The 138,519-nt window shown below is 43.8% G+C and overlaps 17 protein-coding genes across 22 annotated transcripts in view; 7 read left to right on the top strand and 10 right to left on the bottom strand.

Annotated features, from left to right (window-relative positions):
* Positions 1-1,138: 1,138 nt before the first annotated feature.
* On the bottom strand, positions 1,139-4,362 carry LOC311318101 (mitochondrial fission 1 protein-like). The gene is made up of 5 exons (XM_084449317.1): positions 4,316-4,362; positions 3,902-4,034; positions 2,783-2,859; positions 2,584-2,689; positions 1,139-2,434 (listed from the first exon to the last, which is right to left on the bottom strand). The coding sequence occupies exons 1-5, from the start codon at positions 4,358-4,360 to the stop codon at positions 2,340-2,342; spliced, it is 456 nt and encodes a 151-aa protein (XP_084305443.1). The 5' UTR covers positions 4,361-4,362; the 3' UTR covers positions 1,139-2,339.
* A 9,741-nt stretch (positions 4,363-14,103) lies between these two features.
* arhgef15a (Rho guanine nucleotide exchange factor (GEF) 15) lies at positions 14,104-19,055 on the bottom strand (the record flags this gene model as incomplete). The annotated part of the gene is made up of 14 exons (XM_084450252.1): positions 14,104-14,270; positions 14,399-14,503; positions 14,661-14,740; positions 14,941-15,108; positions 15,233-15,387; positions 15,493-15,585; positions 15,734-15,808; positions 15,938-16,067; positions 16,215-16,367; positions 16,458-16,618; positions 17,002-17,255; positions 17,658-17,722; positions 17,857-18,592; positions 18,794-19,055. 14 exons carry the CDS (start codon positions 19,053-19,055, stop codon positions 14,104-14,106), a joined length of 2,604 nt encoding a protein of 867 aa, XP_084306378.1.
* A 1,167-nt stretch (positions 19,056-20,222) lies between these two features.
* grk1b (G protein-coupled receptor kinase 1 b) lies at positions 20,223-24,906 on the bottom strand (the record flags this gene model as incomplete). The annotated part of the gene is made up of 7 exons (XM_084449712.1): positions 20,223-20,512; positions 21,078-21,279; positions 21,463-21,587; positions 21,974-22,057; positions 22,299-22,456; positions 23,306-23,433; positions 24,208-24,906. The coding sequence occupies 7 exons, from the start codon at positions 24,904-24,906 to the stop codon at positions 20,223-20,225; spliced, it is 1,686 nt and encodes a 561-aa protein (XP_084305838.1).
* Positions 24,907-33,765: 8,859 nt separating this feature from the next.
* On the top strand, positions 33,766-35,976 carry rangrf (RAN guanine nucleotide release factor). The gene is made up of 5 exons (XM_084450533.1): positions 33,766-34,145; positions 34,307-34,423; positions 34,519-34,681; positions 34,776-34,870; positions 34,987-35,976. The coding sequence occupies exons 1-5, from the start codon at positions 34,054-34,056 to the stop codon at positions 35,102-35,104; spliced, it is 585 nt and encodes a 194-aa protein (XP_084306659.1). The 5' UTR covers positions 33,766-34,053; the 3' UTR covers positions 35,105-35,976.
* Positions 35,977-36,443: 467 nt separating this feature from the next.
* Positions 36,444-40,670, bottom strand: slc25a35 (solute carrier family 25 member 35; the record flags this gene model as incomplete). The annotated part of the gene is made up of 5 exons (XM_084450449.1): positions 36,444-36,614; positions 36,846-36,980; positions 39,879-40,031; positions 40,125-40,190; positions 40,299-40,670. 5 exons carry the CDS (start codon positions 40,668-40,670, stop codon positions 36,444-36,446), a joined length of 897 nt encoding a protein of 298 aa, XP_084306575.1.
* Positions 40,671-49,281: 8,611 nt separating this feature from the next.
* LOC311318820 (butyrophilin subfamily 1 member A1) lies at positions 49,282-56,610 on the top strand (the record flags this gene model as incomplete). The annotated part of the gene is made up of 9 exons (XM_084450253.1): positions 49,282-49,305; positions 50,320-50,400; positions 53,534-53,644; positions 53,794-53,937; positions 54,053-54,181; positions 55,655-55,706; positions 55,804-55,830; positions 55,923-55,949; positions 56,078-56,610. 9 exons carry the CDS (start codon positions 49,282-49,284, stop codon positions 56,608-56,610), a joined length of 1,128 nt encoding a protein of 375 aa, XP_084306379.1.
* Positions 56,611-56,727: 117 nt separating this feature from the next.
* On the bottom strand, positions 56,728-64,674 carry tp53 (tumor protein p53). 2 transcript variants are annotated; one of them, XM_084450154.1, is made up of 11 exons: positions 64,554-64,674; positions 64,233-64,334; positions 63,475-63,520; positions 62,181-62,378; positions 59,846-60,032; positions 59,636-59,748; positions 59,233-59,342; positions 58,161-58,291; positions 57,637-57,731; positions 57,375-57,478; positions 56,728-57,222 (listed from the first exon to the last, which is right to left on the bottom strand). In XM_084450154.1, the coding sequence occupies exons 2-11, from the start codon at positions 64,313-64,315 to the stop codon at positions 57,123-57,125; spliced, it is 1,167 nt and encodes a 388-aa protein (XP_084306280.1). In that variant the 5' UTR covers positions 64,316-64,334; positions 64,554-64,674; the 3' UTR covers positions 56,728-57,122. The 2 variants fall into 2 exon arrangements, with proteins under 2 accessions (XP_084306280.1, XP_084306281.1); XM_084450155.1 differs by having other exon boundaries at positions 64,561-64,666.
* A 4,207-nt stretch (positions 64,675-68,881) lies between these two features.
* Positions 68,882-75,085, bottom strand: gps2 (G protein pathway suppressor 2). The gene is made up of 12 exons (XM_084450130.1): positions 74,775-75,085; positions 74,179-74,296; positions 73,953-74,062; positions 73,671-73,783; positions 73,501-73,580; positions 72,938-73,017; positions 72,541-72,715; positions 72,279-72,362; positions 72,054-72,130; positions 71,833-71,928; positions 71,618-71,701; positions 68,882-71,016 (listed from the first exon to the last, which is right to left on the bottom strand). Exons 1-12 carry the CDS (start codon positions 74,775-74,777, stop codon positions 70,924-70,926), a joined length of 1,113 nt encoding a protein of 370 aa, XP_084306256.1. The 5' UTR covers positions 74,778-75,085; the 3' UTR covers positions 68,882-70,923.
* Positions 75,086-76,409: 1,324 nt separating this feature from the next.
* On the bottom strand, positions 76,410-80,120 carry LOC311318108 (gamma-aminobutyric acid receptor-associated protein). Of its 2 annotated transcripts, XM_084449328.1 has the most exons (5): positions 79,931-80,120; positions 79,548-79,626; positions 79,220-79,338; positions 77,018-77,120; positions 76,410-76,787 (listed from the first exon to the last, which is right to left on the bottom strand). In XM_084449328.1, the coding sequence occupies exons 1-4, from the start codon at positions 80,018-80,020 to the stop codon at positions 77,037-77,039; spliced, it is 372 nt and encodes a 123-aa protein (XP_084305454.1). In that variant the 5' UTR covers positions 80,021-80,120; the 3' UTR covers positions 76,410-76,787; positions 77,018-77,036. The 2 variants fall into 2 exon arrangements, with proteins under 2 accessions (XP_084305454.1, XP_084305453.1); XM_084449327.1 differs by having other exon boundaries at positions 76,410-77,120.
* A 347-nt stretch (positions 80,121-80,467) lies between these two features.
* Positions 80,468-86,082, bottom strand: ctdnep1a (CTD nuclear envelope phosphatase 1a). 3 transcript variants are annotated; one of them, XM_084449323.1, is made up of 9 exons: positions 85,507-86,082; positions 84,500-84,591; positions 83,621-84,008; positions 83,334-83,452; positions 83,010-83,081; positions 82,751-82,867; positions 82,286-82,397; positions 82,113-82,197; positions 80,468-81,586 (listed from the first exon to the last, which is right to left on the bottom strand). In XM_084449323.1, exons 3-9 carry the CDS (start codon positions 83,697-83,699, stop codon positions 81,526-81,528), a joined length of 645 nt encoding a protein of 214 aa, XP_084305449.1. In that variant the 5' UTR covers positions 83,700-84,008; positions 84,500-84,591; positions 85,507-86,082; the 3' UTR covers positions 80,468-81,525. The 3 variants fall into 3 exon arrangements, with proteins under 3 accessions (XP_084305449.1, XP_084305447.1, XP_084305448.1); XM_084449321.1 differs by lacking the exon at positions 84,500-84,591 and having other exon boundaries at positions 83,621-83,687; XM_084449322.1 differs by having other exon boundaries at positions 83,621-85,159; positions 85,507-85,635.
* A 5,800-nt stretch (positions 86,083-91,882) lies between these two features.
* On the top strand, positions 91,883-99,700 carry LOC311318380 (eukaryotic initiation factor 4A-I-like). Its single transcript, XM_084449702.1, has 11 exons — positions 91,883-91,953; positions 92,968-93,016; positions 93,265-93,397; positions 93,567-93,706; positions 93,884-94,052; positions 94,199-94,308; positions 94,453-94,596; positions 97,187-97,324; positions 97,581-97,670; positions 98,651-98,730; positions 98,843-99,700. Exons 1-11 carry the CDS (start codon positions 91,931-91,933, stop codon positions 98,985-98,987), a joined length of 1,221 nt encoding a protein of 406 aa, XP_084305828.1. The 5' UTR covers positions 91,883-91,930; the 3' UTR covers positions 98,988-99,700.
* A 2,654-nt stretch (positions 99,701-102,354) lies between these two features.
* LOC311318276 (transcription factor Sox-19a-like) lies at positions 102,355-103,616 on the top strand (the record flags this gene model as incomplete). The annotated part of the gene is made up of 2 exons (XM_084449555.1): positions 102,355-103,054; positions 103,361-103,616. The coding sequence occupies exons 1-2, from the start codon at positions 102,417-102,419 to the stop codon at positions 103,614-103,616; spliced, it is 894 nt and encodes a 297-aa protein (XP_084305681.1). The 5' UTR covers positions 102,355-102,416.
* A 2,330-nt stretch (positions 103,617-105,946) lies between these two features.
* Positions 105,947-108,649, bottom strand: LOC311318286 (mannose-P-dolichol utilization defect 1 protein-like). Its single transcript, XM_084449572.1, has 7 exons — positions 108,460-108,649; positions 108,088-108,153; positions 107,858-107,990; positions 107,662-107,747; positions 107,418-107,536; positions 107,011-107,121; positions 105,947-106,834 (listed from the first exon to the last, which is right to left on the bottom strand). Exons 1-7 carry the CDS (start codon positions 108,626-108,628, stop codon positions 106,712-106,714), a joined length of 807 nt encoding a protein of 268 aa, XP_084305698.1. The 5' UTR covers positions 108,629-108,649; the 3' UTR covers positions 105,947-106,711.
* A 3,297-nt stretch (positions 108,650-111,946) lies between these two features.
* Positions 111,947-117,220, top strand: tm4sf21a (transmembrane 4 L six family member 21a). Its single transcript, XM_084449391.1, has 5 exons — positions 111,947-112,307; positions 113,734-113,799; positions 115,386-115,519; positions 115,670-115,856; positions 115,974-117,220. Exons 1-5 carry the CDS (start codon positions 112,131-112,133, stop codon positions 115,980-115,982), a joined length of 573 nt encoding a protein of 190 aa, XP_084305517.1. The 5' UTR covers positions 111,947-112,130; the 3' UTR covers positions 115,983-117,220.
* Positions 117,221-117,313: 93 nt separating this feature from the next.
* Positions 117,314-127,878, bottom strand: slc25a15b (solute carrier family 25 member 15b). Its single transcript, XM_084449390.1, has 7 exons — positions 127,747-127,878; positions 124,600-124,735; positions 119,473-119,731; positions 118,678-118,815; positions 118,216-118,391; positions 117,662-117,820; positions 117,314-117,475 (listed from the first exon to the last, which is right to left on the bottom strand). The coding sequence occupies exons 2-7, from the start codon at positions 124,652-124,654 to the stop codon at positions 117,354-117,356; spliced, it is 909 nt and encodes a 302-aa protein (XP_084305516.1). The 5' UTR covers positions 124,655-124,735; positions 127,747-127,878; the 3' UTR covers positions 117,314-117,353.
* A 292-nt stretch (positions 127,879-128,170) lies between these two features.
* mrps31 (mitochondrial ribosomal protein S31) lies at positions 128,171-132,660 on the top strand. Of its 2 annotated transcripts, XM_084449473.1 has the most exons (7): positions 128,171-128,321; positions 128,614-129,240; positions 129,408-129,560; positions 129,700-129,846; positions 131,179-131,255; positions 131,418-131,558; positions 131,964-132,660. In XM_084449473.1, the coding sequence occupies exons 1-7, from the start codon at positions 128,209-128,211 to the stop codon at positions 132,197-132,199; spliced, it is 1,494 nt and encodes a 497-aa protein (XP_084305599.1). In that variant the 5' UTR covers positions 128,171-128,208; the 3' UTR covers positions 132,200-132,660. The 2 variants fall into 2 exon arrangements, with proteins under 2 accessions (XP_084305599.1, XP_084305600.1); XM_084449474.1 differs by lacking the exon at positions 128,171-128,321 and having other exon boundaries at positions 128,486-129,240.
* A 1,527-nt stretch (positions 132,661-134,187) lies between these two features.
* LOC311318430 (forkhead box protein O1-B-like) overlaps positions 134,188-138,519 on the top strand; it is a 23,910-nt gene continuing 19,578 nt past the window's right edge. Inside the window, exon 1 of the mRNA XM_084449773.1 lies at positions 134,188-135,015. Coding sequence (XP_084305899.1) covers positions 134,437-135,015 — 579 coding nt within the window. The 5' untranslated portion in view covers positions 134,188-134,436. The remainder of the gene's footprint in view (positions 135,016-138,519) is intronic.

Raw genomic sequence — 138,519 nt, forward strand, 5'->3', positions numbered from 1 at the left:
AGTACTGTACATTCATCAGTTTTCTTATATTCTTTTGTCTGTTAATGTTTGTTTTGGCGACCTGTCAAACTGACCTCACTCCTTCATAGGCGGATGATATTTGTATGCCATCATCTCAACCTTACTGTAAAATTATATCAGCTTTTACTGCCCGGACATTCATACTTGGCCTTCAGGACTCAAAACAACTCAATTTTCTTATTTTGTCAAGTGCTCTGCTCTTGATCTTTTTACTGGAGGGTTCACTATTCAAAGCAGCTTCAGTCCCTGGTCAAATGTTCTAATGTTCTAATGACAGACATGTTTTCACTTGAGTTTCTCAGCATTGTAGCACGTCTGTCTTTATGCAGCTGGGGTCTCCTGTTCTCCAGGGGGCCCTGGGTTGTGAGCTGCCTGCCAATGTATGTGGTCCATTGAGCAGAGGCCAAATCACATGATGTCACACATTCAACCATAGACTTGGCAGAACAGCAACCAAATCCAAGTTTATAATTGCCGGATGTTTTGTTTTGTTTTTTGGTCACCCCCCCCTCTCCCACCACACTCATTTTTTTCCAAGTACAACTTGTTACCAAGGTGATAATCCTCATGTTTCCTCTTTCCCTAGTGTATGTGTTCTTCTTTTGCCAAATGTTGGAGGATGTTTAAAACACATTGTTGTTTAAAGTTTCTTCTTTCTTCACCCATCTCTCTGTCTTTTCAAAAGCAGCTCAACCCTCGTGAGTTAGTGGTAGTAGTGCTGTATTAATCCCCAGGGGGAAACTACACTGTTACAACAGCAGTGGACAACAAACTAACATAGAATCACAAATCAACTAAACCTAACCCTTCTTACCAAGAATCAAGCAATAAACAATAGTGATCTTCTCTCTAAGGACCATGGATACACCTTTCTTCCAGTTTAAACAAATATGGTATCCTCTTTTTATTTTCTGACCTCCATATGTTCATTCCCACTTAATGAAGTGCTTTACAGAAAATGTGAGAATCCATGTAATAGTCTCCCTAGAAAAGCATTGACACAGATGACTGACAAAGAAGTCAAACTTGGTATTGCTTTATCGGATTAGCCAAATTGATTCTTTGTCAATCTATTAATTTGTAATTCAGCACAAGTACCATTCATGTGTGGTTTGAAAGTAAGCACATGCCCTGAATAAAAGTCAACAATGATAATCACATGGAGTTTGCACAAGCTTGAATAGTCTCATGTGTGCGTACTGTATTTGCAGCAGTTTCGGTGGAGTCATTGCCTCAGAGCTTTGTCTAATTCATCAACAGCATTAATAGAGAGTCGAATGAGCAGCTGTCATCAATTTGGACTTAATGATATCAAAATGTAGTTTTACTGTTGGTGACACATCTGTACACACTGGCCATATGATAGCAAAGAATGATTTGATTGATGATTGATGATGAAGTTACTTTATGGCAATCATGTCTTTATTTATAATACTCATTTTCTCTGCACAATAAAGCTGGACAATTACAAAAATAAGCAAACGATAAAGAGGAAAAATAACTTAGAATAATGGCAATTATTGCTACAGTTTAAACCATCAAAATAGTTCACACACAAATACTGCATTGAACATTTGTTATACAGTTCTATTTGGGGTGTGCACTCCAATTCCCTATACTGATACTGGAAGTAGCAGACACTGCAAACCCTTCCACTTGATAATGTGGTTAAAATATACACTCCTAATCCATCAGACCCTCTCATTTAGATCTTAACACCTGCGCTACATGACACTTTACATTCTTATTTAGTATTAGGAAAACCAAGCAGGATGCCACAAATGAGTGCAGTCAGCAACATTGTTCTTTGTTGGTTTAGGGGAAGATTTACAACATGAACTATCTAGGAAACAAACAATGGACTAGCAGGTGCGACAGTGCAAATTGAAGTGCAACATGTTATCTCTGAGACGAAAAGTGTCCTTCATTCCTTCTGAACAGTCAACTTGCAACCTTACTGTAATATTAAGATTAAAAGAGTTTCAGTATACTGTAAAAAATAAAACAAGGGAATTAGTGTCAGGACAGATCCAGCTTGTCAGAGTTTAGACTGGGAAAAGCCAATGACATCAATGGTATAAATCAATCAATACTAACCTCACTCACTCCGCCATGCTAAGGTAATAAAAGTAATGCATGTAATATGTCGCATTACATGTTCCCTTTCATAAGGTAATTGCACTTCTGGTTGGTTTATAAAGGAAAACTATAAAGACAGAAGGTTGAAGTAGTTAATGTCTTAAATGTTAGTGTAGTCATTTTTATATATTGAGGCCTTCCGGGCTGGTCGTTGATGGGTTGATCATTCAGTCTGTTGTTCAGATCTTCTTTGACACAGCCAGACCGATAAGTCCAGCCAATCCAGCAACACCAAGGCCGATTCCCCCAACAATTGCCATGCCGACTAAACCATCTGGAGAAAATTTGACAAATGGTATATGACAAACAAAACTTTCATAAGGTGTTGGGTTCATATCAAGAGATTAATTTGAGATAGGCTACCAACTATTACTGGTGGCCCGGGCAAGATAAAATTACTAGAACACAATACCCTGACCTTACCTCTCTTCATTGCTTTCTCAATGAGTTTCTCCAGGTCCAGAGCCTGTGTGTTTCCAGGTTCATTTTTCAATAGAATCCGGATGTACTTCAGTCCTCTCTCATACTCCTGCAGAGGACAAAACAGTGAAAGGGAAAGATATGGAAATGGAAAGAGAAAGTTCCTCTATTCAACACATTCCATTACCTACATTCACAATACCTTTATTTTGTAGTTTCCAATAGCAAGGTAAAACAAGTAGTCCCTCTGGTCATCCTTAGTCCCTTTGTGGATCAGCTCTATAGGAATAGAAATGGACTTCATCATTGACTTGTCTTAAATGGTCCATATTCCATGTCCTCATTAATTCAGTAGGTTCCCCTTATTGTAGATCAGAACCCAGCTAGAACCAGAACCTATAGATTGAGGATACCGAATGTGGACCAGGACCTTCAAAGACAAGGTCAAAATGGGGTAGGCTAGCCCTGGTCCAGGTCGGTATACTATTTGGGGCTATACCCCAGTATACCGACCTGCCAGGGACCATTCATTGCGCCACTTACTTTTTTCCACTCGGTCAACATTACCGCAAACAACATTTTTCGAAAGCCTTTTCTCTGTGGTGGTTACAGTTGTAGCTCCCTACCTTTTAAATAAAAAGCCCGCCCCTTCTTCCGGCTCGAGCCTGTAGAGCCCGCCTTCTACTTCCGCTTGCTTTATTTAAATCGATGGAAGAAAACATGGACATACCTGAAGAAATATTTCAAGAAGTCATGAAAGAAGTGTGCCGGATACATAATATCACACATTTGAAGCCACTGCAACGTCTTAGCCTCTGAAATTATAGATACAACAACTGTTCTTCGGAAGATTATGCGATGCGTCATCCTAGGCGCTTCCCCTCTAGATGGCGAAACAACTGCAAAAGACAGGCCCCAGACTAATCACCATCTATCACAAGCTAACTTCAACAGCTCCTTGTTGTCATAAGCCCGCCCAATGTAGCTGTTAGTATTTCAGATTCCTCAGATTGGCAATATCGTTTTCTGACCGAGCACAAACTGATCTCTATGGAGAGTATCCAGACTGATTTGCGAGAGAAACTGTCAACTCGCAAAATCAGGATGGTCTCACGAGTTTAGCGGTAATGTAGACCGAGTGAAAAAAGTAAATGGCGCAATGAACGGTCTCTGGCAGGGCGATATACCGGGGTAATAGCCCCGCCCCCCAATAGTATAGCCCATCGACCTGGACCAGGGCTAGGGGTAGCCTACATACGTGAAGACATAAATAAAGACTTAAAACAGGGAAATAATTCATCATAATTACTGTTTAAGTTACCATCTAGTAGAACTATGCCCTTCTTGATCTCAGCTCTGGACTTGCTCCTGACCAAACACCAAGCATACTCGAACTTTGTGTCCTTGGCCACTTCCCCTTTGGCCAGTTCAGCATTATACTTCTTTTCAAATTTCTGCAAGAGGAACAACAATCGATAATTTGATAGCTATCTGATAAACGCTCGTGCAGATTGAGGGAGTAGCTTATTGTTGTGTATAGGAAGAACACGCTCGCTAAAGATTATGTCACAGGGACTCGCTAACTAACGTTATAGCACTTAGCTTTGTATCTGCGTTGGCCACAATGTAGCTGCAACTATCATCCAGTATTCACAAGAATCGCTTAGTGTCAACTAGGAAATATTCTGAACACGGGACCTGTATGGAAAATTGGAGATTCACTAAACAATCTCACCAAGAGATCCTCTGGTGTCACAACTTCGCCAACAACAGCCTCCATGTTTCCGGATGATGATTTTCTTCTTCTTCTCTGGGTTTTATGGCGGATCGCAAAAAGCTTAAAGGTGCATACCGCCACCTACTGTACACAAGTGTGCAAAATCATGTCACAGATCCTAAATCCGTTTCATGAGCCCAGTGTCACCCAAGAATGTGAAAAGCGCCTTCCTGCCGAGTCCTACCCCCTCACCCTCAGTTCCCAATAACCCCCTCAGACTCCACTCTCGTCCTGCCTCACTGATTCTGACCCGTAGGCTAAACGCTTCCGTGCCTCCTCAAACATGGTGCAGAACGCGTGCAACGTTTTCCTCCACACCACAGCCCGCACACGTACGCACGCACACTCTCCCTCTTACCCAACATTAATAAAGTGCTACCCAGTCCTGTGTGGTTTAGCCTGAGACGTGTCAACACTATTTCCTCCCACCGAGACCCTACAGTATACAGTTCTTTGTGGCTACAGACTGTTGGACATTAAGCTCTCCCTTTCAGGTCCCCATCCCACCTTCGCTGCCAGATCTCCAGTCCCTTTCTCCTAATCAGTGTCTTTGCCTCACCCCGCCCCAGGGGAACTGGCACAGTGACCGCCTCCATCAGTGCCCCTTTTGCCAGTGTATCGGCACACTGTAGAACTGTAGGCCTACATCCACCCCACCCCTGTGAAGTCTGAGCAAACAGTGAAACATCTATAGGTCCTCCCTGACAGTGTTGACCGCACACTATCTAACACCGCTCTTGAGTCTGTACGAACCACCACCCTGTCTGGATGGACCTCCACCCACTGTAACCCAATTATGACTGCCACCAGTTCCGCCGTGTACACAGATAGTCAGACAGGCGTTTGGACAAATGTACTTTAAAAGATAAACACCCCACTGCCCACCCTCTGCAGTGTCTTTAGAGCCATCAGTGTAGACCTTAGGCCTGGTTCATAGTCAACGCAAGCTACGCTGACGCGGCTGTTAACGCGGCTCTACGCAAGTGGTTCACTCGCGCGGGTGTCGCTGCCTTGCGTCAGCGCCCCTATTGAAATAGCACTTGCGCTCGCGTAAAGGTACACATTGCTGCACGACACACGTTGCTACCCAGCTGGTGTTGTGGTAGTTAATAGTAGGCACCACTAGGGGAGCTCTACGTCTATATAAGATAGGTTTGGGCTGAGAATAAAGCAGTTGATTGAATCATACTCATGGCGTTCCGTGTCTCACTATCACCTGTCTAAGTGATCTTACAGCTGGCATTTCAATGTTGATTCACGGGTGATTCAACGTCATGTGACTTTTTGAATCAACGTTGGATTAGGTTTTGATTTTGAAAGGTGATGCACGTTGTTCAAACATCTTACTCTTCAACATGGGTGAATTAAGGTCTTACAATCACTGCTGAATATGTGTTGAATTTTAAAGGTGAATCAACTTTGAAATCCCAACTTTGTTTCAACAGCTTACTTTTCAACATGGGTTAATTAGGGTCTTTGAGTCAACTTTGCATCACTGTTGAAACTGCAACTTTGTTTCAACTTCTTACTTTTCAATCATGTAGCCACAGAGAACAAAGGCGTGAACTTTTTACAATTTTATTTTACATTAGAATCAAGATGCACATGTAGGCCTACAGCAGCAGTGAATGGGGTTGCAACACTGACAACTGTGCAAATAGCAACGACATCAATTCAACAATAATGTGAAAAATAAGTGTTTGTGGCACTGGCATGCACACACACAAACACATTTTGTGACGTACAGTACTTCTATACAGCAATGCTATAGAAAAAGGCATTCACAGTCAATCTGCCGGCTGGTAACAGCTTTTAGCTTTCTAAACAACCTCTCCAGCACAATACGACCCAGGATGTAGCCTATGTTAAAACGCGAAAGCAAAACCAACTTAGCAAGCTAAACAATATATTAACCTTACAATCTACAAGTAGCGGCAAAACAACAAGGGAATGACTGGCACATTGCTCAGCTTGTATATAAGTAGATACTAGCTACGTCCAGCTAGTGGGAGACAAACATTACACACGATGCACCGCACCAAAATTTCCAAAGAAACTACGGTGTCCATAATAGGACCTCCTCGGATGTCCACGAAAGGAAATTCGAATCTCATTCTTTGTGCAAGCGCAAAATAAGGACTTGTGACCAATACAATTAATTTATTGCAAAGATATATAAAGCAAAACCTTTGTTGGGACACTTATTACCATATTGTGCATTTAAGGGCTATAAGGCAGGTTGAAGACATCATGTTGACGTTGTTGTACATCAACGTACAGATCTTCAACAGAATTTCAACATTGATTTATAAGTATTTTATCAACCTTTTCAACCATTGAGCATTCAATATTGTTTCAAGGTTGAAATGACGACTGACATTAATCCAACTATATTTCAAAGTGGAAGGTCGGTCGTGTGTCAGCTGGGTACGCAAGGGTGCGTCAACGTCACCTTGCGTAGCTTGGGTCCTAAGTGAGAGGAGAGCATACTTGCGCTCGTTGCACACAAGCTTTCCTCAGTATTGTGACATTGTAACATTACTGCTTTTTAAACCCTTAATAAGCATTATTTGACCTTTCAATTCTCTTCACTTACATAAACAGACAGTGAGTGTGTGGCCTCTGAAATAATAAAGACATATAATATATAACTAACAGAAATACTTACACAAATAACTAAATAGCCTAACTCAAATACTCATTGAATTGCTTAAACCATGGGTTCCCAAACTCCATCAATGTGGGCCTCCCCTCTGAAAACAGTGACACACCCGCGCCCCCCCAAATGTGTCCATTATGCAAGGCAGCGTTAGCTAGGCCATAATGTTACACAGCTAAGGTAGCTCGGTGGCACCCGTTGCTAGTTAACGTTATGACGTTTTCGCACAATACATTCATGCCTGCGGGGGGAGGCTCTCTCTGCACTATCCACAAATTTAGTATACATCTCTCCCATTATTTATTTTGATTTTCTGACCTTTAAAATCATGTTTCATTCATAATAAACAGACATTTTAAAAATAAAAAGCATGTTTTTCCTTTCTTTTTTTTCTAACCATCCCTCCTCGCCTCCCCTGAATTTCTTTGGGGCCCCCCCAAGGAAGGTCCACCTCACAGTTTGGGAATGCCTGGCTTAAACTGAACAAGGAACAGTCTATCTAAGCCTGTTGCTGCCCTCCTGTGGCCGAAAATGGTAAATGCAATCTATCACCGGTAATACACGTTTGTAGCGGACTAATAAGAATGGACTAAATCATACTTGGACAACAGAACGTAATGAACATAAAAATCAAACAAAGTACATTTACTCTTAGCTACCAATAGCCTATAACCAGAGATTACATGATAATAGTATGAAGAAGCTATCAAAATCCCTACCGAAGCCATAGCTAGCAACATAAGGCTAATGCTAATATAGCTAGCAACATAGGGCTAACACTAATCTACCGGGCATTTCTAAGCAATGATAAAACATTGTGGTAGAATCTCACCATTAAGGGGTTGAACCAGTACATATACAGTATAAAAGACTTACAACTAAAGAGCTACAACACAGTAGCTGGTGGCTAGGCAAATGTTACGTTAGCTAGCTAAGATTAACGCTAGCTAGCTAGTTAGCTAACCTAAATGTATCAACTAGCTAAGATGTTTTGTGAAGTGAAGTAGCCTAGCGTTAACATTTGAGTAGCAAATGTTCCCTAAATACACCAGACATTTTTAAAAACATGTTTTATGTGATGTTTGTATATAGCTTTACATTTTGAACCAGAATTTACCTGACCTGTCTGGGGCTGCGTGTTGATTTGGTCATCAGTGACTAGGTTGTTCAAGACTACCTACCCTCCAGTGATGGTTGCAAGCAGAATTTTGATGGTATCCCAATTGAGTTCCACCATGGGAAAAGGGTCAGGGGAGGGCGTGCCATGCAAGCGGAATTCCAACGGTATCCCAACAGAGGTCCACATGAGTTTTACCATCAGAAAAGCGTCAGGGCAGGGCGTCAGCGTGTGTGAATGCGAGTGGAATTCCGCTCGGAGACCGCTACTGACTCGCCAGCAGAAATTCTCCAGCTGTTTAACAACGGTGGCCCTCTAGACACCCCCCAGTAGAAACACTCCAGCGGATTATCGCTCTGATTCTGATGGAGGACCGATATCTGTGTGCTATCTGGGAAAAGGTTGGAGTGAAAGGATGAACGTGTGGAGGTTTGGGGTATAGTCCCATAAAATCATCCCCATCGGATCTTGAACCCTGATATCCCGGGTGGGAGTCCAATACTTTCACCGCTACTTTACTTGTACAGTGGAGATCGGCGGGTTGATTTTGGTGTCCTTCTTTATTTTGGTGTGCTGGGACTACTGCCTCTTGTGTTGCCAACAGAGAAATTCAGGTCAACATTGACCAGAGTAAGGGAGGGAGGGAGGGAGTGACAACCGGACAAACGCTATCCTAGGTGCTGGCTTATAGCCATGCACAAAAACGAAACTGTAGCTAGTCTAAGCCCTTTATACAACAAGACACATATTCTGCCTTCAAGTCAGACCATTCAAGTCAGACCACCTCACGGTTCTGTTAGATCTAATAAATTAATGTAAAGCAAATACATTTTGCATACATACCTCTTTGGAGGGACACTCTTCACATTCCTTTATCAAAGTAAATTGTGATAAGTTAAGGTTACCACAGTTTTACAACTGTTAAAAAGTTGTAGGCTAATAGCTATAGCCTACTAGGAATAGGTCTCAAAGGTCTCCCTGTAATCAGTTGATTAATTTGCTTTAGTTTGATTCACATGATGCCACACTAATTAGGTCACCTGTCTGACAGGTGTGCGCTTTCCACCTAATCAAAATGGCATCTGACAGGACAATGAGTCAGATTCAAATGAATGACGAATCTCGAAGGAAAAAAAGAATTAGAAGGTCAATAATTTTACCAAAAAAATCACTTTGAATGGTTAAAGAAATCAACATCATGAATGGCAAAATATCTCTGTGGTAAGCTATCTTATTTATTTAACAAAAAGACTGAACATATGGCATAGAGAGGAAGGATTTGTTCACTTGACAGAATTGCCTTTGACAAATTGGCAATATATTTAGAGTTGAAAACCTTTATCGATATATCTGCTGCATATTTGCATTCCAGTATAGGCCTACTACTGTGCAGCCTTCTACCCACATACACAGCTGACACAATACCCCCGGGTAAGTTGAAACAGCCATTGCCAAGCATTGCTCAGAGTCACTTGATAATGTGACATATAACCTCTCATTTTTCCTGAAGGGATGTTTACAACTGAATGTCAGGATCGACATTTCTGGCTTGCTGTCAGGTCAAGTTTCCTTGGTCAGATGTTTCGATTTGATGTTGAAGGTGAGTGAGGTTATAAGTATAGCCTAAGCAACAACAACAATTTATCATCAATCTTGAAAAAGACACCTTGCAGGATTCTAGATACATTTCTAATTAATTTGCTTCCATTTATACCTTCCTTGTTCTTCATTTGATGTCCTCCTCTAGACATCAATGGAGTCCACACACTGTCTGGTCAGCATGCTGCAGAGTGTGGATATACAATGGTGCTGAACTCCTGGGGAGACCTGGTTCTGAGAACCTCTTTCTTGGCATGTTATGTAAAAAATGAGGTGATTATTATCGATCATGTCTGAGAGACAATGAATATACTTCATGCCTCTTATCTCCGATACACAAGTCTCTTCCTTGAACTGATGCATTGCATAATATTGCCACATTGTAAGCCTAGGTTGCCTTTCAGAAAGATTCAGAGTTCGGACTGCTTGTGTGGTTTGTGAACCAAGATGCCAAAGGTGAGGAGACGTCCTACCCCCTGCAGCTGACCTGCCCACTGTACCACCCATGGAGACCTCGGGAGGTTGTCTGTGAAGAGAACTACATGGAGGTTAGGAGGAGAGCTAACAACTTGATATGAGACTTATGTAACCTTTGTGACGTGTGCCCAAGTCAAACTGATCTGAGGTGGATTTACTCAGATTTAAATCTCATCTCATCTTCATAGGTCTCGGTGAACAAGAAAGTCCCTCCTGCCACTCACAAGGGAGTGGAGTGGATGCTCCCTTCATCTATGGTGCGTGCATGTTTCCTCTCCTGACACTGACACCTGTATTGTCTTGCTCATCTCCTCTCGATGCCGTTTGTCTCCCTCTTTCAGTCTTCTGTGTTGTGTTTCTCCAGTGGCCAGCGGACGAGGGGCTCAGGGAGTGGCGCGTGGTGTTCCGCGTGCCAGGTCCCTCCCAGGGGGTGGAGAGCCCTCCCATGAGGGAGGAGACTCTGCCTGTGGAGATGGCCCACATCCTGGGGTATCAGGTCAACGCCAGCGAGACCCGCATCACCTTGCGCTGCACTTACGGCTCCCGCCTCTCCTATACCCAGCAGGTCTGGACACAATCGTCTAGTAATCAATAATATACTCTACAACTTTACATTTAAAAACGCCTTTGATTTCTATTTTGCTATTGGAATTTTGCCAGATCTTAGATCAACACTCCTCAAATGCATTGAAAACTTTTTTTATCTACTCAGGAGAATGGCGTCGCGGTGGAGGTGGTCAATGCGACCATTCTATACAAACATCAGTGGACCCTTCTGCGCGTCGATGCCTCAGTAGCTTGCACCACAAGTAGGTGTCTCCTCATGATTTGGAAATGAATATCTCATTACCATGTTTGAAATTTGACTACGGCGTATCACTCCTCTCCATCCTTCTCTTCCAAGATAAGGCCGTTATGGATGGCGTAAACGTTCTGTGGACCTTCCCCAAGGTTCTGTCCACATTGGTGCAGCCCCCCTTCAAAGACAGGGGTGTGAGAGTAGGTGTGGAGGGACGCTTTCTGAGCGAATGTGTCGCTCAACAAAGAGGCTATGGAATTAAGGAACGAGGCGGAAATGTAGAGATCAGGATACCATTCGGAGCAGATGGGGGATACATCAAGGTACAGATGTAAGACCGAGATGGATATCTTTGCTTGAGTTTTATTTTTCTGCAACCGCATGATGCCCCTCTCTCCCAACCAGAGCCACGTAGTCGACGGCCAGTACTCCCAGTCCTACTTCCTTGACCTGTTCTACGTGCAAGAGTGGGAGGATGCCCAGTGGCCCGTGACTGTATACCGCTCCTACAGACCCCTTTCAATCATCCACCTCCCTCACACACCCAGACTCATCAACGGCAAGTATCCATACTCAACAGTATACACATTACCACAACATCTCATCTCATTTCTGCTTTTTTGTCGAGTCATGTCATGCGTTTTATCGCCTTTTGCTATTTTGCAGAAACGGTTTCTTCCGAGGGCATGTTCTCTGTGGCCCTGGGGGCTTTCCCTCGTGACGTGTCCCTCTATAGCATCGATGTGGGGGAGAAGTCCATGTCCTGGACTGAGGCGCAGCAGCTTGGCTTTAAGCTTTCACAAATCGCCTTCTCAAACGGCACCCATGCCTATCTATTACAAACCCCCTTCTCACACAACCTTGTTTCCCAGAAGGTGAGGTCAGGCAGGCAGCCAGTCAACATCTTAAAGACGGCGGAAACCTCCAGCAGGGGGTGATTCAATGTCTCAGTGATGTCCTCTCCTGTTTATCTGTGTCCTGTCCCCACCTCTAGTACATTGGCGAACGCTATAGGAGGTACACGCTGGTAGTGACCTTCACCCTCATCATCTCCCCCCATGCTGAGATCTATCACCACTCTGCTACTGTGGAGAGTGACCTCCAGGACGTTGGTCAGTAAGCTTGCAACTTTATGCGTTAACTGAGTTTTGCAGTCCCAACGAGCAACTACGTTTCTCCTGTCGTCCATTCTCTGATTCTGTGTTGTCTGTCCATCATTGTGCAGTACTCCCCAGGGTGGAGGGAGAGTGTACGGCCAGGGGTGTGCGGCTGCTGTTTCACTACGGCAACATGGACTCCCAGTGGGAGGTGTATGTGGGCGGTCGAAGGCTGGACTGGGAGCTGGTAGAGCTGGGAGGTTACGTACTGGTCACCAGGGGCGACTACTTCAGCATGGAGGTCCCCCTCTATGGCCTGGGCATGGCCTACGAGGTGAGCAGTACCTGTCTGAGAGTCACCGGAGGAAATATGTAGGTGCCCGTATTTGGTCGCGATGCCATGACTCCAGCCCTTTACTCTCCTTGACAGGGCCTCAGTCTGCTAGGCCTGGTGGTCACCGTGAGACTGACTGTGGAGGACAGGGAGACGGCCAGAGTAGAGCACACCTTCACCCAGCACTGTGTCTTTGCTGTGAGGCAACTGCTGGGTAAAAAGAGAGTTTTCACCATCCTGTGTGAAGCCAGACGTTCCCCCTGTCTGCATAGAGTACCATTTGGGATACCTCATCATGCGTACTGAATGTAGTGGTGCTGTTGATTCTCCTGCCTGCAGTGTGTCTACCAGACAGCACCATGGTGGTGATGGTGGACACATCCTCCGTCTCCCCACCTATCGATCCCAGACTCACTTCCTTACTGGACCCGACATGTGCTCCCATAGTAACAGAGGGCACCAGGGCCATATACCACTTCTCTCTGAACTCATGTGGCACCGTCAGAACTGTGAGTAACTTCAGTTGGACTTGATCAGATGTTGTAATTATGAAAGACTTGACATTGTTTTGCATTTCCTGTATTTGTGTGCTCTGTCGCCCCTGACTGATGGCTTTCCAGTTGGAGGAGGATCACCTGGTGTATACGAATGAAGTGAGGTACAGCCCTGAACGACTCACGCACCTGAACAGCCTTGGAGCCCCATATGACGCCCATTTCAAGTGAGAATTGTCTTCAGTATTCCACATCATGCTCTCCCCGCATTGACAGAGAGACGCAACGCACATTTCGGTGAACATGGTGCCAGTATTATGTACATATGGCAAATCTTGAACCACACACAGCTTAATAACCTTTTCCACACTCAAGAATTCCCATCGGCTGCGTCCACCCGGTGAACGGGAGCCGTGCCTTGACCATCTTCCATCCTCGGCCCCTCCCTCCCTGGCCCTCCAGCCGGGCACCACCCTCCCGGGACTCTGGGGTCAAGCAGCACCCCTTCATCAGAGGTGAGCTGGATGCCTGTAGCATGTCCCTGTGGGGATGGTAACACACACACACACTTTCTGACCTCTTACTGAGGTCACACTAATCACTTGTCTCTATCTACTTTGTGCTTCCGTAGGTAGAATAAGGCGAAGATTTCCAACTGACGGGTGACATCTGTAGCAGGTATGTGATATTATCGTATAAGTCTTTACACATCACACTGTTGAAGTCTACATTTATTTCACTGTTTATTATGAACCCTTTTAATGTTAATGACCATGCCAGAAATACTTTTTCTTTACTTTTCTGTTTTGTGTTTCCCGGTGTTGGAAGTGCTCCTGTCCTCTTGAGGTGTACTGCACTGGTGGCCATGGTGCCAGGAAGGTCCTGGCATAGGGGCATACCCAGGGCTGGCCCGGAGTCCAGCGTCCTATCACATGACACATAATATCTGTCCAATAAAGGAAATATTTGCAGAAATGTGAGTTGTTTATTGGTCAACGAAAACACTTTGAAGAAAGTACTTTTTGGATTGAGGTCAGTTAGAAGTTTGGTTATTTAAATCATTTTTAGATAGACATGGAAAGCAGATGAAGACCTCGAGTCAGTTCCTGAACCTCTCCCAGAGATCTACAGGGTGATGCTCGATCCGATTTTTGATTGGCCACACGAGGATCAGCATGCTGCTCCGCTCTCCGTTTCTGTAGCAGCTGCTGCTCGAGAGAACCGGAACTGCTCACGAAGATTTCGTCTCCTCACATGTTCGTTAGTTATCTCCAGCACATTCCTGGCAGGGAACCAGCCCTTCTCTCTGTCGGAGAGACGCATCCCCTCGTACCAACCTGGAGAGAGCAGGTGTTCAGACATGGCAGAGTGATGATATAAACATCTTAAAGTAGACCTCTAAATATGAATGGGAGAAATGGCCCATGGAGAAATGGTTGATCTTGTTCTAGTTTGGTCTGCTCACCCTCATGGGTCTTCCGTAAAATGTTGATGATGTCAGCAAGCTCCAAAGTGAGCTCATCAGCTTGCTGGGCAATGTACTGCTCCACACACTCCGCCTGTGGACAGTCTGAAACACACATCACATAGAGAGCACTGTATCCTCAAATTACGGAGGCAACCATATGTGGTTATCTCCATTGAAGGGCAAATGGCACATTGTTCTGTCAGGAAGGACACAGATCAGTACATGAATGCTCTTGGGTCAATCAGAGGTGTTTACTCACCCCAGTCCTCATAAATCACCTCCTCCTTGTTTGAGTCACTGAGTGAGGGGAACGCTGCCATCCACCTGTGCATGTCTGACCTAGACAGAGAAAAAGAGAAAGATCTGGCTTCTCTGCCACAAAGGAGTGTGTGGAATGGATGCCATCTTTGCTTTAAGCATGACGGTAGATCTCTTTAGCATAACTGGGTAGGCTATGATGTGTTGGGATTTTTTTTGTGCAACTGCAGGGGCGTATTAGCCTGGAGGCGCGTTGCGCTCGGCAGGGTGTATCTTCTCACTCTGAGGGGGCGTTCAGTAGCCGCTCGCTGGCCTTGCCCCTGTGATTCTCCAGCAGCACCAGATAGAAGGCATGTTCAAACCTGGACCCCAGGTCAGCTGACTCCATAGCAGGCCGCATCTGCACCAGGGAGCGGTGGGCGTGGTCTGTCACCACATAGCGCTCGGGACTGGAAACGACAGGCACGCGGAGGGGGGGGGGGGCAGTTAGTGAATATGAGTGTATGGAACAGTTGGACAAGTAGCTGTTTTTGCCTCTTTTTTTTTTTTTAAAGCGTTCTCAAACTCCTGCACCTTTTTTTATATGTGATGACGAGAAGGTCGTTGAACAGGAAGAGGTAGATGGGCGTGGGTTTGTGCCGGGCGCTGAAGAGGGACCCGCTCTTGGACAGCTCCTGGAGCTCTCCTCGCTTCTCGAGGTGGCGGTTCTTGGAGATTAGAGGAATGGCCTGGGGATGATGAGGTGAGAGAACAGAGGATGATGGTCCATGCACCTCATCCACACTGCACTTTACATCAGCAGTACTGGTGATTCATGTGAAGAAATGACACACCTTGAGCTGGTGAAACTCCAGGGTGTTGGCGACATGGATGAGCTCCTCCATCTGTTTCATCTGGCCAACCTGTGTGTTGGACTCCTTGATGATCTAAATATTTCAAAGTAATATTTAAGAAACATGGGGGATGGGGTTAAGTACTGAATAAAGTTTGCTTTAAATTTGTGGGTTCCAGAACTGGGTTGAATTCTGTGTGCTGTAACAGGGTTGAATTCTGTGTACTGTAACAGGGTGGTACCTCAGAGACCGAGCCCAGAGCCAACGAGGCGCTGTGTTCCTCTGTGGAACCCTCCGGAGTCCTCTTCAGGATATTCTGTGAACCGACAGGCACCGTCGCAATGAAACACCGCGCTGACACGGGCGGGAAAAAACATTGGCACCTCAGGTCGCGGAGCTCCGCCCTCCTGGACACCCTCCGCCTGTGGACGAGCTGCTGGCTCACCTGGATGAGGATCTTGATGCGTGTGATCCTCTGGAAAGGCAGTAAGAGGAAGGAGGAGAAGGGCAGCCGGCGACAGAGAGGAGACTCCTCCAGCCTCCTCATCTCAGCAGAAAACGCCCTGTTGCTCTCCCTGCGCCGTAGATGGGTTAAGGGGTCAGATGTCATCGGGAATATGGAGCACAAACACAATCTGCTATTTGTGGACACGCAATGGGCTCGATGGGTTTATCGAGTGCAGTGTGTGTGCGTCTGTGTGTGTGCAGGCGTGTTGACTCACATTAGGGAGCTATAGGCCTTCTCCTGGTAACCTTGGTTACGTATATAGTCAATATAGACAGAGAAGTTGTGCAGGGCGTGCTGGTGGATGATGTCACACACATCAGTTATCATGATGCTTTCATCTACTCTCTCCAGTAGATCTTTGAAGAACCTACACAAGAGAGACCTCAGGATGAATGTGCTCACGTTATCTTCTGTTCTTCGCCCCCCCTTTCCCCGTCTGTCTAAAGTTCTCACTCACCTCTCACTCACCGCACGCACGTTAAGGATGTTGGAGAAGAGAGTCCTCTTGTCATAGATGAGGATCGTCTCCTGAAGGGACCGTGACATCAGGAAGTGATCAACGAGCACTTCCAGGGAGCGGAGGTAGGAGGCTTCAGAGGTGAGAACCTCAAACAGGCTCTGGTAGTCAGACAGACAGAAAAACAGTCTCAGACTCAACGTTATGCTAAATTACAACCTTGGATTGTTTACTATCCTTGATAACTGATAACCCTCTGTTGACCCTCCATAGTGGCATTCGTCACTGTCGGGCAGAATCCTCGTATCACCATTTTGATGATTTTTTATTTTTTATTTTTTTCTTTCAGTTGAAAGCTGGGACTACCCTTTACAACCTCTGAACACCTCCCAGCCCGGGACCAATTAAATGCACTCTAAACAACAACAACAACAACAACAATGTGTGTGATTTTATGTTTAAAAAAACAACATAGAAATGGGAATGTTCTTTTCAACATTCTGAGGATGCATCGCTCCCCCTGGTACGGTATCACTTTAATCACCTCCTGCCTCTGCAGCTCCTTGTGGCTGAGTCTCTCCAGGAGCCCACTGTCTCTGACCACAGACAGGTCCTGCCACAGGATCACCTCTTCTGGGCCCCTCCTGGTCAGAGACAGCCCCTCGGGCAACAGCACCCCGCCACCCCCCTCCACCCTGACCTGGAGGTCCACACTGGTCCTCCTGGTTCTCTCAGACACACTCTGAGCATTGAGGGCATCTATGGTGGCCTTGGCCTGGTAGATCTGGTACAGAGGCCCTGTGAGGAGAAAGAAAGGAGAGAAATCTTCAGACCGTGTTTATTAAGCCAGGTTCACATACTGTACAGCAGGCGAGCTGGGTTCAGAATGTCCTTCCCGTCATGAGTCTCTCCATTAGATTTTACATGTTGAATCTTGAAAACGTCAGTTTTAGAACATTACACTTTCCAAATTGACAGTCACAAAACAATAGAATTTCATTCTAAAACTTCTTAAAACCATCTTGACTGTTTGTAAATACTGTAAGTATGTATGTATGTATGTATGTATGTATGTATGTATGTGTGTGTGTGTGTGTGTGTGTGTGTGTGTGTGTGTGTGTGTGTGTGTGTGTGTGTGTGTGTGTGTATGTAAACCCAGCATTTGGCCAAACATTCCCATGGTGGAGGGTCTTCCTGTACCATCCTGACTCTGTGGTTCCCAGTCTGTGGAGATTCTCCTTGGGCTGTCTGTATGACACGTTGGCCTGCGGAAACAAACCTGCTGGTCATCTCCATGTTTATCATGAGACCAGACCTGAAACTGTAGATGACCACACTGTAGATTTATCTATAACATTTGCGTGATGATGGTGGTGAGTTGCCTCTGTTACAAACTTACTCCTCTCCTTTCTCCATGTCTAACATGACGAAATTGTCCCATTCATCAACAATATCATAGTGGGTGGAAGGTGACTCGGGCGGCTGAGGGCGCGGCTGGACACAGGGCAGGACAGGGACACAGGGCAGGCTGGAGAGATAGGGCACGTGGAGTGGCGGTAGCGGGCACAGGATGTAGGGGAGAGGGGTAGGCTGGGAGGTGGCGGTGGGCTGCAGAGGGGCCGTCCTCCTGATGCCTAATTTAGAGAGAAAGTTTGCTGCCCTAAGAGGAGTCAGCGTGCTTTTCGGAGAGGGTCTATGGGGCTGGGAGTGTACCACTCCAGAGGACTCCTCGAGGACAGTGAGATAATACGGCTCTTCCTCCCCAGTGATCGTCTCGTACACCGACTCCTCCTCCTCCAGCCGCGGGCTGTTGTGTACGGCTCCGATCTGCCTGGCTGGTTGGTGGACCTCAGGAAGGGGAGGTACCAGGAAAGGGGAGGTACCAGTGGATGGGGCTGGGAAAGAGTCCCTCCTCATAGTCTTCTTGGTATCGTCCATTTCCTCCTTCTTCTCTTCTCTCCCGTGTCTGCAGTTGCCATTCTCATATTCCTCCACCTCTTGTACTGGTAACCACACCAGCTTCATGCCAGGTCTCTTCAGGTGACAAATGCAGTGAACAGTAGGGGGCGCTGCCGGGCTTTGGCTGTTACCCACAACCCCACAAATAGGCACATTTTCTTCCCTTCCATATGGAGCTGAAAGATGAAGTATAAGCGAAATGTAATGTTTACCCCGTCACATATTTAAATACATTCACAGTACACAGTGATTTCCCAAACTCCCCCCCCCCCCCCACAGGGTTTATTAAGGTTCATATCTATCTATCAATGCACTTTTTTTTCATTGCACATTTGACCACATTTACTCCTTCATCGACGCTCACAACTACAACCAACCTGATCTGCTTCCTGGTCCTCGTGCAGGTGTGGGTTCAGAGGATGATTGTCTCCGGTGAGAGGAGCAGAGGCTCGCCGCAGCTTCACCAGCAGCCTTGCTGGTCTCAGGGCCTGACCCAGGCACCGCCTCAGTCTCCTGGCTGCTGAACTGGAGAACGATCCTCTTTACCTTCCCCTCCTGGCTCTTCCCCCCATGGTGGCCCTCCGAGGCTTTGAGGTGTGGTTTTGGAGGAATCGTTGGCCGCGGTTGAACATTCTTCATGACAGAAAATGATAGATACTCCTCCCTAACCTTTGGTAACAATGAAATGCCAGAACAATATTGGAGGGGAGTCAAAGATTTAAAAAAAAATAGTCAAAGGCTGGACATCACCATCACACCCTTCAGAGACAACAGCAAAGATAAACACAGTTACTTTCATAATGAATACTGATAGTTATTCAGGTGGTGATGACACTGTATGTATGTGCATACCTGCTGCTGCTGCTGCTGTACTTCATCTTACACAAAGAGTGATTTAACATAGACTATTTTCATCAGGCCACTTCTGCATTTCACTTTCGCTTTACTCACAGACCGAAGAGGGAAGTCCATACTCATACTTTGGTTGAGTGTGCACAAGGTATATCAAATAAGAAATGTGGATATCGATGGATAAACTACAAATTTACAATATGAAATTACTTAGGCTCATCTACAAGTTAGAAGCAATTTAAAAGTTTGCAAACTATGACACCAGTCTATTCTCTTACCAGAAGTCAATGGACTGATTCCATAATGTCTGTGTATAGTGACAAACAGTAGATAATGGTAGTACCATAGGCTCTAGTGTTAACACCTGATGTGCAGCAGTCCAAAATGTGTTTTACCTGAATCCTCTGCCTGTTAAATAAAACAGTATTCAGTAGTGCATTGCAGTATTTTATTGATTACTCATGGAACTACAAAAGGTGTTTAATGTGATACAAACTAGATTTGATTTACATAATATATGACATACTGTATATATAATAACATATATAGACAAGTAAAATATACATATAATAATTTCCTTGCCCATTACATACTAAAACAGCTTATAGTAAGTGCTAAGTGAGTAATGGGATATTTGTTCATTCACTATTTTTATCACATTCTTTTTTCTTTGGCCAAAAAATAGTTTCTATACAAAATGTTAATTACATTGACATATTGTAAACGTTCTCAGAAATCCTCTATTTAAAATTTGTAATGTAACATTACTTATTCTGTCTTTGTCTCTGTCTATATACTTTATACAATTTTATTCACCATTGATATGGTATACATAGGACTGAATCATTTCCTGCTTGCAATGGCATTGAAACATCAGCACATATCCTTGTCCTTCTCTCTGTCTCATGCCCATCCCTTCTTTTCTTTGCTCCTTCGTTTCCCAGCTACTCTGGCTCAGAGCAGAACACACGCTCCGCCCTTGGCCTCGACGGGGACATGGTTGGGGTCAAGGTCACTGGGGAGCTTGCCCTTCCCCGCCCAGACGTTCATCTCTCCGAACACTCCCGTCTCAATCATCTCTTCCTGCCACGGGATAGGGATATTCCCAGACGCAAAGTCGTTGTAGAACTCTGTGTCCTTGTTATCAGTGACTACACCCTTGATGGTGCTGAAGGCGCCCACGTCATCGATGTTTTTGGCGTACACCATCTTGGGGTCAGGGACAAATGGGGGCAGCATCAAGCCTGTGAGGATTAGAGTAGAGTGTGTGTTAACAGGAATACCGTTAAAAGAGACTGTTTAATTGGAGTGCAAGTTATTCTCATTCAGACAGTGAAGAGCGAAATAAAGCCATGAATCACAAACTGACCCTGGCAGTGGTGGGTTTCAGTGTGTGTTTTCTATACTGTGGTGGATTTCAGTGTGTGTGTTTTCTATTCTGTGGTGGGTGTTAGTGTGTGTCTTTTCTATATTGTGGTGGGTTTCAGTGTGTGTACTGTCTATTTTGTGGTGGGTTTCAGTGTGTGTTTTCTATTCTGTGGTGGGTTTCAGTGTGTGTGTTTTCTATTCTGTGGTGGGTTTTAGTGTGTGTGTGTGTGTGTGTGTGTGTGTGTGTGTGTGTGTGCTCTATTCTGTGGTGGGTTTCAGTGTGTATTGTCTATACTGTGGTGGATTTCAGTGTGTGTGTAGTGTCTATTCTGTGGTGGGTCTCAGTGTGTGTTTTCTATTCCATGGTGGATTTCAGTGTGTGTGTGTGTGTTGTCTATACTGTGGTGTGTTTCAGTGTGTGTTCTGTCTTGGTTCCGTCACCTGCTTCCAAACGTCCCCAGTTGAGGTTCTTGAAGAAGGGTTGACTCTTCATCTCTGCACAGTCGTTGTTCTTGAATCCCAGGCGTTTCGCTGGATCCTTCTCCATCAGACCTTCACAGAAAGCCTTGCAGTCTTTACTGAAGTTGTCTGGATACGAGACAGGGTCATTCAAGATTCGCCGAGTCACCTCAGTGTTTTCAACCTGAGTGGAATCAAACCATTCACATCAATGATTACACACCTTAACATAATGCAACACTCAATCTGATTTCACTATATGACACTTTAAGCTGCTTGAAATTCACTCTGTCCCTCGGGTTGTACATCACAATTAAACCTATCAGATGTTGACCAGTAGAGCAGACTGGTTGAATTGGTGACTGACCTTCTCTCCTCGAACCCTGAAGGGCCCTTTGGCAGCAATCATCTCATACAGGGTGATCCCCAGGGTGAAATAGTCCACTGTGTAGTCATACTCCTTCTTTTGAAGGAGCTCTGGGGCCATGAAACCTGATGGAGACCATGAACATGAATGTGATTCCCAGGTGGCACAGAGGCTGGAATACAGAACAACACATCATCAGTGATGATTTAATATCAGTTAAAGGTGCAATGTGTAGAATTTTGTGGCAGAATTTTTGTAGACTTGGGAGAAATTGAATATAATATTCATAAGTATGTTTTAATTAGTGTATAATCCCGTGAAAATAAGAATCATTATTTTTTGTTACCTTAGAATGAGGCCTTTATATCTCCATAGGGAGCAGGTCCTTCCCACAGAGGCCGCCATGTTGCACCATGTCATTGTATTCAGTAGGTTGCAATCTGCAACTTCACCACTAGATGCCACCATAAATCACACACTGCACCTTAAACTAATGTGTTCCTCCTTTTACCTGGAGTGCCTGCATATCCCGTAGTTTTGTTTTTTCCTGGTGGCAATTCGACAGCAAGACCCAAATCAGAGAGACGGACATGTCCTGGGGGAGATCAGGGAGGGGTTTCGAGTCAATATGAAGAACAACTTATTGGGATCAATCACTGCTGGTCTAAATAGATATAGTTTATAGTATTGAATCAGTTGTAAAACGGTCTGGTTGTTGGGTGTGCTAAAACAGTGCTGAGGAGGCCACACAGAAAGTGTATGGGATGTGATTACACTCAGGTTGGGTTGTGGGCCTACAGTAGGCCCATACTTAGTGCCTTTGGGATAGTGCCCACCTGCATCATCAAGCAAGACGTTCTCTGGCTTCAGGTCCCTGTAGATGATCCTGTGCTGGTGGAGATGCTCCAAACCACAGATGATCTGGGCTGTGTAGAAACACGCTCTGATCTCATTGAAGCCAGGATTCTTCTCATCCACATTGTACATGTGGTACCTAGATTGCGAGACAGTGAAGCAGGTGCAAGGTTGGAGAGAATGACCAGAAAAGTAAGTCAGAAATTGGAGTTCAATATAGGAGAGAGATGAAAGTGACAGGCTCGAGATCTGTGTGGACAAGTCTGACTCAACGGATGTAGGTTTTGGGGGTAAGCCTTGTCATCTGTTTATTACTGCCCAATCAGTGGCGCAGATTCATGTGGTCGGCCAATCAGTGGCGATGGGAGATTCTCCCAGACAACAACAACCTAGTAACTGCTCCGCCAAAGACAGTTGTGATTCGTTTAAAGAAATACAACGTTTTGTTCCCCCCTATCCCTTAATGGTAATGAGTCCAGCCAGACCTTTCTCCGGCGCCGGCATGTAAATGAAGTGTGGAGATAGGCCTGGCTATGCGAGACTACTGTGGACAGTCAGAAGCTGTGTTGTGTTGTGTTGTGTTGTGCTGTGCTGTGCTGTGGGCGGGCCCTCAAGTTTATTCTCTGACGTCATGCCCTACGCACCCGAGGGACTAGCCAGTATATCAGTGAAGTTGAGCTACCTTAGGCTGATTAGAAGAGATTAGTGTGAGTATTCAGGGTTTCCACACTGTAGCCCAGAGAGAGATCACTACCTGTGCAGCGCTGCGTAGACTAGGGGTGCTGTACAGTATGTGTGTACAGTATGTGTGTGCGTGTGTGTGTGTGTGTTTGTGTGTGTGTGTGTGTGAGAGAGAGTCTCTGAGCCTCTTTGCCTGTGTAATGTCTGATTTGCAGGGGTAAACGTTGTGTATACAGTAGCCTACTGTACGTGTTCACTTCTGTGTGGCACGCATGCGTTTGCTTGGGCTTGGTTCTGCATGCTTTACCTGAGATCTCCTCCGTTCATGATGGTCATGACTAGACAGAGGTCGTTCTTGGTCTGGAAGGCGTATGCCAACGATACGATGAAGCGGCTGTGTACCTTAGCCAGGATACGCTTTTCCACAATCGCTCCCTAAAAAATGAGCAAAAAGCAAAGTAAATATACGCAAAAAAGTTTTCAAGCATAAAGAAGATTGCATAAGGAGGTATTAGCTCAATAGGGAGGGACAACCCCAGGCATCCAGATATCATCAAATACAGCTAAACTTGACTATACTTGACTATGTGTATTTTTATTCTTGAAGCCTCTCTCTAAGATATGGATATCAAAAGTCACACAAAATCATCTTTCGCTGTCTAAGGTAGGATCAGGCTGTGATGATGTGAAACGGGTGTTGTCATGACTCTTGGCCCTGTTCCATCCATCTGGGTTATAACGGACTACAGGTCAAGCCCCTCTGGACACTTGTACAGTATTACTGTATCCAGAACATAGTCAGCACAGTTTGACCAAGAGGTTAATCTCCATTACCCACTAATGCATAGACAAGCAGGGGGCTGTGGCCAGGGACTGGCCTCTCTATGTCGGGCCCTGAGCTGCTTTGCAGGGTCTCCCAGAGAGCCACAAGCCTCTTTGGACTGAGCCATTGTGGACCTGATTACAGGTGAACTAAATCTCTGCACTCACATAGCTTGGATAATCTTGTCTCTCATCTCTCCCTCTTTTCCTCTTTCTTGCCAGTGTCCCCTTGCTTTTATAGGTATCTAGGTGTGTGTGTGTGTGTGTGTCTGTGTGTAGAGCAAGTAAGTTCAGGGTCACCTCGGGGATTTAAATTAATATAATTACTGTACAAGACAACATTAACAGTTGGTACTGTGTGTTCCCAAAAGCAGACCAGTGATCTACCTCATAGCCTTTACGTTTCTTCAGCCTCTTCTTGTTGAGCTTTTTGTTGGCGTACATCTTGCCTGTGGCCCTCATCTGGCAAGCATGTACCTCCCCGAACCCTCCCTTACCCAGCACCCTGAAGTCCATGAACCATTCCTCATTGACAGCCTGGCCCTCCAGCCATTTGAACTGGACGTAGCGCAGGAAGAACATGCTGTTCTTGAACCCCGTCAGGGCCGTGGCCTCCAGGTGCTTGAGCAGATGCTGCTCGCTCTCTTTGAACAGGTCGTTGCGGGTGTTCTTGTGGTCCTCCTTCACTCGGCTGACGGCCTTCTCCTCCAGGAACTTGCAGAAGGTCTTGGAGGCCGAGTCGTAGTACTTGTTGACTATCTTCTGGGCCTTCTGTGCTCGGTCTTTCTCCTGGGCCGTGTTGTAGTCTTCCATGTCCTTCCACAGCTCTCCAGCATTCTTATGGGTGGCCTCGCTCTCCAGGTACTGCTGGAAGAGACGCTTGCCAATGGGCTGCTTGTCACACATGCTGTTGAAGGCCTGGTCGACCGTGGTCTTCATGTGCTGACACTTTGTGATGTGAGGAAGGTTGAGCCGGGCGCGCATCTTCTTATCACGCATGGTGGCGGCCGCGGCACCGTCCACACTGCCACGAGCGGACACGTAGGCCGAGTTGGCCACCACCGTCTCCAGACCTCCGATGTCCATGGCTGGGCCTCCACCTGGTGCGCGCGCACACACACATACACACACACACACACACACACACACACACACACACACACACACACAGGGCAATACACTCTCAACAAGAGTAACAAAGCAAACCTGACCACACAATTGTGTATCATCTGTAAGAGTAGTATAAGAATATTTTAATCTTTGTGTATGTTTATTCATTGTAGATGAGTCATGATACACCGATATGTCATGATAATCATGAATTTTAAAATGAAATTACTCATGTAAATAATCCAGCCATGATATATCATATTTAATAACAACAATTACATTTTAAAATGAAATAATAATGTAAATTAAAAAATGAATGATTAGAGAATCATAAATTAGACCAGACTGTAGGTGATAGACCTGAAACAAGACTCTAGGCTGGATATCTCTACTTTCCGGAATCTCCTAAATCCAATTAACCCTGAACAATAATACCTGAGATTTGCTTTGCTCCCATGCACTGACATATGATCCCAAATAGTACCCTTCTAAATACACAGGTTTTAGTCAAGCAGAATACTCAACCCAGTCATTTTACACACACAAATGTCATTACACAATGATACTGTGCATTGCTGGTGCTTTGATTAAATTTCAAAGCCAATAGATTTGCATTGTTAAATAAAGAATCAATATCCTTTTAACAAAATTAGTATTTTGTAGTAATGACTCACATTGTACATTCTATGACATGTTTCCCAGTGCAACAAGGGAGGATATAATCTGAGTGATAGCTAGATAGACTATTAGTAAAATAAATAAATACAAATATAATCTTGTTTGCCTGGAAGCACTGCGGCGTGCAAGATTTGTCGCCAGCATCCCTTTACCACGGTCATCACTACTAATACTGTAATAACTACAATCTTACAAAAAGTCATTGCTAAATTGTGCAGCCAAAACAATTCAATTTCATTGCAGCTCAAACTGAAACTCAAAAGATGACACTTCAGTTGGAGAATGAGAATTGTTAAGAGCCATTTTTAACTAATAAGATGGAGATGATTGACCTACCTCACAGTCCTTGTCTGTGGGGAAATCAGTTCAAGGAACGAAGAAACCAAACAAAATCCACCATATAATCCCTTTTTCCTATTGGCTACTTATTTGTGTGCTCTCCATTTGTTCTCTGCCGACTAGTTAATAAATAAATCATCTATATCCTCTGTCCAACTTGGCTGTACATGCTGTCTGCATCTCCTCCTCTCACTTTTGGCCCTGGAACATGGTGTATTGCAAAGGTGGGAGGATCAGGTCTAGGCTTACTCTACATTTAAAATCCTACTTGATAGTTCATTAGCTCACAGGGATTATGTCTCTATAGTATCAGGGAAAGCGACTTGTCAGAGGCTATTAGTGTAAATCTGCAATGGGGGTGATTACTGGTGGGGGGGGGTTGAAAACCCAAGTGACACAACTCTCAGCCCGTCTCAAAGAGTCTCAAAGAGTTTTTTTTTTCCAGCTTCAACTTCTGAAACAATTCAAATATTGAGGTAGAATTAATAATAACCATTATTGATCTACCAAAGAGAAACATGGTGTGTTTATTTGAATTTAGAATGAAGCTCAATTTCAGGTCCTACAATAAGCACTTGGTCATGTCTGGGCGGCTGGGGCTCAGAAGGTCCTCGGTTCGATCCCAGCTCCTTTCATCGGGCCAAAGTACCCTTGAGCAAGACACTGGACCCCAAATTGGTCATGGATGGCACGGTGGCTTGGTGCGTTACTTGGTCCCTATCCCTACCTGGGTTCGATTCCCACATGGGCGTTCTCCTGGGCCTTTCTGTGTGGAGTTTGCATGTGTGGAGCTGGCATGTTCTCTCCATGCTCACTCGAGTTCCCTCCACATAGAACCCCAATATGAAAAACATGCAGAAGAACAGATGCTCTTCAGTCCTGTCCCTGACCAGGACATGGACCGAGCACTTGGCCTTGTTCCCCAGGCGCCACTGATAAGGTTGCCCTCTGATAAGGCTGCCCTCTGACAAGGCTGCCCTCTGACAAGGCTGCCCTCTGACAAGGCTGCCCTCTGACAAGGCTGCCCTCTGATAAGGCTGCCCTCTGATAAGGCTGCCCTCTGACAAGGCTGCCCTCTGATAAGGCTGCCCTCTGATAAGGCTGCCCTCTGATAAGGCTGCCCTCTGATAAGGCTGCCCTCTGATAAGGTTGCCCTCTGATAAGGCTGCCTTCTGATAAGGTTGCCCTCTGATAAGGCTGCCCTCTGATAAGGCTGCCCTCTGATAAGGTTGCCCTCTGATAAGGTTGCCCTCTGATAAGGCTGCCCTCTGACAAGGCTGCCCTCTGATAAGGCTGCCCTCTGATAAGGCTGCCCTCTGACAAGGCTGCCCTCTGATAAGACTGCCCTCTGATAAGGCTGCCCTCTGATAAGGCTGCCCTCTGATAAGGCTGCCCTCTGACAAGGCTGCCCTCTGATAAGGCTGCCCTCTGATAAGGCTGCCCTCTGCTCCTGGCTGCCCCTGGAGGAGGCCTTGGATGGAATAAATGCAGAGGACAAGTTCCACTGGCGACACCTGAAGATGTGTGTGTGTGTGTGTTGTGTGTGCTGTGTTGTGTGTGTGTGTGTTGTGTGTGCTGTGGTGCCACTCTCTCACTTGTGTTGTGTGTGCCACGTGTGGCTAATAAGGACCCTCAAGGTTCAGTAATTATTTTTATTTATATTTTTATTATGATGATGATTGTTATTATTATTATTATTGTTATTATTATTATGCGTGCAACTGTAATTTGTACACCCAAAGTAAACACTGTGAGACTAATGACCTGCCAATTCCTTCAATTAGGTGTATTGTTGTTGTTTTTGCTGTAATTTATTGTACAGTCTGAACGTCTGTCGATAATAATGTCTGTCTTGTTGTGTGTTAAGGGGATGCTGTCTCGGCCAACCAAATGTCCCCCTTTGGAAAGAAAACTAGAGCGGTTCAACAATAAACCATAATAGCAGCAGAATGGCAGTCACAGGATGGAGGAGGCAGGCAGAACACAGATCAGAAGAACGGGGTGGATTAGCTGGATGTCTAAGAGCATGACACAGAAACAAGGATTGTGATTCATAAAACCAGGTCAGGATGGGGGAGGGGGCGGGGTCCATGAGGGGAATGATTAACATTTATGACAAATGTAACATTTTGACAAAAAGAGTTGCAAGATTCACACAACATTCTCATTGTTTAAAATATGGAATACAATATACAAGATAAGCATCATAGATAGAGAGAGTAACAGAGAGAGAGAGAGAGAGAGAGAGAGAGAAATACCTAAATTGGATTGAGATCATGGTGTTAAGGATAAGGAGATGGGGGGATTGGGATCATGTCGCTAAAGACTGTAGGTAGAACCCATGAAGTCAAAGAGTAGGGTCTGACACCATACTATACATAGACTAACCCCTGTATCTGATCTTTCGGGGTCTTAACTCAGGATCCAATTTAGACGGGTTGAAGAGAGTCAACACGTGACCCGTCCTGTAATCCAGCTCAATGACCCATCAGTACCGAGCCCACCCTTCCTTCCTCACCACCAGGACCAACACCTCTGCCCTGCTTCCCTGCAGAGTGCGAGCTGATGCTTTGGTCATACACAAACTCTCTATATGAACCCTCTGAAAGCATTGGGTAATGCAAATTGGCTTAGCTTTCAGGAAGAACAGTTTGACAATGACTCGTGCATGAAGGTAAACATCCATTCTACTCATACTCATATTGTTTTTTTTTTCTTCTAATCAAATTTTTTTTTTTCTTTCACAATATACAAACACCATATTGCACAGCCATAGATAAAACCTTGCACATCAATGTTCATAGAACATCAATACCCATCCCTGTATAATATGCACAAAGACAAAGACAAATATAAATGACTAAAAAAAGAGAAAACAGACAAGAGACAAGAACAGCCAAAAAAGAAATAAAAGAAAACAGACAAGAAAACAAACCAGAAATGCCTTGTAACACAGTCACCCAGCAAAATCATATCCTATTCTCCCCATACCCTAGGGGCAAAAATGTATCCCACTGGTTGCTGGGCCACTGATAATATTGCCCATTGTTTCTAAGAGTGTCCATGTTTCTGCTACTCTGTGGGGGATTCAACAATGCAAAATATATAAAATGACTAAATAAAATATGTATTACATATTTATTTATTTATTTTTAAGAAAAAAGGGACAATTCATGTTTTTAAACAGTAGTGCCCGATGTTACCCAGCTCTGGAATGGACCTCATATCTGTCTATATTCATCCAATTTATTTAACCCAGAATATGTGATTCTTTCAAAGCTCGCCAACTCACACATTAAGCCTGCACATTCTTCAAAAGGAGGGACTCTGACCTGTTTCCAATACCTCAACAACACCCGCTTGGCTGTTGTTAATGCTAATAGTACCCATCCCCTGGTGTTGTGAGATTTCATACATTCATACTTTCAGTTATGCCCAACATAATACATTTATCCGATAGATGGACCTCTTGACCTACAGTCTCCTTGATAACATTCTTGATATTGTCCCACCAATCAGTCAATATTGAGCCGAACCATAGAATATGAGTAGTAGTACCATTTCCATTGCTACAATGCCAACCCATACTCTGACTAAACTCACTCCCCAGTATAAATACTGAGCTAGCTTTTCATCGGCATAGCTAGTTGAAACCGTGTCAGTCCCGCGGGAGACCTGGGTTTGAATCCCACCCTGGGCACGCCGGAACGTATGGGTTACATGTACACAGACCTCCACTCTATCTGACTGATAATGCTTTATACAGCTGAGGAATGGTCTGAAAAGCAGCCCACGAAGATGTTAGGCTGGTTGTTAAAGTCAGAGGTTTGGAAGAAATGAAGTTACACTATCACCCAGATTACACGTGTTTCCTGAATGTGGCTGTGGGACATGTTGATAACCAACCTTTCAAACAACATAATTGACAAAATCCAAATTAATGTGCACACAAAGCAAGCTGTTAAAAATCTGACCTATGCTAGGGAGCTTCAACCACCTAACACCTATGAACCTCAACCAGCTTACTGCTGTAAGTCGTCCCTAGCTGATTTAGTGTAGTGATAAAAACAGCACAGCAGCGAGCCACAGAGTGAAGTCAATAATATTCCAACAAGACAATTACAGCTAACTGACTCTGGTGGTGTCCTGGAAACCCTGGTGATTACGTCACCTCAGCTGTATTAGGCCCTGGACAATTGGACTTTCTCCGTACAGAGAGGAACTACACTTGACAGCAGAAGTAAAGTACAGACATGATCATGAAACCGCACCGAAAAGTGAAGAAGTGATACCATAGGATGTTCCCTATCTCACTTGTGAGAAGAAGATCACAGGACAGAGCACTCTAATGTAACCTGGTGATCTTACGGCTAACTCTAGTGCACTCTAGTGGTAAAAGGAAGAACTGTGAACTGTCAAGGATGTCCCACAGAACATGACAGAGTATAACCCTAAACTAGATTTGTGAAATAATTATGGAGTATGACTCAGACATTATCTGGGGGCCATGGGGCACTGGAACATGACAAACTCAAACAAAACATGACGCACGACAGGAGGACAAGATTCTGAAGTTTCTTGGAAGTCTATAATTGGAGTGGTAGGAAGGGTGCTGGTAGAACTGTAGTGAGCATTAGATGTGTGATGTGATGTGAGGTGAAGATGAAACAGTGTCCGTAGCTCAGATACTCTCTCATCTTACATCAGGGATCTGAGGGAGCAGCCTGCTTCCCTGTATCTATGGAAGAGAATAATATTGCGTAAGACAGACAGATGTTCATTGACACTTACTCCTTCCTGAAACTGTGTCACCAAGACAGCATTATTATATCGGAGTTATTACATCAAGGTTTGGAGTAAGACTTGAACGTCTACTTGCAGCATGGAGTCTGTGCATGAACAACATAGTCTTATGGCGTGCTCATCATGGATCGTACCTGCTTGCTTGCTCAGCTGCGCAGCTTGCTCCCAACCCCCGAGGGGCAGTTACAGTTACTACAGTTGCTTAGAGTGGGGAGCGGATAATCGGCAGTGTCATCCATATCTTCGTCCTCCTCCTCATCACTGTCTTTGGCCAGGAACCTCCGAGCCAGCAGCACCTGTCTGCTCTCCCTGAAGTGGACTTTCCTCAGCTCCTGAAAGCTGGGTCCCTCTGTGGGAGGGTAGGACAGAGGTAGGCGTGAGGTAAAACACGCACCCAACGTTCTCTCTCTCCACACAGCAGCACCCAACGTTCTCTCTCTCCACACAACAGCACCCAACGTTCTCTCTCCACACAGCAGCACCCAACGTTCTCTCTCTCCACACAGCAGCACCCAACGTTCTCTCTCTCCACACAGCAGCACCCAACGTTCTCTCTCCCCACTCAGCAGCCTCCAAGGTTCTCTCAACGTTACAGCCTGGCCAGGGCTGCTCTCACTATCTGGTGGAATAGAGTGTGCTGGACTTGGGTGTAAACTTCTAAAGATTCATTGCACATTTTATTTCCTCACCAGTGAACAGAGTGTTCTGGACTTGGGTGGAGACTTTGATTTTTGCTTGGATTTTTGCTGTGGATTTTTGCTTGTATTTCGGTTTCTCTGTGTCCGGTTGGGATTGATCCGTCCTCTCTGGGGTTATATCTATATGCTGTTCTTGGTCCAGTTGGTTTCCGGTTTGATTCCGATTTGAGACTGGTGTCTGAGACTGCAATGAACTACCAAGAAAATTCAGTGTTGAAGCTGTCTGATGATGTTTGGAATAAGTGTTATTTCCCCACAGTGACAAATAAAGGAACTGAGAGTGTAATTTTTACTTTTGCTCTTGCACCAGTTGTGAAATCATAGCCTCATTTTGAGAGGTAAAGCTATGGCTAGTTCCTGCATCATCCTTGAGGGAAAGTGACTGCCTAGAAGAGTAGACAAAACAGAAACACACAGGATATTCCTGGTCGGACAACCAGCCCCAAACAGTAAGCACCTGTAGAGAGAGAAAGAGCCAGACACACACTGACATTCTTTCCTACCGGTACAGCAGACTACACATTACCATGCAACAGTGGCGGGAAATCCATCATCAGCTGTAGTCAGAGAGTTGTCCATCCTGACAGGATGCTGAGTGGCCAAAATACTTGTCTCATCCCAACTCTGAGTCTTCTTCCTGAGACAAACAGCATTTCAGTAAAGTCCAAGGACACATAATTAGGGCTCAGTGTATCTTATGCAAAGCCATTCACACCTGCATGTCCTCTTACCTCTTACACGGACAGGCCTGCCCTCCTGATGTGCTGCTACCTGCAGCCCCATCCAAGGTGGTGACGCTGCATCTGAGAAACGAGGATGAAACCAGCATAATGGTGGGGATGGGGTCTTATTTAAAATGTCACATTGTGACGTGACACCAGCGTGTACTATGCGAATATGATGTCCTGTGATGTATAGCTTTCATGGGTGCACTCACAGGTGAGGCCTGGGCTTTAACTCCAGCCAGGAATGACAGCTAGTGGCAAGAATGTTGCCCTCATCCCATCTTTGTCTCTTACTGAGAAATAGAGAATGGAAGAACAAGGGAAAGACTGAGATCAAAAGGCCTATTCTGTCTCCTGCAAATGAGTCATTCAAAAAGAAAGTGGAACCTGAGGAATATCCAGAGTATGTAAAAACAAGAAGCTAGCTACCACTTACCGACATTTAGAGCTGTTATTATCTTTTTGCTTTCCTTCCGGATCACAGCTGGTCTTCAGGATGCCTTTGAGGGGTATGTTAGGGCTTAGATGTCCCTGCAGATGAGCCAGAGATCTGGAGGACTGGCAGCTCATGGGACAGTCAGGATTGTGGATCAAGGGTTCTGTATCGCTGGATAGACCACTTTTCTTCAAAATACCTTTTAATGGTATCGAGGATCCAGAGCCAGAGTCTGTCATTATGCAGGATGCATACCTGGAGACAGAAACCTCAGTGGGCATCATACATGACAGCACAGGGCAACATAATCAATTATCAATGGGGAAGTATGTGCTGATCATGCCACATTTATACTGTAAGCAAGATAAAATTTTGGTGTGATATACTAGAGAGGATTAAGTGTCAGAATAATATATTTATATATGGTGTGTTTCCCCCAATACGCAGTTAGAGGTAACTGCAGAACTACATATGCATACGACACTACAACAAAAATGGCAAGTGGTAATTTTCAGTTTTCATTTATGATCATCAATTTAATTTGACAGTGTGGGCATGAGTATGCCAACTTACCTAATTTGGTTGTCTCGATAATGATAATTTCTCTAAAGAGAATTTGCCGTAACAATTCATTAGTGACGTAATGAATGGAAGAATGACGCGAAACAATGAGTAAACCCGCATGTCCGCTAGAGGGCGAGACCCCTACACACACTCACGTTTCACTGTGCTTACTATTGACTGCACTGCCTTTTGTATTGTCCTTTTTCTTTGCTCTGTAGTCGCTCTTTGTACTGCCCTGTCTTTACACTGTCCTGTCTCGTCCCTGCAACGACCGAAAGCAAATTCCTAGTATGTTGAAAAACTGCATGGCCATAAACTGATTCTATACCATTCATGGAGCTATAATATAGATCCCATCCAACTACAACCGTCTTGGGGCCTCATTTATCATTGAGGTACGCCATCTTTTACACCTGAATTTACACCATATTAATACATCCATGATTTACACCCTTTTTGAAAAATGACCCCCCAGGTGTCTTTCTGCTCCAGTTCGGTAGGAGGCGCTGTCAGCGCCATTCAGGTTTGCCAACCGCCCTTTAACCTTAGACGAAGGAGAAGTGACTAACTGTCTACTTCCGCCCGAATTAACTTTGTAACTAATGTGAAGCTGTTATCGGTCTTTTCCAGTCCAGGTAGGATTAACCGATGGTTAGAATATGTTGCATAAAGCCTCATGAGCCTGTTTTCGCCCGAGTGGGTCGTGGTTATCATTTTTAGTGTTTGCCTGCCAGCTCTCTCGTTTAAATTAACGCTACCCAACGTGATCATGGGTCAAATTTAGCTGTCTAGTTACCGTCAGATGAGATATCTAAGGACATCCGGGAAAGTCGTTTGCCCATAATAATATTATATGGTTCGTTCCATTCCATGGTAGCCTATGCACAGTCTTAAAAAGAACGTTATGGAAGGTTACCCTTTGTTTGGGGGTGCCCTGTCAGCCTCTATCCCACACAGTGCCAAAGACATAAGGTGAGTGTGCCATGAGTTTGCTATTGCCTCTGTGCAATACCTAGCTAACTAAAGTTAACTCTGAACAGCTCAGTGACAGGTTAGCTGGGCTGCTGAGGAAGCTCAACCCCCCCTCTCTTTCACACACACACACACACACACACACCTCTACATGTGGGCAGTGAGCTGAGGGAGATCCCAGACAACCAGGAGGTGTTTGCCCATGGCGACACTGACCAGAGCGTCATTGTGGAGCTGCTGGAGTTCCAGGATCACATCGAGAACGAGGACGCTGCCAGGTGTGTGGCCAAGCTAGATGTTGTTCTGACACACTGACAGAATAATTCTCACCAAACAAACAAACAAAAGGGGGCGTGTCCATTCGGTCTTTTAGGTATCACTTTGAGGATGTTGCGGGGAGCAACAAGGCGGCGGGCCCAGGAACGTCAGAGGTGAAGGTGGTCGTGCCCCTGCTCAAACCTGACCTCTCTCTACAGGAGTGCAGCTCTGCCTGGCTCCTTAGAGGAACACAGTGCGTCTCCAAGTTCAACGAGGAGGTATGTGACGTTTTTGCAGAAATAACAATTAATATTCTTACTCCATGCACAAAGGGGGCTTACTAATATTTTTTTGTTCCGTCTTTAACTGCAGGCCAAAAATATAGTAACCATACACTTAGGCTTATTCCGGCTACCACAGTTCTCTACAGATATCATAGTAACCTTCAACGACCCCCTCAGCATCAGGTGAGAATTTGACCTCTTTATCAGCTTGTCACCTGAGGGCTTAACTTGTAATGTACAGATAACAGGCATCCTGAGTTTGTAGCCTGACGTCCCTCCTCCTCCCCCTTCTGTCTCAGCCCTAACAGTAGCAGTGCCGTTGGAATGGGAGCACAGGCCACAGCACCCTGGACACTTCAGGAATTCCACCACTTATTACAGTCTCTCCAACTGCACGACCCAGGAGTGTTTGGATAGAGGACAGGCCAAGTCCATGTCTGGATGCACAAATATTCCACTCGTCTCCCAACAGCCTGGGGCTGCCGGTTCAAACTAAAGGTTTGGTCCCAGTGGTTCAAAGATTCAATGGCATGGTCATGGTGAACCCACTCAAGATAGCACATTGCTGTCCTCTGGTGTTATTACAGTACGCTGCCAACTCAAATCATGAACTGTTAAGCTGATATGATATATTTCTATTACACAAATAGTTGTCTTGTAAATGTAATACACTTTATTCATAACTTGCCTTTCACAATGTCATCTTTATTTGCAGAACACAATGTCAGACCACTTGAAAAGGCAAACACCATTTAATCGAACCATGGTGAAACATTCCTTATTTGATAAGTAGCAAACTTTTATCTCTTGCAAGGTTGCATGGCACTTGAAATTTATTTGCGTAAAATACCAATAAATCAGCATCATAATATCTTGTGTCTGTTGGTTGGAGTTTCATGACTTAATGTCATGATCTTCACAGGTGCAAAGTTGTGAACATGGTCAGTAACAATGGTTCAGTGATTGATATTATGAGAAATAAGTCCCTGCCATGATCTAAAACAGTAAACATCCTAGCAGCATTTGAAATAAGAGCACTCAATGTATTAGACAACCATCATAGATCAGACTATGAAAAAGGAATTAATTCAAAAAGTATGGCAGGCGATCATAATGACCACTGACAATGCTTTTGAAGCTTAAAGCTTGTGTCAGTTCCCACTACTAAGCTGAACCACCAATTTTACAAGTGATTAATTGAATCAAACATTATTTATGCATTTGTTGCCATCTTGTTTCATATCTGGATGCTAGCTCTAACAAGATATTTATTTGTTGAAGGCTATTTAGACAGGCTTTGTTTTGGAATGTCCATCAAAAATAATGTGTAACATTACATATCAGTAAATACTATATGTGGTGTGGAGGAATACATGTATTTGTTTAAACATGTTTTGTCTATCACCCTCAAGTGGAATGAATTAACTTCTGTTCTCTTCAGAAACCCCTTCCCATTTCAAACATGGTCCTGTTTTGGTATGTTCAGCCACAGAATAGGATTCAAGGGTTCAGTAACCACATCTTTTTCAGAAATAGGTGCTCCACTGTGAGTTAGACATGTTCCAGTTATATTCTTATAGGAGTGTATAAAACTTGACCTTCACTCTCGTTATGACTTTTCCATATGAAGGAAGGTAACTCAAACTCTTCTGCCTCTCAGGACTACATTCATTCCAATGAGGAACGCTTAACGTGTGAACTTAGGGCTTTAATGGGTTACCTATTTTGACATCTGACTGCATCTCGCTGCCTGATGCTATCTGTATTGTTGGTAGACCTTGCGTAGTTCGTTCCAGAAGAGCAGAGACAGAATAGTGTGTGGGCCCAGACGGAAGTAGGAAGCCCCCAGGCCTTTGTAGAGTCCTGTCAAGCCCTCCTTCCTCAGCGTCTTCGAGAAGCAGTCCACGAACCCCCGGTAAAGCTCACCCTGAAAAGAAGATTACAATCTATCAGTCTCCAGAGGCACATACTCTTAACAGGCCTGCACTAAATTGGTGTGGGTGAACACAATGAAAATCAACATGTGTTTGTAATATTATACACACAATCAACATGTGTTTGTAATATTATACACTGTATTTTGCACTTCATGTGTAGAAGATTAACACTGATGGCCCTAATAGAATAAACATCAGTCACCTAAAAATAAAAGGCTTACCTTTCCCAGACGATCCACAGGCTGGTTGTACAGCCGAGTGCTGACTACATCGAAGGGTGTCATGGCCAGTACCACCACCACACTGCTGATCATCCCTGCTGTCAGAGCCACCAGCCAACTCCCCTCAGGAAATATCTAAAGAGAAAGAGCAGTGGAATACACTGTTTTGCTCAGGCAATGTATCAATCAGTGGTGGAGTGAACTGTCCACAGACTTCAGGACAGCAGAGTCGCTGTCCATCCGCTACAGGCTCAAAACTCACCTCACTACCAGGATCCTCCCTATCAAGAACCTACGTTAAATGCAATTATTGTAAGTCACTTTGGATAAAAGCATCTGCTAAATCAGGGTTTCTCAACCTTTTGTAACATAAGGCCCGCTTTTGATTGGAAAAAAAACAAGACGTGACAAGAAAAGGAGAAAAAATTAAATGCTTAAATTATACATTTTAACGTGACATTATTATTTATATGTAAACTCTTGAATACATTTAGAAAAAAAAGAACGACCTTTGTAAATTACCAAACTTTATTTTAATTTTTGTGTGTGGCTGTAAGCCAGCACCTAGGATAGCATTTGTCCGGTTGTCACTCCCTCCCTCCCCCACTCCGGTCAATGTTGACCTGCATTTCTCTGTTGGCACCACAAGAGGCAGTAGTTCCACCACACCAAAATAAAGAAGGACACCAAAATCAAGCCGCCGATCTCCAATATACAAGTAGAGTAGCGGTGAAAGTATTGGACTCTCACCTGGGAAATCGGGGTTCAAGACCTGATGGGGATGATTTTATGGGACTATACCTCAAACCTCCCAAACCTTTATCCCTTACCTTTGTCCAGAAACAGAAGTTGAACCAATTGCCGCAAAATAGCTAACGTTACTGGAATCATCAGTGTAACTGTTTTAGCCACTGACCGCTACCATTAATGTTATGGAAGCTGCCGCTAGTTGTTGTGAGCTCATGAGCTAACTGGCTATCCCGCTCTTATTGTGCTGGATTAGCATTGAAAGCATTGGAACTGATGTGTCCAGGCGACAAGACCTATCTTAATTTATCAGACATTATTTTATGTCATTTCAATTCACAGCTATTTCAGTGGCATGACTAGCTTCCGTCCTACCAGTCCTGAACAGAAACAAGCCAGCCACGCACATAAGCCAGGCTTGACCTGGCCTGGTTTCTAACCATTTGGCAGTAGCCTACCACTGCCTCCATGGCCCTCTGCGGACCCTGCTGGTTGAGAATGGCTGTGTCCCGCTTGTCTCCAAGGTGTTAGAGAAAGTTGTGGCAAACCAACTCACCACCTATCTGACGGCGAATAACATCGGAGACAAATTCCAGTCAGGCTTCCGTAAAAATCACTCTCCTCCGAGTAGCCAGCGACATCATGATGTCCTTGGACTCAGGCAAGTGCTCTGTGCTAGTCCTCCTAGATTTAAGTGCGGCATTTAACACCGTTGACCACAGCATTCTTTTATATAGGCTTAGGGACTGGGTGGGCGTGGCGGGAACTGCCCTAGAGTTGTTTGCCTCTTACCTCAGTGAAAGATGCTTCTCTGTGGCTGTCGGCCCTTACAAGTCTTGACTCCTACCCCCTTCACTGTGGCGTTCCGCAAGGTTTCGTCTTGGCTCCTATCCTGTTTGCCCTATACATGCTCCCGCACATCATCAGTAAATTCCCCAGTGTCTCCCACCACTGTTATGCGGATGACATCCAGCTCCACTTTGCATTCAAACCAGAGAACATGCAGAGTCTCAGCACTCTCCTTGAGTGTCTGATGGCCATTGAGGGCTGGATGGCAAACAACCTCCTCCAGTTAAATGCTGCAAAGACCGAGGTTCTAGTCATTGCCTCTGACAGTGTCACAGCCAGGGTGCAAGAACATCTAGGGCCCCTCAAAAACAGCGTCCACCCTAATATCAGGAACCTTGGTGTGCACTTTGATTAGTCTATGCACCTGGACAAACATGTCAAGTCTCTGTGTCGCAACTGTTTTACCATCTGAGAAACATTGCTAAACTCCGTTCTATTGTGTCCCGCTAGAAATGTATGTCCATGCATTTATGTCATCCAGGCTTGACTACTGTAATTCATTGTTCACATGTCTCAATCAGTCATCCATTGACCAGCTTCAACTTGTCCAAAATGCAGCTGCCAGATTACTTACCAGGTCAAAAAAGTCTTGTCACATTACACCCATACTTGCCGCCCCGCACTGGCTACCTGTCTCTTTCAGAATCCAGTACAAGGTGTTGCTCTTCACCTTCAAAGCCATCCACGGACTAGCCCCCAGTTACATCTGTGACCTCATCCACCACCACACCTCCAGCCGGACTTTGAGTTCATCTGACCAAGGTCTCCTGACAGTGCCTCGGACGCAGCTAAAGACAAAGGGGTATCGGACTTTTGGGGCTGTGGCTCCTAGACTTTGGAACGCGCTCCCACAGGATCTGAGAGCTGCGGTTTCTGTGGACAGTTTTAAAGGGCAGCTAAAGACTCACTTATACAGACAAGCCTTTGCGTGCTAGGCCGTCTCTATCTGCCACACTCTCTCCTTTCGGCTTGCCTGTTTTCCCCTGACACTGACCTCTTTTATGTCACTATGTTTACGTGCACTCTTTCTCTTGAATGTATTCAGTGCACTTGTATGTATCTGATTGGACTATGTTGTTTTTAATGTTCCCACTGTAAAGCTCTCTGTGCACTCGTGCTACGAAGGGTGATATATAAATAAAATTGTACTTACTTACTTACTAAATGACTGTAATATAATGTAACTAACGTGTGACTGGCGCTGTTATCAATTACCTATGGTTAACCATCATCAAAGTAGTATTCCAAAAAATGGTTGATCTACTTTTGATGACCCTTCACAGTTCTGATTTAATTTTTCCACCCTACAGGCTTATGCAAGGTCCATGTGACTGGTTGGGGGGGAGGGGTAAAATGGAGAGCACACTAGTGGGAATGGAGCACATGCTGTAAAAACCTACAATGTGGAAACTATGGTGAAGAAACTCTGTAAGCTACCTGTAAATCTGTAACAAGCTCCTTGGAGGAAGAGAAGGTGGAAAGTTGTGCCGCTGACCCCACGCTGACCCTTGGTACTGCAGCACTGGCGCCCCTCCACAGGCCCAGGAGGCCATGTTGCCTGTGGATGGCTGCCAGGGCGTGGACCATCCCCTGACAGACCGATGGAAGGACAAGAGTAGGATTTAAGTTACAGATGAACACTCGACAAACACTCGATATAAGAACATATGGGGGATTTCTAACCTGGTGTTTATATTGATGTCCAACTGCGATGGAGGAGGTGGACTGACTCTGAAGGTGAGTCTTTACCTACAGTATGTAACAAACATTTTCACACAGTTCTGTAATTAAAATGTCCGCACACTGCAAACTGTAAACATGAAGGCTTTCACATAATCACTAATCTAGCCTACTAACCAAATAAATGGGACTTCCCATCACAGCACCCACAACGCCAGCACCTGCTCCTGCGACCGTGGTCTTGGCTGCACTGACCCTTCCATTCGTGTGGATGTAACCAGATGATTCAATGACTGCATACGAGCCGAGCCTCACACCATTCATGAAAAATTGATATAAAAGTCCTGGGACTAAGCCCTTCTGTAAACCAGCCAGTCCTTCTACTTTGCCAACAGTGTAAAATGCATGGAAAACGTTGCGATAGTATACTTGGTATGTGCCCCTAGTTTTGAGCTCCCCTTGTAACTGCATCCGAGTTTTCACTACCTCGAGTGGGTTGGTGAACAGACACGCACCGCAGGCGGCCGCTCCGCTCAAAACAAAATCCATGGTCGAAAACGTTGTCAGTTAGCTAATTGACTAGGCTTATCGTTTGTTAATAAATTACTATGTTCGGTTTTCCCCCCTAATGTCTTGATCGATATTCAGTTTAATGAAACGAAATCGCTTAAAACGAATCAACATACTAATCACATAGTAGGCTACAGTACACCGACGAACAAAAATGTTGACGCATAGAAATGTTAACAGTGCCTTTGAAACTCCAATAGGGCTACCATTTTCTCCGCATGATTTTCAGTCTGTCCTTGTCGTGTCTATTCATCCAAGCGCAGACATTATGAGTACGTGTGGATGAATACGTCCTTGTATGCCGTCTTGACCAATGAAAACGCTGAGTTTTCACCCATCCTTCACGCTGCCCTTTCTGATTGGACACTCTGGACCACACAATAGAGTTTCTGTCACTCGGTGTACAGACCGCGTCTCCCAGAGATTATCCAAACAGATGAGATCGTATGTTCTATTTCGTGGAGCTCCGCCCCACAGGGCTAGCTCCTATTGGCTAGCGAAACCCAGCTAGCTACATTGACTGAAGAAAAAAACATACACGCACCTGTGTCCAACCAGGTCCGGTGCACCACTGTATAAGCGGGCTACGCCCGCACATCTGCTCCTTCGAAATTTTCAGCTCGCATTGCTACTGGAGAAGATAAGAAGATGTCTACTCAGCGGACCCAAGCGGAGCTGGCGGCGTCCTCAGATGACCCCCTGCCGGCGCCGATTGATCCGCCGGATCGTTTCTGTGTGTGCGGCTCCCGCTACAGCGACGTGGGACACCACCTCTGCTTCCGCTGTCTGGGGCCGCAGCACGCCAGAGCGGGTCTGGCTCCGTCCCCCGCCTGCGAGATCTGCGCCCTCCTGGACCCCATGGAGAGGATGCTCCGGGCGCATTTCTTCGCTCCGCCGCCGCTGGAGACTGAAGGTCTGGTCCAGCTGGTCGGCGAGGACATCGGCGCGCCCCCGCAACAACCGGCGGCCCCGATTACCTCCCTCGCGCCTACGGATGATGAGGAAGAGCTCTCCGAGGCAGACGAGGTTCTCTCTGCGTTGGAAGCCACTACGGCTAGTGGCGCCTCCTTCCCGGGGCGGGGTTCCTTCGATCGCGACCTGCCCCGGCTGCTGGAGAGAGCCGCGCATCACCTCGGTATCTCCGTCCCGGAGGTTGCTGCGACTACGGGGCTCCCACTGTGGAGCTCCGTCTGCTACGGGCGTCCCTCTCAGCCTGCTCCTCGTCTCCTGCCGGCTATGCCTGACCTGGAGGCGTACGTCGGTGGTGCAGCAGCGCCACCTATGGCTCTCCCTGACTCGTCTGCGCGAGGAAAACAAGAGTGTCCTCCTCAACTCACCGGTCAGTAGGGAGGGGTTGTTTGGGGCGGCTGTGTCTAACATCCTTGAGCAGTGTCGCAGCCAGGAGCAGGACCGGCTCCTCCTCGCTCGCCACGCTGCTCCGGGGGAGCGCAGTGTGCCGGCACGTCCGCGTGCTCCGGCTGATGCTGCCGCGACTGGGAGCAAGCGCCGGCGGACACACAAGGCTAAACAACCTGCCACGGGGTCCCGCCCCGCTACGGCCCATGGACCGGCTCGCCCGGGCTCCTGGACTGCGCACGCGGCTCCTCCCCCGCGACCTCCCCCTGCCTACCCCGCCCAGGGTGCCGGGACCGGTCCGGCGTCTTCAAGCGCGCCCACCGCTCCGCCTCCGGCTTGGGGTAGGAAGAGGCGCACCTATTGACGGTGCGTGGAGATGCGTGACTGTGTTGTGCCACACCACGCTCTGTTAAGAGCGGCGGTGAGCAAGTTTACCTGTTCAATAAAGCAAACACGATGCAACGTTATCAAGCTGGTTGTAATGTGCAGTCCGCATCTCCTCCCTTTTCAACTACTGTAATGTTCTCGGCTAGAGCCGCTGGGTCTTCTGTGAAAGAGTCAGAATTGACCACGGCAGGTCTCGCCGCGGCTGGAAGACCGGCTCGAGCCGCGGAGTCTTTTCCTGCTAAAGCAGACGTGACTCACGCGGGGCTCGCCGGCTCAGCTGATGTGATGTATTCGGCTAGAGCCACCGGGTCTTCCGTGAAAAAGTCGGAATTGACCATGGCAGGTCTCGCCGCAGCTGGAAAACCGACTCGAGCCGCGGAGTCTTTTCCTGCAAAGAGAGCAGACGTGACGTGCGCAGCTCTCGCCGGTTCAGCGAATGTAATATATTCGGCTAGAGCCGCCGGGTCCTCTGTGAGAAAGTCAGATTTGACCACGGCAGGTCTCGCCGCCCCTGTTATAAACAGACCGTTTGGGTTTTTAACAGAGGGGATGTGTGCGCCCAGGCCAAGTGCTATGGCTGTACTGCCCTGTTCGGAGTTTTCTCGGGACCGACCGCTGGCGGGGTTTAGCGGCGAAAAAGATGCGCTAGACCCCCAGACGGCGTTCGTTCATTCGGGCCGAGCGTTCGAGCCTCTCCCTGTGTGTTCGACAGGTAGAGAGTTTTCACGCTCACCGGTCAGTGAGAATACCTCCGTGTTTACTGCCTCGGCTGGCTATTTTCATGAGCAGCCGAGGCGTCGCTCCGTCAGTGTGTGTGATACCAACGCTCGGCCTTTAGCTAAAAGGAGCAGGCCTATGGTGTCTGATATCCACACTTCATCTCACAACGTGCACCAGTCGCATGGTTTTCGCCTGGCCGCTTTGTGTGATGTTGGCGCGAAATCACTGCCCGCCTCTCATGTCCCGTCTAGTCGGTCTGCGAAAGACGGCACCTTGACAGATCATGCAAATGAGAAGGCGGGGCTTCCCGCATTGCAACACTCCGCCGTTTTCTCTCAATGGGATGAGCGACGGCGGCTTGTTAGCGATGCGGACGGTGTCGGCTCACTTCCTCTTTTTGTGAATGAAGTGCTTCTTGACAGGAATGCCATTCATTCTCGCGCTGTTCAGGGACATGGAACTCCCAATGGGGATTTTTCATCTCCCTTTCGAGGGTGGCCCGCCTTGGGCCAGGACAGCAGAGTTTCTCAGCTGTCCGGTGGCGGTCAGGGCCAAATTGAACTATGGCAGGTTCCTCGATCTGTTCCCGCGATCTCCGGCACAACCTTTTTTTCCAACCTCTTCACAGTCTGGCAGGAGAGATGTCTCCTGGACAGCTGGTTGCAGCGTGTTCTACGGGAAGGGTATCTCATTCAGTTTTGTTGCCCCCCACCGCCCTTCATGGGCGTAGTGGAGACAGTGATACCGCGTCCCGCTCAGGCTGCCGCTCTGTCAGCAGAGATTGCAGAACTGATGGCGAAGGGAGCGGTAACTGTGGTCCCGTCAGGCCAGAGGGACGAGGGATTTTATTCCCGCTACTTCCTCGTGCCAAAGAAGACGGGGGGCGTGAGGCCAATTTTGGACCTCCGCCTTTTCAACAAAACGGTGGCGAATCTGAAGTTCCATATGCTTACGGTGCGACAAATGCTGGAGGCATTCCTTCCCGGCGATTTTTGCACCAGCATAGACCTCAAGGACGCTTACTTCCACATACCGATAGCTCATCGGCATCGGAAGTTTTTGCGTTTCGCCTACCTGGGTGTGGCGTACGAATATACCAGACTCCCGTTTGGATGTGCGCTCGCCCCCAGAACCTTCTCCAATTGTGTGGAGGCGGCGTTGAGGCCACTGCGCCGGCAGGGCATCAGGATCCTGGCGTACCTGGACGACCTGCTGGTACTGGCTCCGTCGCCTTTGTTGGCTCTGATGCATACCGCCACGGTGGTGCGGCATCTCACCGACCTGGGGTTTGCAATCAACTGGGAGAAGAGTGCTCTGTGGCCGGCCCGTCAGATTGTTTACCTAGGTATCAATCTGGACACGAGCGCCATGAGAGCACGGCTATCCGATTCAAGGAGGGAAACACTGGAGAAGAGTCTCAGTGTTTGCCGTCCTTCTCGAAAGATCGCGGTTCTGTCGATCATGCGCCTTCTGGGTCTCATGGCAGCCGCCCATGTGGTAGTGTCACTGGGCCTTCTTCACATGAGGTGCGTGCAGAGATGGTTCGCGCGGCTTCGTCTGGACCCTGTGAGGCACAGACGGCGCCTTGTGCGGATGCCGGGGTCGTTGTCAGCAGACCTCGACTATTGGAGGGACCGGCGCGTGATAGCGCACGGTGTTCCAATAGGCAGGGTGTCGGCTCACGTCGCTGTCTTCACAGACGCGTCTCTAAGCGGCTGGGGTGGTACATGTCTGTCCCAGGCCGTAGGTGGTTTGTGGGCCGTCGGAGAACGGCGCCACATCAACCTCCTGGAGTTGGAGACGGTGCTACTGGCATTGCGCCACTTTGTACACCTGGTACAGGGGCGCGATGTGCTGGTGCGGTCAGACAACCAGACCACAGTAGCTTACATCAACCGACAAGGGGGAGTCCGCTCGCCAGCGCTTCACCGTCTGGCGGTAACGCTGTGGCGATGGGCTCATGTCAATCTCCGGTCACTGACAGCGCGGCACATTGCCGGCCGTCTGAACGTCGGGGCGGACCTGATGTCTCGGGGCGGGCCTCACCCGGGCGAGTGGAGCCTACATCCTCAGATAGTGGCTCAGCTCTGGACCCGGTTCGGCAGAGCAGGGGTGGATCTCTTTGCTTCGAGAGAGAACGCGAAGTGTCCCCTCTGGTTCTCTCTGAGACAGCAGGACCAGCCTCCGCTGGGCGTGGATGCGTTCGCGCATGCCCCCTGGCCGGGGGCGCTGCTGTATGCTTTCCCGCCGATGGGGCTGATTTTACCATTGTTGGCCAGGGTGCGGTCAGAGGGTGCATCAGTGATACTGATAGCGCCGGACCGCCACTGGGCGAGATGGTATGCAGAAGTGATGGCCATGACTACTGTAGAACCGTGGCACATCCCTCATTGGCCGAACGCTCTGTCCCAGGCGGAGGGCTCAATTTGCGCACCTCCAGTCTTGGGACGGCCGCTGGTGGCCTGGCTCTTGAACGGCGGAGATTGTCTGATAGGGGACTCTCTCCGGCCGTGATCTGTACAATTCAGAGCGCGCGCGCGGCTTCCACTGCCTTGGTTTACTCTGGCAAATGGGCTGCTTTTGCGCGTTGGTGTGAGGAAAGGGACTTCGCTCCCGAGTCATGCTCGGTCGAGGCGATTTTGGAATTCCTTCAGCACCTGATGGATCATGGTGGCGGTTTGGCAGCATCCACTATCGAGGTGTATGCGTGTGCTATTTCCGCATGCCATGAGGGGTTCGCCAAAACTACGGTTTTCGGGCATCCCCTGGTTAAACGCTTCCTGGCCGGCACGCGCCGTCTTCGCCCTGTGCGTAAGGCTGCGGCGCCGCCTTGGGATTTGCTCTTGGTTCTGGATGCGCTATGTAAAGCGCCGTTCGAACCAATGGAGCGGATATCTCTCAAGTGGCTATCGATTAAGACCGCGCTGCTCCTTGCTCTTACGTCGGGCAAGCGGGTCAGTGATCTGAGGGCGTTGACAGTTTTCTCATCACGGGTGATGGGAGCAAAGCTGTGTTGCGCACGGATCCATCTTTCGTTCCGAAGGTGGTCCGGGGCGCCTATAGGGCACGGGATTTGGAGCTGGGAGCCTTCTATCCTCCACCTCATGCGAGCGAGGAAGAGGCCCGCCTGCATTTGTTGTGTCCTGTGCGTGCGTTGACGTGTTACGTCCAGCGCACGGCTGCGGTCCGCACCACCCCCCAGTTGTTGGTTTGCCACGGCCCAGGGAAGGTGGGTTCTCCGTTGTCGAAACAGCGTCTCTCCCATTGGATCTGTGAGGGCATCGCCCAGTCTTACGTGACTGCGGGTCGTCCTCTGCCTGGTGATGTTCGGGCACACTCCACAAGGGGTGTGGCCACGTCAGTTGCCCTGTTCAATGGTGTGTCAGTGGAGGACATCTGTGCGGCGGCGACTTGGTCGTCCCCGTCTCCTTTTGTCCGTTATTACCTTTTATCCATGTCCTCTGTCTCTGTGGCGTCATCTGTGCTAAACACAGCCGCCGGTGCGAGCCAGCGTTAGACAGGATTTTTTCATGTAGGTGTTCGGCTCGAGTCGCCGGGTCTTCTGTGAAAGAGTCAGAATTGACCACGGCAGGTCTCGCCGCTACTGGAGAACCGGTTTGAGCCGCGGGGTCTTTTCCTGCTAGGAAGGCAGACGTGACTCACTCAGGTCTCACCGGTTCGGCTAAGGTAGGAGCGGGCCCGTCTAGTGACGTTCCGCTCCTGTTTATGTGTGAGGCTGGGACGGGCTTGTTACGGAGTAACCGCTTTGGTCCAGCTCTCGCCCCACGTGCCTCTCCTTGCCCTCGGCTGTGATAGACTGAGTGTGGCGGGGTGGGGCCAGTGCTTGGGTCGGATCAACTGTTAGTATGGTCTCGCCTTGGAGCCCTGGCTTGTGTCCTGACTGGTTCCCTTACTGGGGCCAGCAAGAGTGTATGGTGCGGTCGTGTAGCTCCGCTTATGCCAATAGGAGCTAGCCCTGTGGGGCGGAGCTCCACGAAATAGAACGATGGTTACGTATTGTAACCCTAGTTCTATGAGTGGAGCGGAGCCCCACAGGGAACAGACTTGCTGACCCCGCAGTCTGCTCGCTGAAAATTTCGGTTAGGAGCAGATGTGCGGGCGTAGCCCGCTTATACAGTGGTGCACCGGACCTGGTTGGACACAGGTGCGTGTATGTTTTTTTCTTCAGTCAATGTAGCTAGCTGGGTTTCGCTAGCCAATAGGAGCTAGCCCTGTGGGGCTCCGCTCCACTCATAGAACTAGGGTTACAATACGTAACCATCGATTTTTACTATTATTATTTTTTACATATCAGTGCTGTATCCTCACATAACAGTAGCTAGAATACGATCGTTTCAAGAGACATGGCACTCAAAGTAGTAGACAAGACAAGGCTATGCCACAACCCAAAAATGCGTGAATAAAAAGATAGAATAATATTTGTATAAGATTTTTTTAAATGCATATCTCCCCGTTGATTTTGGACTGTATGCTACTACCTGTTCAATTTCAAAGGCATGTCCTGCTAAAACAATTGAGCTGTTGACGTAATAATGGACGTCCCTATGGCATCCATGCCTTTGACCTCCGATGTGACCTCAAGGTCAACAATAGGCGGTGTTGCTGTGTCAGTCTGAGGCTTTAGTCATGAAAGGGCTTTGATGCCAGTTGTGAACATTACACACAAGCTTGGCTCTTGAGCTGAAGGGAGGGGTGGCGAGCATTCCGCAGTGGAAACTAAAACTGGATGCCAGTTGAACTCCACAGCAAGCAGCTGACAGTTGCTGTGACAGCACTGTGTGCCTGAGTGAGATTGTTCTTGATATTTTCAGAACGCTTCGAAATGAGATGGGTATAATTTTAGCTCGCAATCATATTTCTGACCATGACTTTTGCCTGTTATTGGTACGCCTGTGTCAAGAATATCATCTAAAACCAAAACATAAGCCTAACAGTGCCAGGCTAGGAGGGCACTGGATTAAAGTTCAAGTGACGAGTTCATTTGCAAAAACGGATACAGTTTGCTTGTTTTGATTAAATAAAAATGGGTCTTCTTTACTTTATCAAAACAACACAACTGCAGTTTGATTGGTATTTGATATTGATATTTGAAAAAATAACTTTTCAAAATTAATCAAAACAGATGGGCTATATCTGTTTTTGCAAATGAGCTCTTCAAGTTGGTTTATTTCATGTGCATAAGGGTGACATGTAACTTTACAATGACCTATTTAAGTGCCTGGTCCCTTCGTGTGTAGATGATTTAAAAAGCATTTAGATGAGTTTTCCAGTCTCTGGCTGCCTTAAAGCTAACACTGAACACACACAGGCTTTTAGTTTATTGCATGTATCTGTCAAGGACCAAATGCAGGAGAACAGATGCCTTGTATCAGATTTAGCTACCAGGTCATTTCCATCTTGGTGCACATATACAGTACCAAGAAACTTGGCCAGGACGTATGTTAGTACACTCAGTGGGGATAAGCATTTCACTGTACGTGGTATTGGATTTCTCTGCAATATGTATGTTGGAGGGGTTAACAATCGATGACACTATATGCTTTTGCTTTCCTGGTCTAGCAAATGTTTGTTTTCATGCTCTAGTTGTTATGCAACCTTTTTTATGATTTGACTCCTCAGTTTATCCGATGGTTATAAATGATGGTTACCTTGATTACAAAAGCCGTGACTATGGTTCAGCCTAGTTCATACTATTCAGAATTTTGTATCAATAGTGAAACTAGTGCCTTTTTCAGGTACAGAGCTGAAAGAACCAAACTAGACTTGTAGCCCCCGCCAACAATATTGTCATGTTAGTGGCCTAATGTTTAATGATTTAAGAAGAAACAAGAGCCATTAGATAAATTAATGTTTCTTGTAGTTTTGCTTTGGCATAAATCTGAGATATTGATGCAATTTGTAGCATTTTGAATGCACTATTAATCATTAATTTCATTATATAATGTTACGTGTCTTGTTCATTGTCTATCACCCTGCTATTTGCTGCAGTAAAAGAGCACACCCCAGACTCATAATCAGAAGATACTGGCAGACCATAAAACCGTGCACGTCATTTGGATCTCATTCAATTGTGGATTAGTAAAAGGAACCAAGGTACAAGGCGATAATGATGAGGCTCTGGGAGACTGAAGTAAGTCTCTGTGCTCTGGAGCCTCCTGGTCCTTTTCACTCTGCCCCTGGCAGGCTGTGCTGCTGCTCCTCTCTCCCCCACACAGGACCATACAAAGTAAGCATTTTCTGTCTAATGTCTAATTGCTTTTGATCATGTCAGATTTTTAAATATGCTATACGCCGTGTATCTACTTGTTATTCAATACTAGTCATACTAGTATGTATCTACTTTTTATTCATTACTAATAATGCTATACAGTATGTATGTATCTACTTGATATGCAATACTAGTGCCACAGCATCAAACCCATAAAGCGTGGTAAAGGAAAAAAGAGACTACTCTCACATCCAATGTCTCAATCGTAATTAATCCATTAATTCGAGAATAAACACCACCAAAATTATTTGGCACTAAATTTGTGTGATACCACATGACTTTCAACCAACCTGTTTTTTTTCCTCCAGACATCCCACCAGCTGCATAAACCAGCACAAAAGGTGTTTCAATTAATCTCTCCAAAATGAAAAGCATTCTCAAGGAAAAGGGGACCAGTAAGTGATAATTATTAGTTCCTATGGACTTCCCCAGTTGGCTCAACACACAAGCCTACTGCACACACAACCTTACTACAGGCCTGTTGATAACAGATTCATATTGTCTAACGTTGAGCCATCATGAGTGTATCACACTTGCATATTAAAAGCACACAAGTTACAAGGTTTGAATTTGTGTGTGTGTGTGTGTAGATTTCAACCATCTTGGGGTAAACTTTGAGAGTGCTGCTCACAGCAGCCCAGTTGGGGCTGTGCGTTGGACTCTCCCAGAGGATGGGGTTCAACACAGCTCAGCACCCAGCAGTAGCAGCTCTACCACCAGACCAAAGGTAGGCCATGGGGCAGACAAACAAGTGGCAAGAGGGATTTTAACCAGTTCAACTTGGTTACACCAACATTTGTCGTATATCTTCTGTTTAATGCATTTCGCTTTATCTAATTTGGGGTGAATTAAAATAGTCTCCACGTCTCCAATCAGGACCTGGGAAACCTGCGCAGTCTGCAGGACTGTGTTAGATTCCTCGGTCAGTGGAGGCAGCAAGTGGAACATGTTTGCAAGGTAGGAGAGAACTATATATTATTATAATGGATTATATTATGTATATTATTATATTGGATTATGTAAATGCAATGACTCAGATCACGTTGCGGCCTGTTTGTTGTTTGACCACGTGAGCTGGGAAAAGCATTTCCTCATTGAGGACAATAAATCTAATATAATCTAATATTGTTGAAGTAGCCCCCTAAATCCTCCACTGGAACTAGACAGCCTATATCTGGCATCTCCTGGTCAGACTGATCTCTGGTTTCTAGTTTCCGCTGTCAAATTAGAGCAGTTGATCTACTTTAGAATATTCTAACTTTTCACAGGCACTTCCTAATACGATCATCATACATCAGTCAACCTTTCCTTTCATGCAAGCCGTAACAGCTGTTGAATATTGTTGATTTTCAGAGAAATGCCTTTTAATATGATCCTGTTAGCTATTTCCTAATTATGATGATTGACCTCTGAGTATGGCTGTCGGCTTGAGTTTTCGGTAAGAAACGGTGTCCCTCTTCCATAGACTTATGAGATAAAGACATTCCATGGCTGGTACACTCTGTGCCAAACACCATTGTTGTGGTTAGCGATAAAGGCCTGGGCGCCGAGGCAGCGTAGGTTAACGTGACAAAACAAGGCCACAGAAGAGACCAGAGAGACAGTCTTATCGGAGAAGAGACGAGGGAGGGGGGGACACTCAAACCACATAAGAACGTTGCAACGAGACCAATGCTTTGATTTGGGTCCAGACAGCATACAGAGAGGTCAACTGTACATTAGGCCATGCCATCGTCTTTTGTATGTCAAACCTTCTGTAATAAACCGCTTTTGCTTGAGGCTTAAATCCCATGTTGGAGAGATTCATTTGGAATACACCTGAAAAGGAGACACTGGACTGTGTGGTATTGTGTGAGATTGGGGGCCGTCTTTTATTGAAATCAAAACACAATGCAGAGCTGAAATAAGGACAATAATAAAAGACAACGAAAGTCATCACAGCCTTTGATAAGATGTTTTATTGTTGTTCTTTATGGACCTTTGTAAATGTTGCTCAGGGAAACCATTGCTGCTTTAGAGTTTGCTAACATTACATAGCTTATCACATTTATAGCACAGCACATATCCTTGGTGGATCAAAACTTTACATTCCAGTTACAGTACAGTTGCTTGATTAGGTAAAGGGTGTCTCCAGTATATCTTTAGAAGAGATAGTGTCTGGAAACAGTGGACGTGTGGGGTGTCCACAAGGGTGGAAATAGCATTTACTGAACTAGAAAGTACATTTCTTGGAGAAAATGTGAGGTGGGCTAGCTGCTGCAGCTGTATGTAACAGCTACTGCTAGTACTACTACGGACCGGGCAATCTCCATGCACCCACCGGCAAAGACCGTGCATCTCTAGCCCACTCAGGGGCTGAATTGTGGGGTCTGTGGCGTGGACAGTGGCATGGTGGTGAGACTCCGCCCCCTCAGGTCAAAGCCAGTCGGGGACAGTGTACCCCTCTCCGGGCCACCTACCTGACTCCACCGGTGAAGACCCTGTGTCTCTAGCCCACTCAGGGGCTGAGTTGTGGGGCCTGTGGCGTGGATAGTGGCGTGCTGGTTAGGCTCCGCCCCCTTGGGTCACAGCTAGTCGGGGACAGTGTACCCTTCTCCGGGCCACCTACCTGACTCCACCGGTGAAGACCGTGTGTCTCTAGCCCACTCAGGGGCTGAGTCATGGGGCCTGTGACATGGATAGTGGCGTGCTGGTAAGGCTCCGCCCCCTTGGGTCACAGCTAGTTGGGGACAGTAGTGACCTCCGGGCAATTTCCATGCATCCACCATTAAAGACTGTGTGTTTCTAGCCCACTCAGGGGCTGAAAAATGGGTTTGTGGCGTGAATAGTGGTGGCGAGGCTCTGCCCCTTTTGGTCATAGCCAGTCAGGGACAGTGTACTCCTCTCCGGGCTTCCCACCGGCCCCCACCAGTGAAGATCATGTGTCTCTATTCCACTTTGGCTGAGCTCTGTGCTACCACATTAGTTATAAAAGGGTGCCTGTACCTTTAAGAGAGGCTGCACATACACACAAATTCAAAAAAAGCAACAGCTGCCACCACTCTAATCCCAACTGACACTCTGATCCTAGACATGGTCCGCTTCAGACAGCTCTATCGCAAAAACTATAAATGTTACAGCTTATATATTGACACCATAGGAGTCCTGAGAACTTGCAGAATTCTATGTATAATATTGGTGCGTTCGTTTGTGGTTGGAGGTGGCAAGTCGCAAGTGGCAAAATACCTACCTCCGACCTGTGTTCATTCGAGCTATAGCGAATGATATGATGATGATATATGATATTGACGTCAGCCGGCAACTGGGGGCTGAGAAACATATCCGAATTTGCGACGAGGAAGTGCGAGTTCATGCGGCGTTTTATTTAATCATTCCTAGTAGCAAGTCGCAATTTGCCACCTCCCAGTAATAAACGAATGCACCATATGTCCATATAGCTTAAACACTGTAGGCATGGCGACAAGTTAGAAAAAGTAAAAATAGTAAAAATGCAAAATTAACAGCTCAAAAGTTAGTGCGGTGCCATACGTTTCAATGGGGAGCGCAGTTGCCGAACAAATCGTTATACAGCGAAAACTGTAAGTCACACAGCTTAGATACTTACATTGTACGAATCAGCAGCGTTGTGTGAACATTTTGATATATAATATGTGTGTGAGCTGTCAAAACTGTAGGAGTGCCAGCAGTTTACAAAATGTGTGAATATTTTCAAAGGAACTGCTGCCACCACTCTAAAAACAAAGTTTCTGAACATTCCAAAAGCAGTTTCAAGCAGTTTCAATGCGACAAAAAATAGTTTTAAAAGTTACATTTCTAAAAAACTATCAAATATATCAAAAATCTGAATGGATCCGTTAAAGAGCTAAACATTATGAACATTTTAAAGTTTTAATTAAGTTTCTAGCACAAAGTATGAAGAAGTAGTTAAGGAGACAAAAAACGGGGAGAATAATAATAAGAAAGAAAGAAAGAAAGAAAGAAAGAAAGAGAAAGAAAGAAATAGTGGGAATATCACAAGTTGGGCTAGCTTTTGCAAGCTAGCCCACCTAATTATGTTTGTGTATGTGATGGCGACGATGTTCCCCAGCAGCACGGCACCAGGACCGGCGCAGAGGAGCGTCAGAGTGAGTGCAACCTCCAGCAGTGTCGCAGACTCATCCTGCAGTGGGCAGAGGACCTGAAGAAGGTGGACATGGACACGGTGGGTCTCTCAGACAAACAAAGACTGGGACGCTCGGCTACAGGGCCAGCCTCTGCAGCACGAGCAGAGTCATGTGTTGTGTAATTGTTATTGAACTGGAAGGATCCACATCTTCTCAAAATATTTTTGAGGAAACAAATTTGACCCAGAGATACAGTAACGAGACCATCCAACAGAGTCCCTGGACACTGGAGAGAGGTACCAATCTAGTTGTGGAGAACGATCAGGACCCTGCCAAAGAGACAGAGATAAGGATCATGGACTGGGCCGAGGAACTTCAGACTGTGACAAAGGTGTGTGTGTGTGTGTGTGTGTGTGTGTGTGTGTGTGTGTGTGTGTGTGCGTGCGTGCGCGCGCCAACATGTGCTTGTGTGGTGACACCTGTAAGTGCCTGTGCTGTTTGTGCAGAAATGTGGCCTCATGAAGGATGAGATGTCGCAGATGCTGAAGCAGCTGGAGCTGAAGAAGAAGAAGCTGGTCAGAATCCTTTCCTTCCTGGAGTTCATCACCTGGTCTCTACTGAAAGAAGACAGCGCGGTGAGTCATAAGGTCACACACCCTCCTGCTCCTCAACACACGTCTGCCCCAAAGTGACTTTCTCCATCTCTGTACGATCCATATCTCAACTGACAGGGATGGTTGTCAGAGACAGTGCGTTATCAGTTACATGAGAGCAATACAGTCCGTAATCTAGCTAAAGGTGTGCCCCGAGGCTCACTGTTGGGTCCTGTCCTTTTCACCATCTACAGTATATTAATTATATTGTCTCTGCACTAACTGGCTGTCATGCTCATCTATATGCTGATGATACAGTTGTCTATTGTATTGCGGATACTGTGCAAGAAGCCATTGAGAAGCTGCCACTTTCTTTTAATGTGCTGCAAGAAGCTCTCACCAATCTGAAACGTAATCCTAATCCTAGCAAATCTAAATTTATGTTGTTTTCTAGAGCCAGGATTACTGATTATGACAGGCTCCATTTATTAACGGATAATGGCTCGCGTATTGAGTCACTGAGTACAAATATCTTGGTTTGTGGCTGGATGATAAACACTCTTTCAAGTTTCATGTAGACAGTCTAGCCTCTAAGCTGTGGCAGAGAATTGGCTTCCTGTACAGAAACCGTTCAAGCTTTCCTATGTTCAGCAGGAAGAGAATTGTTCAAGCTGTCTTCTTATCAGTATTAGACTATGGTGACACAATCTATAGACATGCTTCTTTGACTACCCTGAAACCTCTAGACTGTCTATCATTCCAACCTAAGATTTATTACAGGTGATAGTTATGACACCCATCACTGTGTTCTTTATGATAAGGTAGGCTGGTCTCCTCTCTCTTTAAGGCTTACAGTAACTTTCACTGGCATTTGTTTATTTTCAACGCCATTATTGGTAAACTTCCACCATACACCTCGTCTCTGTTGGACTGGAGCCTTGGTACCTACTACACCCGATCAAACGATTGGCTTGTTTTTAGGGTTCCTTCGGTGCATTCTGAACTTGGTAGAGCTGCTTTTTTCCATGATGCTCCTTATACCTGGAATGCTTTACAACACTCTAAAGCTTGAGGTACTTCCTTCAATCGCAGAGTTTAAATCCATGGCTCTTGACATTTGTACTTAGACCTCTAACTGTTTTCATTTATTATTATTATTGTGTATTGTATTTGTTCTGTTATGTATTTGTGTGAACTTGTCAACACTGTAAATGAGGGAAACCTCAGTGCTTTACGAGTATAAATAAAGGTTTGAAATGAAATAAAGTAATCGTTATGGTATGTGACTGCTGATTCATCAGCAATGTACCTAGCTGAACTTGTTTCTAATAGTTGGGTCTGATAACCTCTGATACAGTATACCCTCCTCTTTCAGCCACACCCATCTGGCACTGTGCCTACTCTGACATCATGCTTCCCCAATTCCCACATGCTCTGGCACCGTGCCCACTCTGACTATGCCCTCCTCTGTCACTGTGCCTACTCTGACAACACAATATCATTCTTCTCCTCTAGGGTACTGTCCCACAGCTGTGGCTCACAACCAAACAACGCACCTGGAAAACAGGTTGGTAACCTTGGGATACTTCTGTATTGAAACATTGCAAGTAGCAACATAAAATCTCTGATTCTTAAGTATCCTGTTGTCTTCTCTGGTCTGACAGAGACACCAAAGTACATCCCAAATTCAGGTAATTTTCCATTTACTGTACTTCCTTGTGAAATTAATGAATCATTTACTCTTACACTAGTATTTATCATCATAAAGGTTATTCTGTTTCAGTCTGGAATTGGATCTGTAGTGCCTCAGGTAATTATTTCCTCTACATCAATGTTGATCCCTTCATCATGATCAGTGACCAGTGATCCTCTCTTTGATATTACACATAATGAAAGTTGCGTAACCACACTCCTTCCCCTCCATGCTGTTCCATCTAGCTGATATAGCCCTGGATCCTATGACCAACCATCCGTGGCTGCTGCTTTCTGACGACCGCAAGAAGGTGCAGGAGGGTCTGTCCCCAACTGAGGTGGCCTTCAGCACACAGCGTTTTGACAGCTGGCCGTGTGTGCTGGGTTGGCAGAGCCTCTTCTCTGGACGCCACTACTGGGAGGTAGACTTGGCCAATAATGGCTACTGGAGGCTGGGCTTGACCACAGCTTCCTCCAAGAGGCATGGCCGCTTCCCCATGACTCCAGCCGAGGGCTACTGGACCCTGTGGCGAAGCACGCGACAGTTCTACGCCTGCACCAAGCCAGAGACCGCCCTGCCCCTGGCACTCATCCCACGCAAGGTGGGCGTCTACCTGGACTATGAGGAGGGACAGATCTCCTTCTACAACGTGGAGACCAGGGCTCACATCTACACATTCACAGACAGCTTTAAGGAAAAGCTGTGTCCACTGTTTGCTCCTCTGGATGGCCGCACCCTCATAACGATCTCTTCCCCAAAGTGTGTCTCAGAGATGTAGTCAAATCCGTATGCCGCTTTGATAAAAAAGTATCAATTACTTTGTTTTTTTATAGACGTAAAGTATTCTCCAACATTTGCTTACTGTAAAGTCAATACATTTTATTTTTTTCTCCATCTTTTGCATAAACACAATCTTACAATGCATATTACCTGTTTTTTTGTTTTGTTAAATCAGTGGCAGTATAATGTTTAGGTAAGTTGCTTGTTTACAAATACAGTAATGCTATTAGAAAAAAGAAATGTAATACAAAAAAACGGATAGCTATTTTTATTATATCAAAACATATAGGCCTACGGTAGAAAATAAGAAAATATATGATTACGTTTTTTTAGATATATAAAAAAAACGAAAAAATGGTATCAGCAAGCAAACATCTGACTAAACAACAATACTAAAATGGCACGTAATAGCGAAGGCCTTTCAAACTGTAAAAAAGTCAACAGTCTCCTTGCATCCGTCAGATCAGTACGATTGTTTTGGGGAGTTAGAAAATATGAACAATCCTCTCGTCAGTCAGAATCACTCCTCTCTTCCTTTACCAGCAGTCTCTTTCCTTTTTTCGGTACATCCTGTGAATCTTTGTCCCGTTTGGCATTGGTTTTGTTAGGTCTGTGAGGGAGAGAATTAAAATAAAATGAAAAGAAGGAAACACGTAGTCGCACATTTTTGAGGTGTACGTGTGTGTATGTGAGAGAGAGAGAGAGAATCTGTGTATACTTCTACATTAATTAGACAGATTAGTCCTCTACAACTGAACTTACATTTTCTGTCGGTAATTTTCAGCATCAGCTGTCGGCACCAGGTCACTCAGCTCTAGGCTCTCATTAATTTTCTTCAGCATCTCAAACCTCTCCTTTCCTCGAATCTGCAGGGGTAGAGTAGGCAAATGACACTAATGACACATACAAACGACGCATCCATCATCAGCCAGGCCATGTGGCTAAGCACCTGTCTGCTATGTCCAGATATATGCAACTGGGCGTAATTTTGAACGAGTGAGATAACTCATCTTCATCTGCTTACCTGAAGGGTGTAGGCCTCTTCTTCAGTTCCAGGGCTGGACTTGGCCTTCTTACTGTGCTCAGGCCGTGGAACCGGCAGGCCAGCCTCCTTCACAGCTGTGACACATCCCGAATATTAACTCACATGTGGGTTCAAAGGTCACTCACTTTCTACCACTATGATCTACAGCAATCCAGAGGAAGTGTTAAGCCCAAACCACGCCAACCCAACGGTCTGCCAACATCCCCTGACCACTTGTTGGCCAGATTAAGACAGACAGTGATTCTGCTGGTAATGGTTTTTCTGTGGTGGCCTGCCAAAGCTAAATCACTGCTGCCACAGCAAAAGAAAAGTGATAGCAAAAAGGGGAAAAAAAGAAATCTGCCCCTCAGTAAAAAAAAGAAAAATCATATTCTGCCTCAGCGTACTTTCGAAAACTACCACCAATTCTTTCAGCTGCATATTTCTCTCAGTAGGCAGTAGATGGGTTCTGGCCGATCATCAGATTGGTGTTTTGGGCTTTTAGTTCTTACAAAGACTCTTACTGCGTTTTGTTCCAGGAGCAGGCCTGCTCTTTTCCTCCTGCTTCCGGAGGTTCTCCTCTTCAGTTTTCCTGTCGCGCCCAGGACACGCACAAACCCGCACCTCAAAGGAGCGCCGGCCCAGCAGCTGCCCACTACAGGAAGAGAAACGCAGTGTTCCTTTTGTATCGGAAACATCAGGATTCTCGAGGTCGACGTCAAAGTCATCAAATTTCACCTGAATTCGCGATTTCTGCCATTTTACTTGGGACATAAAAATCTACCCCGACTTCATCAATGTCAGCTGCAGACGTAAAGCGAGATGCTACTCCGCGCATCAACAATAAGTGAAAGCTGTAATAACACTTTTTATTAGCGCTTCTGCCTTATTTGTGTCTCATTAAATCTGTTGTTCATACAGTACTGTCCAGCGTCCATCAGTGGACAATGTTGCTATGATGTTCCTATGCGCAAAATACGTCGTCATCAACTGGTATTGCTAACAATTACTGATGGGACATTTGATGCTGGGGCATTGGAGCCTGTGTCACCAATGTGAAGCTCACTGTGCCGAAGCAATGTGGCAGAGCTTGTGTCAAACGACGATGACCACGTGACTGATGACATCTCAAGCTTGGTGCTGCATCAAACCTCATCGACGTACCAGAAAAGCTTTGAAGGTTTTAGCACGACCACTGCACCTTTGACAGCATGATTTCTGCAAACCACCAGATGTCACTGTGCTTTGTTTTCAATGCCCCGGAGCTTTGGCTCTTTTTTGGGCATAATCAGGGAGAAGCCCCAAAAGCTTTACAGGGCTTTGTCCGCCCATCCCTACTAACAATGGCTAACTTGGCTAGAGCTACAAAGATGGGGCGAAAGTGGATTTTTCACGTTTTGCTTCTGGAACGCATTCAACCGGGATAGGACATCGTCCCGGGAGCCAAATCCCGAGCTCCAATACAAAAGGAATACAGCAAAAGGAAGCTCAGATTAGTCATAATGTGGAGGGAAAAGCACCAACAGGTAGAGGGAGACATAATCCCAACAAGTTCAACACAGTCACCGTAGCAACAAGGGAAGGGTTGACACTCACTCTTGGGTTTCCAGTGTGATGATGGTGAGGATTGGTCGACGGTTCATGCCCCCCATGCAGCTGCTGTTGCACATGAAGTTGTAGAGGACAGTGGTGCACTCTGACCCCACCTGAGACGAGGCACAAGGAGACAACAGTCACGCTACAGTTTCCATCTTGGCAAAAGGCAAGTGACAAGCAGGTGTATAGTGGACCCTGTCATTGACTCATGGGACGATTCAATTTAGGGTTAGCAGAGAATATAACTACTTTATATTACATGTTCTATGCTATGTATGTTTTTATTGTATATCCTATGTATGTGTGAGTATTGTTTTATGTTCTATGGATCCCAGGAAAAGAAGCAGCTACTTTGAGGACAAATGAGGATCCAAATAAACTTAAAAAAAAAAAAAAAAAATACCTGGGGAGGCTCATAGGGAACCAGCACACTTTGCCTGTTAGTGTTGCTGTCCTGCGTGTACCTGGCCAGATGGTTCCCCTCAACTCGGATCAGGTGGCCAGCAGGGGCAAGACCTGTATGAGGCACACAGCGAGATGGAACTGTTATCTAACCATGGACTAATTCAGTACGTGGCTGAGGTAGAGGCATAGTTCAAACATAGTTGTGTACCTTCGTTGTTTTCAGGTGTCCTCTCATGGTGGGGACAGCGTCGCACCACGTCAGCCACATCCTTGGACTTCTTATAGACGGCGAGGGCGCGCAGCATGGCTCCCGGGGGAGGGGGGTGCTCCACCACCATTTGGACAGGGCAGGTTTTAGCCAGTTGGCAGAAAAGTTTGTTGAGGTCCGGGGAATACTGAAAAAGAGTTAGGAATAGGTTATTTAAGACCTCACTTAAACATTGTCAGTCTCCACATATAAAACATTCATTTTTAAGAAGAAAAGTTAATCTTGAAAAGAAAAAAGAAAAAAATCTAAACAAAACCTTAATTCTGACTAGTTTTGTATCAACCTGGCGAAGCAACAATCCATCTATCAAAAAGCTGCATGACTAGTCAGAATCAAATTAATGAGAACAGAAATAATGTAAAAAGTCACTTACAAGTTGTAATATCTTCTCTTGTCTATTTGGAACTCTTGGTCACAACCATTTCAAAAAATAAAAAGAAATCTCAAAAAATAAAAGGATATCCCCCTAGTATTCCAAATTGCTACAAGACTACAGCTAAAGTATTCTACATGGAGACTATGCTGTGGTGTCAGCAGCAGCTAAACCCCTCCCCCACACCATGTTCAGAGACAAGTCAAGACATGCCCCAACAGAGAACATTACAATATGCCTGGACACCATTATAAAGTCTATAGTTTGCAGCTTATAATACCTTAGGTGTGACAGGTGGGATTTATGGCTGAAAATGTTATGCAGTTTTGTGCACCATAAATACTTTTTGTAAAATCCCATCACAGCCCAAATGTTATAATTTTTGTCTTGTACTGTAGCCAATATTTTCTCACACCATAAGCCAGTGTATATGAAGAATACCTCTGATCAGGAATAACTGAGTGTATAACTATAATAACTATGTGTGCTCCTAACATTTAGGCTCATCTATAGGATACTGAACCCACTATCATGACAGTAATATCCCAGTAGACCACATTTCAAAGTGTATGTCAATGTAATAACATTACTTGATTAAAAACTTTCAGGTTTACAAAACCAAGACAGCGGATGATTAAAAAAAGTGTGGTAATCCAAGTAAGGGGAAGGGGTGGCGCTCCGTTAACCCCATCCTTGCTGGGAGAGATTTGTTGAAATCGCAAATGAACGACATGCCCCGTCATGTCTTTGGACAATGCTTTGAGAATCAGTGTCGGAATAAAAGGTTATAGATAGGCTAGATAGGCTTTGCAATAACAATTGCACCATTTTAATATGTGGTGCCAACTTATTCTAAAAAATGTCAGGAATCTAATCAATGTCAGGAATCTAATCATTGCTGGTTCAATCACAAATCAATAGTTTAGGATTCCCAGAGTCATGTTCTTGGGCAGAAATTCTTGCGTTTCTTCCTTGTGACTTCTGCTTCATTGCACAGAAACAGGATGACTGGACAGGACCTTTTGACAGTTTGCCAAGGCTAAGGTAATATCTATCTCTATGAGAGGACGTCTCAGCCTAGATAGATGCATTTCTGAATTTGAATGAATAATAACTTAGTCCTGCAATTTGGGCCAAACAACAAGGCTACTTGGGTGATGTTATCTGACATGTTTAGCTGCACTGGAAAAAAACAAATGGCATTCATATAACTATAATAACTATAATTAATTCACGTCATTATGAGTTGTTGTTGTAATCTAAAACTTGAATTGCATTAATTCAACATACAGGTTACAAAATATTGGTGACTACAAAATATTGGTGACAGAAACATCTTATGAGGGTCTTAAGAAAATGAGTAACAAATTGAACTTGCATTGTGCAGTTATACGTTTGCTTTAGCACTAGATTATGCTTAGTCACTTGTTGCACTGATGGGTTCTGGTGAGTAGTAGTATACTGACAGCCTACATTAAATGCAATTATTCTAAGTCACTTTGGATAAAAGTGTCTGCCAAATCACTGCAATGTAATGCAGAAAGCTGTTCACAAAAGCTGAAGTGTGATGAGTATTTTAACTCCATAGCAACACCCCTCTACCCACACGTCAAAATAAAGAGTATATTGTTCCCACTTAGGTTTGTGTCTCATAGCCATCCCTGTCCATCAAATGTGTTAATGTGCTACTCTGCCCTGTGTTGATAGGCATGCTGTCTCTATTTTGAGGTGATGCGCTCCAATGCATGTCTATAATGTCTGATTGTTTTTCATGGTTGGACTTACTATTGTTTTACCGCTATAATTTTACAGGTCATGCGGGAGCTTTCACGGTTCGCAATTCACAATCAGACAAAAGCGTGTAGTTAGCAGGATATTACTAAGTGTTGAGGTGAGACTTACGGTACACGTGACTGATTTGGCCGTGCTGGATTGCTGGAATGTCAGCTTGAAGCCCAGGGTGCCTGGATAGTCCGTGGTGGTCGGCACTGTGGAGGTGGGCGGAGAGATAACATCCAGGGTAGAGATGGACGGCTGGGGCGCAGGCTCCTCAAAGAGATGCTCATCAAACACCCTCTCGAGAGGAGCTTCCATGAACAACTGCAAAGAGAAATGTTGTTCACTGAAACTAGCCATTTACTGTCCATCTACTGCTAGTTGCTACCTTTGCTGAAAATAGGTTCCCAATCAAGTCAAATATTGTCACCTTCTTAAAATAATGGCCTAAGTCAAAAAATTTTTTTTGCCTGAGTCATCTCTTCATGATACTGGCCACCTCTTGTAAAATTGACTACATCCTCAATTGAAAAGATTACACTGTTCCTACCCAGGTAGTATAATGGCCTATGTCAACCCAACCCCTTGAGGCCATTTTGTTTTTTCTGAAAAACCTGAAAATATTACCTTTAAGAAGGTGACGATATCAAATTCCCTGACTTTCAATTACTAAAAACCTGAATTTGCATGACCTATAATAAACGGAAAAACTATTGACGAGTGGGAAGGGGATAAATGGCCACTGAAAAAACAAGCATGCAACACAGGAAATGCGCAAAATAACCGGATAAAGAACAATACTGCATTGAAAATCTTACATTTTGATAAATGGCAATTACATTTTAAACATGCTACAAACAAAGTTCCCTGATATTCCATGACTTGGCCTAAAAATGATCAAATCTCCTGACTTTCCATGTCTGGAATATACTTTTAAAATTCCATGATATTCCCCGAAATCCCATGACCTGTGGGAACCCTGATACTACTAGCTAGCCCTCCAACCAGATTTGTCAGTTTGGCCTCCCAGGTGTGGTTAGTCATGTAACACCACACCTGGAGTGTTCATTTGTGTGTCAATCACTGAAACTCTGTGATAGTCATCAACAATCAGTAATACAGTATTTGGATTTAGATGTGCATCTGTCATTGAAGACGAGTACGTGAGGAACCCCGTGCTGTGACTTTTAGGGGAGTAAAGCACAACTAAGCTGGCCAGCAACACAGCTGCTGCAGCTAGATAAGCTACAAGCACAGTGCGACGTGAACGTAGAATCGGAGGCAGATGCACATCAAGACTACAAAGCACAGTAAGCATAACATGAGCATCATTCAGAAATCCCCGGGGTTAGCTGCTACCTGGCAAGTTATCTAGCTAGCTAGCTTTCACTCCTTTCGGCTTCATGCAGTGTAAACTTACATTATCACGAGGTCCCCAATTCTCTGTCTCAGCTGGTCGATCAGCCCTGGAGGAGGGATGACAATTGTTTAGACCAGGGGTTCCTTTCTTCCCCAGAGCCCCTCTAACGTACACCTGATAGAACTTGCCCCTCCTTCCCCAAGGAGGCCGACACAGACTGGACACACACTGGACGTTCACAACGACTTGGGGGTGGGGCAGTCTCCATCAGGTGTACGTTAGGGTACAATGCAGCACTTTGGCAGTTCAGCAGTAACGTTAATGTTGACGCAATTCAGTCTCAGATTAAATTGTGTTAAATGTATATGTTATTGTAGTGTATTAGATACAAGGCGGCCCTTGGCCCTTCATCAGACAATCATTTATTTCGTTACAGTTGCTGTGTGACATGTCAATGACATGATCAAATATTTGTCAAGCTAAATATGAAATTCAGGCCTCAAATTGCCTGAGGCCTGGCGCACCCCCTGCGATCGTTAGCAGGTTGGCAACCTCTGATATAGGGGATACTTAGTCAAAGCTTTTACTCAGAAACGCTTGTGGCAGAAACTTGCATAGGATTCAAGGATCTTGTCAATACAAGATGCATGAACCATGTACAACGAAATGCTTAATTTCATTCATCTATGTTGATTTGCAATTCATCAGTCAACATCCAATTTTCAAGAACAACCCGCTATGTTCATTGAAATCTGGTCTGTTTCCTTCATACTAAAATATTGCAAGTAGTTGGCAAAAGCCCTATCCAACGAACTTACATCAAGTTCCACAGGTCCTGGAAAGACTCCTGGCTGAAGGGGAGACATTCATCCCCCGTCTGCTCAGCCATGCCTCTCGACATTAAGTAGAAGAACGCGGGGCTGAACGAAAACAATATGGGAAAATAACCAAATGGGATGCAGTCACTTAATATGGAGCAGTAGCAGTACAAGGTTTATGGTACGAGCGGGCTCATTCACGACGTTTCAGCGTCGTATTAACGCTAGCTAGCACTTCCGTGTTATTGCCTGCGCAAAGCTGTGCAATGTACATAATTTCAACAACAATAAGCATACGTGCCCACGATTTGGTGAACTTACCTCTTACTTATTTCAACGCTATGGCCGTGTGCTTCTCGAAAAAGACGAATTACTCAACTCGCTAATTAGAAAGCTAGATTATCTAGCTAGGTGGCAACTTACCAACAACCTCCATCTTTTCGCAAAGTTCCCTGCTGGCTGGGCGCACGCTTTGGGGAATCCCCCAGTTTGACCGGAAGTATGGGCGGAGTTTGGCAAACGCCAGAGTTCAACACAAGCCTAAAGAAGCCTCTACCCTCCAAACCCTCACTTTAATCATTTATGAAGCCCCTGAATTTTTATTCATTTATTTATTTTAATCACAAACGTCTGCGGCCTTCCAACCAAGTCCAGGCAGTCATTAACTCTGTAATTTGTTAGTGGTCTTGTTCTATATTAGTGGAACCAATGGAGACAAAATGCCAAATATAAGTCCATCTGAACAAAGATAATATTTAAAAGAATACATATCCCCAAAACGTCCAAACCATTGGTGTTATTGATTAAAACCCTTTATTCAGTTTCAGTGGTTTGACTCTGAACTCCCTTGACTGACACTCAAAGTAAAACACTTTAAAAACATTTTCATAATTGTATATACACGATTAGACTGACCATTCCAGATTATAACTTCAACAGAATTGTCCTTTACCCACTATTTCAGAGGTGTAATCTTCAAATTCATTTTTTTTGTGAGGGGTTAGTCAAAGATATTGTGACAATATTTCCACATAATTTCCTAGAATATCTGAATTTAAATTTTAATCAAGTGCACATTTTACCAGTGGCATCAATTGGACACTTCTCTGTATATCCCTCCCTGTTGCTGCAGCACATGGGCCCATGCTGTAAAATGGCTCTTAGTTGCATGGACACATGCTGGCCATTTTGTCATTCAAGTCTACAAATACAATAGGATATCATGTCGAAGCGTGAGGAAAATTTGATACAATAACTAGATATTTGATTTACTACCACAGTATAGTAGAGGCTATCCGGAGGTATACAGAGTATACCCACTTTTTTATCCATGGCACACCGTATGCCCACTTCTTTATCCATGGCACTCGTATATCCACTTCTTTAACCACCACTAATGTTAATACTAACATTTATGCATTTTAGCCATTTGAGTATATCCACTTCTATAGTCACCACTATACCCCTGGTAATAGGCCTTCTCACAGAAGAAAGCAAGGAAGCAGGAGATTTTTTTTTTTACGGAAAAAATGTGTCACCCACCTGTCATTGATGATGCCTAAAGAATTACAGAGATCTTCATAAATTGAACCGATATTCAGGGAGGGAGGAGGAGGAGGCAATAGAGAAGCTGAACACGGATCCATTACAAGAGAGTTTGTGCTAAAGGAATAATCACCCCTGATAACTAGCTGACTGAAGGCGGAAATAGTGTGTTAGTATGACGATATTCAAATTTGGTAAATACGTCGGGAAAAGAGCATCAGTGGTATCCAATTGTAATGCAAGCACAATTCGGAGGTACGGATACCTGCCATTTCAGATCGAAGGCACACCCAAAAAAAGTCCCCAACATCTGTGAGGATGACAGCCCCAGAATAAATAACAGGAATGCCAAACATAAGTGGTGTATAGCCTACTTACTTTTAAAGCTTAGGAAGAAGAATCTGTGGGGAAAAGTACCACAAAATATTTACGAAAACCCACCCGATGCAGCTGTACGAATTAAGTCCACCACCCCACAGAGAGAGTAGTCATCCCGGTCCTTTACACTTCCAAGAGAGACAACTCACTGATTCATTCAAACAACATACTGGTTTCTATTTCATATCCACATGAGAATGTTTGAGTCAAATCCAGGGACAGTGGTCAAATTCTGAAAGTATATTCGTATTACCATGTAGACTGATATTTTTAGATAGTTTATGAAGGATCTGAGTCACGGAAGAGCAGGCCATTTTTTTTCTCTGCTACAGCCGTTCCTCTCACCATAAAAAAAAAAAAATGCAGAGTCAACTTCCGTCCTGCTTCTCTCCCACGGACTGGCAAATTTTCAAGATTTCGTCAGACTACATTCTTGAACATGTCTCTTCTTTACTAGTTGCCAATATATAAAAATGAATTATTGTGTGCGTGAACGATTCTATTTTAGAATTCCCTTTAAGCTCTTTCATTTTCACCCACCATCCAGTTCCCTCCCACTTAATGTCACATGCTCCCTTTCACATCACCATTGCCATTCAGCTGCGTAACGGACTGTCAGTGATGAAGCGGTGGAGTTAGTGAGGATAGACCTTTTAATTCCAGCTATTAAACATGGTAAGTAGTTGAGCACAGTATTAATTGACAACATCCAAATGGCACATGTGAAATTAAGAAATTACTAGGAAATGCATAGGCTACAGTACTGTGCAAATGTCTTGTGCCACCGAAGGAAATTATGTTCAAAGCCATTTATCTGGGCAATACGTGTTTGTAAAAACACTATATAATTTAAAATAAATATTATTAAACGATACAATAAAAGGTAGCAACAATTTCTTGTGTTTTCAAAAAAGTTATTGATGTCATGTGAGATGGCTAGGAGAACACAGGTTTGGTTCCTAGACCTTGCCTTGAATAGGGTTGGGTACTGGCAAAGACCTCACGATATGAACGTATCACGATACATGGGGCACGACTGTATTGTGATACAATTCATATTGCGATATATTGCTATACTCTACATAATTTACTAAAATGTAAAAAAAAAAGCTGAACTCCATCCCCCGCTCCCTGGAGGTGATCCTGAGGTCGGAGGAAATTTAAGGACATTTTAAATCAATTTAAAACATGAATAGTATCGATTATTGAATTCTATCCCTCATTTTGTAAACAGTCAACCCAGAAAGACTGCGCACCCTATTCACCTTCTCCACGTTTTATTATGTTACAATACAATACAGTTAATTTTTTTGTCTCAAAATTCAACACAAAATAGCCCATAATGTCAAAGTGAAAACAGGTTTTTAGACATTTGTGCCAATATATTTAAAAAAGAAAAAAAAAAAAGAAAATGCAAAATATATGTACACAAGTGATATGACACCCAAAAGTGAGCTGAGGTGCATTTTGTTTCCACTGATACTGCTTGAGATGTTTCTACAACTTAATTGGAGTCCACCTGTGGTAAATTCAATTGATTGGACATGATTGGGGATTGCCAACACCTGTCTATATAAGGTCCCACTGTTGACAGTGTATCAGAGCAAACTCCAAGCCATGGTGTCAAAGGAATTTTCTGCAGACCTCAGAAACAGGATTGTGTCAAGGCATAGATCTGGAGAAGGGTATGGAAAAAATTCTGCAGCTTTACAGGTCCCAAAGAGAACAGTGGCCACCATAAGTTTGGAACCACCACAGGTCTTCCTGCAACTGGCCGCCTGGCCAAACCGAGCGATCGGGGAAGACAGGCCTCGGCCAGGGAGGTGAGCAGGAACCCAAGGGTCACTCTGACAAGAGCTCTAGCGTATCCTTGTGGAGATGGGAGAACCTTTTAGAAGATCAACCATCCAGGCAGCATCAATCAAGCCTTCATGGTAGAGTGGCCAGATGGAAGCCACTCCTTAGTAAAAGGCACATCACAGCCCGCTTGGAGTTTGCCAAAAGGCACCTAGAGGACTCTCAAACCGGGAGAACTCTCTGGACCTCAGACTGGGGTGAAGGTTCACCTTCCATAAAGACAATGACCCTAGGCACACAGCCAAGATAACAAAGGAGTATCTTCAGGAAGTCTGTGAATGTCTGAGTGGCCCAGCCAGAGCCCAGACTTGAACCCGATTGAACATCTCTGGAAACCTGAAAATGGTTGTGCACCGACACCCCCCATCTAACTTGATGGAGCTTGAGAGGATCTGCCGCGAAGAATGGGAGAAATTGCCCAAAAATAGTTGTGCCAATGTCAACCTTGTAGCGTCATACCCAAGAAGACTTGTGGCTGTAATTGCTGCCAACGGTGCTTCAAAAAAAGTACTGTGTAAAGGGTGTGAATACATATGCACATGATATTTCAGTGTTTTATATTTAATACCAAATTTCTACAAAACGTTTTGCACTTTGTCATTATGGGTTATTGATGAGAAAAAAAATTGGAATAAGGCTGTAACGTATCAAAATGTGGAAAAAGTGAAGGAATGTGCAGACTTTCCGGCTTAACTGTATATCTATTCTGTCTTATGTATTTTCCTTGTGCAAAAAAAAACAAAAAAACTTTTTTTTGTTATATCGATACGAGGGGCTGGGAAATCAATAAAAATCGCGATACTAAGCTGTATCAATTTTATTGAAATGTTTTGGTTCACAAAGAAGCCAGAATGTCAGAAGAAGAGTTGGCGATAAGTACATTGATGCATGTCTGCAGCCTACTGTGAAACAGTGGCGGTTCTCTCACGGCCTCATGGTGCATTTCAGGGGGTTATTCTACTAAAATCAATGTAATAATGAATTCTGAGAAATATAAACAGATTTTGATTCATCATGCTGTACCTTCAGGAAAATGACTGAAGTATATATGTTTATTTGTGTTTATTCTAATGTTATAGTGTTTTCATGAGCAAATAAATACTTACTGCCCAGATAAATGGCTTTATACAACTTTTTTGGGTGGTCTAAGAAAAAAGAAAAGAAAATCCCAGTATTGTACTTTCATGCATTTTTTTTTCAATTGTGGATGATGTGTCATTTGCCAAATCTTCCAGCAATCCCTATAGTAATCAAATTTACGATGTGACATCCATCTTCAAGTTGTACTGTATGTGTGAACACAAAAATACATTATGGATATTTTGATGGTACTGTTTCTGCACAAGGGCTCATATAGCCTATTTTTAAAGATATGTCATACAAAACACAATGCATTTCCATATAATTTCACATAATTAAAATAAAACAGATTCCATGTTTTGGTATCAAGTGCAATTTAATAAAATTAGGTGTAAAACATTTTTTCCATTTAAAACCTTAAATAGAAAATATGGCTTCCACAAATATGTGTCTAGAAGAGTGTCCATCTGGTGACTAAACTCTTCCATGGGCCCTGAGAAGGGTTTACGTTTCAACATTAAAAAGTAGTCAAATACTGTAAATGCAAAATATTAGTATTTCATAAGGAAAGTACTAATTATCAAGTTTGGCAAGTTTTGGTAAAACATCAACATAGACAATTGTTTGGAATGCACATCATATTCCTGAATCTACTTTATCATATCTCATGGTTGAGTCATATCCTGTATGGAAAGGAAAGCTTATCTGGGCTGCCCCCTATTAGTCGACCAAATCATTTGTTGATGAGAAGAGCCTTCGTCGACAAAGTTCCTTCGTCGGTCAGTCACCTTGTCGTTAAAAAGTTATTAGACTATGTCGGGCGGGAAATCATCTAGTGTGGGATCATTTCAAGTGTGTAGGCTATATGCAGCTAAATAAATTGTTGTTGTCATATTCACTATTAGGCTTATACATGTGTTCGTGGGGACTGGGGAAGCTAAATTACCTCACTTACTGCATGTTGAACTTCATGTGCATTTCTCTACATGGACACATCCACTACAGTATATTGCAAAGATGACTCCCCAGCCTCAATTTCATCTACACGGCCAACATTTTTGGTTTCTGGTTTTTAACAAAAGGCAGTTTTTTATTTATCATTTGTTTTATAAGTGTTGGTGTTACAAGTTTATAACCTGTGTGGTGTTATACTGTGTATGTTGAAATAAATTAAAATGTTCAGTCTCCTTACTGGTTATTCTGACACATTCACGATCCTTACCGCTCTTGCCGTTAGCATTGCCGTTAACAGGCGTCTCGCTTCGTGCATGTGCTTGTAAATATAAAATAAAAGTTTTGTATTTATCTGTAATGTAGTAGTGTTAACAATGTTACTTAGATAGTAAAAAGAGAAACCACACGCTCTAGATTGCTCTAGAGCAAGTGATTTAATGGCCAAAATGTTGTCATATTAAAACTTGCTGCATCTCGAGACAGAGTGTGCGATTTCTCTTTTTACAAGATATATCCCCCATTACTGGCACCTCACTGAGAAAGCCTATGGTGTAATTTTCTCTGCTCTGCAAACAATGTTACTTATAACATTCTTTCTCAGCCCTGGAACTCAAACCATTTCTGATGCCACACACAAAAAAAATCAAATTAAAAATTATATCATAAGTCGACTAATGGCTTGACCTAACGACTACTAGTCGACTAGAAAAATCTTTGCTCGGGGGCAGCCCTAATTGAGATACTGACGGATTAAAACATGCTTGTGAATATTGACAATAGTCATCGTAAAGAACTGCATTTGAGCAATCCTGCAGTCAGACTTAAGCTGTTAAATCTGTATGAGAATTGGGTCAATCTCTAATGGCTGGTCATCGGTTTACTTGCTGTGGTGATAGAACCTCTGGCCTGCTTGGCTGTGAGAGAGGTAGGCATGTCGAGGAGCAGGTTGGGGAGAGCTCTGAAATGATGCCTAGGAGAGAACATAAGCACATCAGTTCAGGTGTGTCAAATTCATTACAAACTGTATCAGACTGTATCCATCATTAGCCTGAGCTCACATTCCGTTTTTCTCCACGGATCAATCTGGCCACGCAGCCATACAAACCGTTTGTTCTCGAGGTGGTGTCGATAAAAGTTATTAGCAAGCGTGGCCAGTTGAGCGAAGAGCGAAAACCTTTTCCTCTGTGTCAATAATTGGATTCAGTAATTTGTAAGTTCTGATTCCAGTGCTGATCTGCAGCATCAGCCTCAAGTGCAGAGCCATTGTTATGATTTTTATCAGAAACTAAACTGGACGCTGATTGGACCGGCAAAACGTTGGCTAAGCACACAAACTGGTTGCTTTTGAGAGTTGCCAGACTGATCGGTGTAGAGAAACAGAATTTGAGCTTGCGCGATCAGGATGGTTTCATGAAGCTAATCCATCATTATATAATACAATATTTTTGTGATCAATTCAAAACATTTCATTTGATTGATGGACTGTCCATTTAATTTTTGCAGGCTTCACACCAGAGGTGGTGAGCCATAGTCTGCAAAAACATTGGTGGTGGGGATGGTAGGACACTCACAGAGTGTGCCTGCTGTGGGGGAGTCCCATGGGTGAAGCTCCCTGGAGAGGCTGGACGGGGCAGCTGGGCATATGGCAAACCAGACTGTCCACGGTGGGTGTTGGGGGGGCAATAATATCATAAATGAGGAGAGATATGTGTCGTAATAGACACAGTTGAAGATGAAGTTGCGATTCGTGTGAACAGATAATGGTATGGAGAATTTAAGTTCTGACCTTGGCAGATGGGATTTGCACTGCAACGGATGGGGTGGGAAGAAGGCCTGCTGCACTCACATGGATAGCCTGGGGGTGCATGGGCCTTAGAGTGCTCTAAAAACCAGCAGAACCCAGCAGACCATGTTCATGAGCCATTTGATAACAGCCAAACCCAGCAAAGTGGTATTTATGTTAAATCTCTGTGGCATGGTACCTAGATTATAGCTCAATGGACTTACTGAGTCAGTGAAGCCAGATTGCTGATTGGCATGCTCCAGCTGCTTCTGTAAAGGGATCCCTGCACTCGGTATGAATCCTGCAGAAAAAGAGGGGGGGGGGGGGCATAAAATGTAAGACAAATTAAGGTGAGGTGTTAAGGGGGCTACAGTATATGTTTCAGTGAGAGTGCTTGTGCTTTGAAGACTCAGGACAGTGTATGCTACAGAAACACAAGCTGAACTGACCTGGTTGAGAGGTAAAGTGTCCATGTACAGCATAGGCCTGCTGCTGGTGTGGCATGTACTGCATAGCTTGAAATGCAGAGGCCCCTGGACAAAGAGGAAAAAACATGAGAAAAGATCTTTTCAAGATAACTGACAGTACGTAAACATAGTATTCAAGATTTTCTGACATAAAAGCATACAGGGTATGACCTTGGTTCTTGTAACAACCAATAAAACCTAAGCAACGTCGTTACAGATCCTTATTCAAGCTACAAACACTGACCTCTGAGCTGAGAGCTGCTGGCATAGCTGACAGGAGCAGGCTGGCTGGGGGCAAAGGGAGAGGCGTGCTGTGGCTGGGTCAGTCCGTAGGGCCCATGTGCTGCCTGGCTGGTGGAGTACTGACCGTGCTCAGAGCCCCCCGTGCTCATCCCCAGCTGGGTCTGGAAATGACGACCCTGTAAAAGACCAAGAAACTTCAGGACATGGAAGTAGTACGGCATGCAGTCCATTACTATTAAGTTATATCATTAAAAGCAATATGCAAGAAAAATGGATAGACACCTACATAGGTCAGTTGACATTGACATGATACACAGCTCACCAAGTTCAGAATCAGAATCAGTTGTGTGTTACTAATGTTAAAAATGGGAAGACTTACTGTAAAATCGTTAACTTACCGGAATGACGGGTGACTGGAAGAGCTGTTTATTGCGTTCCCCTAACAGAACAGCAGGTCGGCCATGGCTAATTTGATTGGCTGATGAGATGAAATAGATGAATATAAAAAGAGAGTTCAATATCTGTGATTATTTTTTGGCCAATGTGTGCACATACTCTGAACTGATAGTGTAACTAAAACAAGTAACACCAGCAATGCAAAAATTCTAGTTGAATGAACACCATTTCTTCCACATATTTATCTTCCACAATATACATATGTATGTGTGAAGGACTTCATTTTGCTCTGTGTTGTGCTTTGCTGTGTCACTCGTTTGTTTGCCCCATGTTAAGGGATTTCCCGGGGTGGGATTCAAAGCAATGATTTTCTGAGCTCTTTTCTGTTTTGCGAGACACCGATCTATCCCGCTACGGCACCAAAAGGCTAGCTATTCGATGACGCAGCCGGACAGTATTTATACTAGGGGAGTGAGTTTCATTACTCGACGACTACTCTAGCCTCCTCATTACAGTTACATATGTACTGACATGAATACAAAATAGAAACACATGAATGATTCACCTTGCATGCTTAGTAAGTGTTGACCTGAGTGGCCAGCCATGCTGGACTGGTAGGAGGCTGAAGTCAGAGTTGTCATATCACTGCAAAACAGGAATGGGAAAATACAATGAATTCCTCTTAAAGAAATCTCCGATCTCCAGTAAAGAAAATCAGGAAGAAAAGGCCTTTACCTCTGTTCTTTTCGTCGTCTTTTCTCTTCCTCGTGAAGCACCTTCTTCAGCTGAAGGAAGAGCTGGTGTTTCTCCTCCTGAAGCCCCTGAAGCTTCTCCTCCATCTTCATAATCTAGATTTTTCAAGAGGAACAGAGGCTAATAGACACTGGGCAACATTGAGATCTAGAGACATGCAAGAAGCATGTAATTAAAACATTAACATATTAAAGACATTGAACAAATGGTAAGAAAAACTTACCTCTGGGCAGTTTCCCGTCAGTTGCAACTTTAATTACTGACCTGTTCTTTTGTCTCCTCCAAAGACATTCTCTCCTCTATCTCCTTCTTCATCTTCCTTTCCTCCTCCTCCCTTAGTTTCTGCTCCATCATTTTGTCCACTTCTTCTTCCTCTGTGGCAAACATGCAGGATTGCAATATGTAGTGATGTTCAGGGCTAGATGGATTATATCACAGTTTACGGGAGGAGTATAGAATACTAATATGCATGTTAAATAGTTCCTCTCACCTTGTCTCTTGCGCTCCCTCTCTCTCATGATGTGTTTGTGCAAGGCACGGGCCATGGCATTGGACAGTTTAGGCCTCTCCAGTACAGCTGGCATAATTGTAGGAATTGGGGGGGCCAGCTGAAAACAGACAAGATGTCAGGGAAAGAAAATGAGCACGTTTTTTTTTTACGTTATACTGTAGGCTACTGCAATAGGTATTACCTATAGCATTCCGAGTCTTTAATTTATAATCGCACAGAGAGGTTCTGTTCTGAAACAGTATGACAAACGTTAATAGAACCACGAACTGTTATTAGTTCAGTATTTAATGTCAAACAAACATCATAACATGGCTAGCAAAGTAAAGCAGAGTTGCGGAACCCTAGCTAATAGTTTCCCGTAAAAATCTCACATTATGAAAGCCTACAAAGATACAAATATGATACAAAATATGGGTTGTTTAAAATTTGAGTTTATAACAAGATCAAATAAACTAATAAACAATAATGATAGCTACGTCACCAGTCGAAAGCTAACGTTAGCTACGTATAAACGCCTAAATGCAATACCACACACTCAGGTCACGATAGCTATTGTCATAACATTCTCAACTTACCATGTCAAAGTATATCGGAGTTGAAATTGAAGATACTTAGCTAGCTAGCTAGCTACTTAGCCACCGTCAAGCTCGTTTGCGGTGCTAGCTAGCTAGTCCAGTGTCAGAAGCGCTACGTGGTGTCAGCAAACTTGAATGATTTAAAGTCAACACGGTGACTTGAAGCTAACAACAACCGGCTGTGTAAGCATGACCAACATTAGCTAGCCACTACGCACGGTGCATTTTAAAGTGTCAGGATCAGATTTGGCTGATCTGCCACGAATTACAAGAAATGTCCCCGAGCATGTAGCCCGCGTTCGCCGATAAACGTTAGCTGATCTGCTGTGTGTAGCTAGCTTCGTCTTCTTCTTCTCCGAGTTTACGGCGGATCGCAAACAACTTCAAGGTGCATACCGCCCCCTACTGTACAAGAGTGTAACATACATCCATGGTTCTACCCAACACCCATGTGTCACCAAAAATAATGTAAATAATGCCTTGCTGCTTATTCCTAAGCCCTAACTATTCTTTTAAATTAAACTCTTATAAGGTAGGGAACTACATAGTAGCCTACAATGCTTTCCCGTTTCACTAGGGTACAAAAATAAGGGAGCACATGGTTGAAATACTCAGCCGATGCCGAGATGGCAGGCTTGGGGTACTGAGCAGAATCTGTTCATTCAATTTTTCATACTATTGTGTCCATTTAATAAACCATGTAAAAACATTTTGAAACATGTCAAAACAGATTAAATCAGAAAGGACTCTCGCATAGCACATACCTCAGCCCATGAATGCATGTCGTCAGCATGTACAGTACACTGCGCTGTCGCTGGGGAGGAGGTAATAATGAAGAAGTACTGTTAAAATACATTGTGTAACAACCCAGGTTAAAGACAGGAGACCTGATTGGACCAGATTAAAGAATATGTCATCTTATTATTAGCCAGTAGCCTTGTCTACTCAACCCAATGCAGGAAATTAAGGCAGGCTCACTCACAAAGCTGTGCTTCCTTCGTTGGTTGTGAATAGTGGTATGACTTGTGCAGTAGCCTATCTTCATGCAAGAATATGGACAAACTCATAGCTCTCATTTAACATTTTGTTTTACTTATATGCTCTTATTTGACATTTCGTTTCATTTTATTTTTCCCATGCACAATCACAGTAGGCTAAATGTTGCTTTCAAGAGTCAATAGAACGGAACTGGTTCACAGCAGCTTCTAATCAGACCATATCAATGACAAACCAGTTGGAACCCTAAGCACTAAAGCAGGCCAAAGTCATTTCAGTTTCATTTCAGCGGAGGTAGCAAAATCAATTGCCAGCATGATTAAAATAAAAAGATTGCTAGAACGAGAAGAGGAATGATGAGGGGAACTTGGAATCAGGGAGAGAGGTGAGGACGCAAGTAGGCTACGGAGTTGGTGAGGAGACTTAGATGGGGGAATTTAGGGTTAGGGTTAGGATTAGGGTTAGGATTAGGGTTAGACCTCACCCAATCCTTCTAATTTTCAATACATCAATATATAACTGAAATTGGTGGTGGATTTGTTTTTCCATTGATTAGTAACATTTGGTGGCTCTCATTGCATGCAAGTACAAAATCACATGCCCACATAAGAATTTGTGCATATAAACATAATGCACAAAGACATTTTTCTTTGTGTTTATTTAGTGGTCACAAATTGAAGTTTTCAGACGTTTAGCCATGTAATAAAAACATAAACAAACTTAAAAACATCAATGACTTTCCCCAACTAAATACATTTAATCATGACACTCAGACATGAGTGGGAAAAGAAAAATACAAAAATGTATTATTGAGAGGGTAAGATGGATTTTTCACATCTATCTTTACAAATGAATACAACTGCTTATTTACAATTTCCTATTAATTTGGCTCTAAAGTATGCATCATTCTATGTATCAATAATAAACAATTTCCTCCAGTAATAAAAACTGTTGAGTAACCGGCTTCTCTGCCACAAGCTCCCTCCAACATGCTAGGTGTTCGGGAATTAACTGTACCTGAAAACATTACAGAAAGCATAGAGATATACCTGAAAAAATTACAGAAAGCATAGAGATATTGTGGACAACCACTACAGAGGCACATAAGGGTGCCTTTATAATGCAATTCAATGGAAAAATAGGAAAGGCAAAAGGGGCAAGAGGGATTCAAAGTGCATTTGACATTTGTGGCGAACACTTAAAGCAACTTTATTTTGTGTGTTTTGAGACGGTGGGAAGTCAAACACCTTGTGTGTTGAATGGTGGTTAGATAACTTCTGTTTGGCTGCCTCCGTAGACACTTTCATCACTGTAGGCAATGTAGAGGAAAAAATCCTCTTCATGATGTTCCTGGCGGAGAAATTAAAACAGAGTTGAACAGAATGTAGGAGAGGGTGGTTACAATGTATATGGAGACTTAGTACAAGAAAAAGCAGATAACATAGACTAATACAGACCAAGCAGTAACTTCTACGCTACGACCCTCCTCCAAGCTAGTTGCAGGCTAGTAACAAGGGCAAATTCCCTCTGCCAAGTTCAACTCTGTCTCCTTCGATCTCACGGTTTTGTGGTTTGGGTATCCATAAAGTCATAGATGAATCCCCTGTATTGCTGATTGGATCTCATCGGCATGCACACTTGTGTGGTGTGGCCATGCCTCCAATCCTTTTTTTTTATGCTCTGGGGTCGACTCAACACCAAATTAATAATAATAATTATCGTTGCTATAGTGAGCCTCATGTCAGGTGGAGGAAAGCCTGGTTTCCATTCACTATTAGATTCCCATCCTGTCTAGAGCCCGCCTCTCCAAAACAGTCATCTGATACTGTCTGGGTACTGTTCATCCTGTTTTGTATCAGGTATCATCCGGTTTGCCGCTATGAGATAAAATAAAACATGGACATACCAAACAAAGTATTCCAAGAAGTACTTGAAGAAACTTGCCAGATCATCCAGATACATCTTTGAAGCCACTACAACGGTTTTGCATCAGAAATTTTATCGACAAGTTTTTGGGAGCACTGTTTGATTCCGAGGCACATCCGGCTATACATCCATGCATCAGGCGGCTGAAACCTTGCCTTAGACCTGCCTTAGACCGGATCTAAAAAGAAAAGTGAATGGGCCCAGACTAGCTGTAGCAGAGCCAAACAGCAGTCTACAAAGATGTGTTTTTCAGAGAACAACGATCACTTTCCCTCTCTAGATGTATCATAGCAATATAGAAACATTTTAACATTTAAAATCTAGGGGTGGGACAAAAATATTGATACAGTGATTATTGTATTGTAAGTTGCCTCTTGTGATACAATTATCGATATGCGGCACCAAATATCGATATCAAGGCAAAGACAATATCAGCACACATGGACAAGTTGCAGTCAGTGTGTATGTATGTAAGATACACTAAGCTCAGAGTAAGAAAGATGTAATGTATCAGTGTTTTCTGTGGAATTGATCTCTTGGTGTGGTGGTGCCAAGCTCAAACCAGAATCCCGTTTGGCGCTTTCACATGTTATTTTTTATTGATTAGCTCCATAACTTTCGCTTTCACACCAGCGGACCAAAGGATTTTTGGTGGCAGACCTACATTATGTCGTCATCGCTTGCATGGCGGTGCGTCTCCCTATACTTGACACTGATTGGTTTGTGGATGCACGCGCATCTGTTTGATCCGAAAGTGCAAACCTTTGATTTTACATTAGGCAGCAGCGAACCTTGGTTCGAGCCGAGACCACCTCTTGAGGTCGGACCAAAGACCGAGTCTTTGATCCGCGCACCGTGGTCCAGGAGGTTTCACACCTGTCAATTTGGTTCAGATCAAACTGGAAAGTCTGAAAGTCCGGACTAAACAACGTAGGTGTAAACGCAAAGTCTTTTGAGTTGACCACAGAAAGCAGCATTCGCGGAGCGCGCAGCCCATGCTATTGTTGAAAATAAAAATGCGGGCACGACATTATTACAGTATATAGCCTAATTGTATTATTGTTTTTTTAATCAAATGTATGGTGTGGTGGCAAGGATTTTGCCGTAGCCCCACACCAGGGCAAAACCATACCAGCAGAAACATTGTGTATTGTTTGTTTCATTTTTCACTGCAACCAGCGACAACAATTCTGCAGTGAATTAATAAAAAACATAATTCCTGTTTTTTGCCTTAATAGTGGTATTTTTTCTTCAGTCAACACAGATATTGTGATGTATCGTTGATGAATTGTCTCAGAATGTTTCCATTATTGCAGAAACGCTGTATCATGATACCATCGGTATGGGGGCAAAATATAGTAAGGTTATTGTATCGTGAGTTACTCTATAATTCCCATCCTTATTAAAATTTTCCTAAAATCGTACATACTGCAGCCTTAACCATTTGAGGTGAGGAAATGTAAGCCTAGCCAGAACAATAAAGTAGCTTTATAATCTGCTCTGTTGTATTCTAGTTGATGTACCTGGTACAGAAGTCCCATAGTAGCTGATGTTGGAGGAATTACATTGTTGACGAAGAAGAACAGGGCATCCTCAGCTCGAAGGTGAATCCTCTTCCGAATGAGGAAATAAAACTGGCCAACTGAGGAAACAAGGTCGGTCACTTCAAACAAGGTCACATTTAGAATGATTAATCTGGACAGGAGTAGAACTCAAATACAAGTGAACACATGAAAATGTAAATGTAATACATAGAAGCAAGTGACATTTATTTAGTATCAAACCCCAAACCCAAATGTGCAGGTCTTCCAACAGACAGCAGTAGATAAGATATTATATACAGCATGTCACCTGTGAGGTCAGAGGGTACCAGGTACTTCTTCTTGTCCAGGTCACCTATCCTGGCTTTGGGCGCTTTCTCCACTATGACCTGCAAATCAGTCGCAGTAGCTGACACAATTATGAGCTAACAGGCAAAACATCTCACTCAACTGCTCCTCCTCCCCCTCCCCCCAAAATAAAGCCTATTAATCATGGTGATGACATTAGATAAATATGGAGGAAGAAAAAAACGAAAGGAACAAGCAACTTGGGACACTGTCACCTTTCTTTCTTGTGTCTTTATGTAGCTACCAAATAATCTAGTTAGCTAGCTAACTGACGTCAACAAGCAACTATTTCAAACCAACCCTGTAGCTAACGTTAGCTAGCTAGCTAGTAAATTGACAACTCACTGGCACTCTGTCTGGATACTTCTTCCTTATCTTCTCCCCCTCCGACCTCCTCTTCTCAAACGGGTGTTCCTCTTTGTACACGAACTTCATTGTTGCAGCTTACACAACCTACAAAACTTAATTTCTCTTACTGAATGGTGTTCTAGCTGTGTCACGATCACGTTGGCTAGCTAGCTGAACATTAACTACCTGAACACTGTTGTGGTTGTTACAGGCAAACTGTGACGTCAGGTGTTTTGACGCGGAGAGATCCAATCCTAGAAGAGTACGTGACAGGTCTCCTTAGTCTCGTGATGTCTCCTCGCATATGTATTTTCCCTTGCAAGTAAGTCTGGCATCGCGAGACTAGTATATGTACACGTATTATGCAATTTAAAGTCCATTGGGCTTCTCTTGGGCTCTGCTTTCAACTCATTATGATGAAAAAAACATATAATATAAAACCGATCAATCACAAGACTATGGTACCAAGCATTTTATTTGAAACACTAATATTCATGTCTTTATGACAATAACCCTGGGTTATTTGGGCTGGGATGTTTGGGTACATTAAAGTAAATATGATAAATGGTGTACGTACAGGGAACGCAGATGTGAAAATGGTTTTTTTTCACTCACTCACACACACACACACACACACACACACACGGGAAATGTGCAAATCACTAATGTGATGGTAAATTGCAAGTAAAATACTTTCATTGTGGACACCAGTCTTGTTTATAGCAACTTTAAGCAAGTTTTAAAGTTGTCTCACTCATTATTAATTAATAGGGATGCAGATATTTCTGTAAAAAATGAATTCCCAGTTAACATAACAATCACTTTCAATTAACCGCTGAGTAGAAAATAGACAAAGATTTGAAAATAGAAAGGATTTCTTCAAATGGATGAAATTCTTGTCATTTCATATACATGTACAAGTCAAAAATCGATACATTCCAGTAATGCAAGAGCCAAACTGAACACATCCCAACTGTGATACTGATATTCAGATCAACATGATTGTTACACTGTAGTTTTAAACCAAAACATGTCTTCTGATGTGACATTTTACCTGAGCAGGTAGGTGACAAGAGTGGACGAGAGCCATGGAATAGAGACATTTTTCGGAAGTGTTAACAGGCATCACAGGCTGAGATGGAACATTTTAGTTGTAAAGGCCAGAAATCAAATCAATGGACAGGACTGGGAGGGAAGGGACAGGCTTCATAGTCTTTCATGTCTTCAGTATTTCCATGTAAATAGTTGAAAAAAGATTTCATGTTTTACCTCAAAAGAATGTGACTAATGCCAGCTTACTCCCACACATTTACACAAACACACTCAACATGCACTCCTAGAATCCAAGGACTGTAAGGCAAAATTTCCATTTTGGAAAAGAAAAAGAAAGCCGGCCTCTCCGCTTGTTTTCAGTTTCTGTCCCCCTTCCACATTGATGTCCCCAGTCTCTGGCTTCCCCTTCTCAAAGGCACCACATGGAGATGTGGGGTCGACAGTATGGACAAAGGGGAGGGGGGCGTTCAATGACCAGCAGAGAAGGCATTCTATAAAACAGGAATCAGAGCCAACAACTACTTGTTCCAGTTGACGAATCACCATAGTCGATGCTGATGGAGGTTTCGACTGAGGACCGACCGTACATCTGAAGTGAATCTGAGATAGGGGAAGAAATAAACAGGACATTGATTATGATGATCTTGGGGTGCGCTCAAATTCACTGAACATAGCAAATGTTCACAAACTATTTTAAACTTTTTTCAGTTAGCTTTGTGTTCGCCGCAAACATAAACGAACGGTCTGAAAAGGTCATTTGCGGTGAACAAAAATGGACGCTGGACTGAGGGAAACATGATTTGTATAATTGAATGAATTGAATACCAGAGTGCCTTTCACTTTCAACTAACGTTAAGTTAAAGTTGTAGCACTATGTACTAGCAGGACTACATCCTAAATATATCATCCATAAGATCATTGTTGATCACAGAAGCAGCTGTGAGTGGGCTACACATGCTCTCGTCACCATGTCTGTTTATGTTTAACACAAACCATTTGGAACGTTCTTAAAAAGCCGTTCAAAGAAACCATTTTCATCATGAATGTTTGCCTCTGTTTTTTTTCTTTCTTTGAACACACCTTTGAACTTGGTAGTTCATGTAAAGACAGCTTTTTTGATACCTACCTTAGTGCGTCTAGCATGGGTAGCAGGTTAAGAAGAGCTGTGTCACTTGGATCACTGAACCACGACTTTATGGGTATTGCATTGTCTGTGAGACAAGAGTTAAAAGGACACTGAAAGCCTCGTCTTACTCTCATTAGTACTTTTCTACTCCTTATAACATGGTAATTACTCACCTGGATGACTGCGGTACGCTCCAGGCGAGTTGTCAAGGATGACTACACTGGATAGATCATTGTGCACCACAGATAGGTCTTTAATATAACTACCAAGGTCCAGTGTACAGTGCTAAACAAAGGAAAGAAAAAAGAAGCATGAAGAATCTGCCATTGGAAGGAGGACGAAGTCCCCTCCCCATCTACTGATACCCATTTATTGGTTTGTGTAAACAGTCCATGATGGTTCTGGTTTACTTTACTTCTTGTGCCATTATATATTTTGCACTGTATTGTCTTATTCTTACGTCCTGCCTATTGTTGTCTATTATTGTCTTTTTATTGCATGCACCAAAAGTGTGAAATGTGATTCTGATTCTGAATGTGGTTCAGTCATTGAGTGTCAGTCCTTTCAGGATTCAATTTAAAATTACATTGGAGTAAAAGGAGGGACATGTTCAGAAAATAATTTGTCAGTGGCTTTACCTGTCTGTAATATCTTCGTTTGAGGATGCCCTTGTTTTTGTCTAGCTTGTCAGCCACTGCTGAGCCGTATATTTCCATACTAGCAGTGAAAACCACCAGCTCATACCACTGACTAACCTGAAAAAAAAGAACATAAACTTTAGCTCACAGACAACCTTGTAAAACAAATCTACCATATTACACAAAGTAAATTCTGCAATGTTTATCTGTGCAAGATGATCCCAAGAAAGAAAAAAAGGACTATTACACACACACTCACCACTTCCAGGAAGAAGTCTACATGTGGTCTTTTATGTACAAAAAACCTGACAGGATGTTTGTCGATTACCACCTTTGAGAGAAAAAATATTTAGGTTTTATAAAGACATATACATTTTGACATTGTATGTTATTACATTTATACTATGTTATATAAATATACAACCTTGACTGAAGTAGTGCTCCAGACAGTTTTCAGCTACTGACTTTGGTTACTTGGATTACAATAGTGTGCTTCTAATGCATCCAAGGCGAAGATAAAACAATGAAGTGTGGGCTATTTTAAGTGAACTATTAGTAACATGCAGTTACACAGTAAGCCTACCTTTAAGATGAAGTCTGGGGGAGTGCCTGGTCGCACTGTGGGTCTCAAAACACCATCATGGTGGGAGTGAATCAGAGTCTCATCCAGGTCAAGCACCAGAATCTTCCTCTTGACAGCATCTGAAGAGCAAGAGCCACAGTCCAGTCAATATCAGTACCACACAGGTGAAACACACACACACGCACGCACAGACACAGACACACATTTGAAATTCCCTAAATGTGCCACCGCCCCTTTCACTGACCCCTGAACGATGTTGTGTAGGCTGTCGAGGAAAAGATACTTACTGAGTCTGTTTCTCGATACGGGCGAGAGAGGTAATGTGTCATAGCGTACTGTTTGGTACTGGATTACCTGTAGGGACATGAGCAAGAGTTACAACTGATGAACTGAGTGTGTCTCAAAAGGAAGTTAGAGGCATCAAAAGGTAGCCTACTGAGTTTGTGCAATAGTTTCCAATACATTATCAAGACACCATCAAGGATTTATTTGCTCATTTATAGCCCTTTGTATTTCATTTATAGCCCGCTGCACTTTCCACAACATCGGGCTTTAATAGTGTATATGGCACATATCCAGAGCGAAATATGACAAATTAGATCATGATTTGAAATTCCGATGACACCATCACCGTTGTCAGTCTTCTGCTTTTCTAACACATTGACACCTGCCACCCTAAGACGAGCAAAAAAGAGGGACAAAATAAACAACACCGGTAATGAATGAGCAATGTTCAAAATATGGGACAGCAGCTATACTAGCCTATAAATTGCTCATAACTAACAAAATATGATCTTCGTTAACTCTTCAGTTACATTGACTCAACCTTTGCACCGTGATAGAAATTAGGCTAACATTTCTGAATGCACAGCCCATCCTGTACCCCCTCCTTCAGTGAGTAGGTAATGTTTGAATGGTGGAAAAGGCTATGCTAATTTAGAGGTGTGGACCAGTCAAGTTCAGCTGTAATTGAACTTCCCCTGTTATAAATTTGCCTTTCTCTGTATTTAACCATTACTTAGGCTATACACTGTAGAAAGCTGCAAAGCTGAGCATCTAAAATACACTTTTTGAGTGTGGATTCCATTTTTTGTGACATTTTGCCTGATTTACACCCCTTAAGAAGCGGAGTGAATGCAATGTTTTGCATCTAAATATGTCCTTACCTTAGCATTCAATTTTAGCCAATAATTTTGTGAGTGACTGTATATTGAACCTCCTGCTGGAGTCACACTTCAATCTGCCCCCTGCACTGGAACTATAATTAACACACACATACGTAAGCACACAAACAAATCCCCAGCTGTCAAAGACGGTCAGCGAAGAACACTGCAAGGCAACTGGGTAGTTCATGGGGAGGCCTTTGTGCAGACATACTGTATAGTGGCCTAAGTATCCCATAGCTTGGACTGTGAGCTGATAACACCTGCTGTAGAATTGTGTTATTTTTTGGGCATACATTGTTGAATAGGTGAACACTATGACCAATTATGTGAACCAAAATGGGACAGAATGCTTTTTTCATTTCAGTGCGACTTTAAGTGATTATAGAAAACTAATCATAATGGGTTATTTGTCTTTGATCTTTACAAAATCTGAAATCACAGATTGAGTGTGTTGCTAACTATGCCTGCATAGACAAAAGGTAAGAAAAGTAAATATGACAATAACTTTTTAGAGCCACATTAACAAATCAGAATGCAAAGCATAGGGCCATGTCTAAATGTGTACAGAATTTTCAATGCTGCCTTCACCTGGAATGGCGAAGTAGCTACAGATCCAAAGTCCAGAGTCCAATCATGGCCATTATGTGACATAATAAACTCCTCATGAAAGGAAGAATGTAACATTATTCCACCAGCAGCACTAGGTCATTACCCATATGCTCTATGAACATGAGTTCACATTAATTCACGACATTACTGTATGAGAGTTGGCCTAAACAATCTAGAAATCGAGCCAGTCGGTATAGGCTCGAGCAGTGGGCTATTATAGCTCAAGTGGGAGGATGGTGAGTTAGGGTTGAGAGGGGGGGGGGCACTGTCCTGTCCTGCACCCTGTGGTCTTCATCAGCGAATCCCATTACCCAAGTCAAATTCCTAGTATGTGTCAACCATATACATGGAAAATAAACTGATCTTGAATCTTGAACAGTTCAGTAAACTCTACTCACGGTTCGTAAGTGTTTCCTGAGTATGTATAGAATGAATCCCCATATTCTTGACGTAACTCCGAGGAAAGTGCGAATACCAAGTAAACATTGGCGGGTCTTAAGCATGGTGACAGTTCGACACACCGTCTCTAGGCCAGCAATTAGCGGTGTAGACCAAGCGCGTTTGTCGGTGATGACCCACTGCTCAGAGACTGAGACACACGGGACCCCAATCCCTTCCCTCCAGATCGTGTACCGGCAGGTCGCGTACTGATGGCTAGCTAGCTAAAGACACTGTCCAGAGGGAAACTGAATGCTCACTTTAAATGAATAGATAGCAAGACTAGCGCAATAAAAAAGAATGATGAAATTAAAAATTAAAAATGGTCAGATTGATGTATCGATATTATTTAGCTAGCTAGTTTGCTAGCAAGTTAGCCTTTCAACTACAATTCGAATAAAAGACCACAAAAACAAAACATCTAGCTGTGTGCAAGTCAACTAGCAGACTTGCAACCTTTTTTAAAGATTCAAAGGGGAATAACGGTTCGATAAATACTGCAAAAACCACCAACTAGAAAGCGTCAACACAGTCCTTTAGGAGATCCGGAACTAGACTGTGCGCTGCCATGAGTGTCTCTCTCTATGCCTTCCGTTTAAGGGAAACTGCCTTGCTGTAGTATGGTTCCTTCTCTGGTGTTTTCTCCACTTAGTTCTTCGAATACCAGTTTTTGGCACTTCGACACTTTTTCAATATTGGTTTCAATATGTTCATCAATGATTTTTCACCATAGTGTTGTTGTCTTGAATACATTGCTATTTAAGTGTAGTTGCTGCTATTATCAGCACACTGGTTGTCTAATATCTTAATGTGTTTGTGCAAAACACTGACGTGGTGCCTTGGGAACCTTCACAGAGAGATTCTCTTCTGATATTAGGCCTACTACACCAGAAAATACACTAGAAACTACACCTGATTCCAGAGTTAATGTAAGAGTAGTATAGTAGTATATAGTATAGTATATAGTATAGTATATAGTAGTATAGCTTCAAAGCAAGGAACCGAGACTAGTGCATGCCATGGAGGGCCTGGTTTGGGACAAGGAGCTCAGTCTGCAGCACCATCAAGCCTGACAGCTGGGACTCTGGGAGGTGGGGAAGGAAGGAAGGGACAGAGAGAGGGTGAGAGGATGTGATGAACCAGTATGGTTCTGGTCAGCAGTAGTGTGAAACTGGTCGGCCTAGGCTTGTGGCTCAGTCCATACAACCAGCAGAACTGTATAATCTTCGTCACAGCACAAATGAGACATCTGATGTCCAAACCCAGACACAGCACTTATTCCTTGAGCTCAACACGCATTCTGGAGCTCCAATGTATTACATGTATTGGTTGATGTTTGATTGTATTGTAAACAGGATACTGTACAGTACAGAATAAGGGTAGATGATCTGTCTTTTATTCTTTCATTCAGTACAGTTAAGGTAATCGGACAGGCAATATGATTTACACTTAATACATTTTATTAATGAAATATTAATGATTTACATTTACCAGTGGTTTCCATTTCTTATCTTTAGGATCAAAGGATTAAATTTACAACATTACAGACCCAGCCTCCTGAGCAATTATCAACTTTCTCAAAAGTGCTAGTTTTGTCAACGTCTTGATCTGAACCATTGTATATGATCAGAAGTAACCTTAAAACAGGGCTAAACATGATTTTTCCCTTTACTACTCCTTTAAATCTCTCCTCCAGAGTCCCTGGCAGAGTTCACGGGCAAGGCTGTGGGTGCAGTCAATTACCAATCAGTCCAGTCAATTGACAATCACAAGTGAGTGTGGCATGTATCAGTTTCAATGAAGAGTGAGTGCGCCTGTCCCAAGCATTCACACTACAGTATTATATTATTTAGTTCAGCTTTCAACAACAAAACCCCCCCCCCCCCCTCAACACACTCCCAACTGCTATACTCCCTATACATACATAATGATGTAAGCAGGTTAAATATGAAGTGCCTCTGACTTTGCAAACCAAAGATATCAATCAATCAATCAAAGCTTTATTTGTATAGAGCATTTCATACCCAGAGGCAACACAATGCGCTTTACATAGAACAAGGGAGGTGGGCATACATCCCACCCCTACATATTCCAGAAGGAAGCAAAAAAACAGTAATCACCCGGGGGCCAGAAAAGTGAGCTGTAAAAATTCTTCCCTGACCCCTCTCAACAAGGCGATCGAGCAAGCTCCTGGAGTATGTTTGTCTAATGGCTAAGAACATTTATAAAGCAATAAATTACATTAAATTACATTTTCAGAGTAAGATAGGCTAAAAACATCATGGGAGAGACATGGCTAACACTGGTGTATGTCTGTGTGTGCGTGAATGTGCCTGGGCCCAGATAGAGGCAGGGGTTGGGGTAGGGAGGGGGTAGGAAAAGGATACGGACCCGGGTTAGGATGAGGGGAAGGGGATCTGAGCCCAGGACTGGTGTATGTCTGTGTGTGTGTGAGTGTGCCTGGGTCCAGGTAGAGGCAGGGGTCGGGGGTAGGGTGGGGGTAGGAAAAGGATATGGACCCGGGTTAGGGTGAGGGGAAGGGGGACTGGGCCCAGGTCCAGGCCTAAGCCAGATGTGGACTGATGTATGTCTGTGTGTACGTGTGTGTGTTAACTAACTAACACTGTGTGTTAACGGGGGTATCTATCGGACTCAGGGTGGTCTGCGGGTGATAGTGGGGCATCCACTGGACCTGGTTAGAAGGTAGGAGGGAGAGAGAGGCACTAAGGAGAGGGGAGGCAGAAAACGGTTAGTAGCACGCTGAGCCATAGAAGCAACACAGATATTAGAACAGAACATGCCTGTTTCAGGGCAACCAGCTTATGTACACATCTCGATATACATACAGTGCATAGCAGGATATACACCAATGTATACAGAGGATTCACAGGTAGGTTTAAGGCTGCATTTCTGTGTCTCAAGGTCCTGGCTAGTGATTGTAGGCTAGGCCGAAATGGTACATCTTGAGATCTCGCTTGAAGACCTCCATTGTTTCGGCCCTTCTTAGGCACTCCGGGAGGATGTTCCAGAGGTTGGGGGCATAGAAACTAAAAGCTGCCTCTCCGTATTTCTTGTCCTGGCTTTTGGAACTGTTAAGAGTTCAGTACCTGAGGATCTGAGTGGTCTGTTGGGCATGTACCTGACAAGCATGTCTGAAATGTATTCAGGTGCGTGACTGTGGAGAGATTTATAGACTAGTAATAGTATTTTAAAGTCTATTCTAGAGTTGACAGGTAACCAGTGTAGTGATTTTAAGACTGGTGTGATGTGTGCCCTCCATCTAGTCTTAGTGAGGACTCGTGCTGCAGCATTCTGTATCATTTGTAGTTTAGAGATTACTTTCTTTGGTAGGCCTGATAGTAGAGCATTTCAGTAGTCCAGCCTGCTTGTGATGAAAGCATGCATTAGTCTTTCGGTGTCAGCCTGAGAGAGAAACGGTTGCACCTTGGCAATGTTCCTTAAGTGGTAAAAAGATGTCTTTGTAATATTCTTGATGTGGTTTTCGAAATTAAGATCTGAGTCAAGTATGACACCTAGGTTTGAGGGGAGTGAAATTCTGCCAGCCTGCTTGGCGGATTCTCACTCCCCCTGCCAAATGCCGCCTGTTGTAACTACGAGCATGTGCTTTAAGGGATATCATCTAGTGACCGAAACATGTAAGAACACTAAATATGAAGTGTCTCTGAATTTGCAAACCAAATATATGAGGGGAGTGAGATTCTGCCAGCCTGTTCGGCAGATTCTAACTCCCCCTGCCAAATTCTGCCCGTTGTAATTACAAGCATGTGCTTTTAGGAATACTATCTAGTAACCTAAACATGTAAGAACCCTAAATATGAAGTGCCTCTGACTTTGCAAACCAAAGATATGAGGGGAGTGAGATTCTGTCAGCCTGTTCGGCAGATTCTCACTCCCCTCATATCTTTGGTTTGCAAATATTTAGAATTTGTAAGAATTTAGGGTTCCTACATGTTTAGGTTACTAGATGGTATTGATAAAAGCACATGCTTGTAGTTACAACGGGTGACATTTGGCAGGGGGAGTGAGAATCCGCCAAGCAGGCTGGCAAAATCTCACTCCCCTCATATCTTTGGTTTGAAAGTCAGAGGCACTTCATATTTAGGGTTCTTACATGTTTAGGTTACTAGAAAGTAATCCTAAAAGCACATGCTTTTAATTACAACGGGCGACATTTGGCAGGGGGAGTGAGAATCTGCTGAACAGGCTGGCAGAATCTCACTCCCCTCATATCTTTGGTTTGCAAAGTCAGAGGCACTTCATATTTAACCTGCTTACATCGTTATGTATGTACAGGGAGTATAGCAGTTGGAAGTGTGTTGAGAGAGGGGGGGGGGGGGGTGTTATGGTATTGAAAGATGAACTAAAGTCAATGAACATCTCAATGAAATCTCACTAAATTCCCCTTCCCTTTGCCCAGGTGGGATAGTGTGAAGGATGTGGGCGATGGCATCCTCTGTGGACCTGTTGGGTCAATAGGCAAACTGTAGAGGGTCCAGTGTACATGGCAGTTGGGAGTAGATGTAGTCATTCACCAACCTCTCAAAGCAGTTGATCACCACAGAGGTGAGTGCTACTGGGCAATAGTCATGGACTATACAGACATATGGACGTTATAGGCCTATGGGTATAATATGCGTTATATTGATGTGACTTAATTCATTATTCCATTATTTAAGTGTCATGCTTCAAATGAAACCTAGCCCATATGGACTCATAAGATACCTTTTCTGTTTATTTTTTTCATAAACAATTATCAATTATGACAAAACAAACAATAAAAATACAAAAAAGGTATCCACAGTACAGCATAAGATATACCAAACACATAATTATGGCTGTGAACTCACATTATCATAATAATTTAGCAGAGGCTTTTATTCAGAGCGACTCACACGCATCATGTTAGGAGAACCTGATACAGGCTATCTTATAACTAGATATTAATACAGATGGCATAGCCTACTGGAGGCTAGCACATACAACCAGCAGCCTACATGGCGACCATCAGTGACCTAAAAATGTAGGCTAAATACGATAATGAGGGGGGGGGGGGGATAGAGTTGGCCTATTATGTATTTTAAGTGCTCTCGTTTATTGTCGTGGCTGTTATAGCGTGGGCTATATGCTCCATTCGCCGATGGGTCGCTGAGTTTCCATGGATGTATTAGTGAGGTTCGCATTTCGATTCGTTCATCTTATAACCTAAAGTCTACAATATACAATCCCTTTTTGTGATGAGCTGCTAGGCTACTCTTGTGACGTTCTGGTCTTTACTGAGTGGTAGAAACTGTATTTAAACACTCATTTTGTCGGGAGAAGAGCGCAGATCGACCAATGCCGACGAGCTGCAGTGAGAACAAGCGAATGCGCGTTCACGCGCTAGGGGAGTAGGATTCTGCGGGGAGTGAGAATTCGGCACAACACCGGCAGATGTAGCGTATGCGATTATGCTTCAAGGAGTCTTTACGCCAGGGGTCCCCAGTTGTGGCGTGAGGTTTTCTGGAGATGAGGCCGTGGGCTTTATTTGCACTGACTCGCCATCAGGCATTTACAATCATGCAGGTTCAGAGAGGGAATAATTCGGCATACAGTGACTCTCGCAGGCAATATTTCCACGCCTCCAAAGTTCCGGGGTGAAGTATGTCCTGACTGGTCACCGCAGGTTTACAAATTCTTTGCTGAAACGTGACTGCCATGGTTAGTCATATTTCCAAATATAGGCCTACACAGAAACCGCGTCTAGTATCACTTGACTGTACTTGAAATGTCCTTGTTTCCTAACGCACAATAAAAACAGCACGTTTGAGATGTAGCGTAACTAGCCACCTTCTAAAGGCAAGGCAAGTTTATATAGCACATTTCAGCAACAAGGCAATTCAAAGTGCTGCACATGAGACATTAAACGCATCAAGACAAAGTGCAAGAAACACATAAAAGGTCATATAAAACGAAATGCAAAAAATGATATTTAAAACAAAGGACACTTCAACAGGATTGCAAACACTGCAACTGTTAGCACGTCTGCCTCACAAGAGAGAGTGCGGGTTCGAATCCCGCCGTGGGCAAGGATTGGATTACCTGGAGCAGTTGGTACAAGGTAAGAAGGAAGCGTCAGATACGATACCTATCTATGCGACAGTATATGGGAGCAACTTCTATGGAATTTATCTTCACTCTCGGATGCTTGTTCAGAACGAGGATAGGCGGAAACGTTGGTTTAGTGACGTACTGGAGAGCCAATAAAGGCCCACAGTGGGCGGGATCGTAATTGAATGATAGTTCTGTTCTGCAATCAAAACAGTACAATTGAAATCACGTTGAGGTATATAAAACATTTTCGCGGCGCACTCGCCCTTTGTGATAATGTCGGCCGATTATGAAGAGAGGTAAAGTCCCCATGCCAATTATTTCACATTCACAGCTACGTGCTAATTACATTTGTTTTACCTAGGCTACACTTTACACCATACAGCTGCTCTGGACGTTGGCGACTGTGATATCACTTGCGATCACTAACCTCGCCGTTGTTAGGTTGCGATGGTAGCAAAACGACTCTTCCCATCGGGCTAACGTTAGCACTATTAAACCGACTTTGTGCGTTAACCTTACCGTAATTTGTTTTTTTTCCAATGCCGGTGATGTGCAGGGGGCCTATTGGCGTGATAACCTATAACCAGTTAACGTTTGAGTTGGCTAGCTAGTTGACCATGTAGCATGAATCGCTAGCTAACGTTAGCACAACTGCGTACCTTGACCATGGGCATAGCTAACGTTATGCTTGTTTTCTTTAGGTAGGCCGTGCTAGCTACCAGCTAGGCCGATCAAGCCAGCAAGTGTTGGCTAGCCAGCTAACGAATGCACCAAATAATGCTAGCTAGCATAGCTAACTTTAGATATCTGGCTAATATTAGGTTTCATCTTGGCTTAATTTGTGAAGTTATAGTTAACCCGAGCACTGATGACCCAACCAAGTGGTCCTGTTGTTGTCATGGTGGGTATGCAGCAGAATCGTTCATATGTGGACAGCCCAATACTAACTAGCTAGACTAACGATATTCGATATTAGAACAAGTAGCTAAGTTAGCTAGCTATGTTTGCAGCGCAGGAATTGGCTAGCTAAATAGGCAATTAATTCGTGTGATAGGGTCTTAAGGATTGCATTTCTACGATGGGAAGGCCCGCAATAAATACACAACTAATAGTGTATAGAGTGTACTAACGTTATGTTGACTTGGATATAATCGTTGTAGCTAACGTACTAACATTGGACTTTATGTGATGCCTGGTGAGTTTGTGGCTAACTGGCTGGCTAGTTAGAAAAGATTTATTAGTCTGTGCATAGATTTTCACTTTTGCATTCCAATATGAAAACAACATTTAATGGTGTAATTTCCTTCCAGATCCAGAGACAATGGCCCTGAGGGGATGGAGCCCGATGGAATCATTGAGGTGAGTTTGACGTTTGTTTCTTTGCATTTTGACTATATATCTGATTAGATGAGCAGCCCTGTCTGTGACTGAAAAGCCCCAAAATCGCCCCTGATCTATCTCCACTCTACAGGTAATGCACTAGTTGTTGGAAGTGTACCAATTGTTATAGTTATATTGTAGAGCATGGGGATACCTGTTGACAGGAAGCTGCTCTGTAACTCTTTGTTTTCTAAGTCTACCTGTCAACCATTAATGTCCCTCAACAGAGCAACTGGAATGAGATCGTGGACAGCTTTGATGAGATGAACCTGCTTGAGACTCTTCTCAGAGGAATCTATGCCTATGGTTTTGAGAAGCCCTCCGCCATTCAGCAGAGGGCCATCCTCCCTTGTATCAAGGGTAAGTAGGAGGCTTGGTGGTTACAAATGACCATATTGTGTTAAGTGTTGGGCTCCCAAGTTACAGCTTTAGCCTGGAGAAGACATTGTTTAAAAAAAGTCCTATCCATCTTTTTATTGATATCCATTCATAAATGACATAAATAACTTCCTTCCTTTGTCCCCTCTAGGTTATGATGTCATTGCACAGGCCCAGTCTGGTACAGGGAAGACTGCCACATTTGCCATCGCCATTCTGCAAAAGATTAATATTGACCTTAAGGGCACACAGGCCCTGGTTCTAGCTCCTACCAGAGAGCTGGCTCAGCAGGCAAGTTGCACAAAAAAAATGTCACAGTCCCCCAATTAATGCATCACCTGTAATCTTCATGTTATGTTTTGTCACTCCAGTGACTGGGCACAGCAGTGTTAGTCAGAATATGATGGTCTTGGACGTTCAAATATTGTTTTGCCACTGCAAGAGTTTGACTCACTCCTTGCTTCACAGATTCAGAAGGTGATCCTTGCCCTTGGTGATTACATGGGCGCCTCATGCCATGCCTGCATTGGTGGGACTAATGTCCGCGACGAGGTGCAGAAGCTCCAGGCGGAAGCGCCACATATAGTGGTTGGCACCCCTGGCCGTGTGTTTGACATGCTTAACCGCAAGTTCCTTGGTGAGTGATGCTTCAGGGCTTATTACTTGACTTTCTTGTGATGGGAGTTCTGACATGGACTGCATAGCTGTTTACCTTTGAGTGTCAACATTTCTTGCTTATCTTGGTTCTAGTAATGTTGTAGCTCATGGTAATCTGTCCTTCAGCTTCCAAGCACATTAAGATGTTTGTCTTGGATGAGGCTGATGAGATGTTGAGCAGAGGTTTCAAGGACCAGATCTATGAGATTTTCCAAAAGCTCGACATCAGCACACAGGTGAGGCGACAAATGGAGTGTCCTTGGAGTGTTATAGATCTGTAATTGTAAAGAAATTAACTTATCTACATCACAGTCTAAAATGTAGCTGGTTGAAGCATTGGATTGGTTTATGCCTGTGTCTTTTCAACCTTGTGAGACCAGGTGGTGCTCCTGTCAGCGACCATGCCTGAGGATGTACTGGAGGTCACCAAGAAGTTCATGCGTGAACCCATCCGCATCCTGGTCAAGAAAGAGGAGTTGACCCTGGAGGGTATCCGGCAGTTTTACATCAATGTGGAGAAGGAGGTATTGCTGAAATACTTGGATGAATACAATGGTGTATCTTGAAACATTGAGAATTGATGGGAGTTTGATTTTTTCCCAGTTAGAAGAGCTTGTTATATACAGTGCCCTGCGTACGTATTGGGGCTGCAAAGCTTTTTTGGGGGGCTCTGTACTCATGTATTTTTGATCTTAAATAATACAATTAACGCAAGGTTAAAGTTTAGTTCCCGTGATGGTCAGAGGGTTTTGATACCCTTGATGACTTGCAATCATGTAGTCAACTAAGTATGCCATACTGTACCGCAGTAATGTAGAGCACAGCTGGTACACAGCTACATTTTCAGAGAAAGGAGATACACCGAAATGCAAAGAGGTTGTAGTATCGTCTTGGGAGGTACCAGGAGTCTGGGGGTGCTGATGCTAACGGACCTCTGAAAGTCATTGCATGCAAAGGATATTTGGCTCCATGCTAAGCATGACTATTATATAATGTTAATCTGTCTCAATACATTTGACCTTAAGTTGGAGGCACCTTGTTTGTTGTCATTATATGATTTTAAATCCTAAGTACAGAGCCAAGACTGACCCAGTACAGCAGAGGACTGTACTGTAGGTGTAGCTGGAATAGACGTGCTGTTAAGACACTCTTAGACTTTGGGCCTTAATGTTCGCTCTACCCTCTGCAAACCTTATGTTGCAGGAGGAACATAGTTCATTGGTAGAGAAACTAGACTGCTTTCCTCCATGCTAGGGCTCTGTCTGGTAGTCGACTAACATTATCCCTCAATGCTATTCCACGTTCGCTCAGGTGCTTGAAATCCTTGAAAATGCATGATTTTTAATGTGGTGTGTTCAAGGTTGGGAAAGTGCTTGAAACTTTGTACGCTTTCATAATAAATCAGCAGTCTGATTTAAAAATAATTTATTAAGGATAAGGAAATAAACTAGTTGTAGAGCCAATTGGTTGCTTTCGCTTAATGCGGCCAATAGGAGTGGTTCTCTTGTGATCTGTCGGCCTATTCTATTATGGCCACCGCCTATGAGTGTGCACACAGAGAGACCGTGCAGGCAATCATTGACTAATTAAATTATTTCAGGAGGTTTATGTTTCAATTAAAGGTGGCTCGGAAAATATAATTCATGGATTAAGTAAGGGTGCTCAGATCGATCAGCCAGCAATCGGAATTCAATATTCCGTAAAAATATGAGATCACTTTAGGTCGATTTTATGATTTGAATTACTCTGCATGTTAATTTATGTAGCAGTCTGTGTTGTGTGTGTGTGTTGTGTGTGTGTGTGTGTGTAGGCGGGCGCGTGCACGTGCGTGCTAATGCGAATGGCCGGTCGTGTGTTTCGCCTGTACTTTAATGAATAGAAGCCCATGTACACTTGTTAAACAGGTGTTTTGTCATTGCCAAGTATAGGTTAGTCTGTTCACTTACAATATTGTTGTATAGTACCATGATTAGACAAATCAATTCGTGTAGCCTACTGATATTTAAATAACAGACCTATATTATTATAAAGCCTATTGTTACATTTAGATAAAATGTGACTGTGAAATAAACGATATAGGTATTAAGAAATCAGTATTGGGACATTCAGTAAAGCCAGGGAATAATTTGACTTGAGACTTTTGATTATGAATATTAATTTACCTCCCTTTTTGTCATTTAGGCAAGAAGCATCAAGACCTCATGAGACGGCATCAGATTTTTGTTCGATGAAAGTCACAAAAGATTTTATTGAAACACAACATGATGCCAAGTCTACATGACATGTTCTTATAAAACATAATTTTGGGTGTTATTGCACCATAACATCGAATCTAGTGTGGTGAGCAAGTTAAATGATCATTTTGTGTTTTAAATGCAGAAAAGTTTATTTTAAATAAGGTGGTCAAGCTCTGGGGTGCTGGGAAAGCTTTAACAATGCACCTTGAAAGTGGTGGAAATCTGCTTGAATTTTTTGAAAAGCTGTACGAACTTAACCTTGTGAAACCGTCCTGATCTAGCGAGCTCACATTCTGTTTCTCTCCACAAATCAGTCTGGCATTCCCAGAATTCTCAGAATGATCAGTGGACGGGAGTACTTGCCTTGACAAACTAACTCCTTCAGCCAATCAACGTAACAAAACTGTTGCCAAATCCAGTCAGAAGAATGACAAAAACGTCTTTTCCTCCAAGAAACTTTGCTAGTGTACACTCTTATTCTTGTTTAATTGTTGTTGAGTCTATTTCTATATTTATTTATTTTTAAACTGCAATAACTGCACTTATGGCTCTGTTTATTCTACTAATGTTAACGTTACCGCTCGTTACTTTCGGGAAACGCAACACTACTGTTTTGCCAGTAGCCTTTGTTTCATTTTCACGCATCAACTACAAGAACTAGTTAGGGGCAGAACAGCAGTTAAAACGCAGTCCCGGATTGGCCCAGTTGCAAATGCAATTTCTGGAAATCGTTGGAGATGGCTGGAAGTCCAGACTGTGCGAGATCAGGATGGTCTCACGAGGCTAGTACGAACCCTGGTTAAAGCTTAAATCCCTGTGGCAAGCATGCTTGCATTTACTTGGCTCATCTCATTAAACACCATTTGTTTTTTGTCAGGAATGGAAGCTGGACACACTCTGTGATCTGTATGAGACCCTGACCATTACTCAGGCTGTGATCTTCATCAACACGCGTAGAAAGGTGGACTGGCTGACTGAGAAGATGCATGCCAGGGATTTCACTGTCTCTGCCTTGGTGAGAGTCCATATCTAGCTGTCTTTGCTTCAACCTTGTCATGTGTTTCTCTTTTAAGTAGAAGTACATTATATTTATATATTATATCAATCTCAGCTAACAGAGTCATTTCTTTTCTATTGACTTCATCAGTGAGTTTATCTGTGGCTTATTGTCCCTTAAGGCCATGAAAAGACTTGTAAAATGCTTGTTTACTAACTCTGGGTCATGTCAGATCATGAATGATTGATGATGAGCCTGTCTCTTTCCCCTCCAGCATGGTGACATGGACCAGAAGGAGAGGGACCTGATTATGAGGGAGTTCCGTTCCGGCTCCAGTCGGGTTCTCATCACCACAGATCTGCTGGTGAGTCGAGACAGGGCACTAAGAATGACATCTAGAAAGATCACTGGAAATAAGTCTGGGATTTTATTGCGTCATCCTAACCCAAACAGCTGTACTTACATGTGTGTATTGACATGATATCCCAGCTGAATGTGTTTTTGTTTCAAGTTGTTCAATAAATTCAGTCAGTCAAGAGGTCCTCTTTATTACCCATTGTGACTAGGTATTCACCACACTTTGCTAGTGTATGCTAGCTTACTCCCCCAAGCAGTAATTTGCAATTCTATAAACATATTTTTCAATCAAATGAATTAGAAAAACGTATAACATTTAATGTTATATGTTAACTGATATCAGTGACAAGGTGGCTAGCTCGCTAGCAACAAAAAAGTCATGAAATGTTATTGTAAACAACCAGACTTTTCATGAAGCGACACGACCCCCTGAAGTTGGTCAGCCTCCCAGACTACACGACTGCCTGTGCACCATTATCCATTATCCAGAAAATATCTGTACATTTTGGTTAAAATGTACCTGGGTAATCCGCCAAGTGTTGGCTAGTTGCGTGTTTACTTGGTCCGTAACCTCAGTGGAGGGAAGTGGTCAAATTCAAGCAATTTTTGTTTCACCTACCGCGTCTCTCAATTGGCCCCTTAAGTGTCAAGAGAACATCCAAGACACAGCATGTCTGCATGAGTCGTCACTTTAAAACGATAATTACTAACCCTAAAAAACTGTCAATATTCGTGAAAATGTACATATAGATACAGTAGATACCCTACAGTTGCAGTGGGAGGAAACTTAATGTTATTTTTCCTGATTTCAAATCACCCCTTTAATTAAGACGCAGTGCGATTGGTCTTGTCCAGCTGGGACCTTGAACCAGTGGCAGCTTGAGTTAGACTGGTTAGGTACCAGTCCCAGGGGCTCAACTACAGTGGACTGAACCAAATGCGAGTTGAAAGTGTTGTCTCACTTGCTATTCTCAAATCCTCCTTTAGGCCAGAGGAATTGATGTCCAGCAAGTGTCTCTGGTGATTAATTATGACCTGCCGACCAACCGTGAGAACTACATTCACAGGTCAGACCCTGGTTTGCATGCACTGTGGCACCATTAAATCACATTAATTTCACTGCTGTTTGATTGTGCCCTTAAGATTCCATATCCAAGTCGTTTTCTTGCCTTTGACCAGGATCGGGAGAGGTGGCCGGTTCGGCAGGAAGGGTGTGGCCATAAACATGGTGACCGAGGAGGACAAGCGCACACTGCGGGACATTGAGACCTTCTACAACACCACAGTAGAAGAGATGCCCATGAATGTGGCTGACCTCATCTAGAGAGCTCTCTCTCCGGTCCATTTCAATTCAAGGACCTTCATCCCCCCACCCACCCCCATCTTCATTCTTATTAAAACCCTCATTCAACCACCTCTCACCCTCTCCATGTATCCCAATTTTGTGCTCTTAAATTGGGTTGGGGAACCTGCAGTTTCGCTCCTCTTCCATGCCCTCTGCTGTCCCTCATCCCCACTCATTTGATGTTTTAGGGCTAAAGAACAGGGGACATTTGCACAACTCGCACCCTCTGATCCTTCTCTTTCTTGCCTTGCATAACATTGAACTTGTAAAGTAACTTGAAGACAAACCCATTTCCACCGGTTTTGTTAAAGCAGACATATCTCTAACAGATACAGAACCTGTTTTTAATCTTTAAGGATGGCAGTTTTTTGTCCTCGTGCAATTACCTGTTTGGTGCAGTATAAAAAAAAAAACAATGTGACAATGCTAAAAAATTACTGAATGCTAGCGATGTTTAGTTTGAGGACCTAACCCTGGTTCTGAACCTGTTGTTTGCAGTTATGAGGAAACTGAAGTGCACAGAGGAGGGTATTGGGAGTTTGCTTTGGGTGCAAAGACATTTGAACTACAAAGGCCTAAATGTCATTGTGGTTTATTCATTTTATTTATTTCCCACTTTTTTCTATTAAGTAATTGGTTTTATTTTACAAATTGTGGGAGGGGGATGAGTTCAATAAAGTTACCAAATAGATCATATTTGTTTTGAGTTATTTCTGCTGTGATTTGATTTTAACTGCCATGTTCAGTTCTGAAAAATGGAACTGATGTCACTGCCATTCTCATCTTAAAGGATGTGTCATCGTCATCAGCAACTATCAGCTGAGATCTACATGACATCAAATTAAACTTTTGTAGACAATCATCAAATTCATTCAATCAAGGACATTCCGAACATCACCCACTGTATAAAGACATTAACCTATTATTTTTGTCAGATGGATCTACAATACATCAATGTGTAGTTCAAATAGTAGAAATTATATTATTTATTATATTTGATAATGGGTGCTTACACACATTAGCATGTAATTAGTAATGTTCTCATTACAGGTGTGTCAGCCTACAGCCTTTTAATCCTTCTGTGACTATCACTTAAGAGTTATGGGAACAAGAAAATTTGATTTTATTTCTATAACAAATGTCTCCAGTAAGTCCTGTCTCCACCACAAGATGGAGTCTGACTACTGAGTTTGACTACAAAACAAGCACTCAATGTTTTGAGACCTTTGAATTGTAAGGCAATATATTATGAATAATATAGGTTTGTAATATTACAAATACGGTACCCTGTACTGTTAGCAATAGATAATTATCTAACACAGATAACCCCAAGTAATCATCATAATTTGTTTTATATCACTTTATAAACCTGTCCTGGCAGTGTTCTGCTTGGACTAAGCATAATTTGTTGGGGTGAATAATTGATCAAAGAAAATGGCTCAGAAAAGAAAAGAACAGTATTCTTATTCAGCTTTCATATTAGAATAGACATATTACTACGGCATTTCTTGACTGCCTCTGAGATTAGTATTGGCCAGTGGAAGTCTATACTTCCATCAAAGTTTTTGTGTGTTTGTGTCGTTAAATGCAATTATTGTTGGTCGCTTTGGACAAAAGTGTCTGCTAAATGACTGTAATGTAATGTGTGTGTTGAAGTCCACCAAATCTCAGTCACTTATCTCAACCTCTTCATAATTGAATTCAGCCTCACATGCTGTTGTGCTTGTCATTTTCCAAGCTTTTCCTGAGGCTGTGAACTCAAACCAACCTAGGATGATCTGTATGCTATCCTCCATGCTGTACTGTAGGGTGGCCTGTTATTTCTCCTGGTTCTGTGCGACCACCACTGCTGGCTGTCCAACCGCCACCCCAACCCCCCACTGGCATGCCGAGTGTTGCCAGGGCAATAGTGAGTGCAGGGGGCTGGTAAAGGGCCCGCCTGGGTTCCTCTGCCCTGTGACGGATAGCCAGGCCCATTTACATGAGAAGAGCAGGAGAACGGGCATGAATAGAAGGACTTTCAATCTGCTTGTCTCAGAGGACTTTCTCCACCACCAACCCCCCCTTTCTCTTCTTTGTGCAACGCTCTTCTGTTTCTTTACCTCCCCTTGTCTTCTCCTGAACGCCCTCACTTCATTTTCTTTTGCCTCATTGCCTCGGATCTGTCTTCTCCAATCTCTATTTCTTATGTATATAAAGCTCGCTCTTTCAAACTCACCCTCTCTGGGGCTTTTATTTGCCTACTTTAATTTTGATTTGATTGTCACCTCAACACCAGGAGACATAAATATGTTTCCTCTCTGTTCCCTTCTTCTGCCCACAATGACAAGGACAAGCCTGATACAATAGAATAGGCACACTCACTCCATAAGTACAAAAAAGTCAACTAAATTGGATAATAGGTATATTATTCTAGATACTGGAGCTAGAACAAATAAATTAGGTCAGGTTTTTAGACACCATTACCCACCTCTCAATCACTCCCCTCAGGGTTATTGTACACCGTTTTCTATTTCACATACATATTGCGGAATTATTAGCACATAACAGAAGATTGTACCTACTTTAACATACTTGTTCAGGCAGGACTGAACAAGCCATTTGTGAAACTCAGTTTATATATGGCTGTGGGTGAACACCTTGGTCACAATGGAGGTGCTAAGTGATGACCATAGAAACTAACTACTGGGTCTAATAATCTGGGATTAAGCTGTTCTCACCTGGCACTGACACTAGCAGTGCTGGTACACTAAACAGGGTAGGTATGGTTGACAATCTCTGCAAAAAATATGTGTAGCTTTTGACAGAGTTATAAGACTATGTTTTATTTTTATTTTTTTATATAAATTGTAATTCAGCATAAACATACCACTAAAATACACAAAAACACTGGCTTCACTAAAGTCATTACAGCATCCAATAGGTCTTGCATTTTCAGTCAATAACAAATCTGTGGCTAAGAAATACATCTTATAAATTGGAGTACAAAGCTAAGCTTTGTGTTGAGATCAGTTTGAGATGGGATTCTTCTCCCTCACACGGCAATCCCTCCTCCATTCACTCAAGTGCATTCCAAATTCACTGCACCCCTTCTTTAGAGATGTAAATGAGCGAGGTGGAGGGAGAGTAGTTAGGGGCAGATTCGCCTGTGAAGAAGTTAGTCTACTCCAGCAGCAGTTGGACCAGGAGTTCCTTCTACCAGACTGAGCTGGATCATCAGAATGATTCTGTTTTGATATCTTTACTACATCTGAAAATCGAATTTCTTTCATTTTCTAGCCTTTGAAGGCAAAGCTTTTTTGGTTGTTGACATTTTTAAAGTGAAAGAATAGGTCTTAGGCTGTTGCAGAGTGAACAGGTGTGAGGACTGTGTTTACTTTTCGGTAAAGTTTCAGTTGTGTGGTAAACATGTACAACATCATGGAGCACCAACTCAAGTCCTCTGTTCCCACACATCAGTCTGGGTCAGGGATGCTACCTGCTAATGGAGGAGGGCACGGGGGCAGCCACACTGGCACTAAGCCAACAGCATGCCAGCCCAGCACAGACCCCATGGACAAAGTCAAACGGCCTATGAATGCTTTCATGGTCTGGTCCCGTGGTCAGCGGCGGAAAATGGCTCAGGAGAATCCCAAAATGCACAATTCAGAGATCAGCAAGCGACTGGGGGCCGACTGGAAGCTGCTGACGGACGCCGATAAAAGGCCCTTCATCGACGAGGCCAAGAGGCTGCGCGCACAGCACATGAAGGCGTACCCCGACTACAAGTACAAACCTCGCCGTAAGACCAAGCCGGTGTTGAAGAAGGACAATCTGGCTGCAAATTACATGGCTTCGGGCCTGTTAACGGCAGCTTCAGCCCAGCCACCGGGAGGCAACCCTAGAATGGAGAGCTACGGCTGGGGACACGCAGGGGGCTACACAGGCATGCAGAGTGAGGCCCTCAGCTACAGTCAACAGCTTCACCGCTATGACTTGTCAGCACTTCAGTATCCCTCAAGTATGGCCACGGCGCAGGCATACATGAATGGTGCCAACACATACAGGTGAGTTTACTGTAGAATTGTTGCTAATTTGACTAATTTGATTAACTAGGAGAGTTTAAATTGCCCCACACTCATCAGTGAGACATGGACTGTTCTATGGAACAAACACATGGTCAGAGAGGTCAGTGGCCGCATTCACATTATTGGCTTCTTGAATATCACCAATCACCATAGTCAAGCATTCGATTTTACTCCAGCGTCCTGTTCATGAGTCATTCAGTATCAAAGTGCACATTAACTTGACGTGTTTTTGCCACAACCATTGTCTGTAATGCTAAATAAATGTACCCCCCCTCTCCCCATCAGTCCTATGTCCTACAGCAGCAGCCCCCAGCAGCCCGGCCAGGTGATGTCGGTTGTGAAGCCTGAGAGTATGTCCCACTCCCCCACCGGGACCCACCCCCACGGCCATGTCCACCAGCGCGGGCTCCAGGGGGACCTGCGGGACATGATCAGCATGTACATCCCAGGAGGCGACGCCGCAGACACGAACGCTCAGAGAAGCTACTCAAACATCCAGCAGCATTACCTTGGGGGCTCAGCGCCCCTTACTCACATCTAAACACAGATGTGACTCTGTTGGCAGTCCAGACCGGATATGCCAGTGTGTTGCCATACATGTCTTTAGACCCGATGTGCTGGGACTGACTGTTGGCCATCTAATGGAGTAAGGATAATGTGAAGAGACTGGAGAGAGAAATCGAAGGTCACAGGAGATCTCTCTCACCAAATAAAGTATGGGGTGTTGAATGTTTTCATTACGATAAACTATTATGTTTAGCTCAGTATATCTGAGGATTTTTTTTCTTGACAGATGGGTACAGCCCAAATAAAGGCAACACGGAGAAGCCATGACTGAGACCCTATTTGAGTAAACATTTCATACAGGTTGACTGCTATGGAAACTCAGAAAAATGTCTGAACATAATGTATTAGACATTGACAATCCCAAGTGTTGCACTCAAATAAGTCTTTTCTCAAATATTTCAGAATTAATTTGCCCCAAAATGGGTTGATACACTGTCTAATTTATATTAAACATCAGTTTAATACAGTTCTATTCACAACTGTTTCCAAATGTTAATGAACTTATGTTTGATGATTTGGTAAATGTTTAGCTTTAGCTCAATACTCTGTCTCCAATGCTCAGGCTATTGTGAAATAAACTGTATTTCTTTTTTTCAATGCCCTTACACTAAGGGTATGTTTGTGTAAAGTAACCTGACAACAATGATCTTAAAAAAAAAAGGAATAAACAAAATTAAATCTAATTATTCTACTGTTGTATGTGTTGCCTGCTGATTTTGCATGTAGAATTCAAAACAAACATTATAGATTCTGTATTTAAGAAGCTGAGCAACAAGAAAACTTTTGGATGTCATATTCCAAGTTGCTCCAGCACCCACATGCTTTTTAAGAAATTTATGTGGGAATCTTTGTATTAAAAATATAGACCTGTGATACTGCGATCTTAGCCTCAGGCAATTTTGTTGATAAATAATACTTTGATACTCAAATGGAACTTCTAAATTTCAAAGACTAAAATTGGCCAAACAGCAACTTGGAGGCACGCTCAAAGGTGACAAAAATCAGATCAATAGCTGAAACATGTCAAATTTAGGTAAGGCTTATTCACACCAGGGGCAACACCAATAGGGCACTTAAAATATCTCACTTTCCCCTTTTCCTTTTGCCCGCTCTTTGCTCCATATAGGCTCACACAATAGACAAGTGGCTGTCCAGACCATAATTACCCGTTTCGGAAAACGCATTGTTGGATGTCTTTGAGCATGCAGGTGCACACAGTAAAACCGTGGTTCTCAGCGTTCCTTATGGCTGCCTTTGTCCTCTTTTCTCTGAATATCCCATGGGGCAGAAAATTAGCATTGCATTGAGGGCCTCGTCTTCCTTATCCCACAGTCCAAGCTTAACCCTTTCACTGCTCCCTGCTATTCTCATGGAAATGTGAAGGCCTTGCCAGCAACGACTAGTCTGTCCGGGGAATGTTGCAGAGCAACTAGGATAAGTGTGCATCTTTCACTCTATTTACAGAATTTGGCTTTCTAAAACTTTATCTGAAGAGTGCAGCATGACAATAATGTGTTAACAAAAGATATAAGAATATAACAATGCTACAAGCTCATATTTGGGTGAACCTGAAAACTGTGATAGGTACAGATAAAATTAAGTTTATGAACAAAATACCTTCTACATTGTGAAGGAGTGGAAATTTATGAATTGTCCAAACAAGGAATACAACTTCCATGGGCACTGTGGGGACACATCTTTTGGCAACATAAGGACTGTTTTGGTGGAAGTGTGACATGTGAGGGCGGGTTGCCTAGACTGGCTGCTACGCTCTGGTGCCATGTGACAAGAGGGGGCTGGATCGGCAGCATATTTTAGCACAGCTGTGAACAGTCATGCAACAGCGCGGCTGTTTTCTGTCACGGGCGACGGGGTGGCAGCCGTTGTGCGAGTGTGTGTGTGGCAATGGAGGAGTGTGATCACAGAGATAGGAGAAGACATGTCCAGCTTTGACATGGAACTATCTCGGCCACCAATGCTGTTATAGTGTATCCACTGCAATACTGGAACTTTGAGGACCACCTTTACCAATGTATCTAGGCTCCAAACCGGGCCGGTGTAACTAAGGGGTAGTATCACAATCACATTATGATTAGAGCCACTGGGAGGGTGTTTTGTGTGCAAGAAGCTCACCTCCACATCTGTGCTTCTCCAAGGGAGCACCCTTAAGTTTGGCCCAACCCATCTATCCAGTTCTTTGTCTCTCCATGCAACACCACACCACACAAGACCATCAATGCTGAGGTCAAATAATATGTAAAAAAAAACGTTTTTAGACTCTCTGGTTGACTTATTGGTGCCGATTTATTTGCCTATTCTGCCTTAAATAGTCAATTTCCAGTTCAGGAGACTTTGGAGTGGACCCCCTCAAACAAACATCACTTCAGATGTTCATTTCTTAGCTTATCCTATTTTGCACTAGCATTTTGTACTTGCTCTTTGCACTGTCCTGGCTTTTCACTGTCCTGTCTCGTCCCTGCACCCAGTCCAATATTATGCACCACAACTGAAAGCAAATTCCTAGTATGTTGAAAACTCCATGGTATTAAAACAAATTCTGATTCTGATTTTGAATGGGAAATGGACAAGTCAACAATGCTTCCAATCACAAAAAACTTCACGTTTCTGAATGGAAGAAACTTTGATTGCAGGCATCAAATACAAAACATAATTCAGATTTACTATACTTATTAATTCCTCAGCTTCAATTGAATCAATTGCCATAGACATAATGAAGGAACTTCACAGTTACACTCAGAGAAAAGTATGTTGCCAGTGGTGGATTTCCTCAAGACATTTTAACTACCCTCTATCCCCCTCTAGAGGCCTACGTGAGAATCACACGAAGCTCCTCTAATGTATAATTTCCTGACTGAATAATATGCTGCTGAACAGCTCAATACTTTGCCAGGCAATCAATATTATCTATTGTAAATTTGACCTTCAATCATATTGACCACATTTACAGCCATAATAGCAAAAATAAAATAAACACACATGCATGATATGGAATGTGGGAAGTAAAGATTCACATTTTTCCTTTGTGCTGGTCTTGGGTTAAGATAGCATCTACTGTTTCTTCTCTTTCATACTGGTGCTTCTGTTCCAGTACCATAGGACCTGGGCCAGTAAGAGGCAGCTCAGACAAGCAGACACCACATGCCCCAGAGTATTGAGCGATTGTCCGGTCTCCTTAAGGCGATGAATAGTGGAGGAGAGAGATGAAGAACAGGTTATGATTTAAAAATGAAGGACAAGTGGAAGTCAAATGAGATTAAGGACATATTGAGGACTGGCGGGGATATAAATGGTACATCTTTTTCAAGGAGCCAAGTAGGGTGTGTAGTCATTCCCTTTAGCCAATATACCTGTAGGGAAGTGAAGATTAGCGCCAGGGAGCCAGCAAACACCAGGGACACAGACAGACCTGACAGTTGCCCCGTGTGACCGTTGCAGTAATTGGTCCCAGCCTGAAGACCCTGGACAAACAATAGACCAGCAATTAGCACCTGATTTGCATACTCACATTTCTGTCATTTCAGGACAGGTCTACTGTATTATAGCCAGTCATGAGACAGGTTCAGGATGGTCTCAGGAGGCTTCTGCGTGATGTTCCAACAAACAAACTTCACATGCCAACTTTGTCGCTTTTCACCTGTTAAATTGGGCATATAACAATCATGTTCAATCACAGACCTCATCTTTTTCTTCCAAACCGCTGGAAGCCCTACATCATGTCCACTAGCAACGGACTAGAAGAAGAAGAAGAAGATACCTTGCTTAAAACAACAGCCGCGATGCCAGAGGCCTGCATCCTGGAGACGACCGAGGGAGGGGTCACGCGAAAGGCCAGTAGGAGCATCCCTCCACAGTGAGCCAAGAGCAGCAATACCCCTGCCAAAAATAAGGGACATCATGCACTCAAGTATTAGTGCAAGATGCCCACATAATTTGAGCTTATATTTTGTTATGACTTTATCATGACTTTCGCAAGCACATATTAGGGGGAGTGGTCAAACCTTTGGCGGTGTTACCACGGTAGTGTAGAACCAGGAAGCATGTGGCCATGGTCAGGATGAGCGCGAAGACTCTGTCGCCCCAGGCACTGACCAAGCAAATGCACATGCAAAAACCAAAGTCGGCAATAGGCTGTGTATTACGTTAAACAATTTCCCCCTGAGAGGCTTCTGGGTAACCTTGTCACATAATTTGTACCTGATGGGGAAGTTGTTAGCAATGCAGTAGACCACAGGACCCGAGAGAGCATACAGCTCGACCAGGACCGAGAGCAGGCTCAGCCCCTCTGCACTCCCGGCCCTCAGCAGCTTCCACACCTGAGGAATCTGTGCTGTGGTGGGGGAGAGGGTTTACAGGAAAGTAGGGCCGTGAACATCTAGCAAAAACAACCAGAGAAAAAAGGAGAGAGAGAGAGAGAGCTTTCTCACCTAACACAGTGCCAAGTAGGATCCATACCCCCAACGTTTTACTTAGAACGATCTTCAGACATGGAACTAATGCGGGAGAGAGTGAGAGTGCTACTGAATCATATTAAAATCACTTACAGAATTTAAGGCCAAGGGGAAGTAATGACCAAACGCCTACAGGAGCTCAATGCAAAACAATATGATATCTATTTTGCATAACATAACACGCATTAAACATTCCGTGTAGTCGTGCAGGCTTCCATGCTGAGTCTGACAGTAGCGACAACAAGCCCATTGCACCGCCCACATGCACAGCTGGAATGAAATTCTGAATCAGCCAATTGCACATTTATGCTTTTTGTTGTCGTGTAAGTTAGGCTAGCTTGTCCTTACCGTGAAGAAAGTTTAAGTCGACAAAAAACTTGTCATAGCATGTATCTGGCATTAAGTAAGTTAATAAAAACTCTTTTATGGGGCTGAGAGAAAGCGCGTCAACCTCCGACGTGGCCATCCTGCGTCGTGGAATGTTGTTTCCCCAATGGTTTTGTGGAAACGCCTCCATCCATTAACGCAGTTCCCCAAATCTTCATGAGAAGAGTTCCCTTGAGTGGAGTCGCGCTACAGTAGGCTACGCATGGGTCCCCGCCGGCCGCTAGGTGATCCCCGAGTGCCGATGGTAAATATAGGCCTATGTTTTTTTGTTCATCAGTGATTTGCTGCGAATCAAATACCTACCTCCGCTCCGCCCCAGCGACAGCGCAGGGCGAGAAGTATTGTTTTCGGTGGCGTATGTTCATTGGCGTGTGTTCATTGTTGTGTGTTCATTGGTTGGTTGGTTCGTTAGCAGGATTAGGCCTATGTGAAAACTACAGACCTATGTTCATGAAAGTTGGTGGACGCCTGGGGCCAATTTAGAAGATTCGAATCACTGGGACCATGAATTATGCTGTGTTCCATTTGCGTCGGAGATGACGTGATTCCTGGGTTCGACCTCAAAGTCATCATCAAATATGTCATCTGAACTCGGGATTTCCGCCATATTACTTGGGATAAAAAATCTACCCCGACTTCATCAATGTCAGCTGCTGACGTCAATCAAGATGGCTACTCTGTGCATCAACAATAAGTGAAAGCTGTAATAAGGCTGTTTATTATAGCGCTTCCATATTATTTGTCTCATTAAATCAGTCGTACACACATAGGCTACTGTGAAATGTCCATCACAATGTTGCTACGAAGTTTGTATGCGCACAATAGCATAGTTTATTGTTATCAACTGGTATTGCTAACAATGGCTAACTTGGCTAGAACTACAAAGATGGAGCAAAAATGGGGTCTTCGCGTTTTGTTTCTGGAAGGCATTCAACTGGGATGTGTCGTCATCCCGGGCGGGAATCCCGATGTTTCTGATACAAATGGAACGCATCTTAAAAACAAAACTTAGAGCGAAGTCAGCTCCCCGTGTGGGGGTGCTAGGGGGTGTGGGTGGGGGGAGAGCCCAGAGTCCACCAAACTTCTATTAATACATCCATGGAATGTCCACAGACGTTCCGGCAGGCAGCTCGCTAGCGTGATGACGTTGGCGTCTGTGTAAGAGACTAATGGTGACCTTTACCTTTGACATTTGAATACCAAAATCTAATCCAATTAGTCCAAATGGACATTTTGGCCAAATATGTACAAATTCTGTCAAGCCGTTCTTGAGATATCGTGTTCAGCAGGCCAAAAACACCTTTTGTGAAGTCAGTGACCCTTGACCTTTGACCCCCACAATGTAATCAGTTAATCCTTGAGTCCAACTGGACATTTAACCCAAATATGAACAAATTCCGTTAAGCCTTTCTTGAGATATTGTGTTCATCAGGCCAAAAACATATTTTGTGAGGTCACAGTGACCTTGAACTGTGTTATCTGATAATCATGTCTAGTTGTGCCTTAATGTCAGGAGACAGGCTAATTTCATTTTGATTTTAAATGTTTTATTAAAAATACTTTCATACAGCTAGCCTATGCCACCAAACACACTATGAATTCAATGGCGCGGCAGGCAATTATTCTTGTCGACTAGCCTATATTATTCTATACTACAATCCTTATAAGATATACTATACTCATGTTAGTATACTAGTGTGTTCTTCACAACATTCAAATCATCAACTAACAAACTTAAATTCATATATTGAACTTATCTGACTCAAAAGCGGCGTTTTATGAAGAATACAACTATATCTCACAACTGTAGCCTACCCTATGTGACGGGAACCAAACCGGGACAATTTTACATATCATGTGGGAGTGTCCATCAGTGGGAAATGTTTTAGAAGTTATAACAAAACATCTCTCTAAAACACTTAATTTAAAGAACAACTATTTCGGCCCTAGGGTGACCTGTTTTCTTGCTTCCCTCTGGAAAATGTAGGGGTATGTCCATTCCCCCTTTCTGCGCACTGTGTTGTCTATGCGTATGAAATGCACTATACAAATAAAGTTTGATTTGACTTGATTTTACTGGTCTCCTGAATGTATGATTTTGAATGATGATTCTGGGCTGAACTACATTCAAAGACAGCTGTGGCTATCAGCATGCACGGTTGCTAAAAAGATGTTGGCGGTTAGATGGCAACCACCACACACCCTTTCTCCATCAATGGGTTCATTCTTTGGTGGAGATGTTGTCTATGGAGCTCCCTGTGGCTTTGGGGCATGCCAGGTTGTGCTCAATGCTAGAAAGGAGGCACTCTGTACAGCTAGAACTATGATAGAAAGATACTAGTTGTATTACTACTTAAAATGTATATTGCAATACCCCAAGGTACAGTTGTCCTACTGTATATGGTGGAATTTAGTGAGAGACCCATGGGAATGGGAGGGGTTGGATTTGCGGAGCGAGTCAAGTTGCAGATGTATGCGTGTGTAGTGTGTAGGGATTTTTGTTTGTGTGTTACTGTCTCATAGATAGACATATATGGGTGTATTAGTCAGATGTATTGTGTTACTGCCCCATAGATAGATGGATATGGGTGTATTAGTTAGATGTTTTGCATTGTGATGAATCTATCTATCTATCTATCTATCTATCTATCTATCTATCTATCTATCTATCTATCTATCTATCTATCTATCTATCTGTCTGTCTGTCTGTCTGTCTGTCTGTCTGTCTGTCTGTCTGTCTGTCTGTCTGTCTATATACTCTTATTTAGCTTATTGAAATATGGTGGAACCAATTCATGGTTGATATACGTCAGCAAAAGTTGAAGCAGTTGAAAATAAAATAAAATAAATGTAAAAAACAAAACAAAAAAGTACTAGTGCATAGACCAAATAACTGGAATTACAATCCTGCAGCTCATGAGGGTTGGTGCACATTCTCTCATCAATGATTCACTAGACGTGAGTCTGCTATGTAATCTGTTTTACAGTTTAGCTCAATGACTCATTGTTACTCCTACATTTATAGCAGGGCCACTGGTCCAAAGTTCAAGAGTACAGCAGCGCAGACACACAACGCAAACACACACTGGAATAGGCCTAGGCTACACTCACATAGTGTGATTTAGAGAATAGAAAATATATTTCACAAAAGATACAAATTAGGGGGTTGTGGTGTGAAAATGGCATGATAGAACAACCCAAAGCAAATGTTTAATGTTTTGTTTTAGTTTGAGTACTTTTATGAAAAGCTGTAAACGAGGGTTGTATCTGTATTGTAACTACCCACTACCAACACTTCCTGTTCATTCTTCCCTCATTTGTCTTATCATTTGCAGCTGCCATGGCAACATTAAGAATGTAGGCTATCATAAAGTCATAAATCGCTCTGGTAGACAAACATTCACCACCCCTCTCAAAAACAGCCCTCCCACATAGTATTTAGGTGATTCCTGAGCATGTACATACAGAGAGAGGGGAGAGATTTCTCTTGATAAATCCTTTCAGTGAATCTAATTCAGCAACGCAGTACTTTATCAGTCTTACTTTGTGTAGAGGCTCTTATCAGGACCACGTTCTCAAACCTCCTGGCCAATAGACCATAGAGCTAGAGTAGTCTGACAGAAAGAGACAGCATGTGCACAGGCAAATGTTCCCAGTGCATTGGGGTAAGTCTGTACCCACTGGCACTCATCTCTATAATCTGTAACATCATCCTGTTCTTCCCTGGCTGGGATGTCACGTATGCCAAAGATGGGCACATTACAGAGGAGGTGAAGTACATGGGAGGACTCGTTGGAGGGGGCATCATGGTGAGTTGTCTTCTAAATTAATAAATATTTATCCTTTGAATTATTGTTTAGAAATATATATGAATATGTTATTTATATTTATTAATAAATATATGAAGTAAAAAAAGACATGCTGTTGATGATGATGATTATGGTACAGTAAGTTCCATTTGCTGAGTCTCAAAATCCACCGTAAAGGAGTAGTTTGGTATTTAACATCATAAGCCCTGTATAAGGTTATTTATGATCATATACAATGGTCCATATCAATGTTTTGACAGACTTTGCACTCTTGAGATATTAGTGCTCATTGCTCATGTCACAGGTAATTACACAAAGGATCTCTGTGGGCATATGCCCATAGAGATCTATTGTGTCCTTCGGTATGGGCGTTAATATGCCCATAAAGATCCATTGTGTCCTGGGCGTTAATATGCCCATACAGATGCATTGTGTACTAATATTGCAATTATGCAAAATCTGTCAAAATATGTATGTGGACCGTTGTATATGATCATAATTAAATAACCTTACAACAGGGCTTATGCTGCTAAATACCAAACTACTCCTTTAATGTCACCAATGGAAAGTGAAGGACTTCAGCACCGCCGCAATAAGCCAAAGATAGTGCTGCATTAAAAAATATATACATTTTACCTTTGGGTCATATCACAGACACTTTTATTCAAAGCGACTTGTAGGAGTAGGTTACATTGTGTTGACTTTCGTTGTCTTTTATTATTGTCCTTATTAAGCTCTGCGTTGTGTTTTGATGACAATAAAAGACGGCCCCCAATCTCACAAAATACCACACAGTCCAGTGTTTCCTTGTTCTGATGTATCCCAAATAAATCTCTCCAACACGGGATTTGAGCGACATTGCAAAAGCTGTTTATTCCAGAAGGTTTTACATACAAAGGACGATGGCATATAGTCTAATGTACAGTTGACCTCTCTCTGTATGCTGTCTGGACTCAAATCAAAGCATTGGTCTCGTTGCAATGTTCTTATGTGGTTTGAGTGTCCTCCTCCCTCGTCTCTTCTCCGATAAGACTGTCTTTCTGGTCTCTTCTGTGGCCTTGTTTTGTCAAGTTAACCTACGCCGCCTCGGCGCCCAGGTCTCTATCTCTAACCACAACAATGGTGTTTGAGTGTACCAACCATGGAATGTCATCTTTATCTCATAAGTCTATGGAAGAGGGACACCGTTTCTTACAGAAAGCTCCAGCTACAGCCATACTCAGAGGTCAATCATTATAATTAGGAACAGCTAACAGGATCAGATTAAACCAACATTTCTCTGAAAATAAACCAAATTCATCAATATTAATCAATTGTGATGACAATGTCTTCTGAGAGAAAAGGCAGAAACAGCTATTAGAAATGATTTTGTAAGGAGAACATGTCAAGCATCATGACTACCTGCTGACTACCCATTCCTCAACAGGTATTGATCCCAGCATTCCACATTCATCTAACAGGAAAGCAAGGTTGCTGTGCCAATCGCTGTGGGGTGAGTTCATTTACAAACGGGAATGAATTGTGGATGTTCACAATGCAAAGAGGGAGAGAGAAAGAGAAAGAGTGAGTGAGGGGGAAGCACATAATCTTATCAATGTTTTAATCTCTTTATGCTACCTGTGGAAGTTAATAATCAACTAATTTTATAGATCTTATCATCATTAGTTAGATAGGCTAGCTTGCAAAAGCTAGCCCAACTTGTGATATTCCCACTATTTCTTTCTTTCTTTCTTATTATTATTCTCCCCATTTTTGTTTCCTTTATAACTTCTTCATACTTTGTGCTAGAAACTTCATTCAAAAAATGTTCACGATGTTTAGCTCTTTAACGGATTTATTCAGATTTTTTATATTTTTTATAATTTTTTTTGTAATTTAACTTTTAATAGTAATTTGTGTGCAATTGAAACTGCTGGTGGAATGTTCAGTATCATTATGTTTTTAGAGTGGTGGCAGCTGTTGCTTTGAAAATATTTACACATTTTGTAAACTGCTGGCACTCCTACAGTTTTGAAATCTCACACACTTATTATACATCAAAACTTTCACACAACTGTGCTGATTCGTACAATGTAAGTATCTAAGCTGTGTGACTTATACTTTTCACTGTATGACGATTTGTTCGGCAACTGCGCTTCCCATTGAAACGTATGGCGCTACACTCTTTTGAGCTGCTAATTTGGCATTTTTACCCATTTTCTAACTTGTCACTATGCCTACAATTTTAACACCTCGTACATATATTATACATAAAAAACGTTCACACAACTGTGCTGATTGGTCCAATGTAAATATTTAAGCTGTGTGACTTACCGTTTTTGAGGTATGACGATTTGTTCGGGAACTGCGCTCCCCATTGGAACGTATGGCAACGCACTGTAACTTTCGAGCTGCTAATTTTGCATTTTTACCCTTTTTCTAACGTGTCGCCATACCTACAGTGTTTAAGCTATACAGACATATTATACATAGAAATGTTCTGCAAGTTCTCAGGATTCCTATGGTGTCAATATATAAGCTGTAACATTTATAGTTTTCGCGATAGAGCTGTCTGAAGCGGACCATGTCTAGGATCAGAGTCTCAGTTGGGATTAGAGTGGTGGCAGCTGTTGCTTTTTATGAATTTGTGTGCATATGCAGCCTCTCTTAAAGGTACAGGCACCCTTTTATAACTAATGTGGTAGCACAGAACTCAGCCCCTGAGTGGGATATATATAGACACATGGTCTTCACCGGTGCGGGCGGGTAGGTGGTCCGGAGAGGGGTACACTGTCCCTGACCAGCTCTGACCTGAGGGGGCGGAGTCTCGTCACCACGCCACTGTCCACGCCACAGACCCCACAATTCAGCCCCTGAGTGGGATAGAGACGCACGGTCTTCGCCAGTGGGTGCATGGAGATTGCCCGGTCCATAGTAGTTCTAGCAGTAGCTGTTATATACAGCTGCAGCATCTAGCCCACCTCACATTTTCTCCAGGAAATGTACTTTCTAGTTTGCATTGTCATTTGATTTTATTCAAAAAGTTACATACTCACTATTCACAAACAATGATTTTGGTCGTCCTGTTTTTGTCTACAGATGTTCCTATCCATTGCATTTGCTGCAGTTGGGGTTGCTGGCGCCCTCTACAGTTTCTCTGTGGCAGTGCTTGGCCTGGTAAATGGGCCGTATTGTCGAGTCCTGCTAATTTGGTTAACACCCTTCAAAGATAGGTGAGACGATTACTTGACAACATCTGGAGTGAATCCTCATTCAGTGTACCTACATACCTTACATACCCTACATACCTACCTACATACCTTACATACCCTACATACCTACCTACATACCTTACATCCCTTCATCTTCTTTGTTCATTACAGAGAAGAGAGCTACTTGAACAACAGAGATCTGTGGGCGCTGTGCACCGAGCCCCAGAATGTGGTGGAGTTTAACGTTGGCCTGTTCTCCACTTTGCTGGTGACCAGCGGTTTGCAGCTGGTGCTGTGTGCCATTCAGATGATCAATGGTCTCTTTGGTTGCCTATGTGGAACCTGCAAAAGTCAAGGGGTAAGTGGGAACACCGATATTAGGCCTACTAAACCATAGTAACTAAACCCAAATACACAAACCCTTGTCATGTGGGGGGACGTTGTATACTGATCTTTGTTGATCTTGCCCCTGTAGCCCCTATGAGAGACCATGCAGTGCTCATCCACACTCCATGCAACACCATGATGATGATGATGATGATGATGCTGAATTGACTGGGGCCCTCCAGTGGATAAAGAGCGCTTTTGCATAAATATATAACTAACTAACTAACTGCACACTATTATTATACAGTAAATGTTTGTTGATTCTGTGGTGGTTAATGTTGATTCTGTGGTGGTTTGGATTTAATGTCCTCCTTTTTGTTTTAAATGCTAAATTAATTTGAAATAATGTCATATTATTTCCCTGCCACATTCCACAGTATAGGAGATAAAATACAGGGAATACTTGTCCTCTGGAAACCTTTATTGTATGCCATACAATTACAGTACAAAAACTCCTTTATTCCCACTCAACAATATCATTTTTCTGCTAGGTCCAAATAAATTCTTATCTATGCCTGATATGTATCTTTATGTTTGGTTATAAACATTTTCCAATTAAAATTCACAAATACACAATTCAAAGTCTGTGGAATATTTGGCGGTTCATCCAAACTTCAATGTATTGAAAATGGAATGATGGCGTTCAAATGACAAGAAAGGCAAAACATTGTGGTTAAAAGGCAAAAAAGTATGTAAAACCGAAACATTTTAAAAATACATTTCAGCTCAGCACATATTTAATAATCTATACATTGAACATGGAGTGGAGTGAATCTATGTTGAACATGGAGTGAATCTATATATTGAACATGGAGTGAATCTATGTTGAACATGGAGTTAATGAAGCTACAGTCAGATTGTATATATGAAAGAGTACAAGCAGTTGAGCTCTTGCTCCCCTTCTGTCATACTATATGGATATAATACTGTAGCCTAGCTCTAATGATGAAGAAGCTGAGGCCACAGAAACAACATGGAGTGCTTTTCTCAATGGTGTATTGGCACTGAAACCAAATGAATCCAGTTCACAGAGTCTGGAGAAAGCTTTGCAATTACGGGGTAAGAACAATGCCTGTGTGTTTAAGTACTCTGTTGTTGAGGTAGACAAGAGAAAGGAATGAAGTATTTTGAACTACCGCCAAATAACAGGATGTTGTGATGTCAGTTTTAAAATGCTGGTTAGGGTTGTTTGATACTGCGTGGAAGGTAAAGCTATGCCACTCATACACATCGTTTTCCCTGGCCAACCATTTGGTCAATTTGAAGACAAATAGAAGTCTGGTGGTACAGAATATTCACATCTAAACATGAAAAACAGTAACTTAAAACGATTTTGCCACAAAGAGTGTTAGTGCAAGCTCGGGAAAGATGGAGTGTGTTGGGAGGAGTTTACAAACTTAGTCTAGGGGGAAAGGGAAACAATGACAAGGTAAAAGGAAATTAGGGTTTTAAGAGGAGGAAGAGCAGGTCAGCTGTCAAACTGCTTCATCATGATCTTGCGGCTGGCCTCGTAACCCAGGAACAGCGCTCCATTGGCAGGGAAAGTGCGGATCATGGTGGGGGTGAGGCCAGAGTAGAGAGCCTTCACACCTGAACAGGAGCAGATGATGGAAATATAGTCTACTGATAAAATGTCTTTCGAGACTTGGCCTAAAAAGTTGCTTTTATACTCAGGCAGGCATTCTGCAGATACTGTTTATAGTCAGCCAAAGGAATGGTTGTGGGCGAGGCAAGACTTCTCCCCACCAAAAAGGTTCCTTGTCGTGTTTTACCTACCTTCAGTTCGCAGGATGTTCATCATGGTTTTGAAGAAACCTGCCTGTCTGCCCGTCATGGACATGACCTGGATCCGAGACTTTACACAGTCCATGGGGTAGACCACAAGCCACAGGCATGCACCTCCGAACCCCCCACTGAACACTGTGGGGGCAATACCTTTAACACACACACACGCACACACACACACACACACAACCCATTAGTGAATACACAGACCACACACACACAAACACACACACAACCCATGAGTGAATACACAGACCAGCAGAATACAAGAGAGTAATTTGGTCGACTAAAACATTCAAGTAAAGTACTATTTGCAGACTGTGACTGTGTGAAATATGAAACCACTGAACAATCTGCAATCCCAAACAGCCATGTTTTTCCACAATTAATCTGTAATACCCACTAACTGGAATCCTACAGCAAAGTAGCTCACACTATGAATCAGACATGGAACCCGTGAACTGAGTCATAAAAGATAATAACCAGTAACAATATGGTATTATTCATTCATTATTAATTGAATAGGTCTAGTAATACAGGTGTACCTATGTTGTCCTTGTCACACTTCATGTAGTCTGCAAAGGAGGAGCGACTGATTTCGTAGCCTCCGAAAAAGCAGAAGTAGCCAGGCACCTCTCTGGCGATGGTGGTGGTCAGGCCTTGGAAGAAGCCTGTTGGCCCATTAGTCCTCATAATGGTCTTCACTACAGACCACATCGTCCTGATCAGAAGACAAGCAGGAGTTGAGCACAAAAAAAGTAGGGTTGCAAATATGGGGGAATATTCACAAAGTTCCCCAAATTCCCAACTGGAATTTATGGGAATTAATGGAAATTTACTGGAAATTATGGGGATTAATTCCCATAAATTCCCGTTAATTCCCAGGGGAGTTGGTGAATATTCACATATTTTATATTTTGCAACCCTAAACAAGTTATAAAAACTTTAGCAGGCATATGTGCAAGTGCAAGTTACAAAAAAAAGCCCAGAAACCCCATGAACCTCACTTTTGTCCCGTAGCAATCTTGCCTGATGTCTCCATCTCGTACATGGCTTGGAGACGACACTTTACCAGCTCGGTCGGGCACAGCACCAGAGAGGAGAAGATGGACGCCACTGACCCAGCACTGGCTTTTTGCATATCACTAATGGAGAAGAGGGAGGACAAATACACACCGATTATAAAACATGAAACAGCAGGCTAAGTGATAAAAGAATAGCCTTGTGAGACCATCCTGATCTAGCGAACTCACATTATGTTTTTCTCCATAGATCAGTCTGGCATCCCCCATATATCCAACGATTATTGTGGGTGGGAGTACTTGCTGTCAATCTTCAGCCAATCAACATAACACTTTTGCCAAATCCAGTTGGAAGAACAGCGAAAACATCTTTTCCTCCGAGAAACTCTGTGCATAATCTTGTTCTTGTTTAACTGTTAGTACTGAGTCTATTTCTGCAATAACTGCACTTATTGCTGTGTTTATTCTACTAATGTTAACGTTACAGATTGTTTTGCCACGGGAACCAATCAGGGGCTACATTCTACTGCGGGGCAGAAACAGCAGTCAGAACCCAGTTCCTGAGCGGCCTGGTCAAAACGGAGAATAATCGTTCGAGATAGGGAGAATTCCAGACTGAACTGCGAAGAGAAACTGAATGTGAGCTCGCGGGATCGGGATGGTCTCACAAGGCCAATAAAAGACAGAGAGCAGTAGCATCTAGTATTTATCCTAACTTCATTTAGAGGTCAACAACTACACAGTGAGGTGAAGTTCCAAGTCCCCGTAGTCCATCCATACCTGAGCGCGGCCCCGTTGTCCAGTCCTGAGACGAAGCGGACCACCTGCTGACAGAAGCCGTAGCTCATGAAGAGCACAGAGTTCTCGGCTATGTTGGCCATGAGGGCCGGGGTGGTGCCTTGGTAGAGGCCCCGCAGCCCCACCTGCCTGTAGGTGGACATGAAGCAGTGGCGGAAGCCCCGGTACAGGGACGGGAATGTCTGCATCTTCACCTTAGCCGTGTCCAGGGGCTGGCCACTCACGACACACGCTGCGCCCCCTGGGTGAAAGAGTGGCAGGGGCCGGGGGAACGGAGAAGGCCGGGGGAAACGGTTTACTTCATAATACACTTGTTTACATTACATTACAGCAGTGATTCTCAGCCTTTTTGGGACCAGTGACCCCTGTCTATTATCCAGGTCGCCTACCGCCCCCCACCATTAAAATGTATATGGCGTCACATTTATGTCAAAAGTCAAGAGCGCGTAAAACACACTCACGGGCAGATTCGACAACTGAGAGCGATACAGGCTGCCGCGGGCGTATGGAGCCACCACGTGCGTGGGTATCTGCTAGTTGAGCACTTTCTCCTCGCGCTTAGTTTAGTTCTGCTCGCATGCACTTGATTTCTGCGCGCTCGCAGTGCAGCTCTGCGCGTAGGACTCGGCCTCTCTTGCTCGACGTTAAATTATGCGAGCTCCATGAAAATCTGATTGACAATTTGGGGGCGGATACCAAGGGAGGAACTGCCCTCTTGTGATTTCAACGTGGTCACACCCACACGATTCTCCTTGTATCTTGATTGACAGCTTAATTTAACTGAACAACAGGCAGGCAGACAGTTTGGCCAGATGGTGGCGGTAATGCGCATAGCAATTCTCCTTTGGCTTATTGTGATTCTGATTTTGATGATAATTGTTCTTGTAGTTATTGTTATCATTATTGTATAATTGTTATATTAACATGATTGATTTTAAGTAGGCTACTATTCATAATAATACTGTTAGCTATAGCCTACATTGTAACTGTAGGTGACATTGGTGGTATACATATTACACCGAGTCACTAGGCCTATATGTTCCCAGTGCACCAGGCCTGTGCAAGAAGTACAAACATGTAGTTGTCTTAATGATATTTGTGAAGCATGTACAGTAAGCACTTAGATGGCAATTTGTGCTGTAGCCTAACCATGTAATTTTATTTCAGTTTCATCTTCTTTTATTCGGTCACATTCACCAGTTCACTACAGTTCACTGCAGTTACAATACAGACACACTACAGTTCAATATCAGTATCACCACTGTTTTCAGTTATTAGTGATATGTCTCTGTTATGTGTGACAAATAAACATTTCAAATATTGTTGGTATTGTTGTTTGGTCCAAATCACTGCTAAAATACATATTTTAAAGGTTATTATGAAAAAGTTTCAGTGCTTATTCACATACATTTCAGTCTCTGCCCTACTAACTAAATAAGGAAAACCCAGACAGATTTTTGTGAGCAGCCGTGTTAACCCCATTTGTCTCTGATTTTGGTTGACTAACATTAATCGTGTAACTACGTTACACAGCTCAAAGGTAAGTCATATTTGGATGGTAGGCTATATCATATTGGTAATATCATATATCATATCAATCAAAGGTAATATATTTGCATGGTTATAGGTAAGCTAACTTAGTCTAATCTATTAACGTTATTCTAAGACTCTCTCATCTTCTACTTCTACTTCTTTAAATGTTTAATGTGATTAACTAGTCATGCATTGAGGTCTTAATGTGTTCCATTATGCGCTTGCTTTCCGCTGTTAACAGTAACCAGGCGGATGTTAGCTAGCCAGCAACTGTTCTCATACATAATTTGCCTATAGAATCAATGAATGATGAATCAAACCATGTTGAGTGTAGTATATTTTTATACTGTATTATACTGTATTACATCAATCACATGTCTGTATTACTCTCATGTAGTATTCATTTCATTAGAATAATGAAATACCTTCATTTTAGTTTGAACAGTGTTATTTCAAGTCTCAACAGAGGTCTTTGCCCCTGAGTAAGCATTCCTTTGTCTTTGTCTCTGAGTCAGCGTGGCCTAATGGTCACCGTTGAAGTAAGTAGTTTAACATGTGAGCAAAGCAGATGTTCTAAAGTCAGCATTCCTTTGTCCCTGAGTCAATAAAGATAGTAGATGATTGTCTTGGAAGTCAGTTAACCTACAGTTGTAACGTGATTCTAGGAGGACACAGGAAGACCCAAAAATAGCCCCATGTCCGAGGAGGGCAGAACATCAGTTGACCGTTTGTGACCATGTTTGTATTCCTTGTATGCAAATTTGTTTGTCATGTGACTCCTGGCCTGAAGCCAGGACATATAAGCTCGCCACCTCGTAAGAGAAACTTTAGTATTTGCCTTAGTTCTGGCCCTGTTAGGCATGCTCAATAAATTGACGATTCAAAGTTTTTGGCCTCCTTGAAGTACTTTTTGACTAAGTTGTGCATTAGAAATACACGACAAGAGCTCACCCATTATTTTCATGTAGGCTAGGCTGACCAATCACAAGACGGCAGTCCCTCCCTTGGTATCCACCCTAAATTGTCAATCAGATTTTCATAGAGTTCGCATAATTTAAAGGGCAATGCTCGTTTTTGACAACCTGGACCTTATTTACGACATATTATAAGACGTTTGACTCACCGAGATCACTTTGGTGTAGTTCGGAGGCCGGTAGAAGAAATTTAAAATCCAGCGCGAGCCAGTATATCCATGTAATGACGGCGATCGGGGCACCGAGAATGCAGTTTCTAAAAATCTATTTTCGGCCGCTAAACGGTTGTTTTCATCAATCAGATTGAATGAATCGACAGTTGAGATTCCTCAACGCGAGCCATTGTTGTGGTTTTCAAATACGGGGTCTTTAGCCTCTGTAATATGATCTTTACACGCCTTTCCCCACTTGCTCCAGCACGCATGCGCACAGGCCAGCGCGCAGACTGGCTATTCTCCGGCTCACATTCTCTGCGCTACGATCGTTGTTGGTGCCGAGAATATTGTCGTCGTCATTCGTCAGCAACAATCCGATCGTAGCGCAGAGAATGTGAGCCGGAGAATAGCCAGTCTGCGCGCTGGCCATGAAAACAACCGTTTAGCGGCCGAAAATGGATTTTGAGAAACTGCATTCTCGGTGCCCCGATCACCGTCATTACATGGATATACTGGCTCGCGCTGGATTTTAAATTTCTTCTACAGGCCTCCGAACTACACAAAAGTGATCTCGGTGAGTCAAACGTCTTATAATATGTCGTAAATAAGGTCCAGGTTGTCAAAAACGAGCATTGCGATTGTGAATATTTATTCATTTTTGATTGGACGTTGGAGGAGAGTGTGACGTGCAGCCCAAGAAGTGCTCAAAGTCCACCCAAATGGATAAAAACTTGCCAAAATATGTATAGTATATATATCATGATACATATTTACAGATTAACTGCCAAAGCATAGGCTATTGGTTTTAACTAATAGGCCTATGGTAAGCTGCAACACAAGCCTACATACGCACTTGCATAACCCCATCAAAGAGCCAAATAAGCATGCAGCACAACTATAACGGTTTCTCTTACAATGAAAACTAGAAAGGGTGCTCAGAGAGCACAGGCCTCCGCCCATTAATGCATTTTGTTGGTGTAATCGAGTTGAATTGGTTAAACTCACTCCTCAGTATAAATATAGCACACTTGCACCATTGAAGAGTAAGCTTTTTGGTGGTGTAACTGATTGTGGTGTTTATGAGAGGTGGTCATGTATGAACACAACTGAACATACTTGTGTACTTGTGTAATTTTTTCAATCAGCCATTAAAGACAATAACAGGAGACATAATTTCTGTATATACTTTTGTAACTTAAGTCCAGTAATTAAGGAGTGTTTTTTACCCTCCTCTGGGGGGTAAAAAGGACATGCACTAGCCCAGTGTCCATGCCTCTGGGAGGGGTAGAGGAGCGCTATCCCAGTGTCCATGTCTCTGGGATGGGTTCTAATTTGGTTTATACTACACCCCTCCATCGAGTTTCGTGAAAATCGTTCTGATAGTTTTTGTGTAATCCTCAGATTTTATTTTGTTTTACATGCATAGAAACATAAGGTAATATTGGTTGCTTAAATCGCAAATAAATAAAGTTGATATCTAAGATGATATCTAAAGCTGACTTGATTCCTCATTGTAATAAAGAGCCAACGTTCTCTAAAGAAAAATCTACATCTTCCTCGCGGCTCCAACCCGCGATAAAAATTACCAACGCCTTAACTGCTTGGCCACCTAGCAGAAGTAGTAAAGACTAGAAAGCGTTCTCAGAGCACGCATGAATGTGTAAGTTGATAAAAATTCATAGATAAGAAAGCAGCACGGTTTGACTATCCCTGTCTTTTTTCATATGATATCAGAGTGCATTTAGTAGAAAATACTTTGTGGCATGTTCCAATCGCTCTGGTAGTTTTTGTATAATCCTGCTATGTGACCAAATGAACGAACGAAAGAAAGAACCGACCAAAGATTAGCCTCCACCAGCGATAAGCAATACCATGCTATCATCAATAACGGAACAGTTTTGCTGCGGTCATAGGCACAAGAAGATAACAAACTATGGTTAGGCTACAGTAGCCAGGGGCCTCAGAATGACAGGGCAACCAGTCGCCCCAAGGTAGCAGAGCGTAGTGGTCAGGAGGGTGTGTAGGGTTTCACCATGGCCTTGACTTGACTTGTCAAACACAAACCATTGCGATTATTGAAAGCAGTGTTGGATCATAATTTACTACCCCCCTATGATGCCAACTGTCGCCACTCTGACAGATAGGGATCTGAGTGGGATCTGAGTGGGCTTTGCAGAGGGCTAATGGACCGTGAAGGAGTGCATATTGGAAACAAAAAGGAGCAGGGTGAAAAATAGCAGTCAGCTCTTTTCTGCTGGGGCAGATAAGGTCTCAGAACAAAGAGCAACTTTGGACAATGTGAATGTCGCCATTGCTAGTAGCCACACGTTCCCAAGTGCACTGACTGAATCTAATCAGAGCATCCAAAGGTACCATGAATCACGCTACAAATTCTTTGGTACTCTGTGACCTCACACCCTTGAGGTGGACATGTTGTATATGTTTACCTATGGCTCCGGCGGAAAGGTCAATGATGGCTTGGACTGCTGGGTGTGGGGCCATGGTGTGGGAGAACTTCAACCAAGAGGAGTCTGTCTGGTTCAGAGTTCCTTCTTAATCAATGAGACAACTCCTGCAAAGAAGCTGTGAACAGAAATCAGAGATATTGGTTAGCTATGCACCTATTCATCGGCCATACATCAGTATGGGACGATATTGGCCTTGTTGACTGCCATCGGCCTATCGACAAATAAGATGACATTCACCGATGGTAGTGGCTGATGTTTTCAAATAGTTATTTTAACCATTGCCTTCTTATAGATATATAATGGTCCTCCAGTGATGTGTGAATACGAGAAGGTAATGGCAAAATTCACATTGCAAGTCAACATGTAAGGAGCCAGGAGTCAACTCACTTCACTGTGAGTTGCTAATTGCCCCATCAATGGGATAGTGCACTCCTACTTTGCATAGAAACTATCTGTCCCCCTAGCTGCTAGTGGGACTGAGAGCTGTCATTATTGCTGAGGTCGGAGCTTCACTGTTAGATAGTAATTTACCCTAGCTCTTTAATAGTGTGGTCCCAGGCTATCCATCAGAATTTTTTGGTGGCTCCCAAAACTCACTAAAACGCACAGATTTGAATTAGACCCAACACTATACTTTTGGGAGATGGCTACTGTACAGACAATGCAGATGGACGCCCCCTCGGTGGCCTGGATTACGCACTATTTGACTGGAGAACACAGTATGTGAGGCTTCGGGGACGTGTGTGAGTCATCAGCAACACAGCAGCCCCACAAGGGCCTGTCCTGTCTCCTTTCCTGTTCATACGCTATACATCGGACATCAGTTACAACTCGGAGACATGTCACCTCCAGAAGTTCTCAGATGACTCTGCTATTTTGGGATGTGTAAGAGGAGGACAGGAGCAGGAATACAGAGGCCTAGAGGAGGACTTTATCAAGTGGCGTGTGCAGAACCATCTGCAGTTCAACGCTGCAGTATCAAAGCAGCAGACGTCAAGGCAGGAGTATGGATGCCTGGGCGTACATGCAAGTGCCTAACAAGACAATAACAATTGACTCCTGCCTATACAATAGACCACATCAACTGACTGTGCACAATTGAATGTTATTTAATTGCACTGCCTATATAATGGACACAGACACAGTGACCCATAATTGGACGGGATAAGTAGATGAGGATGATACTGCTAGACTAGTAAATTTCCAGTTTGGGAACTTTTAAATGTTAAGTTGCGTACCTAGGACCGGAATGAGGAACTGATGTAGAAATAAGATACTGTAAGGACAAGAGTGGAAAAGGAATGTGCCAAGATGGGTCTTGGACAGAACGCCATGAAAACTAAGGTCATCACCTAACACCCTGGGCCGGGACATCTGCCCTCAAAGACAGCTGAAGGTACTGCTCTGAAGGATTTTGAGGACCTCAAATACTTGGGCTTTTGGGTCAACACAACGGAGCAGGACTTCAAAGTGAGGAAGGTGCTCACATGGAGAGGTCTAAACGGCATGAGCAACATGTAGGGCTGCACAATTAATCGTGAATTAATTGAAATCGCGATTATGACCTCCGCAATTAACTAATTGCAAAAGGCCGCAATTAATGTGATTAATAATTTTGCTTTGAATTGAGTGTGCTAGGACTACACGGACGAATCACAGGCGCTTATGTTGTCTGACCAATCACATGCGTTCCCGCTGAGTGCGCTGTGCGTAGCAATTTCACTGAGAAGACAGATAGAGCAGTAGGTCAAGACAAGTGTCACAAGAGTACCTGCAGCCGTGAGTAGTGAAAACGAGGTCAGTGAGTTAGTAGCAAGAAAGGGATCAACGTCTGTGATTTGGGAGCATTTTGGTTATTATATATTAATATTATATAAAAAAATATTAATCGCAATTACCATTTTGAAGCAAATAATCGCAATTATTATCTTTTGTCATAATCGTGCAGCCCTAGCAACATGTGGAAATCCAACCTTCCCCGTGAAACCAAGCTCCACTTCTTCGACGCCACCATGGAGGCTGTTCGCCTGTATGGCTGTGAGTGCTGGACCCAGAGCCACTCCCTGCAGAGGTCGCTGGACCGATGCTACACCAGAATGCTACGTGAAGCACTGGACATAAGTATAACGCTCACATCAGTACTGAATATCTGTACGGAGAGAGGCCAAGGGTGAGTGGGAAGACAGCAGCAAGGAGAATGAGGCTGGCTGGGCAATGCTACAGACACCGTAAGCTTCCGTCCATTAAGCTGGTGTTATGGCAGCCATCTCCATGGCACGGACGTAAGTTGCGAGGACGTCCTACCAAAACATTTGTGGACATAATTAAGATGGATGCGGGAGTGGAGATCACCGTTGAGACCGCCAGCTGTATGAAGGACCAGGATAACTGGAGACAAAGATGGGAGGCCTGTCTATGGACAACCCAATGGTACATGACACTCTGGTCAGGCAGAGGAGCACCTTGAGCTGCAGACTGATTCTGCCACACAGTGCTCTATGAAGCGTTTCTGTAGGTCCTTCCTACCAGCTGCCATCAGGCTGTTCACTGCATCCCCTGATTGGCTGGACCTAGGGACCCGAGCCAGCTTGGAGACAGTTTGTTAAGGTGCCCACACTTCTTTTTTGCACTTGTACAGTTTGAGCTTTGTTGTATATTTTGCATAATTTTGTGTACCTAGTCCTTTTTGTGTTATCCTTACTGCTGTAACAATTTCCTCACAGGGATAAATAAAGTAAGTGAGTGAGTGAGTGAGTGTCTGTCATTTTCTCCGACTCATCTTTGACGGTTTCACCTGGGCACCACGCGCAAGCTACTGATCTAACTCAGTCACAGAGGGCATATTCTAAAAGCAAAAAGCAGCTATTTGTGATGCACATTGAATTCTTTGACTGTCGTCCATCCTTGGGGGAAAAAGTACAATATGGATCCCATTAACTAAGCAACAAGAGAGTTCAGAATAATGTCACTGGCAGCGAAGTAAAGTTCATGTAATAATTTAAGCAGCAACAGTCATGTAACAAGGACAAGCGGCTGTGAAGACGAGGTCAGAGACCTCCACAGAGCAAGATTGTGAGAATACTGAATTCATTACGCATTTATCAACACTAGCCTAATCACACTTACTTCGTATGCTACGTTGAACACATGAGAGATTCAACAGCATGTCAGGCCCTTTCATCTAAGAGGTTGCATTAGCGTGGATGGTGATTTCGCCCGTCCATCACGAAAGTCACCCATGCAGTCCAGAGAGAGAACCCAAGCAAAAATAAAGCGGCGGCCGCTCTTGAATAACGTTTCACGAGTGTCATAGCGCCCGCCGGTTTCAGGTGGCAGATAACTAACTCTAGCTAACTTAATGAATTAAGCGATAAATTGCGTATTTTATTTATATCGGAAGGCTCTACGAATTAAATGGCATTTTGGCAGTATTACAGTAATATAAAAAGCAACCTTAGCAAATTAGAATAATTTCCCTTCCTCTACCGGAACCAATGTCATTGGTCTTTGTTTCACTCCACAGCCCTGTCTGTCACACCCGGAAGAAGCGTGTATGCGCGACATTGTAGGTGTATTTGAAGAACAATTATGTATAGAAGATTATTTCTCTCAGTTTATCAAACTCGTAATCGTGCAATACACGCGAAGGAGGCCTGTGTATTGTCAACGAAATGTAAAATAGTGACACTCCCTATTTTTAGGTAAGTAGGCCTAGAGCTAGACATTGCTAAGTTAGCTAACGTTAACCTTGCCATTACACTCTGTGACAAAACGAGGCACACTGCAAACAATGTTTTTATTTTAGATCTTATATTTAACATGAGTACTGTGACTTGCAAAGAGTAGGTAACGTTTAAGTTCTGATGTCAGTCAGCTAGCTAAACTCTGTTACTGTGCCTGTGTTCACACACTGGATGAGATTTAGCCAAACTTTCTGTTCATTGCTTCTCACGGTTGCTATGTATTTATTCTGCGACTCTGTCACTACTGCAGAGATGCGATCAATGGGGGATTGCGAGCCCTTGGCACAACTTCAACCACGTATAGTGAAAATAAAGAGCTCCCTGGTAGAGAAGATATCAAGAATGAAGCCAAGAATGGTGAGTTAAGAGAAGCAGCAAGTGTGGGTGAAGAGAAGGGATTTGAGGCCCACGAGCATGTCAGGATGACGGCAGAGCAGGTCGAGCGGATTGTAGAGGTTAACACGGATGGAGAAAATGTCGCCCAGCACCAGATGGATGATGTAAACACTGAGGGCTTAAAGGAAAAGCTAAAAGCTAAAAGCAAAGAAACTACAAAAACAGAAGAGGTAGAGCAAAGGCTAAAAGTTAAGTTGGAGGTAGATGAGTCGGGACATCCTAGCGCTCAGCAGGTAAAGGTGGAGGGAGAGCAGGAACGTGAGAAGCCCCAGAAGACAGGGAAGGAGGGCCTGAAGACAGGGAAGGAGGGCCTGCTGGACCTGCTGGGAACCATGAAGGTGGAGGTGAGCAACAAGAAGCGGGCCAAAGCCCTGAAGGCGCAGCCGCACAGCTACGAGTCTGTGGCCAGGCCCAATCCTGCCGCTATGGAGAGCACCATCAGTATGTTTCAGAGGGCCACTGCTGATGACCCGGTCCAAAGGTGAGTGTAGATTCATAATGGCGACACGTGTCAAATCGCTGTGCGCCCCGTGATAACACATTGTGGCCTACATGTGTGCACACTTTTTCCCCCCCGGCGTGGTCAATTATCAAATGCCTCGTTGCTTGGTTAGACTTGTCCCTTTGTCTTCGTGTTGTGTGTTTCAGCGAGACTCTGAGTCCAGAGCTGGTGGCCGCTGCCTCTGCGGCTGCCTCCACTCTACCGAACCGAAGCCAGGCTGAGTCAGAGCTGCTCAGACAGCTGAGGCAACATGAGGCCGTCACTGACGTCCAGAAGAAAGGCGACGTGAACGACATTGGGTATGTTTGATCAATTTTCCGACTCCGTTGTTTTTGTAATGATACCTGTAAAAGCTGTAATGATGTCTATTCTTTAACATGGTTATGACAGTGGTTGAACCAGCAGACACCCGACCTCTGATGTCGTTCTGTTTCTCAGAGTTATCATTGCTGACATGAAGGTGGGAAAGAGGCCTAATGGCAGACAAAATACCCGGCCGTCCAATCAGATCCGTTTTGATGAGGATGGGCGAGGATACACCCATGACCGAGGTATCACCGCTGAGCTGGATGGAGTTAGGAGGAGGTAAGGACACCCGTATTCACAAACATCCCAAGCCTAAAAATGTGCTCCTAAATGGACAAACTAAGAGAAAATCCAAGAAAAATTGGCGTTTCTTTCCTAACTTTAAAAGTTGTTTGCAAAATAATTTACAAAGCATTTTAGCATTTTGATAGCTCCTAAACTCAAGAAATTTTAGGAGTGATGGAGAGGACTTTTAGAGTGACTAAAAGGCTTCATAATGCAAGGGGAATGGCTGCTACATGTAATCTGTGTCACTGTTGGCGAGATGTTTTCTAAACAAGTTGGTAAGAAGTTATCGTCACAGTAGGGAGGCTAGGCCTATTTTGTTTATTGCCAGTGAGATATGTACTTAGATCTCCAACAAACCGAAGCAACCCCATAACACCAGGGATGCAAGTGGCAACTACCTGAGCTATTTAGCCACAGGGAAAATGGTAGTTCAAAGGGGATGATTTGGGACTGTGAGGTCAGTCAGCATATATATCGCATTCAGTCATAACCCAAATTATGCCCTCTCCAGTTCAGGAATAGTCCAGCGGTTCATTTTATTTGCCTTTGCCTACTGTACTTGACTATTAAAGGATAAGTTCACTATTTTGGACTTTAGGGCCTATTCTCGGTCTGTCTTACATGAACCTGACACAGAGACTATAATTTTCCTGATTGCTCTGCAGGCGCACACTCGGCTACGATAGAGGTCAATGGGGCCAATGAGACGGAAAAAGTATGAACCATTGCTGTTTAGATTACAAATATACTACTGTGTTACAAATAGTTAGTAGCTAGCTATCTACTGTAGTAGTAAGCTAGTAAGCTCTCTACAATGTAGTGCAGAAGTGAAAGTGAAGTTTATAGGTAAATAGTTCGCTTTCAAATTGAACTTTTGTTTCAACATTCGGTTTGTGATAACTACATTTCACAGGAGAGCATACTGAGACTGGTAAGATTACACACTTGTGCTTCCCGTCTCGGAAAAGCCATTTACCGTACTTTTTCCAACATGTCATTGGCCCCATTGACTTCCTTTGTGGCCAAGTGTGCGCCTGCAGAACAACTGTAGCTAGCTCAGTAAGTGATCAGGGAAATTATAGTCTCTTCGCTCAGGTCATGTAAGACATACTGAGAATAGGCCCTTAAGTCCAAAATAGTGAATTTAACTCAATTAAGCATGCTAGGCTATTCAGTAGTCTTAACTGTGTCGAAAATTGTTGTGTCATGTAAGAAATAACAAAATAAACAACAACAACAAAATTCTGCACTTTGCTATAATTTGCTGTCTTTATAGATGTGTTTAATGTTTGAATGTACCTGACCTTGTGTTTACATTGTCAGGAAGAACTTGTTTTCGGGGAAAAGGCTCAACGTCTTTGCCCGCAGTGCTGAGCAGGATGTGGCTTTCACAAACATTGGTAACATTGGAATTGGCTGCTTTAGCCTTGGCAAGCGCTATTGTCCCATATCTTTTATGCCTTGAGGCTACACATGTCTAGTGTCACCCTTTTCTAAAGTGTCTTTCTTTCTCTCTATTTCCTAGTTTATCACACGGTTTATCTCTATTGCTCTATTTACAGCTCCACCAACCTTATGGGACATTGAATTAGCGAATGAAATAGCCCTGTCGACCACCCAGAGGCCCCGCAACGGCTTTGAGGAGATGATCCAGTGGACCAAGGAGGGCAAGCTGTGGCAGTATCCAATCAACAATGAGGCTGGTGAGTTCATCCTAGGGCAGTATCCAATCAACAATGAGGCTGGTGAGTTCATTCTAGGGCAGTATCCAATCAACAGCAAGGCTGGTGAATTCATTCTAGGGCAGTATCCAATCAACAAGGCTGGTGAGCTCATTCTAGGGTTGTCTGAGTCAGCAGATGTAGGTTTGGGGAATAAGCCTTATTTCGACATCCTTGCATATTTGCCCACTGGTTATGCGTAATATAGCGTCCCCCCCATTCCCAAATGGTAATGACTGATTTGACTATGCAAGACTGATTCTAGGGCAGTATCCAATCAACAATTAGGCTGGTGAGTTCATTCTTGTTCTTAGTATAGAGACGGAAGAATGGTTTTGTCTTGGCTCACCAAAGCGGTAAGTTTTGTCCTCTGAATCTCTTTCTCAGGACTGGAAGAAGAGGCCAGCGTTCCGTTCCATGAGCACGTCTTTCTGGAGAAACACCTGGAGGAGGGCTTCCCCCGCCAGGGGCCTGTACGCCACTTCATGGAGCTGGTGGTGGCCGGCCTGACCAAGAACCCCTACCTGACGGTTCTGCAGAAAAAGGAACACATTGCCTGGTTCAGGGAGTACTTCCGGCAGAAGGAAGACGTACTCAAGGAGGCAGAGGTTTACCTTAACTGACCTGTGAAACACAAGTCAGGTATGGTCACACACATGATGAGAACCTGACATGACCTGAAATGCATAGATCATTCCAGCTCTTCAGCAGAGATGGGTCAATAAATGATCACAAAAGACTCATTGGAGAGACATGAAGATGAACAGAAAGCCTGGACATAAGAATCATAAAGATGCAGTATTTACTGGTTATATTAAGTAATTGCACAGACATTGCCCATTGTCTGTGTCTGAGAACACATGGATATTACAGTAGGTTCTTGTACAGTTTACAAAGTAATGGAGATAGTGCTATCAATACCGATTTGTCCTCAACTGATTCGTCCTAAAAAATAAACACTGTACTTTTAAAAAGTATTGTTTGAAGCATTTGTATACGTAAGATAAAGTGTTTTTGTTTGCCACAAAATTCGCTGAAAGTATTATTGCACAATTAAGATCGTATCTGTGTTTGCATTTTTAATATACTCACACACAAAAGGTGTTAGTTTCATGTTTTGGTCTGGCTTCATGCATTGTTAGGAAAAAACAGGAAAGTGAGCATGTTTTGTTGAATGGTTTGATAGAAAGACCTTTTGCCCGAAGTGGGTTAAGTGGATAAAAACATATCTTGTATCAATTGTTGTGTGGACGTTCCTATAAACAGTTGGAGGGCTTTTGTTTCCTCCAGATCATGATGGATGATTTTTTTTTCCACAGGTCAGTGCTACTTACACAGGACATAGAAGGTCCCTGTTGCCAAATTACAGTAGGGATATAAATTCACTTCCACATGTGACATTATTTTCACCCCAAACACATTTTACAGGAAAGGGAGGTTAAGTGTGAAAAAACATTGGGCCAATTCCTCCTGATTACTTTCTTGGGTTATAAAAACACACTTAGCAGTCCATTGTGTGAGAGGATTGGAAAAAGCAGAGTAGGCTACTGGCATATGATTCAATGAAATGTGGTTTGCTGCCCTTGAACATTTATTAACAGAGGTCTATGCTTCCATTGCCTCAATCTATGTGCCCCATTTGAACTTTCACATTCTATACACCAGAGCATTACACGAGCCAGTCATTTTATACACCAGAGCATTACATGAGCATTACGAAACAAAAATCTTGGAGCTGAGCTGAGGGTGACACGGTTCAAAGTGTGCACGCGCTTCAATCAGCAACACGGGGACTTCCTCCGCGGCCTTATTTGGGCGTCTGGGCGTACCCAAAATCCACAAAACTTGAATGTAAAGTAGACTGACTTTTACCTTGCAGTCGGCTCGTAGCGCACACGTTACATGCTGTATACAGAAAAGGTCTTACTTGGACAGTCCACCAGGTGACAGGGTTGTCTCATCGTGTAGCTCCTGTTATGAATCGACAGCTGAATGGTGCATGGAAAGACCCTGAAAAGAAAAATATAATTATGAGATGAGAAGTACAGGCGCTAATGCAGGTTTATTTCTCTGCGTGTAATGAAGTGTAATAGCCACTTGCAGCATTTCAGAATTATGTGGGCAGCTGACACTGCATGTGTTCACTTCTATATGTAGTCTACGGTAATATTAGTATAACTTTACATTATGTGATGATATTATTGTGTAGGCTATGCATTAAATGTATTCAAGTAAAGCATACAGGGTGCAATACAAATACCAGCAAGGTTACATCTTTGGAGCCAAAATTTAAAAAGCTGCACGGGCTACTCAAACTACATCTCTTTTCGCACATACAATATGCTACACATTGTTAATCTGTTTTTCAACAGTCAAGTTTAGTCCGACAACTTGAAAACAACTTTGTCCTACCTCTGAAAATATTTTCCATGTTTAGGCTACCCTTAATGTTTAAGACACGGTTTTAGGGGGCAGAACTACAGTCTGTTTACCTTCATACCGGGTTATCATTGGTGGCTGCAGGTTGTCACTCTCAGTTAAAGTGGGTGTTACTATTGACTTCATCTCTGTTAGATACGCACAACCGTGATTGACAGTGAGCTAGACTCAGGCGTGACATGGTAAGGACTTAACACAACTTAACTATTAGCCTACTGTTACCGCGCTTGAGAATCAGAAGACACGGGGAGCCACGGTATCTTTTTATTGCCTCGTTTTTCAGCCCAGACTACCGCTGTCAGCCAGTGTCTCGGTGCATTAAGTGAGGACGGGTTCTGTACTTTTTACATTTGATGCATGGACAATTTTCTGCGAGTCTAGCATATATGTGACATTAAGTCACTTTTAGTTAGCTTTGGATATGGCAGAAATATCGCCGCAACAGATGGTTGACATAGACCCGGATTTCGAGCCACTTTCACGGCCACGATCATGCACCTGGCCTTTGCCTCGGCCGGAGTTCATCGAACCTGCCACCCCAAACACATCTTCGCCGGCGCCCTCGGTCAAGCAGGAGCCGGGGGGGAATGTCGAGTTCATCAGTAACCTCGGCTTGTTGGAAGAGACCGATGACTATCCAGAGGAGAAACCGCACGTATTGTGCAATGATTTTCAGTGCCAGGAGAACTGTACACACCGGCAGACACAGCAACAACATCCTCAGCAGTTGCAGCACCCGAGTCCCCAACTGCCGCACCAGCAACAGGTGCCCCCGCTGTCGTCCCCCGTCGGTTCGAATTCGGTGGCCGCTGCTCAGAGGAAAAGCAGCTCATCGCGACGGAACGCCTGGGGGAATATGTCCTATGCCGACCTCATCACCAAGGCGATTGAAAGTTCACCGGAGAAGCGACTCACGTTGTCTCAGATTTATGACTGGATGGTGAAGAGTGTGCCTTATTTTAAAGACAAAGGAGACAGTAATAGCTCAGCTGGTTGGAAGGTAAGCGGCGATTCCCGTGGCTGTTTCTGCCTGTTTTTACAAATATTTGAGTCGTGTAGTCTACAGAGTTCTTAATGGTTCGCGCGCGTGTTTCTGGCCCCCGACGCACCTTGAATAGAGTCATTTTGGAGATCATGTCGGCTGGACCAAGGATAAGAGTCTGTTTTGTCATTGATTTTCTGACACTTGTGTGATATCGCCTAATAAGTTTACTGCACTTACTGTGTGTACAACTTGCAGTCAAAATATGGCGCGCTTTCCTGGGTATATGCGTAAAAGTGAGTTCGTGCGTATTTCTCTATGTGGCGGGTGAAGAAGAAGAAGGAGAGAGAGAGAGAGAGAGAGAGAGAGAGAGAGAGACGGTGTTTACGCACAGCTATTATCTACAGCCAAAACTGTCAGAGGCCCCTTTGATTCCACGCGGTTCTGTAGGCCTATAGGAGGGGAGGGGAGGAGGGTGAGATTCCAACAAACTCCCGGTCATGTTAAGCAGGGGAAGTCATCCCCCTAGTCCTGCTCACGTGTTATCGATATGGAGTTTGTCTTGTGATGTACAGATACATTTAAAGGTCTTGTGGGGCTTTCAGAGGCGTCTGATGACTAACTCCGGTGGCAGATCCAGTGATGCAGATCAGGGGGTCAATTGCATTTTTCCTGCCTCTGATTTTCCACAGAGACTGTTGTGTTTATGTACTGTACCCAGAAGAGCTGCCTTCTCCATTAGGTGTGTTAGGTTTACTGCATAGCCCCGTTGACGCACTACAATTATGAGAGTTGTAGAGATTCCATGATGAACGTCAGCTTCCCCTCCCATCTATATGGGCTAAAAATAGCCGCGGGATTACCTGTAATTACCTGAGACAGGTAACTGAGAGGTGTGTTTCTAACGTAACTAACAGTCACGGCCTGCGCGTGCCATGACAAAACACCGTCTGCCCCCATTCCCTTTGAGACAGCACAGTTGCAACATTCTAGGCGGTCATGGGATGTTTCTGTCGATTTGTGTCGAAGCCGTGGCCCTGGGTGGTGCTGAGTATGGGCATGTTAGAGAGATGCGGACAGGTGCTGCTGCTTTTGGGGTTTCATTAAAGAGATTCCTCTCTTGTACAGAGAGACTGCAACCATGCTGGTCCTCCTCTCACTGTAGCGTGCTCCCGCTATAGACTCAGCTAAGCTGTGTCTCCACTCCTGAGAGTAAATCATTGACACTTGAACACTTAAGTGTGTCTCAGGCCCCTGGGAGAGAGCAGAAGAGAGCAGAGGGCTACAGAGATCAGACTTAAAGAGGAAGCTAGAGGCACTATGACCCAGAGGGTCACTAAGTACCCCCAAACACATGTTCACAGGCCAGGTCACAAGCTTTACAGTAAATCTTCCTATTTAAATGATTCACTCTGGTGACTTGGTTCACTGACATTGGTTCACCCAACCCCACAGATGATTTTGGATGATTTTGGATTTTTGACTTTTTACGTCAGTGTTTACTCACTGTTGGCCTATTGACAAATATATGAACATACTGTATATGGGATTGGTTATTTCCTGCCCTTAGTATGTAGTCTGCTTAATGTATGTTCTCCACCAGACAGTGTGTCACTGGAGTGTAAGGAATGCAACTTCAAACCAGCTCAGTGACCTCACAACCACTGTACCCATTAGGGTGTGTGTGTGTGTGTGTGTTGTGTGTGTGTGCGCATGTGTGTGCGCACGCGTGTGTGTGTGTATGTGCGTGTGTGTTTGTGTGTACAGATGTACGTATGTCTGTCAATGTAAGGTTTTATTCAGAGCTTGAACCCTACCCTTCTGAATCAATGTTGGTTGTGTTAAGTTTCTGGCCAGGGCAGGTTGCCATAATACAAGACAAGAGTGGTGTGAATAGGACAGGAAGCAGGACAAGTGAAGAAGCAAGCTTTCTCTTTTATCAAAGATGAAGTATCAAACGTTGCAATGGAAGAGCAAAGAATTTCTTCAATAATGTCTTGATATCATATAAGTTTCAAGTTCATGTTGGCCTTAAATGAAAAATTCAGTCTGTTTCGTTTTCTCGGCGCCTCACTTATCAGAATGAATGGTGTTTTTGTTATTTTTGTTATTCATTTTCAGTGGACATTTTTGATCATAACGAAAGTCTGGTAATATACTTGAAAGGATGTTTGTTGGTGATAATATGGTTTGTGTTTCAAGCCCTGAATGTTTTTTTCTTTTTTCAACTCTGATAATAACACCCCTCAGTGTCAGCAGCATGCAGTCAACTTGTGCAACTACAGTAGGTGGTTTTGTGAGCTGAGAGCTGTCAATGTCTAGTCTTGATTCAATGCTTTGTATTTGCCTTTTAAGGCTATTTTTATGTCTGACAAGTTGACAAGAAGATCAAATAAGTGTCAATACAAGTAAAGCTGGCCATCATTAGGGCAAAAATCTGAATGAAACAAACAGAGACAGACCAAATATTAGGTGTGTTTGTAACATTATTTGAAAGAAAAAAAGAGCACTATATTGACAACATACAAAGAAGCATCAGCTAGGTCATACATTTGTGACAGAAGATAGGAGCCACTTGCTCCCAGTGCAGCAGTTATGGATAATGTCAATGTATGATGTCCTTGACACTTCCTTCTTTTTCCTTCTTTTTCCATGGTTTGGCCATAGTGGATGACTGGAGAATACATACTTTCAAGTGACAAACAATGGTCCAACAGATCCGGAGCACTCTCCAGGATGTAGTAGCCATTGATGACAAAATACCCTGGTGGTGGCTGTGCAAATGTTTAACAGTCAGCCTTGATGTGGGTGGCTGAACCTTGGTACCCCAGTAACCTTTGAAGTTTAGGAGTGATTTCCCTTGCCCAGTGATAGTGCATACCTCTCCTTTTTGTCCCACATTAGACTTTTCACAAAACAAACAGCTTTAGAAGCTATCAGAGTACCAGACAACCCTGCAGGGTTATTAAGACTAAACACGCTAACGCTGATATTGTTGCTATCTTTAGAGCAGGACAAGGCAGAGCACAGTAAACAGAGTATCCTTTGGTTATGGACAGGTTTAGCATGCAGGCTATTGGCACTCAGATGCTCAATTAAATATTTCACACATTGGAAGAGGTGAAGCAACACTGAATCTATTCAGAGAAATATGGTTAGTTAACACAAAATCTACTTTGCAAAAGTAATACTCTACATTGAAACTACTTGAGATGTGAAATATCAAATCTAAACCTGAAATCCTTTGATAAATAACAGCAAGGGACATCACCTAGTTCCCCTAAGTACAGGCAGGCTGTCTCAATGGAAATGTCAAGTTCAAGGGCTGGTTAAATGCCCATTTCTTTTTGTGAGTGGCTGTAAGCGAGCACACCTAGGATAAAATGTGTCCGGTTATCACTCCCTCCCTCCGGTCAATGTTGACCTGCAATTCTGTTGGCACCACAAGAGGCAGTAGTCCCAGCACACCAAAATAAAGGACACCAAAATCAATCTGACGATTTTGACTGCACAAGTAGAGTA

The sequence above is a fragment of the Borostomias antarcticus genome (assembly GCF_949987555.1).
Source record: "Borostomias antarcticus genome assembly, chromosome: 15".
In the NCBI taxonomy this organism is placed as follows: Eukaryota; Metazoa; Chordata; class Actinopteri; order Stomiiformes; family Stomiidae; genus Borostomias; species Borostomias antarcticus.

What these genes read in the sequence shown, in the direction of transcription:
- LOC311318380 (XM_084449702.1), top strand. Translation starts at nt 91,931, where the DNA reads ATGTCGGCCGATTATGAAGAGAG. An exon ending in AGCCCGATGGAATCATTGAG is followed by an intron (nt 93,017 to 93,264) that starts GTGAGTTTGACG and finishes GTCCCTCAACAG; the next exon opens with AGCAACTGGAATGAGATCGT. An exon ending in GCTTAACCGCAAGTTCCTTG is followed by an intron (nt 94,053 to 94,198) that starts GTGAGTGATGCT and finishes TCTGTCCTTCAG; the next exon opens with CTTCCAAGCACATTAAGATG.
- LOC311318286 (XM_084449572.1), bottom strand. Translation starts at nt 108,628, where the DNA reads ATGGAGGCGTTTCCACAAAACCATTGGGGAAACAACATTCCACGACGC. An exon ending in CGACTTAAACTTTCTTCACG is followed by an intron (nt 108,154 to 108,459) that starts GTAAGGACAAGC and finishes CTCCCGCATTAG; the next exon opens with TTCCATGTCTGAAGATCGTT. An exon ending in CGGCTGTTGTTTTAAGCAAG is followed by an intron (nt 107,122 to 107,417) that starts GTATCTTCTTCT and finishes TTGTTTGTCCAG; the next exon opens with GGTCTTCAGGCTGGGACCAA.
- tp53 (XM_084450154.1), bottom strand. Translation starts at nt 64,315, where the DNA reads ATGTCGAGAGGCATGGCTGAGCAGACGGGGGATGAATGTCTCCCCTTC. An exon ending in CAGGACCTGTGGAACTTGAT is followed by an intron (nt 63,521 to 64,232) that starts GTAAGTTCGTTG and finishes TCCCTCCTCCAG; the next exon opens with GGCTGATCGACCAGCTGAGA. An exon ending in ATTGGGGACCTCGTGATAAT is followed by an intron (nt 62,379 to 63,474) that starts GTAAGTTTACAC and finishes TTCTCTTTGCAG; the next exon opens with TTGTTCATGGAAGCTCCTCT.
- LOC311318101 (XM_084449317.1), bottom strand. Translation starts at nt 4,360, where the DNA reads ATGGAGGCTGTTGTTGGCGAAGTTGTGACACCAGAGGATCTCTTG. An exon ending in TGACACCAGAGGATCTCTTG is followed by an intron (nt 4,035 to 4,315) that starts GTGAGATTGTTT and finishes TTCCTCTTGCAG; the next exon opens with AAATTTGAAAAGAAGTATAA. An exon ending in TTGGAAACTACAAAATAAAG is followed by an intron (nt 2,690 to 2,782) that starts GTATTGTGAATG and finishes TGTCCTCTGCAG; the next exon opens with GAGTATGAGAGAGGACTGAA.
- slc25a15b (XM_084449390.1), bottom strand. Translation starts at nt 124,654, where the DNA reads ATGGCCCCACACCCAGCAGTCCAAGCCATCATTGACCTTTCCGCCGGA. An exon ending in GACAACGGGGCCGCGCTCAG is followed by an intron (nt 118,816 to 119,472) that starts GTATGGATGGAC and finishes CTTCTCCATTAG; the next exon opens with TGATATGCAAAAAGCCAGTG. An exon ending in GTGTGACAAGGACAACATAG is followed by an intron (nt 117,821 to 118,215) that starts GTACACCTGTAT and finishes TGTGTGTTAAAG; the next exon opens with GTATTGCCCCCACAGTGTTC.
- tm4sf21a (XM_084449391.1), top strand. Translation starts at nt 112,131, where the DNA reads ATGTGCACAGGCAAATGTTCCCAGTGCATTGGGGTAAGTCTGTACCCA. An exon ending in GCTGTGCCAATCGCTGTGGG is followed by an intron (nt 113,800 to 115,385) that starts GTGAGTTCATTT and finishes TTTTGTCTACAG; the next exon opens with ATGTTCCTATCCATTGCATT. An exon ending in TTAACACCCTTCAAAGATAG is followed by an intron (nt 115,520 to 115,669) that starts GTGAGACGATTA and finishes TGTTCATTACAG; the next exon opens with AGAAGAGAGCTACTTGAACA.
- gps2 (XM_084450130.1), bottom strand. An exon ending in TGGAGGAGACAAAAGAACAG is followed by an intron (nt 73,784 to 73,952) that starts GTCAGTAATTAA and finishes TGAAAAATCTAG; the next exon opens with ATTATGAAGATGGAGGAGAA. An exon ending in CAGCAGCTCTCAGCTCAGAG is followed by an intron (nt 72,363 to 72,540) that starts GTCAGTGTTTGT and finishes CTCTTTGTCCAG; the next exon opens with GGGCCTCTGCATTTCAAGCT.
- rangrf (XM_084450533.1), top strand. Translation starts at nt 34,054, where the DNA reads ATGCACAGTCTTAAAAAGAACGTTATGGAAGGTTACCCTTTGTTTGGG. An exon ending in GAGAACGAGGACGCTGCCAG is followed by an intron (nt 34,424 to 34,518) that starts GTGTGTGGCCAA and finishes TCGGTCTTTTAG; the next exon opens with GTATCACTTTGAGGATGTTG. An exon ending in AACGACCCCCTCAGCATCAG is followed by an intron (nt 34,871 to 34,986) that starts GTGAGAATTTGA and finishes CTTCTGTCTCAG; the next exon opens with CCCTAACAGTAGCAGTGCCG.
- LOC311318108 (XM_084449328.1), bottom strand. Translation starts at nt 80,020, where the DNA reads ATGAAGTTCGTGTACAAAGAGGAACACCCGTTTGAGAAGAGGAGGTCG. An exon ending in AGTATCCAGACAGAGTGCCA is followed by an intron (nt 79,627 to 79,930) that starts GTGAGTTGTCAA and finishes ACTGATTTGCAG; the next exon opens with GTCATAGTGGAGAAAGCGCC. An exon ending in CTATGGGACTTCTGTACCAG is followed by an intron (nt 77,121 to 79,219) that starts GTACATCAACTA and finishes TTTCTCCGCCAG; the next exon opens with GAACATCATGAAGAGGATTT.
- mrps31 (XM_084449473.1), top strand. Translation starts at nt 128,209, where the DNA reads ATGTATAGAAGATTATTTCTCTCAGTTTATCAAACTCGTAATCGTGCA. An exon ending in GCTGATGACCCGGTCCAAAG is followed by an intron (nt 129,241 to 129,407) that starts GTGAGTGTAGAT and finishes TGTGTGTTTCAG; the next exon opens with CGAGACTCTGAGTCCAGAGC. An exon ending in TCCAATCAACAATGAGGCTG is followed by an intron (nt 131,559 to 131,963) that starts GTGAGTTCATCC and finishes TCTCTTTCTCAG; the next exon opens with GACTGGAAGAAGAGGCCAGC.
- ctdnep1a (XM_084449321.1), bottom strand. Translation starts at nt 85,611, where the DNA reads ATGCTTAAGACCCGCCAATGTTTACTTGGTATTCGCACTTTCCTCGGA. An exon ending in AGCGTACCGCAGTCATCCAG is followed by an intron (nt 82,198 to 82,285) that starts GTGAGTAATTAC and finishes CTTGTCTCACAG; the next exon opens with ACAATGCAATACCCATAAAG. An exon ending in CCCATGCTAGACGCACTAAG is followed by an intron (nt 81,587 to 82,112) that starts GTAGGTATCAAA and finishes CCCCTATCTCAG; the next exon opens with ATTCACTTCAGATGTACGGT.